Here is a 144,179-nt window from a genome sequence, read left to right on the forward strand (position 1 = left end):
ACTTATACGATGCAGGTGGCTATCCTTGTGCTCGTGTACAGGTTGTGACATGGCCCTGCGTTTGGCCCTGATGAAGAGGGGGGGTTCTTGCACTGGCCACCCATGTCTACATGCACGCGGTCCACCTGCTTACGAGCAGACATTCCCACACACCAAAGGACTATTTTGCTCTCCCTGTGTCTCCCTCCTTCTCTGTCCCCCTCTCCCTCCCTCTCTGTCCCCCTCTCCCTCCCTCTGTGTGACAGCCTCCTCCCTCTGTCCGTCTCCCTCCCTCTCTGTCCCCCTCTCCCTCCTTCTCTGTCCCCCTTTCCCTCCCTCTGTGTGTCCCCCTCTGTCACCTCGGCCCAGCTTCCTGGGCACAGACTGTTAGCAGATCTTTGAGTGGCCCTTGGCTTGTTGATGTGAGTTTGTTTCTGCTCTCCAGGCACCCATTTGGTGTGATGTGTGTCTGTGCGCTGCTGCTGTGGTGGTGTGTGCTGCCACTCTTTCACAATGTTGGCTGTTCATTAGCTGCCGTCATGTGCAAACCAGTGCCTTCACCCCCATGTGTTGATGCAAGGCGTCCGCCATTTGCTGGCAAGTCATTCCTGTGTTGGGACACACTGTTTGTCTGGCTGTGACCTGGGCCATATGGGCAGAGGGCATTGTTGTCTGCTTTGGAGTCGCACTATGTGATTGTTGGTGCCCAGCCTCCCGCCATCCGGGTTACCGTGTCATGTGTTGTTGTCTTCTGTGGCCTGTGACTTGACATTGTCCAGCTGGGGGCATGGGGCATGGTGGCAGCAGTGGCATGTGCCTGCTCATGGAGTGTGGTTGAGTCATGCGATGGCTTGTGGTAGTTGCGTGCCTGTTAGTAGTTTTGGTTGTGGTTGCAGTTCCCCCCATGTGAGGTGCGTTGTTTGTGTACTCACCCGGGTCTCGGAGTCCTTCTAATCCTTCAACTGCCTCCACCGGCAGTATGGCCATCACCCTCTCCTCCCAGGGATGGTACTGTACGGGTCTGCGGGAGGGCCCTCCTCCGGTGGCGTTGGCATGGTCGAGTTCCTCCTGCCTCTTGGCTCTGACCCTCCTCCGCAGATCGTACCACCTGTTCTGGCAATCCTGCTTGGTCCTCCTGGTGTCCGCAACGGCATTCACAGCATCGACGATGGTCTGCCACATGGCTGTTTTGGCAGCCTGGCTGGTGTTTCTGACCAATGTTCCAAAGATCTGTGGCTCGACTCTGAGGATTTGATCCACAAGGACCTCCAACTCTCGGTGACTGAACTTTGGATTCTTGGTAGTGGGCATGGTGAGGGGTGTGGGTGGGGATGGTGTGGGTGCGGGTGGTGTGTGGATGTTGGGGGGGGGGTGTGGATGGTTGTGTGTGTGTGTGAATGTGATGAGAGGGTGTTTGTGAGGGTGGTTGTGTAAAGGTGTGCAAGTGTAAGGTGTGGTGTAGCTTGTAGTCTGGTTCTGTGGTGTCTGGCAGCAGTGAGTCTGTTGCAAAGGCTCATGGTTTGTGTGTGTGGGCCCTTTTTATTGGTCCATGGGTGGGTGTGGCAGTGTTTGAAGTTTGGGTGGGTGTGTTATAAGGAGTGGTGGTGTATTGGGCCTCTGTTTGTTTTTGGCAGTTGCAGGTCAGTGATTGTGTTATTTTAGTGGTTGTTGGCCATGTTTCGTGGCTTTGTGCCTTTCGAATGGTGTGTTCTTGTGTAGTTTTGTTTTGTCCTGGTTGTGTACGTGCGTTTTGAGCATGTGTACGGTGTGTACATGGGCCATTTGGTTGTACGGTGCTGTCCTTGTATGTGACTTGGTACGAGTCGTACATGCGGTGGTGATGTTGGGGCCTGGGGTGCGCTCCGTACTTAGGAGGTTGTGTTGGGGGTGGGACCGGAACCTACTGGGGTGTACATAGACGGTGGTACGACACGTACTGGGGTGGGGGGGTGTACATTGACGGTGGTACGACACGTACTGGGGTGGGGGTACGACTCGAACGTACTGGGGTGTCGGTAGACGAGGGATATGACACGTACTGGGGTGGGGGTACGACTGGAACGTACTGGGGTGTAGGTTGACGGTGGTACGACACGTACTGGGGTGGGGGTACGACTCGAACGTACTGGGGTGTCGGTAGACGAGGGATATGACACGTACTGGGGTGGGGGTACGACTGGAACGTACTGGGGTGTAGGTTGACGGTGGTACGACACGTACTGGGGTGGGGGTACGACTGGAACGTACTGGGGTGGGGGTACACGGGGGGTACGACATGTACTGGGGTGGGGGTGCGACTGGAACGTACTGGGGTGTAGGTTGACGGTGGTACGACACGTACTGGGGTGGGGGTACGACTCGAACGTACTGGGGTGTCGGTAGACGAGGGATATGACACGTACTGGGGTGGGGGTACGACTGGAACGTACTGGGGTGTAGGTAGACGGGGGTATGACACGTACTGGGGTGGGGGTACGACTGGAACGTACTGGGGTGTAGGTTGACGGTGGTACGACACGTACTGGGGTGGGGGTACGACTGGAACGTACTGGGGTGGGGGTACACGGGGGGTACGACACGTACTGGGGTGGGGGTGCGACTGGAACGTACTGGGGTGTAGGTTGACGGTGGTACGACACGTACTGGGGTGGGGGTACGACTCGAACGTACTGGGGTGTCGGTAGACGAGGGATATGACACGTACTGGGGTGGGGGTACGACTGGAACGTACTGGGGTGGGGGTACACGGGGGGTACGACACGTACTGGGGTGGGGGTACGACTGGAACGTACTGGGGTGTAGGTTGACGGTGGTACGACACGTACTGGGGTGGGGGTACGACTCGAACGTACTGGGGTGTCGGTAGACGAGGGATATGACACGTACTGGGGTGGGGGTACGACTGGAACGTACTGGGGTGTAGGTAGACGGGGGTACGACACGTACTGGGGTGGGGGTACGACTGGAACGTACTGGGGTGTAGGTTGACGGTGGTACGACACGTACTGGGGTGGGGGTACGACTCGAACGTACTGGGGTGTCGGTAGACGAGGGATATGACACGTACTGGGGTGGGGGTACGACTGGAACGTACTGGGGTGTAGGTAGACGGGGGTATGACACGTACTGGGGTGGGGGTACGACTGGAACGTACTGGGGTGGGGGTACACGGGGGGTACGACACGTACTGGGGTGGGGGTACGACTGGAACGTACTGGGGAGGTTGGTTGACGGTGGTACGACACGTACTGGGGTGGGGGTACGACTCGAACGTACTGGGGTGTCGGTAGACGGGGGTATGACACGTACTGGGGTGGGGGTACGACTGGAACGTACTGGGGTGGGGGTACACGGGGGGTACGACACGTACTGGGGTGGGGGTACGACTGGAACGTACTGGGGTGTAGGTAGACGGGGGGTATGACGCGTACTGGGGTGGGGGTAGGACCGGAACCTACTGGGGTGTACATAGACGGTGGTACGACACGTACTGGGGTGGGGGGGTGTACATTGACGGTGGTACGACACGTACTGGGGTGGGGGTACGACTCGAACGTACTGGGGTGTCGGTAGACGAGGGATATGACACGTACTGGGGTGGGGGTACGACTGGAACGTACTGGGGTGTACCTAGTCGGGTGGGGGTATACATACACGGGGGGTACGTGTCGGACGTACGGGGGCTGGGGGGAGTGTTGGGCGCGTATGCGGGCACATGTCTCCATGGTTGCCATAGGAGTTCGGTGCGGACGGTGTTTTTTTCCATACGGTTGTACGCTCGGACGCACGGGATGGATCGTGATTCCTCGGTCGGACTTGGCTTTTCACGTTTGTAAGGTAAATCGTCCGAGGACGTGTCGGACACATTTTCCGACCCGAGGACGTGTGGGAAATGATTCCCAGTGCGGTTCGTATGGACTTTTTACCATGCGAATCGTGATTGCCAGTTCGTACGGCACTTGTACGATTCGTACGGTAAAAAGACCCGATACGAGTCGCACGGGGACATTTTTTGCCGGATCGTGATCGGCACCAAAGTCTTCTTAAACGATTATATTCTCTTACACAATTTACATCAGCACTAACCTTATTTCATCTGGATCAATTAAATATAAACCAGACAATGTTCTAACCTGAGATATTGCAACATATGCCATTCCCTCTTTGATGACCCTGCCTCAGGTAGGTCGCCCCCCCAGCCGCCACACGGACCTCCTTTGACTCCTGCCCCCGCTGTCACCTGCTCCTGGCACCTGCCTGCTGATATGTGAGCCCCCCTTGGTCCTCAAGCACTGTCTGTCTTGTCACTTGGTTTTCCATCGCCTTCTTCCAGCCGTTCTTCCTCTGTGCACCTTGCCCCGTTTTACCTCCTGTGCCCCTCACACCTGTTGCCTGTTCCTCCGCATTTCCGCTGTTTCTTCCTTCTGTGCCCCCCTATTGCCTCTGCTCCCCTTCATTGTTGCCTGTTTTCGTTTTTGTTTTGCTCTGTGCCCCTTGCCCCGTTTTTGCCTCCTGTACCCCTTCACTGTTGCCTGCTTTCGTTTTGCTCTGTGCCCCTTGCCCCATTTATTTCCTTCTGTACCCCTTCATTGTTGCCTGACTTGCGCTTGTACTACAGCTGTTTTCCGTCTGTGCCTTTCCCCCGCCTTCCTCCTGTGCCATTTCCCGCCATTGCGTCCCTGAGGCCCCACCCCCCGCTGTCCCATTCGCCACCCCGCTCCCGCCTCCCAGCTGCTCCTCCCTCTCACAGCCCCTCATATGGAGGCCGCACCGTGGTGAAGGGAGCGACCTTTGACCCTGCCTCAGGTAGGTCGCCCCCCCAGCCGCCACACGGGCCTCCTGTGACGCCTACCCCCGCTGTCGCCTGCTCCTGCCGCCTGCCTGCTGACACGTGAGCCCCCCTTGGTCCTCACGCACTGTCTGTCTTGTCACTCGGTTTTCCACCAACTTCTTCCCACCGTTCTTCCTCTGTGCACCTTGCCCCATTTTACCTCATGTGCCCCTCACACCTGTTGCCTGTTCCTCCGCATTTCCGCCGTTTCTTCCTTCTGTGCCCCCCTATTGCCTCTGCTCCCCTTCACTGTTGCCTGTTTTTGTTTTCGTTTTGCTCTGTACCCCTTGCCCCGTTTTTGCCTTCTGTACCCCTTCATTGTTGCCTGACTTGCGCTTGTACCACAGCTGTTTTCCGTCTGTGCCCTTCCCCCACCTTCCTCTTGTGCCATTTCCCACCGCTGCGTCCCTGCCGCCCCGCTCCACTGTCCCATTCGCCACCCCGCTCCTGCCTCCCAGCTGCTCCTCCCTCCCACAGCCCCTCATATGGAGGCCGCGTCTGCGTCCGTCTGTGCCTGGACCGCGCCCAGCGCCAGAACCCCTGGCCCCCGCCAGAGCCAGGGTACCCGGCTGCGCTACGACTCCGCCGCCCTCAATGCACTCAACACTGGACGAACACCCGCCTGCTACCGAGCCACCCCGAAGCGAACCCACAGACCCTTCACCTATCAAGCATGCAGATTCACCTGCCTCCGAAACTGTAGACAGCCCACCAAACCCAACATCAACAACAACCACCTCAAGTGCATCCTCATCAACACACGCTCCATCCACAAGCAAGCCATCGAACTCTGGGACTTCCTCGATACTACAGCATCAGACGTTGCCTCCCTCATGGAAACCTGGATGAACGCCTCCTCGGCCCCCGACATCACCAAAGCCATCCCGGATGGCTACAAGATCACCCGGAAAGACCGCGTCAACCGAACCGGAGGAGGGATCGCCATCGTCCACAGGAACACCATCAACATCACGACCAACACCGAAGACACACTCTCTGACGCCGAACACCTGCACTTCCAGATTCACACCGACCCCAAGACCACCCTTAGAGGAACGCTCATCTACAGACCTCCGGGCCCGCACACACAATTCAGCAAAACCATCACCGACTTCATCAGCCCGCACGCCCTAGCCTCACCAGAATACATCCTCCTAGGGGATCTGAACTTCCACCTGGAGAAAAACAGAGACAACAACACGACCACCCTGCTCGACAACCTCGCCAACCTCAGACTCAAGCAACTGGTGAACACCCCCACCCATCTGGTGGGCCACACGCTAGACCCCATCTTCTCCGCCAGCAACCACGTTTCCTTCAGCCACTCCACCGGACTACACTGGACAGACCACATATGCATCCACTTCACCTTCAAAAAGAATACATCCCACCACCGCACGCTACAGATCCCCTGCAGATGCTGGAGCAAAATCACCACAGACCAGCTCCTCTCATCGCTGAGCCAGAACCCGCCAGCTGACACCGCTGACACCAACAATGCAGCCCACAACCTCACACAGTGGATCACCCACTGTGCCGATGACCTCGCCCCCCTGAAGAAACCCCCAGGCAAGACCGGCAACAGGAAAATCTCATGGTTCACAGACGCCCTCAAAGGATCAAAGAAATCCTGCCGCACCCTTGAAAAAACCTGGTGCCACGAACGGACAACAGAAAACATGGCAGCCCTCAAGAACGCCACCCGCGAACACCACCAGCTGATCCGCTCCACCAAAAGGTCATCATTCATAGAGCGGCTAGACAACAACACCCACAACAGCAAGGAACTCTTCAGCATCGTCAAAGAGCTCTCCAACCCCAGCGCCAGCAACAACGACATCACACCATTACAAGACCTCTGCAACTCCCTCGCCACGTACTTCCACCGCAAAATCGCAGACATACATGACAGCTTCGGGACCCAGACTACGCCTCAAGTCACCGAACCAACGAACCTGACCACCACCCTCAGCGCCTGGACCCCCATCAGCATTGAAGACACCACCAACGCCATGAACTCCATCCACTCCGGCTCCCCCTCTGACCTTTGCCCCCATCACATCTTCAACCAAGCCGACACCATCATCGCACCCCATCTCCGGAACATCATAAACAACTCCTTCATGTCCGCCACCTTCCCTGAGATTTGGAAGCACGCAGAAATCAATGCCCTTCTGAAGAAACCCACAGCAGACCCCAAAGACTTCAAGAACTTCCGCCCCATCTCTCTTCTTCCCTTCCCGGCTAAAGTCATCGAGAAGACCGTCAACAAACAGCTAACCGCTTTCCTCGAGGCAAACAACTCGCTCGACCTATCCCAGTCCAGATTTCGAGCCAACCACAGCACCGAGACCGCCCTCATCCAGCCACCGACGACATCAGGACTCTTATGGACAACGGGGAAACTACCGCTCTCATCCTCCTAAACCTCTCGGCAGCCTTCGATACCGTATGCCATCGCACCCTAACAACCCGCCTCTTCAAGACTGGGATCCAAGGAAAGGCCCTGGACTGGATCTCCTCGTTCCTCTCCGACAGAACCCAGAGAGTCCGCCTCCCTCCCTTCCGCTCAGCGGCCACCGAGATCATCTGCGGCATACCCCAAGGCTCCTCGCTCAGTCCAACCCTCTTCAATATCTACATGAGCCCCCTCGCCGCCATCGCACGCAAACACAACATCAACATCATCTCCTATGCCGACGACACCCAACTGATACTCTCCCTCACCAAAGACCCAGCCACCGCCAAAACCAACCGCCAGGAAGGAATGAAGGACGTTGTAGAATGGATGAAACTCAGCCGCCTGAAGTGAATTCAGACAAGACGGAGGTCCTCATCCTCGGACAATCCCCATCCGCCTGGGACGACTCCTGGTGGCCCACAGCGCTGGGCTCTGCGCCAACACCATCGGACCACGCATGCACGCAACCTGGGATTCATCCTGGACTCCTCGCTCACGATGACCAAGCAAGTCAACGCCGTCTCGTCCTCTTGCTTCAACACCCTGCGCATGCTCCGAAAAATCTTCAGGTGGATCCCCACCGAAACCAGGAAGACCGTCACCCAGGCCCTCGTCACCAGCCGACTGGACTACGGAAACGCCCTTTCCGCAGGAACCACTGCCAAACTTCAAAAACGACTCCAACGCATACAGAACGCATCCTCACGAATCATCCTCGACATCCCCGAATACCTCAACAGCTGCCTCTCGTTCTACACCCCCACACGCCAGCTCCGCTCCACCAGCCTCGCTCTCGCCACCGTCCCTCGGATCCGCAGAACCACCACCGGAGGAAGATCGTTCTCCTACCTGGCAGCCAAAACTTGGAACTCCCACCTACGACTGAACCAGGACCATCTCACCTTCAGGAAACACCTCAAGACCTGGCTATTCGAGCAGTAGCGGCTCCCCCCCTCCCTTCAGAGCCTTGAGACCCTCACGGGTGAGCAGCGCGCTCTATAAATGCCCTGATTGATTGATTGATTGATAAACACAGTTCTTCCAACATTTACTAAAGCAGTATCTACACTTAAACCTATGAATGGTTATTGCATATGCTAAACAGAAAGGAAACTGTTTTCTACAAACATACAAGTCTTTTACCAGCAATAAACACACAGCAAAATGCCCTATCTGTTTTACCTCTGTAATCTGATCAAATTAAATTTGCAAGAATTCACCCGCATTTCTTTTTGATATTTTACAAATTCAACAACTTTCCCCATTGCTCCATTCACTAAACCTTCTTCTATATTCAAATTACGCCTCACAATTACCCGACAGTTTAAACACACATCTACATTTTTTTCTAAGCCATCAGTTTTTGATATAGACTTTTCCAAAGAATCCAATTTAATCTGTAGTTTATTTGAAAGAAGAATTGTTATTCCTTGATGCTCGATTTTATCAATAGCTGCAATGTGAACTATTTCTTGATTTTCCAATTTCAGAGGCTCTTGATTAAATGTATAACTCTCTTCCACTGTAGGCATTAAGCAAACTATAGATTTTTTTTCTGCAATGTTCTTGTACAATACTGCTGCTGGTGTGTTTTCAGTTCTAAACAAGTTCTTTAGTAGACAACTTTGTAAAGCTTGTTCACCATGTTTGCTTAGAACACCAATTCTTACATCTTTCAGAATATTTCCATAATCTTCATCACTTGTTTGTCGCATATTCTGAGTCAGTTCTTTATATTCAAAATTTAACCAGAGATTCACCTTTCCAATACTTTCCAAAGACTTCCTCATGTCTTCATGTAGAAGAGTTTTAAAGACTGGTTCTCCTTTAACAGGAGTTAGTTGTAGCAGATCTCCAAATACAATTAAATGATTTCCTCCAAAGGGTGAGTAGACAAAATATCGGAAATGTAATATCGATATACAGAAATATCGAAGTTAAAATATCGATGGAACAATATATCTCTGTTATTAATATCGATGTAAAAAATGTCGAGATTGTTATGTGTAGTAAAATATCGAGGTATAGTATATCGAAAGACTAAGGTGCCGATTACGATCCGGTAAAAACCGGGTACGAACCGTCGGTCGGAGCGTATTCTCCGTCCGACTCGTACCCGGTTGTAAAACATTACAAACATGGAATTACGATTCGCACGGAAACACCATTTCCGTACGAATCGTAAAAAACACCGACCGACGAAAATATGCATACGAATGTGATCCGGGAATGCTGCGACGTGACGTCGGGACTCTTCTAGGCAGCGTTTCACGACCCAGGAATTACGATTCGAACCGACAGCAGTCCGGACGGCAGTATTTTCACGGCACCCAAAAAGTGCCGCAAATGCGAAGTACGGCGCGAAACGACCAGAGTAGGTGGCCCGGTAAGCGCCGTACCCCCCCCAGCCCCCGCATGTACGCGCCGTACCCCCCCCAGCCCCTGCATGTACGCGCCGTACCCCCCCTGCCCCCGCATGTACGCGCCGTACCCCCCCAGCCCCCGCATGTACGCGCCGTACCCCCCCCAGCCCCCGCATGTACGCGCCGTACACCCCCTGCCCCCGCATGTACGTGCCATACCCCCCCAGCCCCCGCATGTACGTGTCAAATCCCCCCGTGTATGTACACCCGAGTACGTGTCGAACCCCCCCGTGTATGTACACCCGAGTACGTTCGAGTCGTACCCCCACCCGTGTATGTACACCCGAGTACGTGTCGAACCCCCCCGTGTATGTACACCCGAGTACTCGGGTGTACATACACGGGGGGTTCGACACGTACTCGGGTGTACATACACGGGGGGTTCGACACGTACTCGGGTGTACATACACGGGGGGTTCGACACGTACTCGGGTGTACATACACGGGGGGGTTCGACACGTACTCGGGTGTGCATACACGGGGGGTTCGACACGTACTCGGGTGTACATACACGGGGGGTTCGACACGTACTCGGGTGTACATACACGGGGGTTCGACACGTACATGCGGGGGCTGGGGGGGTACGGTGCGTACATGCGGGGGCTGGCGGGGGTACGGCGCGTACATGCGGGGGGGTACGGCGCGTACATGCGGGGGCTGGGGGGGGTACGGCACGTACCGGGCACCTGTTTGGACGTCTCCATGGTTGTTATAGGAGTTCGGTGCGGACGGTCTTTTAACCATACGGTTGTACATTCGGACGCCCGGGACGGATCGTGATTCCCCGGTCGGACTTCGCTTTTCACGTTTGTACGGTAAATCGTACGAGGACGTGTCGGACACTTTTTCCGACCCGAGGACGTGTGGGGAATTATTCCCAATGCGATTCGTATGGTCTTTTTCCCATGCGAATCGTGATTGCCAGTTCGTACGGCACTTGTACGATTCGTACGGTAAAAAGACCGGATACGAGTCGCACGGGGAATTTTTTTACCGGATCGTGATCGGCACCATAATATCGTGTTGTAAAAATATCGAAAAAGGATAGTATTTTGTCATTTTGTGATTTGTTAAAAATTATTGTTTAGAAGTGTTAGAAAATGTTTATTTAAGTGTATTAAAAATAATAATTTTGTTTCTATTAATATAATATTTTTAATTTTGATATATAATTTTAGGAGCGGGATGTTGGGTTTATAGGGGATAAGGGTGGGGAGTGTTTTAAAAATATATATTTGAAATAAATTATTTTAAAACATTTTTGTACAATTTGAATTTAAATTTTGAACAAAATTGCAATATTTACATTTTAATTAGGAAAATATTTTTATTAGTGGGATGTTGTGTATATAGGGGTTAAGGGTGGGGAGTGTTTTCGAAATAAATATTAAATTTAAAATTTTAGGATATAATTTTACAAATAAATTTTGGAATAAAATTGAAATTTTAAAATTGTAATAATAAATTAAATGTAATAAGTGGGAATTTGGGTTTATAGGGGATAAGGGTGGGTATTGTTTTAGAAATATATTTAATATAATATATTTTAAAAAAAAATGAAATTTCAAATTTGTTCTTAAAATTTAAATGTTAAAATTTTAATAATAAAATAAATGTAATAAGTGGGATTTTGGGGTTATAGGGGATAAGGGTGGGGATTGTTTTATAAATATATTTAATATTTTATAAAAAATATTGCAATTTACATTTTGGTATTAAAATTAAAATTTAAACATTTTAATAATAAAATAAATGTAATAAGTGTTATTTTGGGGTTATAGGGGATAAGGGTGGGGAGTGTTTTAGAAATATATTTAATATTTAATATTTTATAAAAAAAAATGGAAATTTCAATTTTGGTATTAAAATTTAAATTTAAAAATTTTAATAATAAAATAAGTTTAATAAGTGGGATTTTGGGGTTAAAGGGGATAAGGGTGGGGAGTGTTTTAGAAATATATTTAATATTTTATAAAAAATATTGAAATTTCAATTTTGGTATTAAAATTTAAAATTAAAATTTTTAATAATAAAATAAATGTAATAAGTGGGATTTTGGGGTTATAGGGGATAAGGGTGGGGAGTGTTTTAGAAATATATGTAATATTTTATATTTAAAAAAAAATGGAAATTTCAATTTTGGTATTAAAAGTTAAATTTAATAATTTTAATAATAAAATAAATGTAATAAGTGGGATTTTGGGGTTATAGGGGATAAGGGTGGGGAGTGTTTTAGAAATATATATACAATTTAATATTTATTAAAAAAAATACATTTAGAAATGTTCTTTGAATAAAAATGTAACAATTTTAAGAAGATTATTAATTTAATAAGAGGGATGTAGGATTTATAGGGGATAATGGTGGGTAGTGTTTAGAAATTAGTAATTAGTTTAAAAAATCTAAAAAATATAGTAACCCTAATTCAATATGGATTGGAGTGGGAATAGTAAATTATTTATGGTCAGTGTCCAGCACCTACTCTAATTTATTATAGACTGGAGTGGGAATAGTAAATTATTTATGGTCACTGTCCAGCACCTACTCTAGTTTATTATAGACTGGAGTGGGAATAGTAAATTATTTATGGTCAGTGTCCAGCACCTACTCTAATTTATTATAGATTGGAGTGGGAATAGTAAATTATTTATGGTCAGTGTCCAGCACCTACTCTAATTTATTGTAGAATGGAGTGGGAATAGTAAATTATTTATGGTCAGTGTCAAGCATCTACTCTAATTTATTATAGACTGGAGTGGGAATAGTAAATTATTTAGGGTCAGTGTCCAGCACCTACTCTAATTTATTATAGACTGGAGTGGGAATAGTAAATTATTTATGGTCAGTGTCCAGCATCTACTCTAATTTATTGTAGAATGGAGTGGGAATAGTAAATTATTTATGGTCAGTGTCAAGCACCTACTCTAATTTATTATAGACTGGAGTGGGAATAGTAAATTATTTATGGTCAGTGTCCAGCATCTACTTTAATTTATTATAGACTGGAGTGGGAATATTAAATTATTTATGGTCAGTGTCCAGCACCTACTCTAATTTATTATAGACTGGAGTGGGAATAGTAAATAAGTTATGGTCACTGTCCAGCACCTACTTTAATTTATTATAGACTGGAGTGGGAATAGTAAATTATTTATGGTCAGTGTACAGCACCTACTCTAATTTATTATAGACTGGAGTGGGAATAGTAAATTATTTATGGTCAGTGTCCAGCATCTACTCTAATTTATTGTAGAATGGAGTGGGAATAGTAAATTATTTATGGTCAGTGTCGAGCACCTACTCTAATTTATTATAGACTGGAGTGGGAATAGTAAATTATTTATGGTCAGTGTCAAGCATCTACTCTAATTTATTATAGACTGGAGTGGGAATAGTAAATTATTTAGGGTCAGTGTCCAGCACCTACTCTAATTTATTATAGACTGGAGTGGGAATAGTAAATTATTTATGGTCAGTGTCCAGCATCTACTCTAATTTATTGTAGAATGGAGTGGGAATAGTAAATTATTTATGGTCAGTGTCAAGCACCTACTCTAATTTATTATAGACTGGAGTGGGAACAGTAAATTATTTATGGTCAGTGTCCAGCATCTACTTTAATTTATTATAGACTGGAGTGGGAATATTAAATTATTTATGGTCAGTGTCCAGCATCTACTCTAATTTATTATAGACTGGAGTGGGAATAGTAAATAAGTAATGGTCACTGTCCAGCACCTACTTTAATTTATTATAGACTGGAGTGGGAATAGTAAATTATTTATGGTCAGTGTACAGCACCTACTCTAATTTATTATAGACTGGAGTGGGAATAGTAAATTATTTATGGTCAGTGTCCAGCATCTACTCTAATTTATTGTAGAATGGAGTGGGAATAGTAAATTATTTATGGTCAGTGTCGAGCACCTACTCTAATTTATTATAGACTGGAGTGGGAATAGTAAATTATTTATGGTCACTGTCCAGCACCTACTCTAATTTATTATAGACTGGAGTGGGAATAGTAAATTATTTATGGTCAGTGTCCAGCACCTACTCTAATTTATTGTAGAATGGAGTGGGAATAGTAAATTATTTATGGTCAGTGTCAAGCACCTACTCTCATTTATTATAGACTGGAGTGGGAATAGTAAATTATTTATGGTCACTGTACAGCACCCACTCTAATTTATTATAGACTGGAGTGGGAATAGTAAATTAGTTATGGTCACTGTCCAGCACCTACTCTAATTTATAATAGACTGGAGTGGAAATAGTAAATGATTTATGGTCACTGTCCAGCACCTACTCTAGTTTATTATAGACTAGAGTGGGAATAGTAAATTATTTATGGTCAGTGTCCAGCACCTACTCTGATTTATTGTAGATTGGAGTGGGAATAGTAAATTATTTATGGTCACTGTCCAGCACCTACTTTAATTTATTATAGACTGGAGTGGGAATAGTAAATTATTTATGGTCAGTGTCCAGCACCTACTCTAATTTATTATAGATTGGAGTGGGAATAGTAAATTATTTATGGTCACTGTCCAGCACCTACTCTAATTTATTGTAGAATGGAGTGGGAATACTAAATTATTTATGGTCAGTGTCAAGCACCTACTCTAATTTATTATAGACGGGAGTGGGAATAGTAAATTATTTATGGTCAGTGTCCAGCACCTACTCTAATTTATTATAGACTGGAGTGGGAATAGTAAATTATTTATGGTCAGTGTCCAGCACCTATTCTAATTTATTATAGATTGGAGTGGGAATAGTAAATTATTTTTGGTCACTGTCCAGCACCTACTTTAATTTATTATAGATGGGAGTGGGAATAGTAAATTGTTTATGTTTACTGAGCAGCAGCTACTGTATCCTATTGTACAGTGGAGTGGTAATAGGAAATTATTCATGTTTACTGGCCAGCATCTATCTACTACAATTTATTGTAGATTAGAGTGGAAATAGGTAATAGTTTATGTTTAGTGTTTTAAGTATTTATCATGTTTTGTTATAGTTTGTAGTTATAATAGTATATAAATTGTGTATATTTGTTTAATATTGATTTAATTAATTTAAATAGCATTGGAAGTGTAAAATTAGTTATTTTTACTTTGGAACATGTACTGTGATTATTGTTAAGTGCAGTGGTTATAGTATATTTTGAGGTTTACTGTCTGGTATTCCATGAAATTTAATTACATTGATATAGCAATAGTAAAAATATATTTTAGTGTATATTAATTGTATTTTATTATTATATATTGGATTTGTACTAATTAATTCAATATTTATAGTTTAGGATAATAAATACATTTAAAGTTTTAATGTGATATGTTCATTGATATATTTAATATTATTAGTAGGAAAAAAATATGAATATTTTGTTTTGGAATAATGGGTAATGGCATTCTGTAATTTTATAATATTTATTGATTTTTATTTTTGTAAAAACAATTTTTTCTATGTGTTAAATATTCATAATAGAAGGTAAATATTAATAATCAGAGAACCACAATTAATAAGACAAGAACATGGTTTTTATTGTACATTTTCTAATTTTTTATTGTTTATTCATTTGAGCAAGATCATTCAGAAATATAATTATTTACATTGTAATTAAATTCAAACATATTGAATATAGGTCAGAACAAATGTTATGTACATTTACTATATTTTCTACCATTTTTTAGTAAATTAAAATTATTATTAATAATGTTGTAGAATTTAGTGTTTTAAATTAAATTTAACATAGCAATAGGTTTTGTAAATCTTTATACACAACTTTTGGCAAATATTTTCATATATAAACATTTTAATATTTGTAGTACAAACATGTTATACGTTTTTTATTAATATTAATATGTAAAATATTAATATTAATTTTTTTACAATGTTTTCAAAACAAACATATTTTTAACATAAATAAAATGTTAGCATTCATGCAAAATATTTGTAACAATTTTTCATACATTGTTTTGTTATATTTTCTTTTTAGAAATTATAATAATAAATATTTTATATTTTGTAATATTTATTTTCATAATTTTACACATTAGGAACATTTGTTGACAATTTGTAGGTACATGAAAAAAATAGGTCTATTTTTGCTAAATAATATAAAATATTTGTGTTTGAATTTACTTTTTACCTGATTTAATGAGGGTTTTTTGGTATAGTTAAATGTTTTATTATGTTTTGGGCACTCTATTTTGTAACCCGGTAATGTTGTTTTGGGTCATTTGGTTTGAAGGGAAGCTCGCGGTTGGGAGTTACTTCGCGTCGTGAAAGGTAAGGTTTGTTTTATATGTTTTAGATGGTTTAAAACTTTATTTTGAGCCTAGTTAGATAATGTTTAGTGTAGCTGTATATATATTAGTTATATTTGGAAATGTTATGTGTTAGAGTTGCGTGTTGTGTTTTTACGTGTTTTTAACGTTGTGTAGGCATGTTTCGAGAGTTAGGTTTAAGGTGTTTAATGTATATTTAGAACTGTTTTAAATCTAGTATTATTGTTAGTAAGTGTTTATGTGTTGTTTTATGTGGGTGGGAATGTATGTTGCTTTGTTTTTATACTTTCTTTTCTAGGTTCTTCGTTTCGGATGGAGTCGTTTTTTTTTGTGTGTGTTTGTTTTATTGAACAATATGTTTTTTACACTTCTTTAAATGTTTCGGTTTTCATGGATCGTTTTTTAATATTTTTAACTATTTTCGGGTTTTTCATGGTTTTTCGAAGGATATTTGGGTGCCAATTACGATCCGGTAAAAAATGTCCCCGTACGACTCGTATCCGGTCTTTTTACCGTACGAATCGTACAAGTGCCGTACGAACTGGCAATCACGATTCGCATGGTAAAAAGTCCATACGAACCGCACTGGGAATCATTCCCCACACGTCCTCGGGTCGGAAAATGTGTCCGACACGTCCTCGGACGATTTACCTTACAAACGTGAAAAGTCAAGCCCGACCGAGGAATCACGATCCATCCCGTGCGTCCGAGCTTACAACCGTATGGAAAAAACACCGTCCGCACGGAACTCCTATAGCAACCATGGAGACATGTGCCCGCATACGCGCCCAACACTCCCCCCAGCCCCCGTACGTCCGACACGTACCCCCCGTGTATGTATACCCCCACCCGTCTAGGTACACCCCAGTACGTTCGAGTCCTACCCCCACCCCTGTACGTGTCGCACCACCGTGTACCCAGTACGTTCCAGTCGTACCCCCACCCCAGTACGTGTCGTACCACCGTCTATGTACACCCCAGTACGTTCGAGTCCTACCCCCACCCCTGTACGTGTCGCACCACCGTGTACCCAGTATGTTCCAGTCGTACCCCCACCCCAGTACGTGTCGTACCACCGTCTATGTACACCCCAGTACGTTCGAGTCCTACCCCCACCCCTGTACGTGTCGCACCACCGTGTACCCAGTACGTTCCAGTCGTACCCCCACCCCAGTACGTGTCGTACCACCGTCTATGTACACCCCAGTACGTTCGAGTCCTACCCCCACCCCTGTACGTGTCGCACCACCGTGTACCTACACCCCAGTACGTTCCAGTCGTACCCCCACCCCAGTACGTGTCGTACCACCGTCTATGTACACCCCAGTACATTCCAGTCGTACCCCCACCCCTGTACGTGTCATACGCCCGTGTACCTACACCCCAGTACGTTCCAGTCGTACCCCCACCCCAGTACGTGTCGTACCACCGTCTATGTACACCCCAGTACGTTCGAGTCCTACCCCCACCCCAGTACGTGTCGTACCACCGTCTATGTACACCCCAGTACGTTCGAGTCCTACCCCCACCCCTGTATGTGTCGCACCACCGTGTACCCAGTACGTTCCAGTCGTACCCCCACCCCTGTACGTGTCATACCACCGTGTACCTACACCCCAGTACGTTCCAGTCGTACCCCCACCCCTGTACGTGTCATACCACCGTGTACCTACACCCCAGTACGTTCCAGTCGTACCCCCACCCCAGTAAGTGTCGTACCACCGTCTATGTACACCCCAGTACGTTCGAGTTCTACCCCCACCCCTGTACGTGTCGCACCACCGTGCACCCAGTACGTTCCAGTCGTACCCCCACCCCTGTACGTGTCATACCCCCGTGTACCTACACCCCAGTACGTTCCAGTCGTACCCCCACCCCAGTACGTGTCGTACCACCGTCTATGTACACCCCAGTACGTTCGAGTCCTACCCCCACCCCTGTACGTGTCGCACCACCGTGCACCCAGTACGTTCCAGTCGTACCCCCACCCCTGAACGTGTCATACCCCCGTGTACCTACACCCCAGTACGTTCCAGTCGTACCCCCACCCCAGTACGTGTCGTACCACCGTCTATGTACACCCCAGTACGTTCGAGTCCTACCCCCACCCCTGTACGTGTCGCACCACCGTGCACCCAGTACGTTCCAGTCGTACCCCCACCCATGTACATGTCAAACCCCCGTGTACCTACACCCCAGTACGTTCCAGTCGTACCCCCACCTCAGTACGTGTCGTACCACCGTCTATGTACACCCCAGTACGTTCGAATCCTACCCCCACCCCTGTACGTGTCGCACCACCGTGCACCCAGTACGTTCCAGTCGTACCCCCACCCCTGTACGTGTCATACCCCCGTGTACCTACACCCCAGTACGTTCCAGTCGTACCCCCACCCCAGTACGTGTCGTACCACCGTCTATGTACACCCCAGTATGTTCGAGTCCTACCCCCACCCCTGTACGTGTCACACCACCGTGCACCCAGTACGTTCCAGTCGTACCCCCACCCCTGTACGTGTCATACCCCCGTGTACCTACACCCCAGTACGTTCCAGTCGTACCCCCACCCCAGTACGTGTCGTACCACCGTCTATGTACACCCCAGTACGTTCCGGTCCTACCCCCAACACAACCTCCTAAGTACGGAGCGCACCCCAGGCCCCAACATCACAACCGCATGTACGAGTCGTACCAACCCACACACAAGGACAGCAACGTACAACCAAATGGCCCATGTACACACCGTACACACGCTCAAAACGCACGTACACAACCAGGACAAAACAAAACAACACAAGAAGACACTATTCGAATGGCACAAAGCCACTAAACATGGCCAACAAACACTACAAATACACCTTCACTGACCTGCAACTGCCAAAGACAAACAGAGGGCCAAAACACCACCACTACTTATAACACACCCACCCAAAATTCAAACACTGCCACACCCACCCATGGACCAATAAAAAGGGCCCACACACACAAACCATGAGCCTTTGCAACAGACTCACTGCTGCCAGACACCACAGAACCATACAACAAGCTACACCACACCTTACACTTGCACACCTTCACACAACCACCCTCACAAACACCCCCTCATCACATTCACACACACACACACACACACAACCATCCACACACCCCCCCCAATATCCACACACCCCCCCCCCACCATCCCCACCCACACCCCTCACCATGCCCACTACCAAGAATCCAAAGTTCAGTAACCGAGAGTTGGAGGTCCTTGTTGATCAAATCCTCAGAGTCGAGCCACAGATCTTTGGAACATTGGTCAGAAACACCAGCCTGGCAGCAAAAACAGCCATGTGGCAGACCATCGTCGATGCTGTGAATGCTGTTGCAGACACCAGAAGGACCAGGCAGGAATGCCAGAACAGGTGGTACGATCTGCGGAGGAGGGTCAGAGCCAAGAGGCAGGAGGAACACGACCAGGCCAACGCCACCGGAGGAGGGCCCTCCCGCAGACCCGTACAGTACCATCCCTGGGAGGAGAGGGTGATGGCCATACTGCCGGTGGAGGCAGTCGAAGGATTAGAAGGACTCCGAGACCCGGGTGAGTACACAAACAACGCACCTCACATGGGGGGAACGGCATCCACAACCAAAATCACTAACAGGCACGCAACCACCACAAGCCATCGCATTACTCAACCACACTCCATGAGCACGCACATGCCACTGCTGCCACCATGCCCCATGCACCCAGCTGGACAATGTCAAGTCACAGGCCACAGAAGACAACAACACATGACACGGTAACCCGGATGGCGGGAGGCTGGGCCCCAAAAATCACATAGTGCGACTCCGAAGCAGACAACAATGCACTCTGCCCATATGGCCTAGGTCACAGCCAGACAAACAGTGTGTCCCAACACAGGAATGACTTGCCAGCAAATGGCGGACGCCTTGCATCAACACATGGGGGTGAAGGCACTGTTTTGCACATGACAGCAGCTAATGAACAGCCAACATTGTGAAAGAGTGGCAGCACACACCACCACAGCAGCAGCGCAGAGACACACATCACACCCAATGGGTGCCTGGAGATCAGAAACAAACTCACATCAACAAGCCAAGGGCCACTCAAAGATCTGCTAACAGTGTGTGCCCAGGAAGCTGGGCTGAGGTGACAGAGGGTGACACACAGCGGGAGGGAGAGGGGGACAGAGAGGGAGGGAGAGGGGGACAGAGAGGGAGGGAGAGGGGGACAGAGAGGGAGGGAGACACAGGGAGACGGACAGAGGGAGGAGGCTGACACACAGAGGGAGGGAGAGGGTGACAGAGAGGGAGGGAGAGGGGGACAGAGAGGGAGGGAGAGGGGGACAGAGAGGGAGGGAGACACAGGAAGAGCAAATCAGCCGTGTGGTGTGTGGTAATGTCTGCTCGTCAGCAGGTAGACTGCGTGCATGTAGCCAAGGGTGGCCCGTGCCAGAACCCCCCCTCTTCTCCATGGCAAAACACAGGGCCATGTCACAACCTGTGCACGAGCACAATGACAGCTACCTGCATCACATAAGTGTGTGGAACAACTCCATGTGCACATGTACAGTGCTACACGGAATGCGCCAATGCATGGCTCGCAACATCTGCCCACTCCACTGCTGACTGCAGTCACACTTGACGCAGCAAGTAAGACTGTGCCACACATAGTTAAAGGGGCCAAAGTGGTGCCCAAGGGACACACCCATGCACAAGTGCACTGTGAGTGGAATGCAAGACAGATCCTAATTCCAAGAGGAAATGTGCCAACTTTGGAAATGATGAAACATGGATGTTGCATGGACCAAAATTAACATTGTCTCTCTCACACACAGGTCAACGTCGTGGTGCACTCCCCAACACTGGGGGGGAACACTCACAGGACCCGGATCTGCAGGAGCCCGATCCCACCGGCAGCGACCACTCTCACCACTCTGTGGACGACCCCGACCGACCTGGCCCCTCTGGTGTCCAACCGCCTGCAGCACCTGCGTCAGGTACAACTGTGCCAACCACCACCCCCACTCCTGCCACATCCCAGGAGACACCCAGGATCCCTGCCCCAACACCACAATGCAGCCAGGCTGGCCAGGAGGGACACGGTGTCCCGGGCACCCAGGAGGAGGCAGGCGACAACGCCAATGCCACCCCTCAGGGGTCCCGGAGACCCGATGTGCCCACAAGGGCAGGCCAGGCGCAAGTGGGCAGGGGTGGTGGGAGTGGAGGACGGCGGAGGCACGAGCCTGACCAGTTGGCTGGGGATCCGGTATTTTCCCATGTCCGTAACATCCTGGACTCATACCGGCAGGACACCACGGGCATGGCCCAGGTTGTGTCCGTCCTCGAGGGGTCAAGGCCCAGCAGGCCCAGCAACATGCGGAGCTACATGCCTGTCTACTGGTACACCAACGGAGGATGGAAGACAGACAGACTGAGCAAGTGACGGCATTCCAGGGGATTCACGCTACACTCCGTCGGATGGCCGACAACATGGCCGACCCTCCCTGTGCCAGAAGGCGGAGAACATCACCACCCACAGGGAGGGATCAGGAGGAGGAGGAGGAGGAAACATCCGATGGAGCATCCCAGATGTCGTCACGGCCTGCTGCTGAGGTTCCCCGCAGGAGGCCGGGTCGTCCACGGAAAGGACCGTGAGGGTCGGCGCTACATCACCATCTCCCAGGACACCTGACCTGGCACCTGGCCCACTGGAGCAACAGCATCACAGCATCAAGAGACATTCTCTGCCACATGGCCCTGCTGGTCACTGGCTGACCAATGTTGACAAAGACTGTGGCATGGACTCTGAGGATATCCAATGGCAAGGACACCAACTCCCCTACTGAACTTTGGATTCCAAATTCCCGGAAATACACTCACTTTGTTGCCCCCCCCCCCAATAATAAATCACACTATGAAGAGTAGATGCCTGCTGGTAGCATTATTACCTAACATGTGTCTTGTAAAGTCAAAACATGCCTGAGTCATCTTTTGTCTTCAACCACCCACACCCTGGGGCCTGAGTCTGGCACAGGACACATGGGTCACAGTGTATTAGGCAAGACAGACATGGAGCACCATACACACCCGTGATGGGCCCAACCAGCTGAGGGGGTTACCGAACAACCGTGCTGACACACACATTGAGTACAGCAACAGTCATGCGCAGAGGTCAGGGATCCAGTCCAGTCTCCTGGGGGGCACCCAGGTCTGTGTAGACAGGTGGCAGAAACATGTCCTGCAAGCTTGAGTCCGGTGGATGCAGAGAATGGGGGCCTGTCCAACGTTGGATGCATGGGGATGGCACATGTCACAATACCCACACAGTCATGGACATCATGCCCAATACACAGTCTCAGCCCACACACACAGCTTGCATCTTGCCACTCGACACATTGACACATAGCCACAATCAGGGAATACCATGCCAGACAAGCAGGATGCACCGTGGCAACACACCAGCATTGACTGAGAAGAGGCACCTTGGAGGCATAGGGACACCTTTATTAGTCATGTATTCGGGATTGCAGAGGCAACTCGAAGTACACATGAACACATCATGTGGAGTAACATGTGGGTCCAACACTGGCACCCCCCTTTAGCAGCACACATGCGTGTTCGCCATGGAACTGGCACACAAGCGTCGGCTAACAGCTAAATACCCACAGCTGCACACGGAGAGCCTGCCATACACCATAGATCCGCGGATGTCGAAGTCCCACACCATGTCAAGCCAATGCTAACCGAATGTGTCCGAGGGCAGTGTCACACACATTGATGCCATCATCACAATCCCCTATCCCATCACTGATGACTGTCAACCAGGCAGACCATCTATTCCGGTGTACACAGCTGCATGTCGTGTCCCATGGGGATGCGACATGGCTGCAGAGGAACCAAACACCGACAGGGGCAGTGTGCACACATCGTGAACAACTGCCACACCCAATACACCCCAGATGCATCCCTTACCCCATGGAGACTTCCAAACGTGTCCGTGCCTGTAACGCTGAGTCAGCCCACGATGTCATGTCCATGAGGAATAGCAGTGCCACAACAATGCAACCAGCAGACGGCATGCGCAGGTACCTGGGGAAGAGAGACACACAAGAAGTCAGCCACAAAAAGCACAGCCACTTGCATGTGCATGAACTCGACACATGTATGGATGACAACATGCTATGTCACAATTATGACTGGGGAAGTACAACCATCACTGGCACCATCACTCCAGTGACACACCCACACACACCTCTGACTCACGTGCCAAACATGCAGGTGGAGACACACATCACAACGCATGCCACACGGGGACCAATGCGTGCACACTCAGACACTGGTACTCACCACTATGCAAAGAAGTCGCGTATGAGCCGAGTCCGGATGTCCTCTTGTGGCTCCACATCCTCCACATCACTAGCCCCATTGCCAAGCCCTTCGTCCTCCACGGGTGGATGGTCCTCGTCATGTTGATTCAGGATGAGTGGCACTGCTCTTTCAACTGCCATGTTGTGCAGCATGCAGCAGACCATGAAGATCTTGCAGACCTTCGCCGGGGCATATGGGAGTGCGCCGCCGGTCTTGTGGAGGCACCTGAATCGGCTCTTCAGCATGCCAAACGTCCTCTCTATCACTCGCCTTGTCCGGCCATGGGCGGTGTTGTAGCGGAGCTGGGCCGGCGTGATGGGGTTGCGGAGAGGTGTGAGCAGCCAAGGCATGTTGGGATAGCCAGCGTCCCCTACATGGAAAGCACATGGTCATCGTTAGAACTGGTGAAGCGGTCGTGCTGGTAGCCTATACTGAATACAGGACAGACAGACTGTACCCACCAACAACACATGCCCGTTCGTTGCGCAGCTGCATCATCATATCAGGCATCCCGCTACGCCTCATGATGTAGCCATCGTGTGCTGATCCTGGAAAACGAGCACAGACATGTGAAATCACCATGTTGGACAGACACACCACAAGGGCATTGATGGAGTGGTAGTGCTTCCGATTGCGGTACGACACCTCCCGTGCGTGTGGTGGTACCAAAGCTACATGTGTCCCATCTATGGACCCAATGACATGGGGCATCCCTCCCAGGGCATAGAATCCACGCTTGACCTCAGTCATCTGTTCAGGGGTTGGGAACTTGATGAAGTCATCCAGGTGAATCAACATGGCCTCTAAGAAATCATGCAGCACACCACTGAACGTGCTCTGGGACATGCCACCAACATGAGCTATGGTATTTTGAAAGGTACCCGTGGCAAGAAAATGTAGGGCAGCCATTACCTTCAGCTGGGGTGTCAGTGCCGTGGGATACCTGTGCTGCGGTTGCAGGTGTGGTGCCAGTCTCGCCGTCAACTCCAGAATCAACGGTTGGGTGAAGCGGTAGAGCCGGATGCTGTCATTCTCCTGCATCAGCCAAGTCTGGAATTCTTCGGGCAAGAGGCGGCGCTCTGCAGTAATTTGGAAGTGACAAGGAAGAGTGAGTGCACTACGACAACAACTCATGTGTACTGAGCACATGTTAATCTGTCAATACACACATGCTACATAGGGAGTCAGGTATGTGCTACACGGCCAGGACACGTATGGATGCAAGGTGACACTCCTTCAAAGACCCAGCTACACACGGAGATTGAGAACGTCCCCATGCCACGCCATGGGAATAGCTGTGTCCCAGTGCAAGTGAACAGCCAGACGCAACACAGGAGTGACATACGCCCACACATCAGCAGCAGTAGGATGCCGATTGCAGAGATTGGTAGCGGAACACTGGAGCCACAGGTCACATGACATAACACTGGGCCAGCCCACACACCTTGCCATGAAGGTGCACATGTCATGACTCACCACACATACCTTGTGAGGATGCTGACATGTCCTTGTCACGCTACTCCGTGTCCCATGCATACATGTGCACCTCACATCCGATACCACATGTGGCATGGTGTGCGGAACAGTGTGCAATGACAATCTACACACAGACACATGTTGGTTGCTGCAACGGCTGCAGCTTTTGAGGGTGCTCCAACATCAACCTGATGGGAAGCCCCCACACATACATGACATAGTCACATTGTGCACCGTGGGTAGTGACAAGTCAGGTGTCATAACCCCTGTACCGGGCATCAGGGGACACTTCCGTGTGTTGGTGTCCGTGCCATGCCAGTGACGCTCACCCCAAGTGCGCAGTACGACATGCACACATGTCAAAGGAGTCAAGGGCATGCCTGGCACACATCGCACCATCACACAGTACATCTGTAGACATCTCATCATACATCTGGTGCCTTCTCGAGTCAGGAGTAATGTTCCACATCACAGGCCTTTCACACCTGTGCCCCACACATGTAGTGATGCACAGACGATGCCTCGATGTCAATTAATGGACAAGTATGTCCATCCATGGACAAGTATGTCCGCCCTATCCCTACCTGTGTGCCGCCTGTCACCACTGTGATGTGTGAATACCGCTGTACTGCTGCAAAGAGGGCCTGTGTACGTTCCCATATCACTATGGGAGTGCTGCCGTATGTGTACCCATCGTGATGGCGAGCGTACAGGCATGTGTACGGCCCGTACCACTACGAGTACGCATACACGAGGCCACCCATACTGATAGGGAGCGTACAGGCGTGTGTACGGCCTGTACCACTACGAGTACGCATACGTGAGGCCACCCATACTGATAGGGAGCGTACAGGCGTGTGTACGCTCCCTATCAGTATGGGTGGGCTCGCGTATGCGTACTCGTAGTGATAGGGAGCGTACAGGCGTGTGTACGGCCCGTACCACTACGAGTACGCATACGCGAGGCCACCCATACTGATAGGGAGCGTACAGGCGTGTGTACGCTCCCTATCAGTATGGGTGGGCTCACGTATGCGTACTCGTAGTGATAGGGAGCGTACAGGCGTGTGTACGGCCCGTACCACTACGAGTACGCATACGCGAGGCCACCCATACTGATAGGGAGCGTACAGGCGTGTGTACGCTCCCTATCAGTATGGGTGGGCTCGCGTATGCGTACTCGTAGTGATAGGGAGCGTACAGGCGTGTGTACGGCCCGTACCACTACGAGTACGCATACGCGAGGCCACCCATACTGATAGGGAGCGTACAGGCGTGTGTACGCTCCCTATCAGTATGGGTGGGCTCGCGTATGCGTACTCGTAGTGATAGGGAGCGTACAGGCGTGTGTACGGCCCGTACCACTATGAGTATGCATACGCGAGGCCACCCATACTGATAGGGAGCGTACAGGCATGTGTACGCTCCCTATCAGTATGGGTGGGCTCGCGTATGAGTACTCGTAGTGATAGGGAGCGTACAGGCGTGTGTACGGCCCGTACCACTACGAGTACGCATACGCGAGGCCACCCATACTGATAGTGAACGTAGTCACGCGTGTACGGGCCGTTGCAATGCATTTGGGGTGCCCTAGGGCCCCGGAACGCACCGTACCTGTGTGTGGAGCTCAAAATTACATAGGGGACACATGAGGGACAAGTATTAAGGCCTACATGCATGCTGGTTGTCATGGAGACCAAGTTCAAAATTCGAATTTCTTCTGGAAGGTGAACAGCAGAAGTCAGTTGGAATTAAAATACTTTGTTGCAATGTGTTTGTGGAGCTGACATCATGCAGGAGAATGAAACCGATAGAGTACACACAGACTGCTAGGTTTGAAGGGATTGGTGGAAACATAGGATGCAAATGTGAGTGACCAATCACTCTGTACTCCTGTGCATGAGACAGGGCAGAAAGGCACATATAAGGCAGCCAGGTCCCATGAGGGAGTACTTGCCTGCACATCTTTGAATTCGTCGACCCAGCTGCTGCTACTGATTCCCTGGAACCATGTCAAGGGCTGTGGAGAGGTCACAGCCATTCACCCTGGAGGAGAACATGGCATTGCTGGATGTGATCCTCCCACAGTACCCCATGCTGTATGGGCGACCAGGGTATCAGGTGAGTGCATAGGCCACTGGCACAGACTGTCCCTATGTTGTGACTGTGACTTCTGGCATTGTGTCCTGGTGTGACACACATGCCATGTACTGTTGGGGGGGTCCCGGGGGGGGGATGCCTGATGTCTCCCAGCAGTGCCCTGAGACAGGAGGGGTGTGTGCCTATCACTAACAGCAGTGCCCTGAGACAGGAGGGGTGGGTACAGAGTGCTCCCAGCAGTGCCCTGAGACAGGAGGGGTGTGTGCCTATCACTAACAGCAGTGCCCTGAGACAGGAGGGGTGGGTACAGAGTGCTCCCAGCAGTGCCCTGAGACAGGAGGGGTGGGTACAGTGTGCTCCCAGCAGTGCCCTGAGACAGGAGGGGTGGGTGTGATGCACAGTGTGAGCCTTGATCATTGATTGTGACATTGCCATCATTCCACCTGTGTACCCACTATGGCACGTACTGCTTTTTCCCTCACCAGAGGATCATGTCCCTATGACAAAGGTGCAATGCGTTGGCTGCATGACATGCCTTGTTGTTACCAGCTAATTTGTTATCAAATGTCTCTCTGTGACATGTGGCTGGTGTATTGATGTGGTGTCACTTGTTCTTCCTCACAGGTAGGCGCCACTGCCAAGGAGCAGATCTGGCTGACCGCCGTCAGTGCCGTGAGGGGTGTGGATGGTCGGAGGCGGAGCCTGTCCCAGGTGAGGAAACGCTGGCAGGATATCCGGTGCTGGACGTGGAGGATTGCACGGGTCCTGCTGGGGGACTCACCTGAGAGCCACAAGAACCGCGGCCGCCGCCGTCTGAGCCACCTCCACAGGCGTGTGCTGCCGGTGGTCTTTCCAGACTTGGATAGGCGCTTACAGGCGAAGCAGCAGCCGGAAGGGGGTAGGTACATGTGTGTTTGTTGTGTGTCACCGGCATTTGTAAGGGCACAGTAGCATGAATTCACTGCCAGGGTTTAAAGGTGCTGTGCAGATCCATTTTGCCCCAGTATAGCGCTGCGCCCCTGCCACCCTTCCCCTCCTTGCAATGTGTTCCCTGGTCTGTGTGTAGTCACTCCTTCACAAGGTAATGTAGGCTGGCGCTTTGTCCACGAGAACTATGCCTGTAGCATCATGTGTGGGGGTGGTGTGTAACAGGTTTTGGGACCTTGGCTGTGCCCTGTCAAGTTCACTGCATGTGGGTTCCATGTCAGTTGGCACTGATGCTGACTCCAGACATGGGAGTTGGTCTCTCATGTGTCATGCCTTACAGCGCGCATGTCCTATGTAGTGGCCTGTGACATGATGTGCATGAGTGTGCGATACGCATAGTGCAGGGATGGTGGCGTGTGTTGCAGTCATTACCATTCAGGAGCATGGAGTTGCGTGGCCACTACTGTCCCCTGGGGCACCTTTTCATCGGTGTTGTATGTGTCATCATAAACATGGACACTCTCAGTGTCTACAGCGTAGGTTGTGCTCTGTGCCATTATCCCCTGGCACCATGTATATAGACGTGCTATTTTGTACAGGTGTCCACTGTGCAGCCTGACCTGAATGTCCTTCTTCATACTCACAGTTGCTAGTGCCTGTGTGTCTTGTTATACTCATCTGAGGATGGGCACTGGTACCTCATTATTTGTACAGGCGCACCTTGGCTGTTTGGCATCCAATCTTGCATTTTGCCTGCCCCTGTGTTTATTACCCAGACTATGAGATGTTGGTGCCACCTGTGTCTCAACTATTTGCCTCGTGTAGGGGGTGGTTGGGGCGGGCAAAGCCTATATGTCAAATCCAGATTTCTACTTGCTGGGTCTGGCCAGTGTGTGATGTTTGTCTGGACACACACGCAAGGTGCAGTGACCGAGTCATGTTGTGCATGTTTTCAGCATTACCTATGCAGCATGTGTCTCAAGTTCATGGATATGGTCCCTGGTCATCGGTATTTTCGCCAACGCTGTGTGGTGCAGATGCAGTGCTGGATTGTCCCCAGGGCCTGGGTGCTATGTCAGACTCCGTTTCCTGTCTTTAGCTATTGTCTTATGCTCTCCATGGTATTTCAGTGGCATGGTGGCTCAACCAACTGTGTGTTTCATGCCCTACATCGGTACCTTGTTTAGTAGATGTTAGGGATCTTCCTTTTCAGGCTATGCAATGTTACCTATGTAGATTGGACTCATGTGACAGATGTGTACAGGTGTCTGATTAATTTCTGTCTCTCCACCCTGCCCACAGCATCGTCGGGGGACACAGAGGGAGACATGGACACAGACCAGGCGGAGGGACCGAGCACCAGTGACAGCCGTGACATCGGGGCTGGCACATCGAGTGGGACAGGGGCGGAGGATAGTGTGGCCGAGGACCTGTCGACTGGCACATCAGACTACGAAGCTGACAGGTCCGAGGAGGATGTCTCCGAGTGGGCGGAGGCTGCACCAGCAGCTGACAGCGGAACAACACCTCGCACCGCCCCCTCAGTTCCCATCAGCCGCCTCCCACTTGCTCGTGTCCCTTCCCAGCGTGCCCGGTCACCGCATGTCTCCTTCATGCCAGGCACCGCACCCCCTGCCCCTGTCTCCACTGCTGCCGCCAATGCTGAGTCTGTGGACATCCAGCGGCAACTGCAGGTTGGTCAGGCTGCGATCCTTAATGTCCTCCATGCCCACGGGCAAACCCTCAACAACATCGAGGCATACTTGGAGGGCATTCATTCATCGCAGGCTGACCAACGCAACTTGCTGATGTCCATAGACTCCACACTGACTGCAGCAGTGGGTCTCCTGCAGCGCGACCTCCCCCCACCTACCCCTGCCCCATCCACACTTCCCACTCCCATGCCTGTCCCATGTACACCCAGACGTCGGCATGCACCCACATCAACAGACACAGGCACCACACCAGCAGGGAAGGTCCACCGCACTCCTCCTGACACGCACACATAGGGTGAGGTAGGCACACCCACTGGGTCGGGGGGCAAATGTGTGACACGCAGCCATAGTGGGAGTCCGCATTCCACCCAGTCCACTCCCTCCAAATCCCCTCCCCTCAGCTCTCCTGGCCACATCTCCCCCAAGGACTCCTTCATGGCCGCTCTGTCCCTGAGCCCCACAGTGACACCACCCCGCAAGCGGTCAAGGAAGTCCTCGGTCAGGGTGGTTGATTCTCCCCCCCTGTCTACACCCTCCCCCAGTGGCGCTGCGACCCATCCCTCTGACCCCCCCCCCCCTCCTTGGGGCCTGTGGATCCTTCGGGTGCAGGGGAATCCCTGGAGGACCTTGCAAAGGTGTGTAGTGCTATCCTGGCCTCCGCCTTTGGCCCTGCCCCACCCCCTGTGGTGGAGTCCTCCATCCCTGCACCCACAACGCCTCCCCTTTGCCCTGATGTCCCTGCGGTGCCTGTTGCTTCCCCCCCCCATGATGCCCTCACCCCTGTGGAAGACGATGGCATGTAACTGTGCAGGCAAGGTAGGGGACACGCATCCCACTGTGTCCCCCATCCAGCTGAGACTCATAGACTGCCCTATGGGCTTTGTGAATATTGAACTGCCTGCGATCCACGGACATTGTGCTCATGCTGAATAAAGCTTAATTTTTTTTTCATTATAACACTACTGCTATGCTGGTATTGGTGTTGGTGGGGCTGCTACATGGTTTTGGGTGGTGTTTATGTGTTGGGTGTGTGGGATATGTAGTAGTGTGCTGCTCATTGGGGGGACCCTGGGATCTGTGTGCCATCACAAGGTGTTAGCTAACTTTCTTTGTTCATGTAACCAGTTACTGCATGGTGCAATTGTCCCAGGGTGTATTCCTTCCTCTGTGTACCCTGATATCTTCACTGCAGGGTGTTCCCAATGTTTAGCGCAGAGCTGTGTCTACATGAGCTGTGTGTGTGACGGAGCCCTTCTACTTTGGCCATGCATGCAGGGCCATGTCTCCACCTGCAACATTCGTGGCATCCTTGGTGATCACTGTACTTGTGTGTGGAGTCTGTTGACATGAGTCCATGGGGACATGTTCCCTTGTAGGCAGTATGCATGTGGGTACTTCCAGCCTCACACACATGTGTTGCACACCTCCTGTCTCTGGGCACTGCTGGGAGTGATAGGCACCCACCCCTCCTGTCTCTGGGCACTGCTGGGAGGACTCTGCACACACCCCTCCTGCGTCTGGGCACTGCTGGGAGGACTCTGCACACACACCTCCTGTCTCAGGGCACTGCTGGGAGTGATAGGCACACACCCCTTCTGTCTCAGGGCACTGCTGGGAGGACTCCACACCCACCCCTCCTGTCTCAGGGCACTGCTGGGAGGACTCCACACCCACCCCTCCTGTCTCAGGGCACTGCTGGGAGGACTCTGCACACACACCTCCTATTTCTGGATATGTACGCTTGGAACATACACGGTGGGGGTACGCTCCATGCATTCGAGGTGAGGGTACGGGTCGTACTTACACTGTTGGGGTGGGGGTACGCTCCATGCATACGAGGGTGAGGGTATGGGTCGTACTTACACTGTTGGGGTGGGGGTATGCTCCATGCATACGCGGGTGAGGGTACGGGTCGTACTTACACTGTTGGGGTGGGGGTACGCTCCATGCATTCGAGGTGAGGGTACGGGTCGTACTTACACTGTTGGGGTGGGGGTACGGTACGTACATACGCGGTTGGGGTGGGGGTACGCTCCATGCATACGCGGGTGTGGGTACGGGTCGTACTTACACTGTTGGGGTGGGGGTACGCTCCATGCATACGCGGGTGAGGGTACGGGTCGTACTTACACTGTTGGGGTGGGGGTACGCTCCATGCATTCGAGGTGAGGGTACGGGTCGTACTTACACTGTTGGGGTGGGGGTACGGTACGTACATACGCGGTTGGGGTGGGGGTACGCTCCATGCATACGCGGGTGAGGGTACGGGTCGTACTTACACTGTTGGGGTGGTGGTACGCTCCATGCATACGAGGGTGAGGGTACGGGTCGTACTTACACTGTTGGGGTGGGGGTACTGTACGTACATACGCGGTTGGGGTGGGGGTACGCTCCATGCATACGCGGGTGAGGGTACAGGTCGTACTTATACTGTTGGGGTGGGGGTACGCTCCATGCATACGAGGGTGAGGGTACGGGTCGTACTTACACTGTTGGGGTGGGGGTACGCTCCATGCATACGAGGGTGAGGGTACGGGTCGTACTTACACTGTTGGGGTGGGGGTATGCTCCATGCATACGAGGGTGAGGGTACGGGTCATACTTACACTGTTGGGGTGGGGGTACGGTACGTACATACGCGGTTGGGGTGGGGGTACGCTCCATGCATACGCGGGTGAGGGTACGGGTCGTACTTACACTGTTGGGGTGGGGGTACGCTCCATGCATACGAGGGTGAGGGTACGAGTCGTACTTACACTGGTGGGGTGGGTGTACGTTCCATGCATAGGGGGGGTGGGGGTAGGGTCCGTACATCTCCGTTCCCACGCTATGTGATGCTTGTGCGGGCCGTACCCAGGCCTTTGCCACGTGGGTACGATCCGTCCCGCCATTGTTGGGGTGACGTGGGTGTGGGCGTGGTACGTCTCGTACCCACGCTCTTGAGGCGTGGGTACGGGACGTACCGGTCTGGTTGTGTTGCCGGTTCGCGTGGTGACAGACTTCCGTTGTGGCGGTCGCTGGCTTAGCTGGACACGCCCCCACCCCCTCGTAGTGACCAGGGCATGGGTGTCAGGTATGTCCTGGGCGTGTGTGGTGTGTGACTTTGGTGGGGGTTTTGTGGCCTGCCCTGGTCCTGCCACCCCCACCCCCCCACTTTCCCCCCTCCCTTAGTTGTTCTGACCTTCTGCGGCGTCTGCGTCGGAACCTGTAGAGGAGGTGGACTGCTATGAGGGCCGGGATGACACGTAGGTTCGGGTCCATGTCTGTCCGTCGCGTACGGGTCCTCCTTGTTTGCGTCGTCCTGTGTGTCTGTCGCGTACTGGTCCTCCTTGATCGCGGAGTCCTGTCTGTCCGTCGCGTACTGGTGGTCCTTGTTCGCGTCGTCCTGATTTCCCGGCAGTTTTTGGCAGCCGGAAAATATTCACCGTGCGGGATGACGTCGGTGCGAATCGTGATTCCTGGTTCGTGAATGGCAGGCTGCGAGCGTCCCGACGTCAGGTTGAACCCTTTCCCGGATCGCATTGGTAGGTTTATTTTGTTCGGTCGGGCTTTTTTACGAATCGTACGGAAATGGTGTTCCGTGCGAATCGTAATTCCTTGTTTGTAAATTTTGACGACCGGGTACGCGTCGGACGGAGAATTTGCTCCGTCCGACGGTTCGTACCCGGTTTTTACAGGATCGTGATCGGCACCTTGGTGAATGGATTATGGATTTAATGGACAGTTGTATTTTTGCATGTTTTTTGGGAACCTTTTTTGTTTATGTTTGGATTGTGTAAGCAGGAAATGGATTTTTCAGAGTTTGGAATAAACTTGGTAAGTTAATTTATTATTATTTCTTGTGGGTGGGTATTGTTTAATATTATTATTTATTTTTATTTTATTACAAATATTATTAATGTGTGTTAATATATTTTTGACAATAAGTATAAATATGTTACACACAGTAATTATTTTTGTAATAAGATAAATATATTTTATGTGTTTAATATTATTGAAAATGAGTAATTAGTCATTTATTTGTATTGGTCTTTTAAAGAAGTGTTTTAGCTATGATGTTTAGGTATTCTAGGCCTTTGGTAGTAGGGTACAATTTTACTTGTTGCTCTAGATATTTATACATTTGTTTAGTTTGTTTTGAGTTTTTTGGAGTTAGCTGAGTTATGGATTGTTCCATTCGGAACTCTTGATAACTCTGTTCTTTTTGTAGGCATGATATAAATCTTTCTAGTGTTGGTTTTGTTGTGCCTGTTGATTGTAGGAAGGCGTTATGCCATCCTTCAACTGCGTTATTAGTTTTGGATTCTTCATTTAATGTGCTTCTGTATACGTTCCACCAGGGAATTAAGAATTTAGGGTTTCTTCTGTGGCCAGATCTATGTAGTCTGCCGACCCATGTATCTTCGAAATAGTCCAATAGTGAACTTAGTTTTTCTTCATTTTGTTTGTAGAAGGCGCTGTCTATTAAAATGTTGTAATGTTCTGTTACGTCTGTGTCAGGTACATAAGCTAGTGCTATGAGTTTTTTTATTTGATATGCAAAAGCTGAATTAGTTGCATATTCAATGCTTAGGGATGATTTTTGCATGTGTCTCCATAGGCATTGATTAAAATGATAGTAACAGCCTTGTATGGAGGTATGGGGGTGTGTTTTTAATATAGTATTAATCATTGCATGTTCAAAATCTAGGATTATTTTTTGTGGGGAAAAGTTATTTGTTTTTTGTTTTATTGTATTTAATAGTTCAGTGTATGTGGAGTTATGTTTGTTTGGTAATAATGTGTAAATTAATGGTATATTGCAATTGTGATATAGGACATGTATTGTATATAGTTGGAAAAAGGGTTTGGGACATATGGTAAAAGTCCCATCCATCATCCAGTTCTGTGATTCTTGTAGTTTACAGAGATTATTAGCTGTTCCAAATATTATTATTCTTTTGTCATTGTTTTTATTATCAAAAATGACAAATGGTTCTTTGCTTAAAGTTATACTTTGTTCTGGACTTAGAATAACTTCACTATATGTGTGAGGAATTGGGGTTGAAGTAGTAGTGTTTTTTTTAGTACGTGCTATAGTTCTTTTGAGTGAAGTTACAGATGGCATTTGTGTAGTAGCAGTTTTAGGAATTTTGGGAAGCTGCTCTTTTAAAATTACACTTGTAGGTTTTTGAGAACTTGTGCTAGCCTTCTTCATAGTTTCTAAAGCAGACCTGACTTCTATTTCAGTAATGTTTGGTGGGTGGTTATGTTCTCTAGTGTACAGTACTGTTGTTTGTCGTGTTGTAGCACGCCCATAGCACTTATTAGAGTAGTATTTAGTGCATTTCCAGTTAACTTTTAAACCATACACTTTTTCCTGTGTGTAAGTGTATCCCATATAGCATAGTAACATTTTTCCCTTCTGCTTGTTATGAATTCAGCTCCTTCAGTCATTTTGATGTAGCTTTATCTATGAAAAATATATATTATAGTTATTATATATGCTGTTGTATTAATTTTCTGTAGAAAAAAAACAATATTTAGTTACTATATACTTACAAAGTTGGTTTTGATGTGTTTGAGTAGAATGCTTTTTATTCTTTATTTGTGGAATTTTCTTCTAGTATTTTCTTTCTCTGGAAAAGAAAAGTAAATTTGTTTTAATAATTGTTTCTATATTTTTATAGGGAATGGTTAGGGGATTTGTAATTGGGATTTAATTAGGGTGGTATTTTAATCTATTAGTTGATTTTTGGTTGTGAAATACTTACTTTTTAGTTGTATATTTTTTGGTGCTGTTCTGTATTTTCTTAATTTCTTTTGGAGTTTCCTGTAGTGAAAACATGAAATAGAAAGAAGACATTTATTTATTTATAGTGTATGTATATTGTAATTACAATTTATTAGATTTTAGTCTTAATGAGTATAATATAGTTAACTTACTTTTGATAGTTTTAAATATTTGCTCTATGTTGATTTCCTTATATCTGCAGTTGCAATCCAGTAGATTTACTTCTTCATTCAATTTCGTTTTTTTGGTTCTGGACTGTGAATGAAGTTGAACTTCTTTTTATAGTGCTTTGGATGTTGTAATCTGTGTTTTATTGGTTAGTTTGAATTAGGAGTGTTTTTATTGGTTAGTTCGAATTTGTTTTTTTTTTATTCTGGTAGTTAGTTTCCTAATAAGGAAAACGCTAATTAGTCGTTTTGTGGTGTATTATTCTATATGTATTTTTCTAAACATTATATTATGTATTGTATGCATGAATTGATAAAGTATAATTTAATAATATAGTTGTTTAATGTAGGAAGGTTGTTAATAATGTTTTAGTAAATAGTTAATTTTTTTAATCGATTTTTAAATGTAGTAAATATATAATTGTTTAATATTAATTTTGTGTAGAGTTAAAAGACATTATTTGGTGTTTATGTTGTTTGATTTTAGGTTTTAATTGAATGTTATATAGTCGATATTAGTAAAATGGAGATATTTTAGTGGTCGATATTTTAGTTTACGATATTTTGTAATGAAGTATATGTATGTTACTGAGCGTCGATATTTCAGGATTTCGATAACTGTGTTTGCGATATTTTTTGTACCTATATTTATGTAGTTCGATATTTTTGTAATGTTTTAAATAAGTATGTGATGTCGATAATAATGTGATCGATAATTTTGTATCGATATATTTGTAGGTCGATTTTTTGTCTTTCGATATTGTGTCAGTGATTCCCTCCAAAGAGAACGTCATAATCTGTGTTTAATACCAATACCTGTTGCATTCTTAAATGCACGAAAGCAAGCATTAAGTTTGAGACTTTGCTCACCTCATCAATAATTAAAAGTTTCATCTTCTTCAGCACCCTTGACACTTCATAAGAAGCTTCTGATATTCTAATTTATTATCATGCAACAACTGGTAACATCAGTAATCTATGCAAAGTAATTCCTTTAACATTGTGCGCAGCTAATCCAGTTGGAGTTGTTACCACACAAGATAAATGTGAACCAGTAGTTTTTTTAAGATAACTTGTCAAACTTTTTATTAAAAACCTTTTACCCGTTCCAGCTTGACCACTGGTGTACATCAGAATAGGCTTAAACGAAGAACATACACATTCTTTTTTATCATGTAACAAACCATGTTCTATCTGTTCTCTCACTTGTACATATATTTCTTTCTGTTCAATATTTACTTGTTCTTCTAACTTTTCTAATGCAATATTCTCCTCTTGTACTTGTTGCATTGCAATTTTGACTTCATGCATAGCAATCGCTGCTTCATTTTCCACTATTGGTTGTTCAAGTGGATCTTGACTACATGGACCAGAACTTTGACTATCTTGGGAACTTGCATTAGTAACTTCAGCTGTAATAGACTTTTCCTGTTCAACTTCATAATTCAACATTTTTAAATATGTAGGGAAAATTGAACATGCAATGCTATCTTTACATGCATTAAAAGAATCTTTGTAGCAGTCGAAATCTCCAAGTAAATCACTTTCGCTACACCATGATTTGAACAGTTGGAGAAGTGCTGAATAGTAAAATTCTCGCTTGTCTACAGTTTCACAACTGAGTTTCTTGTGGTTGAGAAGGTTACCTTTTGTGTGTTTTACTAAACATCCATGACATCCAACTACTGCATATTTTCCTTCTTTTAAATTCTGTTTAACCTTTCTTTTGAAGCTGTAATGATGAAGTACTTCATACAGACACAGCTGTTCCAGATGTCGACTCCTTTTCGGATAGTATGTATCCAGCATATTATTTGTAAGAATTTCTGTACTGTCTGGTTAATTTGCTGCTAAGTATTCAATTTCTTCTAACGATTTCAACACTCTATTTCATGAGCAGGCAAGACTGAAACTTACGCAAATGATCCCTCGTGATTTTGAATATAAGCTTGAAGAGGACAAGTGTTCTAAACATTCATAGGATCCAATTTCTCAGTGGGAAAGCATTTTCAAAGTAAAGCTGTACAATTTGTTGCTAAGGCTCTTCTCTTGTGCAATTTCTTTTCACAATTGTTTCATCTCATTTTTGTCTGATTTCATTATATATGATGTTACGTAGCGTGCAACAGCAATTGAGTTGTCTGCAACATACTGGATGTACATTTTTGCATTGCACATTTTTAAAATAACCGGATTGTAGTCATTAATATACTTTGACAGTTTTGTTCTTTTCAAGTTATAGGTATTCTTTGGAGATTTGCGAGTTATTGTGTGCCTTACACAAGAAAAAAATTAATTTACTCTTCCTTTAGAAATTACTGGACGTGGAAATCCAAACAGACACTTGGTATAACATTTTCCTTTAGACTTGTATTTTCGTCGGCAGCACTTTCCACAATGGTGACTTTGGAAACGTAAACCTTGCTGTCTCAAGCTTCTATCTCCTCCTTCTCTTGGAATCTCACATGTCACATACTGTTCAATGAAAGACAATACTATTTTATCTGAATCAGTTCCAAATGTAGGTGCATCCTTGATCCACAATAGCATATGTATATGAAGAGCACCTCTCGCTTGGTACTCCTTTCTCAAAAAGAAATCGGTAATTTCTCCAAGAGGTGGATTCTTTTTATTGCAGATGAAAGACATCATAGCTTGAAACCTATGATAAAAATATCTGCACACATTTACAGGATCCAAAGAACATAGTTCTCCAGGGGTCTTTATTTCAATATTCTTTACATTGGAATTTGCTACTCATAGAAATTCAAGCAAATCTTCCCATGCATACTCTGCACAGCTAAGTGTCACAAACCATGTTGGCGTACCTAAGTTCCATAACATACACTTCAGTTCTCCATGACAACGATACCAATACTCATTTGTTCCTCGTTGACATGCCATCAAATTAATTAACTGTGCTTCTAAATTTTCATCTGTTTGTTGAACTTTCTCCACAAATTCTTTCGCTGAAAGAAGTGATTGATGAACTACAGTTTTAAGTATGTGGTTCACTGCATAGGATAGAGAAGACAGATCACTTTCAAACAAAAGGTGAAATATATATGGAATACACTGTTGAAATCTAGGATCTTCAGATTATAATCTTATTGAGCGATATTCAGAAGCTGGAATCCGTACAGGTCAGTCATCATATTGCCCACCTACTCCAGTAGGAAACAACTGTGGAAAACAATGAGCTTCCAAGCTTTACTCCCATACACCCATTGGAGTTCGCTTTGCTTTTTCATTTGAAATAACTCACTGCTGTTTCCTATTACTTCTTTTGAATGTAGAAGACATATTGTGTAATGTTCATAAATCTCTTCACTTCTTGACTTGTCCACTTTCTCTATTTGACCACTTGAAATTCCAGATTCATCTTCCAAACCTACTACCTGTTCTTCCATATTTACACTTTTATAATAAATAGTGTTTTCCACAAGATATAACTTACCCTTTTGAAGTGTATTAACATCCACAAATTCTTGCCATATTTTCCAACTCTTTTTTGGTACTCCATTTACTAGAATGACTACTGCTTCATTTTCCTCTTTGTCTCCACCAACAATTTCAATATTTTTCTTAAAATCCAAAGGTAAGTACACCATTCTTCCTTTCAGCCCTCTTTGTAATTCTGTTTGAGGCAGTTTACCTGTTCAGGTTCCATGCGAATTATAGTTTGAAATGGATGAACAGATTGTATTAGAACTGCCTCATATGTATTCAAATCTGCCAGTTCCTCTGGAATCGGTACTAATTCTAATTTATTATGTACTGCTCTAGCGGGCATTTTGTTCTCTTCTAATTTGTTATAACAATATTACAAATTCACTGCCTAACTCAAATTGACCTTCCACTAACAAGTACGTTGCAAATTCCTTTCATTTATCATTATTCTTCTTTTCAGATTTCAAATACAAATCAACATTTCTAATTTGAATTTTATAATTAGTATGTCGACAACAAACACAAACATAGTTTGGAATTTCAGAGCACACTATGTTAAACATTCCAATTTCTTCTTCAAACTGATCAATCCTAATCACTTTCCCATCTTCTTGAACATCTGTAATTGTTAAACTTTCACTTTCTATGCACTGCTCTTCTGAACCAAAATATCAAAACTCAATGTCATCACACTTTTTTTGTACATCTGATAAAGGACCGTGTAAAAGAGCTGTATTCAGTTCATTTAAACATAATGCAGGGCTTATGAGATACGAGATACGAGATACCCCCTTCACCCTCCCTCACCCCGCATCAACAGCCCGCAGCTATCCCTATGCAAGACAACGTCTAGCAGCTCTCTCTCTGCAAACAGTGGGGCCCGCAGCTTTACCTCTGCAACACAACACAACACCAGCCCACAGCTATCAATCTGCAAACTAATACTGAGAATATACCACAGCTGTCTCTCTCCGGAATACCTCCGTCACCCTCTCTTTCCCCACATCACCGGGGATTGTACACTAAATCTAAAACTATCATCAGATTTTTCAAACCATGCGTACATATCCAAAGAAAGGTACATATTTACTTTGTGTATTTGCTCTCCATGTAATGTCTGCACATTGTAAACGTGCTTGCAGTACAATACCTCCCTTGACTTGTTCAAATATACCTCTCTGTGTGAAAAATGAGCCCACAAGCTGTACACATAATACATCTATTTTTTGTTTTATCGGCCTTAAATTAATAACAGATAAATATTCCACCCCCCCTCCCTTCACCACTATTTGCAGACCAAGCATAATTTCCAAACGTGCAACATTTTCTTTATCTAGGCCAAATTTATTTCTCAACACAAATCAATGCTGTACCTGATTTAGAAAACTACATACTCTTTTAAACATAACAAACTATACTTTTTATTTGTTACCTCTATACCTTACTCCTAAAACCATGTAATCTTTCAAACATATGTCACGTCACTTTTGTACCATTGAAACTGATTACAACCTTCTCTTTACACTACAGATCCCACATACATGTCAATAAAGGTATAAGTGCTATTTTCATATTAGATAAAGCTCTATCACTTAATTTTTATAAACACTACTATTGGCTGCACAAAATGGGGGTGGGACATGAGAAGAGTAAACAGAGGTCTAATTCCTAAACTTTTATTGTACTGTTTCTTTAATATACGTACATTGAGGGCTTTAAGTGGGATGAAAAAATGGCGGTGTCTGAAAGGGGTACCACTGTTCAGCACCGGTAAGACCAGGCCAACTTAAAGGCCTGCGTATATTCGGCAGAGACACATCCTAACAATTTTCATCACTTATAATCACAGTTAGTTTAGTAGTGTGAAAAAATTGTACAGAAAATTTACTAAGAACACTTTCATTTATTTTTTATCTCCTACATATTTATAAAAAATGTCTTCTAAAGAAACGCTCCCCAACAACTTAGATTTCCTAAGAACACCCAAATCCAAAGCCTCCCAGTACCACACCAGCCTTGACTGATATTGAAACCTACCTCTCAGTGTACAGAATGAGACCACAAACTGTGCACTTAACATTTCTGGTTTTTGTTCCACCTCTGTTAAGTTAGCAACTCATGAATTTTCTACTCTCCCCCACTTCCCCACTATTTCCAGACTAAGCATAATTTGTTGACGTGCAACATTCTGTTTATCTTGGCGGAATAGATATACGAATTCAAATTAACAATACATCTAATTTTCAAAACCATACAGTCCTTTACAGATGACAACTTACACCATTTCTTTGTGAAAAACTCCTAAACATATATAAAGTACTTGTTTACTAACTAGTCACACTTTATGCATATTTTAGAACCAATGTGAAACACCAGACTTTACTAACACTATAATATTTAGAAATAAAAAATACAGAACACATAACACACCTTCTTAATTTCTAACTTACCTTCGTGGTTCGTCTGCAGATTTCAAATGTCAGAAATGCATACAATTCTTTCTGTGTCACACAGTACATGCAATGCACCGCTTTCATCAACAATGGAACCAGTAATGGCACAATTTCCCTGTTGCTCCATGTTAGATCTGGGTGTCTCTAGTTGGCAGAGGTAGGTACCACTGTCCAAATAGGGACCCTTGCTTCTAGTCAGGGTAAGGTGGATACACTCTTTAGATAACCCCTGCTCACCCCCTTGGTAGCTTGGCACGAGCAGACAGGCTTATCAAAGGCAATGTGTAAAGTATTTATATCCAACACTCACGGTAACACAGTGAAAACACCACAAATGGACTCCACACCAGTGTAGATAAATAAAGTACTTTTATATAAACTACACAAGACCAAAATGACAAAAATCCAACATACACAGTTCAAGAATATGGTTTCAAAAAGAGTTCTTAGGTTAGCGACAAAATCATTCACATTAGCGTCAATTTTAGCCAACAGTACCTGGTGATGCGATAAAAGTTCTTAGCGGCGCTCAGGCGTCGAAAAACAAAGCAACAGCGTCAGTTCTGAGACCCTGGGGAGGCGATGCGACAACCCCGATGCACGCAGCGGGTGTGGGCGACGAATCCGGTCTGTATGGGGAGTGAGGCGATACTTGTATGGATTCCAAGGCGTAGCTTTTCCGGTAGAAATTTACTCGTTAAGGCACGATGCGACAAAATTCGGCCCGCTAACATGCGGGGCGACAATTTCACCAGCGATGATCTGGGTTGGCTCTGTGACGATATTCGCAGTGATAAAATTCTGCCCACTAACGAGCGGTGCAATGATTTTGGCTGGCTCTGCGACGATCTCACCCAGCGGCGGAAGGCTCTGAGACGATCTCGCAGCAATAAAATTCTGCCCGCTAACGAGCGGAGCGGCGATCTTAGCTGGCTCTGCGACGATGTTCGCAGCGATAAAATTCGGCCTGCTAACCAGCGGTGCTACGGAGATTTTCTCGCTGTGCGTGAAAAAGTGTAGATCCTTTGCTTCTTTCTTCTTGGTCAGCTTCCCAACAGCAGGCACAACTTCCAGAGGCCCCACAATTGGATCAAGCACTCTAGGAAGGGCAGAACTCACTCAGCAGAGTTCAGGGGGAAGCTGGGGCTGAAGTCATTTTGTTCCTGGGACTTCTTAACAGGAGGCCAGATCTTCTCAGGCCCTTGGAGATCTCTTCAAGCAAGGGGACCCAGCAACAACAAAGTCCTTCCCCTCTCCTTGGCAGCAAAGCAACTGCAGGTCAGCCCACAAACACACAGCAGGACAGTCCTTCCTCTTCAGTCTTCCAGATTTCTCCTTGGCAGAGATTCCTTCTTGATTCCAGGATGATCAAATTTTCTGTAGTCTGGGTCCCAATACTTATACCCCAAGATCCTTTGTCCTCGGTAGGCAGAGCCTGTTCTGGCCAGTCCTGGAGCACTCTGTTTACTTGGTTTCTTCTTTTCTTTGAGAGAGAGGGGCAGGGTCATCAGCCGCCCAGCAGGGGTTGGAGCCAGCATTGTGGAAGGCAGGCACAGCCCTATTCAGGCCCAGGTGCTACTCCTCCCACCCATCTACAGGGGAATTTCCCTATTCAGCCCTGGGCTGACTCATCCAGCCTCTGGGAGCCACCCCTGTCCCTGTCACTCACAAACCAGACAGTCAATTCACTAACAGGCCAAGGCACACAGAAAGGGCAGAAAAGGAAAACAGCCACCTCCTAAAAGTGCTGTTTTCACACACAGGATTTAAAAACCATCCTTCCTAAAAGATGTGTTATTAAATTCTGAATTCAGGGATGCCAGCCTTTAGCTTTCTATCTTGCTCCTATGGGAAGATATGCAGGTAAACATTATACTCAGCATTCCCCATTATAGCCTATGGGCAAGATAGCCTTTTAATAGTGAAAAACAAAAAATGGCTGTAATTCACTACCAGAGCATGTCACCTACACCAATACATGCTCTACCTTTCACCTACACTGCACCCTGCCCAGGGGGGTACCTAGGGCCTTCCATAGGGGTGTCCAATGTGTACAGAAAGGGAAGGGTTAGGCCTGGCCAGTGTGGACACTGGTCAGGTCAGCATGGCAGCTAGCAACTGCACCCAGGCACTGCGGTGGCAGGCCTGTGACACCATTTTAGGGCTACTCCTGTGGGTGGCACAATCAGTGCTGCAGGCCCACTAGTAGCATTTGAATCACCAGCCCTGGCACACTCAGTGCACTTTACTAGGGGCTGACAGGTGAAAATAATATGCCAATCAGGGATAACCAATCAATATAACAATTTACCTAGGGAGCACTTGCACTTTGACACTGATCAGCAGTGGCAAAGTGCCCAAAGCATCTAAACCAGCAAAAACGAAATCCAGCACAGCGTCAAAAACACAGGAGGTAGAGGCAAAAAGTCAGGGGAAACCACACCAAAGATGCCAGGCCTTACACTCCACACATAAATACATGTAAAGAACAAATCCGAATAGTTCCTTGATTTTTTTAGATTGCAAAACCTCTCTCTAATGGTTATTTTTTAACTTTCCATTTAACCAATTTTTTTTTAACATTGAAGGACACATACATGAGAACAGTTCAACGGATTCTATCAACACACTTTCTAGAACATTTTACGACACGTGAAGGTTAAATGTTCATCATTTTTTTAAACCTAAAAATATTTTTTTTGCAACATTTTCTCGAACAGTTAACAGCACGTGCAGGTTAAAAGTTCACCATTCTTTTAAGTTTGGACTGTACCTTCCAAATGCAATTAGCAGGTGCAGTTGAGCGGACAAAATGTATCCTGTAATATGTACTCCACGTTTAAACTGCTTTTTATTAACTAATGACACACATGCTTTTCCTCAAAAATAATATGCACCCCACTTTTTATGAAACAATGCTTTTCATCTCACAATCAGTTAACGTTTTCAATGGAAAAAACAGTAGTTTCCCATCTTTAAACATATCTCTTATTCTACGAATGGACTGCATGAGCTACAGACATCTATCCATATCTTCCAGCCGTACCTTCAAAATGCTAATGTGGATCGTAGGACATGGCTATGTTTTCTGGTGCAAGAGGTATACAGAACAGAGACACATTGACTTAGACCTAGGTTTACAAAATGTGAACATTAAATGGTTTGCAGAGAGAGCATTGAAGTGGCACCAATTTTTGCCCTTGGTTAAATCCTGTTTGCATCTCCAACACCCTGACCTCATGATTGTGCACTGTGGTGGTAATGACCTAGGCACATTGACTGGGGTAGGTTTGGAAATGCTTATGAAGGACACCTTTGGAGAATTGATCTTGCTTGTACCTCAAACTGTCTTTGTATATTCCAATATATGCCAAAGACAGACATGGAAATGGTCAAACCAATTTTGTCATACGATAGAAAAATCTAGGAAGAATGTCAACAATGCTGTGTCTACATACCTCAGAGACCATAGAATGGGTTCGATCTACAACAACAACATACGTTTTGATATGGCTCATATATACAGAAGTGATGGAGTAGACTTGACAGATGAGTGAAGCCGCGTGACCTGAATCTGAATAACCTGAAGCTGTGCATCCACACTTACATGTAGCTCCAACTAATAAACACAAGGGCTCTTTTTAGAGCCGCCTTATATTCCCAATATTGGCTTGCAGAGTGACAGCTGCGGGCCATCGGGCAGACTTGCGGAGGGAGAGCTGCGGCCCGTGGGCTCGGCTCACAGAGGGAGAACAGCAAGACGGCTCGCAAAGGCACAGCAGCATATTAGCTCGCAGAGGGAGAGTGTTGTAATCAAAAGCAGGTCCACTCCAAGTAGTATCTTTAGATAACTTTATTTCAGGTTAAGATCTGTGGGGTTGTCGTGGGTACGTCACCCTGTGGGTGGTGTGTTTGAGTTGATCCTTGGTGTTGGGTCACTCTTTGTTACCACCTGAGTATGTGTTGTCGAATACACTTTTACACATCAAGTCCCTTGTGGTCATCCCCTGTTGTTGTTCTCTCTGTTGGGGGTGTGTGTATGAGTTGGCTCTTAGGTTTAGAGCCTCTGTAGCCTACCACTATTTTCGTGGTTGTGAGTGACATTGGTGTGTCACCTTTGTGTGTAATGTTTCGTAATTGACGCCTTGTGGTTGTCCTGGGAGTGTGTTTACCTCTCACAGTTGGGGGTGTGTATGTGAGTGGACTCTATGTTTTGGGAGCCTCTCTGGCCTACCACTATTTTTTGTGGTTGTGGGTGGACTTAGGTTTGTCTCCCTTGTGGGTGTTGGTTAGAGTTGACTATGTTTTTGAGTCACTCGTATCTACCACTTTTGTGTGCTTGGTAGATGAATGTCGCTTCACCTTCAGCTTTTCTGTTTCTAATTAGCATTTTATTGTGTTTTTCTCCAAACTTTCCTGCTTCTCTTACGGCATGGATCTTTGTCCCACGTGAAGTACTGGGTTTTTCAGAACCCAGCGGTGCCAGGGAACACACCCTAAGACTTAGAGTTCTTCCTGTTTCACACTACAGAAACACAGAGTCTTCTTGGTGAAGTCAAAGATCGTATTTATTGGCTGCAACCAGTAACAGGTATCCTAGAAGTACAGCACGGTGTATATTCTCAGGAGACTGCTCAAACTTACAAAGCCAGCCTTCTCCTTTTATACAAAATATTGTGCTTTAGGCAAACATTCCTTATTTTAAAGTTGACCATTCACATATTTTCACTACAAAGAAAAAGCAGAGTCATGATGACAAGCCCATATTTCAGTTTGTCCAGCCCTCAATCAAGTATACGGCAAGATGGTTTGTGTGTGATGAAAGGTTTTACGATATGTTGTGCCTTGATACTAATCTCATTCGGCCACTGGGAAAGGAACTGGCCGAACAGGTTTGGCTTCAGGCAGTGAAGTCAGCTTGCCCAGGTCACAGAGGAGTCAGCAAAGGTGTATGTGTCCTTCAGACTCGATTTTTGGCCTAGTCATTGGCCTATGTGAGGGCAACCACAAAATGGCTGCCGTTCAATGGAAACCGAGGGTTCAGAACGGAAACTATGATTTCAGGGTGATTTCTTCACCCGAATATGGCGAAAATGCTTATGCATAGTATCCTAATCATTTACGGTCTGCTGATACCAAAATCGTCATGATATAACGATGTTTATAACACGGGTCCAGAATTTTCAGTACCACAGACCCTCCTTTTGCCCTTACATAGGCAATAACCTATACTCACGTTAATCTGAGTCCAGGTCTGAGTCCAGGTCTATGTTCATAAAGTAGTTGAGATGTTGCTGGAGCATCATCCTATTACTTAGCTCGTCCCCTGATACAGGTTTCCTTACACACGATGTAGCACAGAGGCCACATATTGCAGGAGCACACTGTACACACAGACAGAACAGGAAAAGAATGGCTAAGATCATCCCAATGACTATCAGAGTCTTCCATCCCCAGGCAGATATCAGTTCCCAGAACCACCCCATCAATGACCAATCTCCTTTATCCACGTGAATAGATTCAGAGATCTTATGCAGTTTGGAAATGGCCTGGTAAACTGTTGGAGCGTTATCTGGAATGAAAACACAACAACTTGATTGGATAACTTTACACACCCCACCTCGGTCTGCAAGTATGACGTCTAATGCGACCCTGTTCTGAAGAGTCATAAGGCGATCCGACTGGAGCTCAGCTGTCAAACTACTAAGGGCACCGGCGGTTTCATCTACCGTGGATTCAACCACCCTTGTCAATTGCCTTATGTTCCTACTGTTAATCATAGGCCCCCAAAACGGCAGAAAACCCTTTACGAAATCTCCAAGTTCTTGTCCTGCAGTGTCTTCTTTACTGATGACACCTCTAACTATCCTTATCTTGTGGTAATCTGCCGCGGCCGTGTAGGTGGGAGGCAACAGGAACGAAACAAAACATGTGCCTGAAAAGTCAGGGGGCAACCATGTATAGGCTCTATTATGGCAGATGAAATAGGTACCCTTAGCTGCTAAGAACGAAGGGGAAGTCTGAGACGCAAAAACATATGTTTCAGTGCAGATACTTTTCCCTAACTGAGCTCTGGGATTCTTGCCATTACCTTACAGACATGGGTACCCCTGATGGGGTACAATCCAAATCGGGGAGGATCTCTTTGCTCGCTGGTTCTCACTCAGAGTGACTCCATATCCTGTTATGTTCCATCCAATATATGCTAGTGTCTCATCTCTCGGGATAGTCTCATAGGAAATATCTTCACTAATCATATCTACTATACCCTTAACTAGAGCACTATTCTTAGCATTATCTTTCACAGAACGTAGGGGGTTGGCTTCATGGGCGTATATGAATATCGTTCTATATGCCCACACAGAACCATTATGGCTGAAAGGCAGGACCAGATAAGGGATACCTTTATCAGTAGTATGAGGCATAAGACCACACACCCAACAGTTAGTTGTGTTAACTACTAATTGGTGTTGGTGTAGAAGCTGAATGAATGAATTATTGACAAATTCTAATCTTCTAGCAGACTCATGTTCAGGCAGAGGGTGAAAAGAATGCGAGGAAACAGTAGAAGGAGGTATGGGCTGTGTAGTGGGTGCAAATGTCACTTGAAAAGAGAATAAAACATATCCTATTAAAAACGTCATTACACTAAGCAAAATGAAAATACATAATATCAAAAATCGTTTCTTTGTCATCATTATACACATTCTGGCTTTAAAGTTCATCTGTTTGGCAGGTCTCTCATTCTCGAAAAACTCCATCCTCTCTAATTGCTGCTCGTGGTGGTAGGGTGTTCTATGCTAAGGAATGCTTCTGTCAGTCCAGGGCAACTCCCTTAGACCGACCAGAACTGTCGACCTAACGTCTTCAGCTGCACTCCAAAGACTTGGGCAACCACGACCCTACAGCTGAACCCGGATGGCGGTTCGAAAAACAAAAATAAGAAAGTTTCTCAGATGAGAGAGCTGCACTTTCAAAAATAGCAAAGAAAAATAATTTTTTATTTGTCCACAGTTCTCGGCCTCAGATTGTAGCGGCTTTTTCCAGGTACTGTCTGGTTCTGGAACAAGAGTTCAGGCTCTGTAGTGTTCAATCGAATTGATGGTGGCACAGCTTCTTGGAAAATATTGTCCTTTCCTGTTCAGAAAGTGTTCCTTTTACACGTGCATCGCTAAAAGGCAGAAAACGAGGCACAGTCTCAGTCTCAGAGTCAGCGATCCCCTCCTGGACCCACCGGTCGTACGGTAGAGGCAAAGGGACTCTCTTGCAGTGTACGCCGTGGATCCAGTTCTTTTTCCCTTCCACTCGAACAGCTGATCTTGTTGAGAGAAGGACGAGGTGGGGGCCAGTCCAACGGTGCTGGTCATTCTTCGTTCGTTGGAAGTTTTTGACCAGCACCCATGATCCAGGATCGATAAGATGTCCTGGAGCTTCAGAGACCTGAGGCAGAGTATCGTGAACCTGTTGGTGAAAACACGCAATTTAGCCATCAATTCATACAGATAATCAAGAAGTACTGGGTGTTCGATCTCACTGAATTTTGTCGGCCTTGGCACTCCCCATATGTTGGCCGGGCGGCCGAACACAATTTCATAGGGACTAAGTCCCACTCGCGAATGTACAGTCATTCTTGTCGATAGGAGTGCTAAGGGCAGAGCATCAGGCCATTTAAGACCAGTGCTCGCTTGTATTTTTGCCAACTTCAATTTTAATGTGCCATTATAGCACTCTACTAGTCCAGCTGATTGGGGGTGGTTTGCAGCGTGAAATTTCTGCTGGATACCTAGCCCCTCACATACTTTCTTCATCACTCGACCCACAAATTCACTCCCATTATCACTCCAGACCATTCTCGGCATTCCAAACCTAGGGAAGAATTCTTTGGCAAGGGCTTTAGCTGTGGATAAGGCAGTGTTGTCTTTTAAGGGATATGCTTCTACTCATCTTGAAAAGGCACAAACAACAACGAGTACGTATTTCAAATTGTTGCACCTTTCCATGTGGATGAAATCTAGCTGCAAAACCTCAAACGGATACGTTGGAGGCGCAAAATGACCAGCTGGAGTTGGGGTTCCCCTACCAGGATTGTATTTCAGACACACCATGTAATTCTTGACCACATTCTCTGCACATTTAGGAATTCCAGCATTTTGCCATACTGGAGGCAACAACTTACAAATCCCTTTCACGCTGATATGGGCCATCCCATGAGCCATTGTCACCACTGCAAGCACATACGCATCGGGTAACAACCATCGCTGATATTCTGACAAGTCAACCCAACAACCATTTTCATCCAATTTACCCGTACTTTCTCTCCACACACTCAACTCTTTCTCTGAAGCTTCAGCTTGAAGAGACTTCACACTCTCTATCGTATCTTCACACATTCCAACATCACCAACCCATCTTGCAGGGCCTACCACATACATTCGATTCATCGCATCTTTTGCTGTTTCTTTTGCGATTTCGTCAGCAAATGCATTACCACGACCAACATCATCAGTAACCTTCTTGTGTGCACTGCATTTCACAATCGCAACTTGTAATGGCAAGGTCAGTGACTCAAGAAGTTCATTCACCAACTGACCATGCTGAATCTTAGCTCCATGCGAAGTCAGGAACCCACGTTCTTTCCACAATCGTCCAAAACTATGAGCTACAGCAAACGCATACTGGCTGTCCGTATATATGGTCACTTTCATTCCTTTTGATAACACACACGCTCTCGTAAGTGCAATCAACTCTGCTGCTTGAGCTGAATTATATGGTATACGTGCAGCTTCAACAATCGTATGCAAAGTCGTGACAGCATATGCTGCAGTCGTATCACCATTTGGAAGCTTGAAGCATGAACCATCCACCCATAAGGTACCATCACACTTTACAAGAGGAGTATCTTTAAGATCTACTCTCCCTTTCGTTTCTTCTTCTGTCCTAAGAAAACAATCATGCTGTTCAACATCATCTGTCTCTACTGAAATTGGCAATAACGTGCCGGATTCAACGTATTGCACCTTTTTATGTGCACATGACTCGCTAACAGTGTTAACTCGTAACCTGACAATCGAGCACTAGTTAAATGCTGTGTCTTGGTCCTGTTTAACAACGTGTCCACTGCATGTGGAACCATCACAATCAACATATTATTCATCACTAACCCAGCAGACTGTCTAATAGAAACAGCTGCTGCCGCTGTGGCTCTCAAGCAACTCGGCAATGCTTTAGCTACCGGATCCAAAGTCGACAAAAAATACGCGCATGGACGTTGCTTGTCTCCAAAAGACTGTGTCAGCACTGACAATGCACAACCCTCTTTCTCATGGACATACAGTGTAAAGGGCCTACTGTAGTCGGGGGTACCCAACACAGGAGCCGAACACAGTGCATTACGCAATTCGGAAAAACTTTTCGGACAATCTTCAGACCATGGAACGAGATTCGGTGTATCTTTACAGGTCAAAGCTACCAAAGGTTTGGCAAGCAAAGAAAAATTCGGTATCCACAGTCTGCAGTATGATGTAATGCCCAAGAAAGCACGTACTTCTCTCTGTGTCCTTGGCACACTCAATTTTGCAATTGTCTGAATTCTTTCTGGGGTCAGTTTCCTTCCCTCCTTCGATAAGAGATGACCTAAGTAGGTCACTTCTTGTCGACAATATTGCAGTTTTGAAAGAGACACTTTGTGATGTAAATAAAACAAATGACGCAACAACGACAAGGTGGCTTCTTTACAAATTTCCTCAGTATCTGCAGCGATTAGCAAATCATCGATGTATTGGATAAGGGTAGCGCCATCAGGTAAAACAATTGCATCAAGCTGTGTTTTTAAAGCCTGACTATATATTGATGGACTTTCACAGTAGCCTTGAGGACCGCGTTTGAAGGGGAAACTTCGGCCTCCTAAACTGAAGCCAAAAATATTCCTGCTCTCCTCGGCAATCGGGATGCTGAAGAAAGCATTCTTCAAGCCAATCACCGAGAACCAAGTGGCGGAAGCTGGAATCATAGTCAATAGGGCAGTGATATCAGAAACAACTGGAAACTGTGGCACAACTATTTTATTGACCTCTCTAAGATCAATCACGAACCTGTAAACAGGTGGCTGAGAAGGGTCAGTACGTTTCAAGACAGGCAGAACAGGACTATTACAAACGTTGCCTCTTGTCTCTTCAATTACATCTTTTTCAATCAAATCATAAATGATCGCTAGCAACGCCTTTTCACCTTCACTAGAGATCTTGTATTGGGGAATGCGTTGCAATTTAACATTGGCTTTCAATGTCACAACACATGGCGGTATTTCCAAAAGACCCACATCATTAGGACCAGTAGCCCAAAGAATATCAGGAAGAAACGACAATTCGGTCGGAAGTTTATCCTTCGACAAATACATTGGAGAGATCACTTTCCTACCCAGTGTAAGTTGTACTCCCGAAAGAGAACAATATAATGTTGCATACAATCTTTTCAACAAATCCAATCCTAACAAGTTTTCACCACAACCTGTCGTCAGAATAAGGGGTGCTTCCAATTCACAAGGTCCAACAGAAAGGGACATAGGACTAGAAATCAGATTCCTAACCGGGGCGCCAGAAAAACCTACTGAAACATTCATCTTGCCAGACAAAGGTGCGCCAGGGAGTTTTGAGTGCATAATAGAACTCTTTGTAGCACCAGTATCCAACAGAAAAGGCTCTGACACACCTGATGTAATCACCTTAACATATGGCCCACTCTGATCTACTGGAACTGAAACAACTCCCTCTCTTTGTCTATGGCTGTCCTAGCAATCATTACCTTCGATATTCTCATCTTCTGCATAATAGTCGTCAGCATAGTACTGAGCCGTCCTACCAGTTGCATTATTTTGCTGGTCGAAACTATTCATTGAATTCTGAGGCGGAAGGGAACGCGCGTTCTGGGGGACACTTCCACATCCTCTACCTCTAGGAGCTTGTTAAACACCTCGACCTCTTGCGCCAGGAGCACCATTCGTACGCTGTAACAAAATAGGACAACTATACTTGAAATTACCCTCTTCCTTACAATATGAACACTGATTGGGACCTACAGGAACACGTGGTTGAGAATACTCGAACCTTTGCGAGTTTCTCTGAAACTGTTGAGGTTGCTGATAGTTACTCTGACCACCACGTGGTGGATACGCTTGTTGTAAAAGAACCTTCGTCTTTAACTCTTTAGTTTTCTTTTCTGCCCTATCCTTCTCATCTTTATCCCTATTTCCGTAGTACTGTGCAGTAGCCAATATTTGTGCTGAAGAGGAAACGGCCCAAGAACTCTCTGAATCTTTCAATTTCTTACACAGCTCGGGAAGCAAATTGTGCACAAACTTGTCAACGAACAACCGTTGACCACCTTCTGTACTCATATGTTGACCGCTGTGGTCGATAAACGTTTCTTCAAACCTGGTGAATAAATCAGACACTGTTTCATCTTTCTTCTGCTTACACGCAGACAATTTTCCCAATTCACACGCATCGCAGGCATTAAAGTCTTCATGTAAATAATGATCCTAGCAGGAAGTTCTGCTACCAAAGGCTCAGGCTTGGCACCACCAACTCTTCTATCATTTTCAGTACAAATATTAGCCCATGAGTCACCTAACTCCTGCGCATGATCTGTATGGCGAATCAATCTCCACAAAGGCTGTGGAACAACATTCCCAAATAACATGTCTATATCGGCTAAATTCATAATGCATGAGTCTGCAGACTGATAATTCCTTATAATACCCCGCAGGGTTTTTACGGGGGTCAGGCAAAGTCTGCTTCAGGGCTAAAACTTCAGCTCGCTTCCAAGGAACATGTACCCAAACACGCTGAAAATGAGCTGGAGCAGCAACAATGTTATTACCGGCATCAGCCGCAACGGCGTCCTTCCATACCGGAGGGACTTCTCTCATTGGGTACTGTCGCACTTTTTTCCTAACTGAGGAGTCAGGCTCAAACAGTGATTGGGAAGGATCCTTATTCCTAAAGGACAACAACGTCGTGACTGCTTTCTCAACATCAGAACCCACAATCGCGCCCTTTGAAAACTCAAACCGTACACGGCACAATTCAGGCGGGTTTGTTTCCAAATCATTATCCTCCAATTCCTCACAAAGGAAAGCATACATTTTCTCAAAAACGTATCTTTGTTTTGGCGCTTCCCATTGACGGAAGACATCCATAACAGACTCTACATCATATTTAAAAGGGAAAGTAATCCATTTGCGCGCCATATGGTCAAACGCTTCTCTCTCTCTCTCTCGAATCAGGCAGTTGACTACGCGACTGCTTACGCTCCGAACCAGGGGTCAAACCAGCTGACCCGAAGAGAGGAAATATAAGGCTAGAAACAGTATCAGTCATTCTCTGTCGGATAGAAGGAGAAGTTGACGAAAGAACAGGAGGAAAAACAGAGGGAGGCAAGGCAGACGCAGATGCAGACACAAAGGCAGTATCAGGAAAAACACCAGAAGAGGCAGTCGATGTAGTAGACAAAGTTGTAGGAAGTACAGATGAAGCAGGTAGCAAAGTCGGCGGCCCTTGAGGGGGCTGCGCCATAGGAGTAGGAGCCAACTGAAGAGGAGCTGGTGGCTGTGGAAGAACCTGAGGCACGATAACCGGAGGTTGCACAACTAAAGGTTGCGGAGGTGCTGTAGCACTCTGCGCATAAGGGGGTGGCGAACTCAACAAGTGTGACATTAAAGGATCTTTCTCAATTTCTTTTGCTGCATCTTGCTGAAGAAGCGGTAAAACTGGATAACATCTATCGATCACCATTTTACGTTGCCTGTGCAACTGCTCACTCATCTGTTCTTCTTCATTATCTTTAAACTGCATAGCAGCTTGCATTATCGAGATACCCTTTTCTCTCTTATTTCTCTTTGCTAATTTAATTTCCTTCTGTTTGGCTTCCTTACGCCATAGGCGGAAAGAGTCAAACATCGTCGGCCGGGCTTTCTTCTTAAAAAGTTTAACCTCCAGATTATCCAAAATCTCTGTGTCAAAACTACCATATTGGGGCCATTTTAAAACACCATCTTTCCCGGTGTATCGGATCCATACTTCATTATATGTGATGGGGCCTACGCCATGTTTCACATATAGTTCATAGGTTGGAGTTCCAATCGGAGGAACCGGACACGAGTCCTCCAATCGGGAATCCCTATTACAACTAAGACAAAACAAATTTCCAAGTCTGCTAAGACCAGGCATCTTCGCTCTCTAGTCTAGCTTCAAACTTCAAAGGATTATCGAATACGATAGTTTCGTGAATACATGAGTCCCTCGGCTTTGGTACTTGCAAGTTCCAAATCAAAGATCCCAAGGGGATACCAAACTAAGAACCAAACTAAGGACTGGGAGACGCTCCACTTATACTTAACTGAGATATCGATGACGTCACCAGAAGACTCATCTATCGTTTCGCTCTACCAAACATCAAGGGTCCAAAACCGGGTGATAGTCAGGGCAGCAGTCCTTCGTAGCTGTCGGGAAGCGGGGAACCTCGCAGCAAAGACTTTCGGACCACGTCGACATGCAGGGGTCGATGAAGTGGCGGCCTTCCTCCAGAATTTTCACACGAAGCTCCTCACGAACCTCTGGCTTGGACCGGTACCGCTGAAATCGCCCTACGTTGGGCGCCAACTGAAGTACTGGGTTTTTCAGAACCGAGCGGTGCCAGGGAACACACCCTAAGACTTCAAGTTCCTCCTGTTTCAGACTACAGAAACACAGAGTCTTCTTGGTGAAGTCAAAGATCGTATTTATTGGCTGCAACCAGTAACAGGTATCCTAGAAGTACAACACGGTGTATATTCTCAGGAGACTGCTCAAACTTACAAAGCCAGCCTTCTCCTTTTATACAAAATATTGTGCTTTAGGCAAACATTCCTTATTTTACAGTTGACCATTCACATATTTACACTACAAAGAAAAAGCAGAGTCATGATGACAAGCCCATATTTCAGTTTGTCCAGCCCTCAATCAAGTATCCAGCAAGGCTCAGTACTTTCATCAGATATCGACGGACCCCCAATAAAAACGGGCACCTCCTCCTCGTAAATCAAGTCATAAAGTAAGAAACAGGGACAGGTGTGTGTGAGATTAGGCATGGTTTGTGTGTGATGAAAGGTTTTACGATATGTTGTGCCTTGATACTAATCTCATTTGGCCACTGGGAAAGGAACTGGCCGAACAGGTTTGGCTTCAGGCAGTGGAGTCAGCTTGCCCAGGTCACAGAGGAGTCAGCAAAGGTGTATGTGTCCTTCAGACTCGATTTTTGGCCTAGTCATTGGCCTATGGGAGGGCAACCACAAAATGGCTGCCGTTCAATGGAAACCGAGGGTTCAGAACGGAAACTATGATTTCAGGGTGATTTCTTCACCCGAATATGGCGAAAATGCTTATGCATAGTATCCTAATCATTTGCGGTCTGCTGATACCAAAATCGTCATGATACGACGATGTTTATAACACGGGTCCAGAATTTTCAGTACCACACACGTTGACTATGGGTTTTGTTGTGGTGTGTTCTCATTTGCACCTCTTTTTGTGTGTGGAAAGGGAGTGGATGTGTATGGGTGTTTTCTATGCCCTTTCTTTTGGGGGCTTATGTGTGAGAAAGTTGTTGGGGGCTATGCTTCAGAGAGCTGTGGTCTGACTCACACAGGGAGAGCAACGGGTCGACGGGCTTGCTAGCCGACACACAGCTATGAGCTAATGGGCTGGCTCGAAGAGGTAGAGCTGCGGGCCCGAGAAGGATGTTTGGGGGCTATGCTTCAGAGAGCTGTGGTCTGACTCCCAGAAGGAGAGCAATGGGCCAATGGGCCTGCTAGCAGACACACAGCTATGAGCTAATGGGCTGGGTCGCAGACGAAGAGCTGAGAGCCGACCGGTGGTTCGCAGATAGAGACTTGCGAGCCGGCAGGCTGGCTCATAGAGGAAGAGCTGCAAGCCAACTGGCTGGCTCGTAGAGGGAGAGCTGCGGCCCATCAGCTCGCAGAGGGAGAGCTGCAGGCCGCTCGCAGAGGAACAGCTGTGGGCTGACTGGTATAGGAAAAGGTGTGGGCTGTCGACTTGCAAAGGGATAGATGCAGGACAGTGATGTGGGGAGAGGAAGCATGAAGGGGGTATCTCGCAGAGAGAGAGCTGCGGTATATTTCCAGTCTTGGCTTCAAAGATACAACTGCGGGCCAGAGAACTCGCATGTGAAGAGCTGCGAGCCAACTGGTGGTTCACAAAGGGAGAGTTGTGGGCCCGAGAAGGTTGTTGGGGGCTATGCTTCAGAGAGCTGTGGTCTAACTCGCACAGAGAGAGCAACGGGCCGACGGGCCTTCAGGCAGACACACAGCTATGAGCTAATGAGATGGCTCACAGAGGTAGAGCTGCGAGCCAACGGACTAGCTTCTAAAGGCATAGTTACTAGCTGGTGATGTAGGGACAGGGAGCGTGAAAGGGGTATCTCGCACAGACAGAGCTCTGGTATGTTTTCAGAGCTGCCTCGCTTAGGTAGAACTACAGACTCGATGTCCTGTAGACAGAGATATGCGAGCTGACGTGGACTGAATCACAAAACGGCTGCCAACAGTTCCTAGTTTCAACAGTTCACACCCAGGCTCGCAGAGAGAGAGCTGCGGCCCGTGGGCTCGACTCGCAGAGGGAGAGCTACGGGCCGTCCGCTCGCAAAGGCACAGCAGCGTACTGGCTTGCAGATGTAGAGATCTGTGAGCCGACGCAGCAGCGTACTGGCTCGTAGAGGTAGAGAGCTGCGAGCCGACGGACTGGCTTCTAAAGGCATAGCTGCGAGCTGGTGATGTGGGGAGAGGGAGCGTAAAAGGGGTATCTTGCACAGTCAGAGCTCTGGTATATTAAATTGCCCATGGGACCTTTGTTTTATTTTCACTCGATGCGAGGCACAGGAGGGCTGCTAACACTTCCTGGTTTGAAGTGTTAGAAGCCAATCAGAGGCAAGCTTGTGCTTGGAAATTAGGTTCTGCCCAGATATATATATATATATATATATATATATATATATATATATATATATATATATATATATATATATATATATATATATATATATTTTCCTTTAAGATCTCAAAAACTACTGAACAGATTTACACCATTTCAACAAAAGCATGCTTTCTGGACCAAGACCTTTCTCCCTGCCAAATTTAGCGTAATTCCATTCAGCAGTTTGACCTGGAGCCTTGACTAAAGTTTCCTATGAAAATTGCATGGAGAAAACACGTTTTGGAACCCCCTTTATTCTCAGCCCCCCCTTGAAGAATAACCCCCAAATTAACAAGATAGGAGCTGATCAGAAAAGAGGAACTTTTGGGAAAAGTTCGTAAAGATTCGTCAAATGACGCCAAAGTTCTAAGCACATCAAAAATGCTTTTCCTATGGAAACTAGGTTCTATCTATAACTATCTACTAGTGACCGCCAGTAGATTATATATATATAGAGGAAGAGGAAAAATTCAAGCAAAAGGAGGAGAAAGTGGCGTAAGGAAGAACCACAATACTGGCGTGGGAACCAAGGGCCAGAATCAAAGAGGGAAATAATTATCGATGAGCAAGAACTTACGGTAAAGAACCTCTCTACCAGATCTTTGACTCCATTAGAAGAACAGGTTTTAAAACTAGGATCAAGTTTCTGTCCTGACTTTCCCCTTGATTATTCGCAAACACGTATTGATATGTACTGTTTTGTACTAAAATTGAAATTGTTTAAGATTCATCAACTTAAAGATAGCAGTACTAATTTACCAGCCATGACTACACCTACTCCCTCCCCCGCTATTGAAGATACTGAGATTTTGAGAACATTGATCAGTCTTAGTGAGGAACAAATGAAACTCAATTCACAAACTTCTAGTCTATTTGATGAAAGTACAGTTGACTCTGACACGAGGTGTGGAAGAATGTCCACTTGTCCTAATGTCGGAGACACAATGTCCAGTTTTCAGGCATCCATAGCCCTTGATCTTGATACTGAGGTTATTGAGTCTACCGCAGGTACAGGGATAGAAAAAGTGATTATTACACCATTCAGGGGTAAATCTAAATATAGACCCCAGACCCCCAAAGACAATATTGATATCTTTCACGAAATGGTAAACCATGATATCGTACATATCCTAAATAAATCTACCCCTAATTCCAATCTTAGTAAAGCACAAAGAGATGCATTAAGGGACTTACAAAACGATAACAGTATTGTGATTAAGCCATCCGATAAAGGAGGTAATGTCCTTTGGGACAAAAATAACTACGTGCAGGAAGCCATGAGACAGTTGAATAATGTAACATGCTACACTAAGGTTGATAAATCATATATCAACAAACTACAGGAGAGGCTCTTTAATCTCCTTGATAAATGGGCAGATGAGAATCTTTTGAATTGGGACGAATTGAAATTTTTAAAAAATGAGACACCCACCATACCGACTTTTTATCTCCTTCCTAAAGTTCATAAAAACCCCACGCAACCACCAGGCAGACCAATAGTTTCCTCCAAAAATAGTCTGTTTGAGAATGTCTCTATGTATGTAGATTTTTTTCTATCTGAGTATGTAAAAGACTTAACATCGTATATCAGAGACACAAAAGATTTCCTCCAGAAAATTGAGAACATACATTGGGACAGAGACTTTTGGCTTGTATGTTTAGACGTGGAGAGTTTGTATACAAGTATCAGGCACACTGATGGACTTAAAGCATGTGAACACTTTCTTGGCTCTAGGAGTATACATTTGACTAAACATACTATGATGTTATTGCAGATGATTGAGCTGTGTCTTGTAGAAAATGTATTCACTTTCAATGGTACATTGTACAAACAAATACAAGGAACTTCCATGGGCACCTGCTTCACTCCAAGCTATGCCAATCTCTTGGTCGGCTGGTGGGAGAAGCAGGTGCTCTGGGGTGAATTGATGGAACACTGGACTAGTAAGATCAGTATCTGGCTGAGATTTATATACGACATATTCTTTGTGTGGGAGGGTGGAGAACAAGAATTGTTGATGTTCCTGTCAGAACTAAACGAAAATACTCTGAACTTAAAATTCACGATGCAACACAGCCAAGAAACTGTTGACTTCTTAGACATTCGAGTGACAGTGAAAGACAATAAACTGGAGACAGATTTATTCAGGAAGAGTACTGCGGGAAACTCGGTACTACACGCCACAAGTTGTCATCCTCAGAATTTTAGATGGAGCATACCCTTCGGTGAGTTCCTCCGTGCCAAAAGAAATTGCAGCACTGAGGAATCATACGTTAGAAACAAAAAGGACATGTCAGAGAGATTTCCAGCTAGAGGGTACCCTTATACGATGCTTAATAAAGGTGAGAAAAGAGCGAATTTAATCACGAGAGGTGAGGCATTGTACAAAGCACCTAAGATCAAACAATCTGAGACAGATTCACCTATTAGGCTCATTACTACCTTTAATTCCCAATCTAATCTATTTCATCAGATCATCAAAAAGAGATGGGACATCCTAACTCAAGACAGGGTACTTAAAGAAAAGCTAGGTCCATACCCATCAATCACTTACAGGAAAGGCACCTCGATTAAAGACATGATTGTCAAAAGTCACTTCAGCAACATCAAACCAACGTGGTTGGACAAAATAGGAGGGTTCCATCGATGTGGGAAGTGTAAAGCATGTAGCCACAGTGTTAATGTTAAAGAAGTAGTCCTTGAGAGAACTAAGAGAAAGTGGTATATTCGAAAGAATATACAGTGTAGTACAGACTTTGTCATCTATGTGATCACTTGCCCATGTGGCAAGTGGTACATAGGCTCCACTACTTTTCCAGTGAAAAAGAGAATATTGGAACATTGGCGTGCCATAACCAATAAGGACTTCAGTTACAGTACAGCAAGACACTTTCATACTGAACACGATGGAGATTGGACAAAGGCTAAATTCTTTGCCCTTGATACCATCACAAAAGACCCGAGAGGAGGGAACAGAATTCAGGCCCTGCGCAGAGCAGAATCTAGGTTTATTCCACAAGCTGGGAGTGTAGCTCCATTCGGAATGAATAATGATGAAGAGATGCATGTCCATCTTTAGATTTACTGTTGTTGATCCGTGTAGCCTCAGCCTCGTACCTTGTAGGAACTCCGGCTCCTTGTTATAGGAGTTCAGTCTATGTTTATTTATTTTTATTTTTTCAATTGCTGTGAATCTTTATATCATATGGCCTGTTCAGTAGAACATGTTAAAGCATGTATTTATATTTGTATAAAATATCGCTTTCATGCACATGAATGTTGTTGTAATCTGAGCAGCTGGATTCTAGATTCATCTTAAAATGTTCTTTTTTGGAATGCATATTCTGCTTTTTCTGATGTTGTTCTTTCACGACCTGATATTGACCAAATTGCTTAAGCGAGTCTCCCTTTCCTTGGTTTTTGAAATTGAAACATGAATTTCTGTTATTTGTTCTTAAATTTTGCCACATGCATTAATCTGTATCCCCCATTTTTGTCTTTTCACTCTAGATTGGACCTGGAAGCTTACAAACACTATTGTTACCGTTAACTGATACGAGCACGGAGTCTGTGGTGGCTTCCCTTTAACCACCGTCTCCTTTTGTTGTTGCATTATCAGGTTACAAGGGTCATCCTTATTGATTATAATTTTCCATGATTAATGATATGTGCACATTTAACTTTATAGACTTTGTGTGAATACATAGTGGGGATAATCGGGTAGGCACATATATATAGTATATTAATTCTTTTTCTTCCTTTTACTTTAAATAAACTCAGTATGACAGGGTACTATACCCCGAATGTTTTGGGACTTTGGAGCAATGAAATTGATGATATCTTCTAATTTGAATGAATATTTCTTCAGGATAAAGCCTTTGTATTTTTAAACTTACTATAAGTTTAAAAAAAAAACAAAAAAAAAACGGCATAATGAGAAATGTTAACTTCATATGCATTCCTTTTGAATATGAATACTGTAACAGTGAACTGTACAGATAATCTCTACTTTGACAAATTCAGATCATGCTGATCCGACTTTACGCTATTGTGCAGCAATTGAAGTGAATATTGTTCTTTATTTATTTTTGTCTTCAGATTTCTCCTCATTGAATTGGGAGACTCAATATAATTACAAGTCTGTTGTTTATGTTGTTTATTTACTTTAAATGGACTGAACCCGGAACTTATGGTCATGTGACCAAGAGCTAGTGTGCTCGAAACGCGTCTTTGTTTTGCCCGTGAAATAAATGAAAGATTACATTAACTGGATTCGTGTGGCTCGTGCTTGCAGGAGAAAAGGAGTTTGCGAGCTGTTGAAGGATATATATATATATATATACAAATTCACTTAAAAAACCATAGGTTTCACACATGTTATAGTTAGCTGGACATTTCACTCGTGAAAAACCATTGAAATTCCCCCGTTATAGTTAGTGCAGGCAACTATAACTCACGCGACCGCAATCCTCTGCTGATGATGTCAGATATTACATCACTGTATTTAGACACTTATTTACCCATGTCTTCGTCCATTAATTTTTAGCTATACATATATTACAAATATTTTTTTTTCAGAAAGACACATATGTCATCAGTGATGTAATATCTGACATCATCAGCAGAGGATTGCGGTCGCGTGAGTTATAGTTGCCTGCACTAACTATAACGGGGGAATTTCAATGGTTTTTCACAAGTGAAATGTCCAGCTAACTATAACATGTGTGAAACCTATGGTTTTTTAAGTGAATTTGCAAGGTTTTTTAAATGCTAATTCCTAACTATAACGTGTGTGAAACCTATGGTTTTTTCAGTGAATTTGTACGGTTTTTTAAATGCTAAGTTATGTATTTTTTTTTTTTAAGTTTTTTCACCGTGCGCGTACCGTATGCGCACGGTGCGTTTCCCGTGGGCCAACGATGCGTTGTTCGTGCCGTGCGCGTACGGTGCGCGCACCCCGCGATTTTTCGCAAAAAAAATATTTATTTTTTTACCCTTAGGGGTCCTTCAGTGACCCCCTGACAAAGGCTAGGGGGTCAGGACCTGTCCATCCTGCCCCCTTCTCACGTTTCCCCCCTTTGTTTTTCATTGCCTCAGACTGCGAGAGACAAAATGGCGGCCGACACTTCCTGATTTCGACCGATATGAATGTTTACTGACATCTAACAACCAATCAGAATTGCGCTCGCGCACGTCATCGTGCGCGTACTGTATGCTTACCGTACGTGCACGGTGCGCGCCTATAGATATATATATGCGTTTAACTGCAATTTTCTCAGGAACTAATGAACAGATTTACACCAGACCTGCAAAAGGCACATCCCTGAACTGAGGACTACCTCTCTGCCAAATTTCAAGTAATTCTGTTCAGCCGTTCGGGCTGTAGCTTGGACTGAAGGTCCTATGGAAAAATGCATGGGGAAAATGCGTTTTGGGACCCCCCCTTTTTCTCAGCCCCCGCTTGACGAATCCCCCCGAGACTTTCAGGGTAGGAGCGGAGCGCCCCACCTATTTTGAAAATTTCACGAGGATTTGTCAATCGGCGCCAAAGTTATTCCAAATAGAATGTTGCGGATTTCCTATGGAAACACGGTCCTAACTCTAACTATCTACTGGCGACCGCCAATAGATAATATATATATATATATATGTATATATATATATATATATATATTCACTGAAAAAACCATAGGTTTCAGGGGTGTTATAGTTAGCTGGACTTTTCACTTGTACAAAACCATTGAAATTCCCCCGTTATAGTTAGTTCAGCTAACTATAACTCGCGCGCCCGCAATGCACTGCTGATGACGTCACATATTACATCACTCATGACATGGTCAGTGACATCACTCATGACATCACTGATGACATCTCAAATGACATCACTGATGACATCACTGATGACATCATCCAGTGAATGTGTGTTATTCTGAAAATTAAATATGTTTTATATATGTATATCTCAAGGTCGATGGAAGAATAAATGGGTATATAAGTGTCTAAATGGATGATTTGTTTTTGAAAAATTGATTGTGTAACTGACTGATTAAGTGTATCATAGTGAATACATGGCTTAGTGAGTAATGTTTAAATATGTAAATATCTGTATCAGTCTCTCACTTTGTGTATAAGTGGCTGCATGGGTTGGTGAGTAGCTACATGGGTGTCTATATAGGTTATTAGTTGGTTTTTTGAGTATCAGTCTGAGTGTCTGCATGGTTCGGTGGGGGGTATTACGTAGTGCATAGGTGCATGAATGAGTGACTCACTGTTTGTATGTGTTGAACACAGTATGTGTGCAGGACTGTATGGGTGGATGAGTGTGTGTATGGGTGTGTTAGTGAGTGAATGACTGTCTCAATAGTGTCTTTATGAGTAACTACATATGTTTTAAACTAGTATATGTGACTATTGGTGTATATATGTGAGTATATGTGAGAGTGAGAGATTGAAAGAGTTCCTGTATGAATAAGTATGTGTTTCTATAAGTGATTGTTTAAAAGACTAAGTATGTGTAAGTTTCCGTAGAAGTAAGTGTGGTGGTGTGTGTATAACTGTATATGCAAGTAAATGTATGTTTGATTCTTTATTAGCATGAGTGACTATGTGTGTGAGTAACTCTATGGATGAGTGGCATTGTGTAACAGGATGTATAGGTGTATGAGTACATATGATGAGTGAGTACATGTATGAGTGACTGTATTGGACTGTTGGTGAATGAGTGGATGTGTATGTGGATCTTAGAATTACTGAAGAGGTTGTTGTAACTGGTATTGGTATGTCCATTGTTTTGAAAATGTTAGTCTCTATTTTTGAATGTGTGTATCAAAGGTTATATTAGGGTGAGAGGAGGTCTGCCACTCTATCACAAGGATGATGTCATCAGTGATGTCATCAGTGATGTCATTTGAGATGTCATCAGTGATGTCATGAGTGATGTCACTGACCATGTCATGAGTGATGTAATATGTGACGTCATCAGCAGTGCATTGCGGGCGCGTGAGTTATAGTTAGCTGAACTAACTATAACGGGGGAATTTCAATGGTTTTGTACAAGTGAAAAGTCCAGCTAACTATAACACCCCTGAAACCTATGGTTTTTTCAGTGAATTTCTGAGGTTTTTTAAATGCTAATTCCTAACTATAACGTGCCTGAAACCTATGGTTTTTTCTGTTAATTTCAAAGGTTTTTTAAATGCTAATTTCTAACTATGCCTACAGAGATAGGACATGTGAAGAAAGAAGAAAAAATGCACAGAAAGAAACAAAAGAAGTGCAGAAAGAAGCAACAGAAGTCCTCAAATACGAAGATAAGTGCAGGAAGAAGGATAACGTGCAGAAAGAACAAAAAGAAGAGCAGAAAGAAGCCTTGTTGCAAAATCATCCTGTACCCTCAACTTTTTCCGACGGATACTGGTGGTAACTGAGTCTGACTAACCAGTCCTAGAGCCAGTGCTATGTTAAAAGACACTTAGAATACAGTGAAAACACCTACATACACTAGGGAACATTATGCGTTGGGGTCCCCCTGTGATTAGCCTTACCTCCTCTATAAGCCCCTAGTATACAATAGGGCATGGGGATTAAAACTACCTCTTAAAACAGGCCACAGGGCGTTTTTGCACACGTTAACTCAGGCCCCGTCCCCTCCTTTCACCATTGTGTAAACACGCCCTGTGTCCGTTTTTAGTTGGGAGATTAAGTTCATTTGAGTCCTGAGGGTCCCTAGGGTCCAACTAGCCCACTAGGTACCTCCAGTAAGTGCCACAGAGCTGCGTTGCAGAGAGGTGTAAAAAGTGGCACGGCCTGGACCACCTCTCTGCAATGCAGCTCAGTGGCGCTTACTGGAAGCACTTGGTGGGCTAGTTAGCCCCCAGGGGCCCTCAGTATTGAAGGGAAATTATATCCCCAATTTAAAACGTGCCATGGTGCGTGTTTGCACACGTCACCTCAGGCCCCGTCCCCTCCCTTCACCACTGTGTAAACGCGCCCTGTCGCTGTTCTAAGTTGAGAGATTAAGTCCCCTTGAATCCTAAGGGTCCCTAGGGTCACACTAGACCACTAGGTACCTCCAGTAAGCGCCACAGAGCTGCGTTGCAGAGAGGTGTAAAAAGGGGCTTGGCCTCAGAACACCTGTCTGCAGCGCAGCTCCCTGGCGCATACTGGAGATGCCTGTTGGGGGCGCGTTTGCAGAGTGCTGCATGGAGGGGGCATGGCCTCCGGCACGATGCCAGTCTTTTATTTTTTTTATTTTTTTAAGAAGGGGGGCTGTGTGGTTCCCCTTCTTATTCTAATTTATTGGCCCTGATGACCCCATCCCCCAGGGCCTGTCTCCTAATCATATTTTTTTGACCCCAATCCCCAGGGCCGGCCACTGTTTTTTATTATTTTTAAAAAATATATATTTATAGACACACCTAGGACATGCTGGACAAACCGTACGTACCTATCACCATGACGATTTGCGTGATATTCATTAAAAGGCGACTATGCATGCAATTAATCCACGTGGAATGTATTTACACCACTAGTGAAGCTCTGACATGTCTGATGCTCTACCGTGCCTAATCCCGGTAGACACCCTTGTCGTTTATTTATACAAACATGGGTAGCTATTGACGGGCACATTTAATACACATGCACACCAAGCCATTCAAAGGGGATTCGACAAAAATTCGACCAAAACTATGCAAGAAACCCCCCTCACAGTTAATAAAACACACATCCACTGCCGGATGTGTAATACTTTTTATTTTACTCTCTGGAAAGGGGACGAACATCACTTGCGAGTCACAGCGCGCTCCTGACAGAGCCCAATGCTGTGTTACACCCACCATTGCCTGCCGAGTGCCACACACCTCTGTATTGTATTCCACTAGCTAGTGCATATGCTATGACACTCTCTAGCCCATGTGCACTGTAACACCACCCCGTGAAAATGTCATGCCACACTTGTCTTCGCACGGGTTATATTGCCCCATCTAACGTTCCTTCCTCGATGCCTATGTTATAACGCACAGTGCTATGCCATACATATTACAATTTGGGATACATATCTTTGTCACAGTGCATATGCAACGTTACACTCCCCAGCACATATTTTATATTACAACTTTAGAGACTAGTTAGGTTACACAACACTGCCCTGTGCATATTACACTCCAAGGCGCATATCGCATAGCACGCGCTAGTGCCTGTGCTATCTCGCGCTCTCCAATGAATCTGTCATTGCGCACAATGTATTGCATATTATATTTCACGCCTGGTTCATCTTATATCACACTTTTTGGTGCATAGTTTATACCATACACTATATCTAGTTTTCATTTTCAATCGTGCTCTCAGGACTATGTTCTATATAACACTGTGTTCACCTACCCTTTTCACGGGCATTACATTTTGCGATAGGGGGTGGAGGGTCAGGGGGTGTTTTTGCCAAGTGAGCCCGGAGTCACAGTCACTAACGTCTTCTTCTTCCTGAATAAAAGTGAGATTATGCTGCATACTTGTTCATATTTTAAGTAGTTTGCACAGACAAAATGTTTTAAAAACAATAAAGTTTCTAATACCCGCCTTCTCTGAACAGTTAGCTTGCTGCCCCATCCCCCTCCTTCCTATCCTCTGTTGTGTGAATCCATGGACTAGCCTCCTCCCTCCTGCCATGCATGGTCTGATGTGCTGCCACTGCCCTCAATTTAGTATGATGTACCAGTCCACTCCTCCTGCCCTCCATTGCCCAATTCTATGCCCCATCATTGACCTCCTGCTTAAACTCTGTGCTTAGCTTGCTGCCCCTATTCTCCTTCCCCCTGCCCTCCGATGTCTTTGTGCATGCCCCTGCTCCATCCTTTTTGCCCACCATGTCCCATGGACCTGCCACTCCTATCTACTCTGAGTGTTCTGTTGAGCTGCCACTCCCCTCCCACCTGCCTAGCATTGTCATATGACTGTAACCTGTCCCTGCCACCTCCACCCTGCCTGTCCACATGCCATGCCTCTATCCTCTTCCTCCTGTCCTACATGGTCCATTGTACTGCCACACCCTTCTGTCCTCCCTGGTCTGTTGTGCTGCAACTGCTCCTCCTGCCTGCCCCGTGTGGTCTGTTGTGAGGCCCCTTCCCCTGAACTTTCTTGTCTGTGCACAGGTCCTGACCATCCCTTCTATCCTCCATCGTCCTTTGTGCATGCCCCTGCACCCTCCTTCTTGCCCATCATAGCCATTGTGCTGCCACTAACCCTCCCACTTGCCATGCATGGTCTTCTGTGCTGCCATGGCCCCTCCCACCTTCCCTGTGTGGTCAGTTAGCTGCCCCTGACCCCCTCCCACCTTCCCTCCATGGTCTGTGTGTATGCCATCACAGTCTCACTGTTGCTCTTCATGTTGTGTCTTGCTTCTAGTGCCCATCCTGCCTGACCTCCATGGCTATCTTGCTGCTCCTGCCCTGCCCCCTTGCCCCCAGCCCTCTGTTTACATGTGCAGACCCCTACTCCCTCCCTCCTGGCTTGTCTGTTCCATTGTAATGCCCCTGATCCGTCCCTCCTGCCCTTTATGGTCTGTTATGCTGCAGCCTTCTCTCCTGTCTGTCCATTATGGTCAGCTAGCTACCATTGCCTCTTGCCCCTCTGTTCTCTGTTGTCCATGTGCATGGTCCTGTCCCCTCCCTCTTGCTTTCTATGGATTGTTGTGCTGCACTCCCGTCCTGCATGCCCTGCGTGGTGTATTGTGCTGCTGCAAACCCTGATGCCTGCCCTGCAGGGTCAGTTTGGTGCACCTCTCCATGTCTCTCCTGTCCTCTGTTATCCAAGTCCATGTCCCTATCCCATTTCCTTCCATGATCCAATGTACCATACTTGCGAACATTTTGAACTTGGTAAGAGGGAGATTTTGAAAAAAAACTGGGGTATTGATTTTCCCCTTTGAGTTACATTGAAAAAGAGGATATTGTAGACAGGAGACAGATCAAATAAAGCCCATTTGAGCTTAAAAACATTGGACGTTTCCTGGCTGAATCGGGTCTGTTGGCATGTATGGTTGTACTACCATTGCCTCTTCCTTCTGCCCACAATGGTCTATTACATTGCCACAGCCTTGAAGGAGGGTAGATTTTGTATCACAGGGGGCCCCTGGCCCGTTCTGTCCACACCTGAAGTATGACACCCTTGTCCTTGCCCTGCCAGCCGCATTTGTAGGCCGTATTAAATTGACCAGCGGCTCCTGTGTTGCTATATAATTATCCTGAGACATCCTTACCACTCAGCCAGCATAAAACCCCTGTGTAGGCCCTTCTGTTCAATATGTAGGCCTCTTTGTTAAATTGACCATAGCTCTGCAATTTTAGTGTATAGCAGTCTGAAGGCAGGTCTGCGAGGCCTTCTGCTCCAAACTAGTAGCCCCCACCCTACCCGAGTGCTCCGTGCTCGGTATCAAAGTTCAACATCCCCCTGAAGCTGTCGACATACAGTAGGCTGCATCCTGGACTGGTACTTGCTTCCTGGGCAGGTTTCCCGCTTTTAAGGAAGTGGCAACCGCAGAGCGTCAAGTTAGGAGAACTGAGGAGATTTTATACATGAATATATTGAATTCCTGTACAATACCCATTATTTTCTGCTTGCTCTATGGAACTTACGATAAGCGATTGGCCTGAGAGACTGACCTTTTCACCCAGTCCATTGTCAGCATTAAGTGGGTAAATGACGAAATGTCTGGTAAAATCTGCAGACGAAGCTTTTGGGTAGCATACGTAGGTAGATGTAGCGTGCAAAGGAGCCCACACAATGATATAAAAAGGGAGCACCCACAGATATCGACGGACAACCTCGCCGTCTGTATGTAGGTTAACAGGCTGTGCAGGTTTTCCCCAAGAACTGGGAGCTCTTGTCTTCCTTTGCTTAAAATGTCTTGCTCTGCTTTGCTTGAAGTATCTTATTCTATTTTACCTATATGAAATGTCATGTTATGTTTAACCATTGTTCTCTTTACTTTTGCATTTAAAAGATGTTGTATTGTAATTGCAGGAATGCTTGCTCTAAGAGTAAATGTGAGTGTCCCTAGGTAACATTTTCCTTGGTGTAACTTGTTTCTCATGATGCATTTATAGATGTGTTTTCTCTCTCTCTCTGTCAGTCCATTAATTGAAATACAGAGAATATCATGACAGCTGTATGATTATCTGGATTCTGTATTTTGTACTTTATGTCTCTATTCTGCGGTTTCTTTGAAGTTGCATCTTCTCATTAAACTGCCATTGTATTCTGCCTCCAATTCCATGTCTCATATGTCTGTTTTCTTCATTTTTGGAGCAAGCGTTCCTAGGCACCCCGGATCAAATTAAGGTGCCCCTTTTGTCCCTGACTCACTCTCCTGCTCAGTTCTGTGGTGGCTCCCGGGGCTCTGGGGACCGCCCCTAGCTTCCTTGACCCGTAATAGATCTTCCCTCCAACAGCTTCTCTTGCAAGTCCTGTATTGTTGGTTTGTTGCCCCTGCCCCCCTTTCCACTGCTCTCCATAGTCTGTTGTGCTTCCACGGCCCTTCCTGCCTGCTCAGTGTGGTTAAATTGTTGCCTTTGCACCCTCCTACCTGCCTTCAATTTTCAGAGTCCGTGCCCCTGGCCTCTGCCTCTCAACAGTATCCTAATGAACAACTAGATTGCTAACATTCTATATTTATTACAAAAGTGTGGAACGCCTGACATCATCTTGATGTAATCAAAACTGTAATACCTAGAGCATTCCTTTAGAAATTACATATATGAGAGGGTCTTATTGGCATCAAAATTATGGTTAGTGCTCTAAAAGACTAAAATAAGGACATATTTTCTGAGTTTTCAAATAGCGACAAAGCACTTTTAAATTATTTGTTATCTTTATGTTTTTTTATCTAGTTGACAACTTGATTAAATGTTGCACTTAGGGGAGAGGATGTGGTGTTACTTCCAGAACTGCAGACTTTGCAACTGGGGAACCAGGTTGAAGTTTCTGCTTCAGCTCGACATTCTGTGATTCTGGTCAAATCACTTAGTCTCCCCATGTCTACAACCAAAATGAATTTGTTCTTGTGTGATGTAACCAATGCTCATGTAAAGCACTCCAATACCTGACAAGTCTGCACTATATAACACTGCAAAAACACAAAATAATAAGTGTTTTGCACACTTCTGTCATTGGGCTATATTTGGGCTATATCTGGGTGATTTTGGGCTACATTTGGGCTCTTTTGTCTCCGGTGGCCATCTTGGGAGATTCATTTGTTATGAAGTTTCCTAATTTCCTCATGTACTGCAGTCTCCTCAGTCGGAAATGCTTTCAGTTTTTTACTTTGATTCCATCATGAAGGTATTCAGATATGTCACACATTTGCCATAAATTCTGAATGTTAGCACTCTAGTTGCTCATTAGATCACTGTAGTAAAACTACTGTTCACCATGGAAGTCTGCTCCTGGTATTAAAAGTGCATGTTTCAGTCTGCATGTCAGAATGTTTTAATGAAATAGAAGAGGATTTGAGAAGTCACTCAAAATGTGCCCTCATTTTCTTTCTTCAGCATTAATCATAATTTCTATGGCAAAATGAACCCCCTCATTGTGTTCCTTTTTAAATTAAATGTTTTAAGTGTTACCAGTTTATTCCAATCAAGATGGCTTCAGGTGTGCCATACTTTTGTCATAATGAAGACAGTAAGTGATCTAGTTGTTTTTAAGAACATTCTTGGACATTCTGTCATTGGGCTATACTTGGGCTACATCTGGGTGATATTTGGGCTACATTTGGGCTCCTTTGTCTCTGGTGGCCATCTTGGGAGACTTATTTGTTATGAAAGTTCCTAATTTCATCATTTACTGCAGTCTCCTCAGTAGGAAATACTTTCAGTTTTTTACTTTGATTCCATCAAGAAGGCATTCAAATGTGTCACACATTTGCCATAAAATCAGAATGTTAGCACTCTTTTTGCTCATTAGATCACTGTAGTAAAGCTACTGCTCACCAGGGAAAACTGCTGCTGGTATTGAAAGTGCATGTTTCAGTCTGCATGTCAGAATTTTTTCATGAAATAGAAGAGGATTTGAGAAGTCACTCAAAATGTGCCCTCATTTTTCTTTCGGCAGCACTAATCATACTTTTTATGGAAAAATGAACCCCCTCATTTTGTTCCTTTTTAAATTAAATGTTTTAAGAGTTACCACTTTAATCCAAGCAAGATGGCTTCAGGTGTGCCATACATTTATCATAAGTAGGACGGTTAGCGCTCTAGTAGTTCTTTGGAACACTCTAGAAAGCTGCAGTAGAACACAAAGGAATCAACTGACAGTCTCTGCCCTTGTTGGATGTACATGTTTTACTGAGAATGTCAGACTTCATTCTCACATGACTGAGAAAGATAATGTGAATTTACAGAAAATAAGCTCTCAGTTTAGCTTATAGATCACCTTCCAAACCTCTGTGGTAAAAGCATGAGAAAATATTTTTCTCTCAATCATGATATCCCAGCAGAAGGCTTTTTCACATGGTGAAATCACCTTAGAACATACCACAATTCCTAAAATGAGTATGGTACCATCAACAAATGATTTATAATGTAACTAAAGTCTTAAAACCTTCTATTAACTGCAATGCTTTTTAATGAGGTGCTATCATGTATATTGGTCCCAAGATGGCTGCCAACACTTCTTGGATGAAGTGCTGACAGCCAATCAGATCTCAGGATGAGATGTGTGGTTAGGCTCCGCCCACATATATATATTGATTTAAATGCTATTTTCTCAGGAACTACTGAACAGATTTACACCAGACCTACAAAAGGCACTTCCTTGACCTGAGGACTACCTCTCTGCCAAATTTCAAGTAACTCTGTTCAGCCGTTCGGGCTGTAGCTGTGTCTAAAGGTCCTATGGAAAAATGCATGGGAAAAACGCGTTTTGGGACCCCCCTTTTTTCTCAGCCCCCGCTTGACGAATCCCCCCGAGACTTTCAGGGTAGGAGCGGAGCGTAGCGCCCCACCTATTTTGAAAATTTCGCGAGGATTCATCGACCGGCGCTAAAGTTATTCCAAATAGAATGTTGCGGATTTCCTATGGAAACAGGGTCCTAACTATAACTATCTACTGGCGACTGCCTGTAGATAATATATATATATATATATATATATATATATATATATATATATATATATAAAACCCAAGATCCTCCTTTCGTATCCTCAATCAATTGCAGGGTGGCGCGAGACCGGCGGAGCAAAACCGGCAATTCAATATTTGTACAAACGGAGTCCCACTCGCGCTCTCGGATGGCAATTGGCAAATAAACAACGAACTTCAATCCAAACAAAGGGGGTTTATTCAATTCATAAACCCGCCGTGATGCGTTTTGCCACTGTCGTGGCTTGTTCACACAGCGATACACCGTGAAAGGCACCATTACATACTTTCGCCTATCATAAACAAAGAAAGAGGACTGTTACCTCTGAACATGGCTGAGAAACTCATGAACAAAACGGTCGCCATTATAGCAAGTGCAAATTACATTGTTACAAACATAATATAAATGTTAAATGGCACCATTATTTACATAGCAAGGGGCGTTTTGACATAGAAACAATTATCAATAAAGTTATATACACATTTCGATGTGATACATAAAATTGTCAGTACATAAGAAATAATTTGTGTCAAAATATTCGTTCACGTACGTCGTGATGGATCGTATTTTTACGAACAAGCTTAAAATAACTTTAATAAGATTATGATATTCAGTTTTTCGATCGACATTGGAGCATTCCTGTCTGGTTTGTATATATATCTTTTGCCCTTGGTGACGAAAGCCCCTTGCACCACATGATATTGCAGAAATCATGCTCACATAGTTTCTCAGTCAAATTGTAATCAGACCCTTGTTAGTGGGTGGTTGCAAAAATTTATGGTTTTCTGATGTATGTAAGGCTATCAAAGCATGGTGTCTTAATCCCTTATATCACCCGTATATTAAAATTAAGAACCATATGGTCTTATCCCACACAGAGGGAACCGTCGGATGATCTGAGGAGAAGGGGCAGAGATCTCAATCTGGGTCAGCCATACCACCCTTTCTTTCTTCCTGTTAAGAAGATAATACATACAAATGTGAATAAGTCATAGGAAAAATTATAACATCAATTCAAACAATATACATATTCATTCATTTTGAAGATGTATTGCCATTTCTTCGTCAAGGTTATGGCCATTCGGAAACAGGGTACACATACCTATTATATGTTTCGATTCCCGTTGTCTGAGTCTTAGAACCCTGTTACCCCCTCTGACTTTGGGTGTGATCTGTTCAATAGCATAGTATGTGAGTTTTGAGGGATCTGAGAAATGATGGCTTGCAAAATGACGGGCAATGGGATATTGTCTATCCTGGTTGGTAATCGCACGCATATGTTCAAGCACTCGTTTTTTTGCCATATGCATGGTGCTACCCACATATCGAAGCTTACAAGGGCACTCCAACACATTGATGACAAAAGTGCTGGTGCATGTCAGAAATTGTGAGATATTCATCATAGTCCCCGTGCTGGTGTTAAGATATGTTTTGACCATTTTGCTATTCCCACAGGCCTTGCAATGGCCACACGGGTAAAAACCTGGTAAATCAATGCCTCTATTCTCTAGATTAGAATTGAGATCGCTGTGAACTAGAGCGTCCCTGAAGCTGCGTCCCCTCCTGTACGTAATCATAGGATGTGTTGATAAGGTTTTGCCTATGACGGATTCACTTTTTAAGATTTCCCAATGTCGTTGTACAATCTTGCGGACTTGGGTAGAGTGTCCATTGTATGTCATGATCAGCCTAGCTTTTCCCTCTTCTTCCCTTTGTGTTGTAATCATTTCTGGAGGTGCTAGAGTACTGGATCTCTCAACTGATTTGACTCTTTCTGTTGCTTTTTTAAGAACCCATGATGAATACCCTCTTGCTTTGAATCTTTCCATCATTATTCTTTCTTCCTTCTGGTAGTCTGATGTTAAGCTACAATTCCTCTTAGCTCTGAGTAATTCCCCGTAAGGGATGCTCCACTTCCAACTGTCAGGATGGCTACTCAAAGGATGGAGCAAAGTGTTCCCAGCTGTACATTTACGATATAAAATCGTATGTACAATGTTATTCTTCACTTGGACACATGTGTCGAGATATTCCACTTTTTCTCTGCTAATCGTGCTGGTAAGGATGATGTTCTTGTTATTGTGGTTTAGTTTATCGACGAAAAGTATAGCTTGTTTCTCTTCTCCTTGCCATACCAAAAATATATCGTCGATATATCTAAGCCACAATATGACCCTAGTGAAGTCATGTTGTAGATCTGCTCTGGCCTGGGTCTCTTTTTCCCATGCCCCCATGAATAGATTTGCGTAACTAGGCGCAAAACACGTACCCATCGCGGTCCCGTGTTCTTGTTTATAGATCCTGCCGTTGAACATAAAAAAATTGTTCATGAGACAGAATCTAATCATGTCCAAAATCATGCCTGTGTGTTCCAGTAAGTCCAGACTCCTACGTTTCAGAAATTCAGCACAGGATTGAATCCCTTGTTCATGATCTATTATCGTGTATAGTGAGTTTACATCCAAAGTTATAAGAATGTAATCTTCTTGCCATACAAGATCTGAGATTCTATTAAGAAAATCTTTTGTATCTTTTACGTAGGAGGGGAGGGTGAAGACAAATTCTCGTAAAAAATGGTCTACATATCGTGAGATATTTTCGAGGGCACTTCCTCTAGATGAGATGATCGGCCTGCCTGGGGGATTGTTCCTATTTTTGTGAACCTTTGTGTACCTACTCCCCTCCTACGTAAAAGATACAAAAGATTTTCTTAATAGAATCGCAGATCTTGTATGGCAAGAAGATTACATCCTTATAACTTTGGATGTAAACTCACTATACACGATAATAGATCATGAACAAGGGATTCAATCCTGTGCTGAATTTCTGAAACGTAGGAGTCTGGACTTACTGGAACACACAGGCATGATTTTGGACATGATTAGATTCTGTCTCATGAACAATTTTTTTATGTTCAACGGCAGGATCTATAAACAAGAACACGGGACCGCGATGGGTACGTGTTTTGCGCCTAGTTACGCGAATCTATTCATGGGGGCATGGGAGAAAGAGACCCAGGCCAGAGCAGATCTACAACATGACTTCACTAGGGTCATATTGTGGCTTAGATATATCGACGATATATTTTTGGTATGGCAAGGAGAAGAGAAAAAAGCTATACTTTTCGTCGATAAACTAAACCACAATAACAAGAACATCAGCCTTACCAGCACGATTAGCAGAGAAAAAGTGGAATATCTCGACACATGTGTCCAAGTGAAGAATAACATTGTACATACGATTTTATATCGTAAATGTACAGCTGGGAACACTTTGCTCCATGCTTTGAGTAGCCATCCTGACAGTTTGAAGTGGAGCATCCCTTACGGGGAATTACTCAGAGCTAAGAGGAATTGTAGCTTAACATCAGACTACCAGAAGGAAGAAAGAATAATGATGGAAAGATTCAAAGCAAGAGGGTATCCATCATGGGTTCTTAAAAAAGCAACAGAAAGAGTCAAATCAATTGAGAGATCCAGTACTCTAGCACCTCCAGAAATGATTACAACACAAAGGGAAGAAGAGGGAATAGCTAGGCTGATCATGACATACAATGGACACTCTACCCAAGTCCGCAAGATTGTACAACGACATTGGGAAATCTTAAAAAGTGATTCCGTCATAGGCAAAACCTTATCAACACATCCTATGATTACGTACAGGAGGGGACGCAGCTTCAGGGACGCTCTAGTTCACAGCGATCTCAATTCTAATCTAGAGAATAGAGGCATTGATTTACCAGGTTTTTACCCGTGTGGCCATTGCAAGGCCTGTGGGAATAGCAAAATGGTCAAAACATATCTTAACACCAGCACGGGGACTATGATGAATATCTCACAATTTCTGACATGCACCAGCACTTTTGTCATCTATGTGTTGGAGTGCCCTTGTAAGCTTCGATATGTGGGTAGCACCACGCATATGGCAAAAAAACGAGTGCTTGAACATATGCGTGCGATTACCAACCAGGATAGACAATATCCCATTGCCCGTCATTTTGCAAGCCATCATTTCTCAGATCCCTCAAAACTCACATACTATGCTATTGAACAGATCACACCCAAAGTCAGAGGGGGTAACAGGGTTCTAAGACTTAGACAACGGGAATCGAAACATATAATAGGTATGTGTACCCTGTTTCCGAATGGCCATAACCTTGACGAAGAAATGGCAATACATCTTCAAAATGAATGAATATGTATATTGTTTGAATTGATGTTATAATTTTTCCTATGACTTATTCACATTTGTATGTATTATCTTCTTAACAGGAAGAAAGAAAGGGTGGTATGGCTGACCCAGATTGAGATCTCTGCCCCTTCTCCTCAGATCATCCGACGGTTCCCTCTGTGTGAGATAAGACCATATGGTTCTTAATTTTAATATACGGGTGATATAAGGGATTAAGACACCATGCTTTGATAGCCTTACATACATCAGAAAACCATACATTTTTGCAACCACCCACTAACAAGGGTCTGATTACAATTTGACTGAGAAACTATGTGAGCATGATTTCTGCAATATCATGTGGTGCAATTGCTTTCGTCACCAAGGGCAAAAGATATATATCCAAACCAGACAGGAATGCTCCAATGTCGATCGAAATACTGAATATCATAATCTTATTAAAGTTATGTTAAGCTTGTTCGTAAAAATACGATCCATCACGACGTACGTGAACGAATATTTTGACACGAATTATTTCTTATGTACTGACAATTTTATGTATCACATCGAAATGTGTATATAACTTTATTGATAATTGTTTCTATGTCAAAACGCCCCTTGCTATGTAAATAATGGTGCCATTTAACATTTATATTATGTTTGTAACAATGTAATTTGCACTTGCTATAATGGCGACCGTTTTGTTCATGAGTTTCTCAGCCATGTTCAGAGGTAACAGTCTGCTTTCTTTGTTTATGATAGGCGAAAGTATGTAATGGTGCCTTTCACGGTGTATCGCTGTGTGAACAAGCCACGACAGTGGCGAAACGCGTCACGGCGGGTTTATGAATTGAATAAACCCCCTTTGTTTGGATTGAAGTTCGTTGTTTATTTGCCAATTGCCATCCGAGAGCGCGAGTGGGACTCCGTTTGTACAAATATATATATATATATATATATATATATATATATATATATATATATATATATATCACAGACTTAAATACAAAAGTGTTATTTGACATCGACAGAGGACACCTAAACTTGCTTCAGGAAAGGTGTCAGCCATCTTTGAACGGGTAACATAATACACATTATATCTTGACATGCATTGTTGATTCGCCCTGAATGGGCTCAAATAAAGTATATATCATGTGGAAACTCTAGCAGTTTTAGAGGACCTGGCAGATGAGGTTAACCCTTCATCTATGATTTCACAATTCACAAGGAAAGAGAAATGGATAGGAGAAATGCAAATCACTCCAGGAAGTCCATTCAAACCCAAATCCAGATTCTGCCCGCTCATGCCGGCTGACTCCATAGATGTATTTACAGATGTGATCACGAGGGACCTACTCAAACTCCGCCATTCAAATAGAAGAAAGAAAGGCGGGGAAATATTACAGAACTACAGAGGAAAGCGATTGCGGACTTGAAAAAAGATGAAACTATTGTCTGCAATCCATCCGATAAAGGAGGGAATGTAGTTCTAATGACTAAGGACTACTACATCAAAGAAGCTATGACACAATTGAATGATGGGACAAGTTATATTCGAGTGACAAGAAAAATATTTGAGGAAAGTGTCAATACATATAGGTCACTTCTGAATAAATGGTACTATAGAGGAATGTTGAACAAGGAGGAATTTGCCTATTTGGAATGTAAACATCCTCGAGTACCGACTTTCTACCATCTTCCCAAATTACATAAAAATGCGACGTGTCCACCTGGCCGTCCAATTGTCTCGTCAATAGGGAGCCTGGCGGAACATATGTCAAGGTTCGCGGATTATTTTCTTTTTGATTTTGTCAAAGGATTGGCTCCATACACAAGAGACACTAAGGATTTTTTAAAGAGGATTGAAAGTTTGATTTGGGATGATGACATGGTTATGATAACACTGGACATCTCAAATCTCTACACGAGTAGTGACCATCTCCAAGGACTAGAGTCAGTGCAATGGTTTCTAGGAAGAAAGCCTATGAATTTAGCTGAACACAATAGGATGATCACAGAATTTGTGGAATTTTGTCTATGCAATAACATATTTCTCTTCCAAGACAAATTTTTTAAACAGATACGCGGTACTGCGATGGGCACCTGCTTCGCCCCCAGTTACGCTAATCTTTTTGTGGGCTGGTGGGAGGAGCAGGTGGCCTGGGCAGGAGTGGGGAACACACAGTGGACCCATAGAGTTCTAAGTTGGAACAGATATATAGATGATTTATTTATCATCTATAGAGGCACAGAACGATCAGCTAAAGAATATATTGACTTTCTTAATATGAACGAACTAAATCTTAAGTTCACAGGTGAAGTGAGCAGAGAGGGTGTAAATTTTCTGGATCTTAAGGTGTTCCCTGCGGGCGGGAGACTGTGCACTAAGTTGCATAGAAAACCAACTGCAGGAAAATCCGTACTGCATGCAGGCAACTGCCATCCGGGAAAAACAATAACTAGTATCCCATATGGAGAACTACTAAGCGGGTCGAGCGCTGTCACTAATAAGGCGCTGATGGATCGACGTCTTGGTTGGCAGAGGATAAAACAGCACAGCGGCAACTTTGGGAGTAGTGCAGTGACCTAGTAAGGTATTACGAATTTTATGAAGGAGACTTTTGTTGCGACACCCACCAAGGGAATAAAGAAAAAGGAGACTTACTTTACCATAATGCACTTTGCAGACACGCCCACAGTGGAAACATTTAAACATCGTGAGTGCGAACTTTTGATTGTTGCTACTTCGCCATGTCAGCCATTCCTGTGAGCAAGGGTGGGATGATGCTTGAAATGCGTAGGGATTCAATGGCAGTATTACGAACTGTGTGCTCACAAGGTTAGTTTGTTGGTGCTGCCTTGCCAATAAATATTACTTCACACGCCAGAGTGTGGCATCTTCAATTTTGGGAGCTCTTTTTTGTGGATTAAACAGCGGCCTTCCCAGGTCGCGAGGATGCCCCCCTGCGGATGTGCGGGTCGAGCTCTGTCACTAATACGGCGCTGATGGATCGACGTGTTGGTTGGCAGAGGATAAAACAGCACAGCGGCAACTTTGTGAGTAGTGCAGTGACCTATTAAGGTATTACGAATTTTATGAAGGAGACTTTTGTTGCGACACCTACCAAGGGAATAAAGAAAAAGGAGACTTACTTTACCATAATGCACTTTGCAGACATGCCCACAGTGGAAACATTTAAACATCGTGAGTGCGAACTTTTGTTTGTTGCTACTACTCCATGTCAGCCATTCCTGTGAGCAAGATCGGGATGATGCCCGAAACGCGTAGGGATTCAATGGCAGTATTACGAACTGTGTGCTCACAAGGTTAGTTTGTTGGTGCTGCCTTGCCAATAAATATTACTTCACACGCCAGAGTGTGGCATCTTCTTGCCATACAAGATCTGAGATTCTATTAAGAAAATCTTTTGTATCTTTTACGTAGGAGGGGAGGGTGAAGACAAATTCTCGTAAAAAATGGTCTACATATCGTGAGATATTTTCGAGGGCACTTCCTCTAGATGAGATGATCGGCCTGCCTGGGGGATTGTTCCTATTTTTGTGAACCTTTGTGTACCTACTCCCCTCCTACGTAAAAGATACAAAAGATTTTCTTAATAGAATCGCAGATCTTGTATGGCAAGAAGATTACATCCTTATAACTTTGGATGTAAACTCACTATACACGATAATAGATCATGAACAAGGGATTCAATCCTGTGCTGAATTTCTGAAACGTAGGAGTCTGGACTTACTGGAACACACAGGCATGATTTTGGACATGATTAGATTCTGTCTCATGAACAATTTTTTTATGTTCAACGGCAGGATCTATAAACAAGAACACGGGACCGCGATGGGTACGTGTTTTGCGCCTAGTTACGCGAATCTATTCATGGGGGCATGGGAGAAAGAGACCCAGGCCAGAGCAGATCTACAACATGACTTCACTAGGGTCATATTGTGGCTTAGATATATCGACGATATATTTTTGGTATGGCAAGGAGAAGAGAAAAAAGCTATACTTTTCGTCGATAAACTAAACCACAATAACAAGAACATCATCCTTACCAGCACGATTAGCAGAGAAAAAGTGGAATATCTCGACACATGTGTCCAAGTGAAGAATAACATTGTACATACGATTTTATATCGTAAATGTACAGCTGGGAACACTTTGCTCCATGCTTTGAGTAGCCATCCTGACAGTTTGAAGTGGAGCATCCCTTACGGGGAATTACTCAGAGCTAAGAGGAATTGTAGCTTAACATCAGACTACCAGAAGGAAGAAAGAATAATGATGGAAAGATTCAAAGCAAGAGGGTATCCATCATGGGTTCTTAAAAAAGCAACAGAAAGAGTCAAATCAATTGAGAGATCCAGTACTCTAGCACCTCCAGAAATGATTACAACACAAAGGGAAGAAGAGGGAATAGCTAGGCTGATCATGACATACAATGGACACTCTACCCAAGTCCGCAAGATTGTACAACGACATTGGGAAATCTTAAAAAGTGATTCCGTCATAGGCAAAACCTTATCAACACATCCTATGATTACGTACAGGAGGGGACGCAGCTTCAGGGACGCTCTAGTTCACAGCGATCTCAATTCTAATCTAGAGAATAGAGGCATTGATTTACCAGGTTTTTACCCGTGTGGCCATTGCAAGGCCTGTGGGAATAGCAAAATGGTCAAAACATATCTTAACACCAGCACGGGGACTATGATGAATATCTCACAATTTCTGACATGCACCAGCACTTTTGTCATCTATGTGTTGGAGTGCCCTTGTAAGCTTCGATATGTGGGTAGCACCACGCATATGGCAAAAAAACGAGTGCTTGAACATATGCGTGCGATTACCAACCAGGATAGACAATATCCCATTGCCCGTCATTTTGCAAGCCATCATTTCTCAGATCCCTCAAAACTCACATACTATGCTATTGAACAGATCACACCCAAAGTCAGAGGGGGTAACAGGGTTCTAAGACTTAGACAACGGGAATCGAAACATATAATAGGTATGTGTACCCTGTTTCCGAATGGCCATAACCTTGACGAAGAAATGGCAATACATCTTCAAAATGAATGAATATGTATATTGTTTGAATTGATGTTATAATTTTTCCTATGACTTATTCACATTTGTATGTATTATCTTCTTAACAGGAAGAAAGAAAGGGTGGTATGGCTGACCCAGATTGAGATCTCTGCCCCTTCTCCTCAGATCATCCGACGGTTCCCTCTGTGTGAGATAAGACCATATGGTTCTTAATTTTAATATACGGGTGATATAAGGGATTAAGACACCATGCTTTGATAGCCTTACATACATCAGAAAACCATACATTTTTGCAACCACCCACTAACAAGGGTCTGATTACAATTTGACTGAGAAACTATGTGAGCATGATTTCTGCAATATCATGTGGTGCAATTGCTTTCGTCACCAAGGGCAAAAGATATATATCCAAACCAGACAGGAATGCTCCAATGTCGATCGAAATACTGAATATCATAATCTTATTAAAGTTATGTTAAGCTTGTTCGTAAAAATACGATCCATCACGACGTACGTGAACGAATATTTTGACACAAATTATTTCTTATGTACTGACAATTTTATGTATCACATCGAAATGTGTATATAACTTTATTGATAATTGTTTCTATGTCAAAACGCCCCTTGCTATGTAAATAATGGTGCCATTTAACATTTATATTATGTTTGTAACAATGTAATTTGCACTTGCTATAATGGCGACCGTTTTGTTCATGAGTTTCTCAGCCATGTTCAGAGGTAACAGTCTGCTTTCTTTGTTTATGATAGGCGAAAGTATGTAATGGTGCCTTTCACGGTGTATCGCTGTGTGAACAAGCCACGACAGTGGCGAAACGCGTCACGGCGGGTTTATGAATTGAATAAACCCCCTTTGTTTGGATTGAAGTTCGTTGTTTATTTGCCAATTGCCATCCGAGAGCGCGAGTGGGACTCCGTTTGTACAAATATATATATATATATATATATATATATATATATTACCTACTGGCGGTCGCCAGTAGGTAGTTATAGTTAGGACCACGTTTCCATAGGAAAACCTCAACATTCTATTTTGAATAACTTTGGCGCCGGTCGACGAATCCTCGCGAATTTCTCAAAATAGGTGGGGCGCTACGCTCCGCTCCTACCCTGAAAGTCTCGGGGGGATCCGTCAAGCGGGGGCTGAGATAAAAGGGGGGTCCCAAAACACGTTTTTCCCATGCATTTTTCCATAGGACCTTTAGAACGAGCTACAGCCCGAACGGCTGAACAGGATTACTCAAAATTTGGCAGAGAGGTAGTCCCTAGGTCAAGGAAGTGCCTTTTGTAGGTTTGGTGTAAATATGTTCAGTAGATTCTGAGAAAATAGCCTTTAAATCAATATATATATCTGAGCCAGCTTACGGTACGCTTACCGTACGCTTACGGTAAGCGTACGGTGGCGTGCGCGAGCGCGATTCTGATTGGCTCTTAGATCTTAGTAAACATTCGAATCGGCCGAAACCAGGAAGCGGCGGCCGCCATTTTGTGTATTTCACTCTGAAAAAAAAGAGTGAAAACAAAGAAAGGGGGCAATGAGGAGAGTTACAGACCCCCTAACAATTGTAAGGGGGACAAAGAAGGACAGAAAAGTACAAAAAAAACATTTATTGATTTTAAAAAAAATCACGGGGTACGCGTACGGTAAGCTCACGGTAAGCGTACGGTAAAAAAAATAAAAATAAATAAATGAAAATCAGATTTAAGAGTTTAGAAATTAGGGAGCTCTAAAAAGAGCTGTTGTGTTTATGGAGTCATTTTTTTAGTGGTACTTACAAGTAAGTACCGATGCAGAGTCTAAGGTTCAAGAGGAAGACTCTGTTCCCTTCATCATTGAAGTGCACACCATCTCCTCTATAAACGTCTTGCATGTCGTAACGCAAGTTGTTGTGGTAAATGGCACCCATACCATAGTCACGGAGGAAAGCAGAAACAGATTTGTTGACGTGCTTTCTTGCTTTGTCAATCTGTGGACAGAAATGATTGGACCAGTTCCATTTTTGCCTTTGGCATATGTTGGAAAACACAAAGGCAGTTTTAGGGAAAAGTGTAAACAGTTGTGCAAAGGTGTCCTTCATAAGCATTTCCAGACCTACCCCAGTCAAAGTGCCTAGGTCATTGCCACCACAGTGCACTATTATGAGGTCAGGGTGTTGGATTTGCATGAAGGATTTCACCAATGGCATCAATTGGTGCCACTTTAACCCTCTCTGACCAATCCATTTAATGTCTACATTTGGCAAAGCAAGGTCTCTCACCATATCTGTTTTCTCTGCAAACTTTTCACTCCAGAAGACATAGCTGTGCCCTACAATCCACACTGTGAACATCTTCAAAGGAGAACTGGATGCACTCAGGAGGTGTCTTTCAGTAGAATGGCAATATGAAAATAAAGACAGTTTGGAAATGGAGGCATACATATTTTTCACAAAACAAAAAGAACTGATTGGCTGTTTCATACCATTCTAGAATAAAAACTAGGCTGTATGTGAAAATTAATAGAAGCATGTTTTGTATTGGTACAAAAAAATGTGTAACCAAAGAACAGTACTATGGATTTGCAGTTAGGATTGAAAAGTCAAGCACTCTTGCTCTGTGGAATTGAAACATTGTGTGTCGAACTTCTGACCTAACTGCACACAGCAGTGTTCCATGAGCTGTTGCTATGGTAGCAGGCAGAAGTCAAGTTGGGGGAAGGGTACTAGGCAGAAGTCAAGTTGGGGGCAGGGTACTTTTGGAAAAGGGTTGGTTTTCAACCAATAGAAATGTGTCATTACATTTGAAAAAAAGGGGGAAGCACTGAGATTTGAAACTTACATGTATATGTGTGGAAAAATAGAGGGAAAGTTTGCCATTATCTGGTTCTGCTGAGAGGAGAGAGGTGTACAGAACAGAGATCCTGGCTCTGATAATCTGCTGTTTGAGTGACACATTTCTTTCACAACTAACTAAATTTAAAGGTGAGTTTACAGTTTGAGAGGGGATGTATGTGGTAACTTAAGAAATGAATAATAGAAATGGGAATTGTTTTTGTTGTAGTTACACATGGTGGATTCATAATGTGTCAGTCTGTAAAAGAGATTTTCACTTGGCCCGAAAAAAAAAGAGCAGTAAGTGTGCTTTCAAATTGGCAAAGAAATTTCGTTTTGGCACTTATGTGAAAACATGACTCTGTGTGCATAGAAGAATTATAGGCAGAAATGTATTGCGTCTTGCTCTGGTGATTTCACAGTTGCAGTAGATGGAAAAGAGGAGCGAATTTTTGGGGGAAGAAGCAGAGGCTTAGCACACACCCATGTGCTTGCCATGTATAGTCATGCACAGTAATTAGAAGCGAGTGGGGTTTTCAGGTTTAAGTCTGTAATGCAAATACATTCAGCATCACTAAGGCTGGTTGCCCCTGCTGGAGTGTAGGCAGTCACAGAGAATACACACGGTGGTGGTCTGAAAAAAAAACAGCTTGGACATGTGCATTTAAATAAATTTAAAAAAAAGGTTTCAGAATGTGTCAGTCTGTAAAAGTGATTTCAAAGTGTAAAAAGAGATTTTCACTTGGCCCGAAAAAAAAAGAGCAGTAAGTGTGCTTTCAAATTGGCAAAGAAATTTCGTTTTGGCACTTATGTGAAAACATGACTCTGTGTGCATAGAAGAATTATAGGCAGAAATTTATTGCGTCTTGCTCTGGTGATTTCACAGTTGCAGTAGATGGAAAAGAGGAGCGAATTTTTGGGGGAAGAAGCAGAGGCTTAGCACACACCCATGTGCTTGCCATGTATAGTGATGCACAGTATTTAGAAGCGAGTGGGGTTTTCAGGTTTAAGTCTGTAATGGAAATACATTCAGCATCACTAAGGCTGGTTGCCCCTTCTGGAGTGTAGGCAGTCACAGAGAATACACACGGTGGTGGTCTGATAAAAAAACAGCTTGGACATGTGCATTTAAATAAATTTAAAAAAAAAGGTTTCAGAATGTGTCAGTCTGTAAAAGTGATTTCAAAGTGTAAAAAGAGATTTTCACTTGGCCCGAAAAAAAAAGAGCAGTAAGTGTGCTTTCAAATTGGCAAAGAAATTTCGTTTTGGCACTTATGTGAAAACATGACTCTGTGTGCATAGAAGAATTATAGGCAGAAATTTATTGCGTCTTGCTCTGGTGATTTCACAGTTGCAGTAGATGGAAAAGAGGAGCGAATTTTTGGGGGAAGAAGCAGAGGCTTAGCACACACCCATGTGCTTGCCATGTATAGTCATGCACAGTAATTAGAAGCGAGTGGGGTTTTCAGGTTTAAGTCTGTAATGCAAATACATTCAGCATCACTAAGGCTGGTTGCCCCTGCTGGAGTGTAGGCAGTCACAGAGAATACACACGGTGGTGGTCTGAAAAAAAAACAGCTTGGACATGTGCATTTAAATAAATTAAAAAAAAAGGTTTCAGAATGTGTCAGTCTGTAAAAGTGATTTCAAAGTGTAAAAAGAGATTTTCACTTGGCCCGAAAAAAAAAGAGCAGTAAGTGTGCTTTCAAATTGGCAAAGAAATTTCGTTTTGGCACTTATGTGAAAACTAGACTCTGTGTGCATAGAAGAATTATAGGCAGAAATTTATTGCGTCTTGCTCTGGTGATTTCACAGTTGCAGTAGATGGAAAAGAGGAGCGAATTTTTGGGGGAAGAAGCAGAGGCTTAGCACACACCCATGTGCTTGCCATGTATAGTGATGCACAGTAATTAGAAGCGAGTGGGGTTTTCAGGTTTAAGTCTGTAATGCAAATACATTCAGCATCACTAAGGCTGGTTGCCCCTGCTGGAGTGTAGCAGTCACAGAGAATACACACGGTGGTGGTCTGATAAAAAAACAGCTTGGACATGTGCATTTAAATAAATTTAAAAAAAAGGTTTCAGAATGTGTCAGTCTGTAAAAGTGATTTCAAAGTGTAAAAAGAGATTTTTACTTGGCCCAAAAAAAAAAGAGCAGTAAGTGTGCTTTCAAATTGGCAAAGAAATTTCGTTTTGGCACTTATGTGAAAACATGACTCTGTGTGCATAGAAGAATTATAGGCAGAAATGTATTGCGTCTTGCTCTGGTGATTTCACAGTTGCAGTAGATGGAAAAGAGGAGCGAATTTTTGGGGGAAGAAGCAGAGGCTTAGCACACACCCATGTGCTTGCCATGTATAGTCATGCACAGTAATTAGAAGCGAGTGGGGTTTTCAGGTTTAAGTCTGTAATGCAAATACATTCAGCATCACTAAGGCTGGTTGCCCCTGCTGGAGTGTAGGCAGTCACAGAGAATACACACGGTGGTGGTCTGAAAAAAAAACAGCTTGGACATGTGCATTTAAATAAATTTAAAAGAAAGGTTTCAGAATGTGTCAGTCTGTAAAAGTGATTTCAAAGTGTAAAAAGAGATTTTCACTTGGCCCGAAAAAAAAAGAGCAGTAAGTGTGCTTTCAAATTGGCAAAGAAATTTTGTTTTGGCACTTATGTGAAAACATGACTCTGTGTGCATAGAAGAATTATAGGCAGAAATTTATTGCGTCTTGCTCTGGTGATTTCACAGTTGCAGTAGATGGAAAAGAGGAGCGAATTTTTGGGGGAAGAAGCAGAGGCTTAGCACACACCCATGTGCTTGCCATGTATAGTCATGCACAGTAATTAGAAGCGAGTGGGGTTTTCAGGTTTAAGTCTGTAATGGAAATACATTCAGCATCACTAAGGCTGGTTGCCCCTGCTGGAGTGTAGGCAGTCACAGAGAATACACACGGTGGTGGTCTGAAAAAAAAACAGCTTGGACATGTGCATTTAAATAAATTTAAAAAAAAGGTTTCAGAATGTGTCAGTCTGTAAAAGTGATTTCAAAGTGTAAAAAGAGATTTTCACTTGGCCCGAAAAAAAAAGAGCAGTAAGTGTGCTTTCAAATTGGCAAAGAAATTTCGTTTTGGCACTAATGTGAAAACATGACTCTGTGTGCATAGAAGAATTATAGGCAGAAATTTATTGCGTCTTGCTCTGGTGATTTCACAGTTGCAGTAGATGGAAAAGAGGAGCGAATTTTTGGGGGAAGAAGCAGAGGCTTAGCACACACCCATGTGCTTGCCATGTATAGTCATGCACAGTAATTAGAAGCGAGTGGGGTTTTCAGGTTTAAGTCTGTAATGCAAATACATTCAGCATCACTAAGGCTGGTTGCCCCTGCTGGAGTGTAGGCAGTCACAGAGAATACACACGGTGGTGGTCTGAAAAAAAAACAGCTTGGACATGTGCATTTAAATAAATTTAAAAAAAAGGTTTCAGAATGTGTCAGTCTGTAAAAGTGATTTCAAAGTGTAAAAAGAGATTTTCACTTGGCCCGAAAAAAAAAGAGCAGTAAGTGTGCTTTCAAATTGGCAAAGAAATTTCGTTTTGGCACTAATGTGAAAACATGACTCTGTGTGCATAGAAGAATTATAGGCAGAAATTTATTGCGTCTTGCTCTGGTGATTTCACAGTTGCAGTAGATGGAAAAGAGGAGCGAATTTTTGGGGGAAGAAGCAGAGGCTTAGCACACACCCATGTGCTTGCCATGTATAGTCATGCACAGTAATTAGAAGCGAGTGGGGTTTTCAGGTTTAAGTCTGTAATGCAAATACATTCAGCATCACTAAGGCTGGTTGCCCCTGCTGGAGTGTAGGCAGTCACAGAGAATACACACGGTGGTGGTCTGAAAAAAAAACAGCTTGGACATGTGCATTTAAATAAATTAAAAAAAAAGGTTTCAGAATGTGTCAGTCTGTAAAAGTGATTTCAAAGTGTAAAAAGAGATTTTCACTTGGCCCAAAAAAAAAAGAGCAATAAGTGTGCTTTCAAATTGGCAAAGAAATTTCGTTTTGGCACTAATGTGAAAACATGACTCTGTGTGCATAGAAGAATTATAGGCAGAAATTTATTGCGTCTTGCTCTGGTGATTTCACAGTTGCAGTAGATGGAAAAGAGGAGCGAATTTTTGGGGGAAGAAGCAGAGGCTTAGCACACACCCATGTGCTTGCCATGTATAGTCATGCACAGTAATTAGAAGCGAGTGGGGTTTTCAGGTTTAAGTCTGTAATGCAAATACATTCAGCATCACTAAGGCTGGTTGCCCCTGCTGGAGTGTAGGCAGTCACAGAGAATACACACGGTGGTGGTCTGAAAAAAAAACAGCTTGGACATGTGCATTTAAATAAATTTAAAAAAAAGGTTTCAGAATGTGTCAGTCTGTAAAAGTGATTTCAAAGTGTAAAAAGAGATTTTCACTTGGCCCGAAAAAAAAAGAGCAGTAAGTGTGCTTTCAAATTGGCAAAGAAATTTCGTTTTGGCACTAATGTGAAAACATGAGTCTGTGTGCATAGAAGAATTATAGGCAGAAATTTATTGCGTCTTGCTCTGGTGATTTCACAGTTGCAGTAGATGGAAAAGAGGAGCGAATTTTTGGGGGAAGAAGCAGAGGCTTAGCACACACCCATGTGCTTGCCATGTATAGTCATGCACAGTAATTAGAAGCGAGTGGGGTTTTCAGGTTTAAGTCTGTAATGCAAATATATTCAGCATCACTAAGGCTGGTGGCCCCTGCTGGAGTGTAGGCAGTCACAGAGAATACACACGGTGGTGATCTGAAAAAAAAAAAAAGCTTGGACATGTGCATTTAAATAAATTTTAAAAAAAGAGCAGTTTGTGTGCATTGAAAATGGCAAAGAAATTTCGTTTTGTGACTATTGTGAAAAGAAATGTAGTAATATATTTAAATACAATAAAGGATTTTTTTTTTAGTTTTTTTCAGGTATTGCTGAAGAACAGTGAACAAAATTTAAGATGCCTACAAAATCTCGAGTTCAAAAAACGCTAAAAAAAAAACTATATTTGAGGACAACTGGAGGACCAAAGTTAGTAGAAGATGCTGATGTTGGGAAAAAGAAAAAATCTTCTGGTAAGCAAAAAAGACAATTCCTAAACAAAATATTGAAAACAAACAAAAATGTACAAAATGTCTGTTCTCGGAAAAATGTAACAAAACCTACAGAACAGCAAAAAATTGAGGATTTAGTTAATGCAAATATACCTTCTGCAATTGAAAAGTTTAACATAAACAGAAAAACAGCATTTAAAGAGATACGTAGAAAAATGTTTCAGAGAAGAGTTATGTCCAATTTGATAAAGGATATAAAGAAATATAAGCAAAAGGCTAAGTTTTATAAGAGAAAAAAAGAAATTGAAGCCATTGCAGCAAAGGCATTAGAATTAAAAAGGAAACTATTCATATTAATTTTGAATAGGATGCGTACATTAGATAAAATGGTTAATGTACTGAAATCACAAAGCAAAAGCAAAAGAGTAGTGAACAGAACAAACTTTTGTAAAGTGTTTTTAGGAAAGTGGATGCATAGTTCAAGTAGTGAACCTTTTTTTAATGAAGAAAGCTATTTTCAAAGTAATAGTTTGCTGCATGCAGTTGACACCAGAGGTCGTTCATACGAAGTAAAAAATGGTTGCATAATGGAGAAGGAGATAATGGTTCCAAGAGATGAGGTACAAGTGATGGCAGATGAGGCAATGGGGAGACGTCCTAAAGCCCCAGTGTACACTTGGAATTGTAGTAGTATTTGCACTGTGCGTCAGGAATCTATTGACAGATTTCGAGAGTTTCTAAGAGAATATAGTAAAAAAAGTGTAAAACAGAAGATTAAGGTGCTTCAAAGTCTGGATCCATGCAGAGTGAGAGAGAATACTGGTTTGCAGGGTCATTCTCTTGCTTGTCTATCTAGAAAAGTGTGCAATAGTGTTTTCCATCATTTTAGGATGCTGGCTGTTCATCATACTGAAATGAGAAAGTTTGTGAGACGGTTGTATTTTGCCAAAAGTCCAGCAATAAAGTTAAATGAATTGAATAGGGCTCTGTTCCGAGGAACGGTATCAGATGTAGAGAAGGTTGTTGATGAAATTCAGTTTTGTTACTTTGGTCCTGAACAAAACAGTGCAGAGAAGGACACAATAAATGAGGCAGAAGTGGAAGAGAATGTAGAACCCTCTGTAAGTAACACATTTAATGATCACATAACAAAATTTGCAATAGTCTCTAATGAAAGACCAAATGTTACTTGTATTTGTTGCCGCAGAACTCATTATAGAAAACAAACTAGGAATGTTGATCTCTACAGAAAGAGTGAAAATGAAGATAATTATAAGTGGATGGATTTTGCCACATATATATTTCTTGAAAATTGTTTTGAATTGGGTGAAGATCAGCGTATTTGCAAATACTGCTACAACAAGTTAGAGGAAAATAGAATGCCGACCAGAGCTGTACATAATAATTTAGAATTGGATGCTATTCCTGCTGAACTTTCTGAATTAAATACATATGAGTCTATACTCATTCAATGTGTTCATCCGTTCCAGACCATAGTACGTATGGAGCCCAAAACTGGTAAATTACCTCCTTCAGATTTACTGAGAGGTTTAAAAGGTAGAGTGGTGTATTTGCCCTTGGATTTGAAAAAAAATATGGAAACTATTGATGCAGATACTTTGGAAACTGAACCATTAATTATTCTGGTTAATGGTGTCCCTACAAAGAATAAGAAGATTTGGCAGGAGCTGGTAGATGTGCGGAAAGTACAAAGAGCAAATTTGTATTTGAAAAAAAATAACAAATGGTATGAATCAATTTATATAGAAGAAGAAGAAGAAGAAGAAGATTTACAAGGAGACACAGAAACACCAACTGGACAAATTGAAAAAGTGGACAAGTCAAAGGAAGAAGAAATTTATGAACATTTTAGCATACATCCTCTCCATTCGAAAGAAGTTATGGGAGACAATATTGATCTCTTTCAGATGAAGAAAGCAAAAGGAAATCCTGTGAGTGTATGGGAGGAGAGCTTGGAAGCTCGATGTTTTCCCCAGCTGTTTCCTAAAGGAAAAGGAGGACGATACGATGAACGTCCGGAACAGATTCCAGCTTCAGAGTATCGGACTACAAGACTATATGCTGAAGATCCCAGATTTCGACAAAGTATTCCTTATTTGTTCCATCTTTTATTTGAAAGCGACTTGTCTGCACTGTCTTATGCAGTAAATCACATTTTAAAAAGTGGAGTACATTTACAAAATGTGTCTGCTAAGGATTTTATGGAGAAAGTGCAGCACCGAGATGATCATTTGGAAACACAACTGATCAATCTGATGGCTTGTCAGCGTGGGACAAATGAATATTGGTACCGACGCCATGGTGAATTAAAATGCATGTTACGGAATTTAGGAACTCCAACATGGTTCCTTACCCTAAGCTGTGCCGAGTACGCTTGGGATGATTTACTGGATTTTCTACGAGAGGCCAATTCAAACATTGAAAACATCGAATACAAGACAGCAGGAGAACTGTGCTCATTGGATCCGGTTAATGTTTGCAGATATTTCAATCATAGATTTGAGGCTATGATGTCCTTCATCTGCAATAAAAAAAATCCACCCCTTGGAGAAGTAGAGGATTTCTTTTGGAGAAAAGAGTACCAGGCAAGAGGTGCTCCTCATATTCATATGCTGCTGTGGATCAAGGATGCCCCAAAGTTTGGAACAGATACTGATGAAGCAGTGTTATCTTACATTGAAGAATATGCAACATGTGCTATACCTAAAAACACAGAAGAGAACAAGTTAAAGGAGCAAGTTCTACGTTTCCAAAGTCATCGGTGTGGAAAATACTGTCGACGGAAATACAAGAGCAAAGAAAAATACTACACTAAATGTCGATTTGGATTTCCTAGACCTGTTCTTACAAATGGAAGAGTCAACAGTTTTATGTCAGCTGTGAGACATACTATCACAAGAAAATCACCTAAGAATACCTACAACCTTAAAAGAAAAGAAGAATCAAAAAATATAAATGACTACAACCCAGTCATTTTATCCATGTGGAACGCTAACATGGATATACAGTATGTTGCTGACAATTCCATTGCTGTTGCTCGATATGTAACGTCTTACATTACGAAATCAGAAAAAACAGAATTGAAGGAAATGTGGGAAGAGATTTCTCACGAGAAGACTGTCAGTAAGAAGCTGTACAGTTTTAGTTTGAAGATGTTATCGCATCGAGAAATTGGATCCTACGAATGTTCAGATAGGTTATCTTCTGCAAGTCTCTACTCGAAGTCAAGAAGAATAATTTGGGCAAGTTTAGGCCTTGCAGCAATGAGAAATCGGGTACTGAAATCTGTTGGAGAAATTGAATATTTGGCCGAGAATGACCCAGAAAGTACAGACATATTGAAAACAAACATGTTGGACACATATTATCCCAAGAGAAGTCATCATCTGGAGAACATGTGTCTCTATGAAGTGCTGCAGAACTACATTTATTCACGGAAAGCTGCAGAAGACATCAACAGTGGAAAATATAAAGTTGTTGGTGAAGAAGGATGTTTGGTGAAGCAAACCAAAGGAAGTTTGATAAATCACCGGAAGCTGAGTTGCGACACTACCGACAAGAAAGAATTTTACTACTTGGCTCTTTTACAGTTGTTTAAACCATGGCGTACAGAGGATGAACTACTGGGAGAATTCCAGAGCTATGAAGATTCTTTTAATGCTTGCAAAGACAGCATACAATGCAGTACATTCTCAACTTATCTGCAAATGTTAAATGAAGAAATTGAACAGGAAACTACAATTGCAGCAGAAATAGCTAGAGACAGTTCTCAGGACAGCCAAAGTTCAGGAACATACAGTCAAGATCCCCTAGGACAACCAATCGTTGAAAATGAAGCATCAATAGCCATGAATGAAGTGGAAACGGCTATGAATCAAGCTCAAGAAGAATTTATAGACTTAGAAAATTTGGAAAGACAACTGAATCAAGAGCAGCAACAAATTTATGAAGAGATCAAAAACAAAATTGATCACGGATTTCTACATATCAAAAAAGAGTGCTCATGCACATCATTTCATCCAATCAGGATGTATGTAAGCGGACAAGCTGGCACTGGAAAAAGTTTCCTAATTAAAGTCATCAGAAGCTACCTAAAGCAAAAAACGGATTCTACTTTGTCTTGTGTGGTTACTGCTCCAACTGGGTTAGCAGCATATAACATAAAAGGAATCACCTTACATCGTTTGCTAATGTTACCAGTGGAGCATGAGAACAAAATACAATTCAACAAGCTAACTGGAGAAGCATCCTTAGAAGTGTCAAGAGTATTGAAGAAGATGCAAGTTCTCATTATTGATGAGGTGAGCATGGTATCAAACTTAATGCTTGCCTTTGTGCATTTAAGAATGCAGCAAATTTTGAAGACAGACTATGACGTGTTATTTGGTGGAAAACACGTCATAGTTTTTGGGGATCTTTTGCAACTTACTCCAGTTAAAGGACAACCAGTGTTTAATACTGTGACACATGAAGACACGAAGAAGTCATTGGGAAGCATTGGAAATACAAATATTTGGTCCTTCTTTGAGTACAAGGAACTTACAACTAATATGAGGCAAGCAAACGATGAAGAATATGGAAGTATTCTGAAAGATATCAGAATTGGACTACTCACAGAAGTTGGCAAAAAAGCATTACAGAGTCGGCTGCTACATAACTTATTTCCAAAGGAAGAAATAGTTGCAGAGAAAATATACAAGAATATTGCAGAAAACAAAAGTGTCATCTGCTTAATGCCAACTCTACGTGAATGCTCAATATTTAATGAGGAGCTTTTGAAATTGGAAAATGAAGACATCATGAAATTGGAAGCAGTGGACAAAATTGAGGATGGAAGAATTACTGTCACAGTAACAGGCAAACTGAAAAATAAATTGGACTCACTAGAGAAGAATATCTCCAAAACAGCAGGATTAGAAAAAAATCTATATGTTTGCATGAACTGTAGAGTGTTTTTAAGGAGAAATTTGGATGTTGAAAAAGGCTTAGTGAATGGAGCGATGGGAAGAGTTGTGGGTTTTATTAATTATCAGAAAAAAGATGGAATTGAATGTTTAAAAATAAAATTTGATCAGATAGAGGAAGTTAAAGACATTTGTCGTTGTTCAGTTCGTTTCATGCTTGTGAAAGACTTATATGTACGTAGGAAGCAGTTTCCGTTTTCACTAGCATATGCTGTAACTATCCACAAGTCTCAAGGATTGACTGTAGATTGTGCATTTGTGAACATTGGTTCAACTGTGTTCAAAGAAGGTATGGCATATGTAGCTTTGTCACGAGTCAAAACATTATCAGGTTTATTCATGATTGACTTTGATGATTCAAAAGTTAGTGCTGATACAAACTGTGTAAAGGAGTATAATAGATTAAGAAGAACCTATGCTCCTCATTTAGGTCAGTATCCTGTGTTGGAGAAACGTGTAGTTTCTCGTAAAAGGAGAAATGAGAATATCTGTAATGAAGATGTAGAGAAGAGGAAAAAAAAGAGGAGTGATGTAATTGCAAGCAAAAAGAATAAGGAAAATGAAGAACAGGTTGTAGGATGTCATTTTGAAAATAGCTCTGGTGTCAACTGCTACGCTAATGTAGTGCTGAATGTTGTATTTTATCTGGAAAGTTTGCAAGAGCAGATAATAGTAAATGAGGGAAAAAGATTCTGTTCAGAGCTCAGTCTCCTTTTTCAAAAGCTGAGTAAAGATAAAACTCAAATAGAAAGTGCTACTGACATTAGAAAACTTTTAGATGTATGTTCAGGACGAACACAGTTTTCTCAAAATGTACAGCAAGACGCACAGGAATTCTTGTTGTTTTTTCTTCAGGTAGTGGAAGAAGAAGGAGTTCCCATTGACATTTTTTTTGGTCTCTCTTATAAATGGGAACATAGTTGTGAAAATTGTTATAATATATGTGGCTCTATTGTTGATAATGAAAGGTTTATTTATTTGACATTGCCAGAGAGTAAAACAGTCACTTTTGCAAAATTAGTTAAAGATGCTAATCATAGCATGAAATGTGGTGAGTGTAATTCTGACATGTTTTCAACATTAATTTTAAGGGAATACGGACAGTATGTAATTTTAATGATGCAACGATGTAGAGCTGATGGTTCAAAATTGGATACTTTAATAAAGAAGTTTACAGGACAGCAATTATCAATTTCAGGAAAAACTTTTGTAACTGTTGCAATAATTTTCCATGATGGACCTACTGTTACTTCTGGACATTACACAGTTTATCTTAAATGTGAAAAAGGCTGGACACTGTGTAATGATTCCCAATTGATTTTCAAACAACGTTTGCCTTTTGATTTAGCAAATTCCTATCTAATCTTTCTGAAACCTAAATTTTAGAGAGACTTGGCAAGATGTGGACAAAATAATTTTACCATTTTACTGGATTACCATTGCAATTTTGTAGAAAAAATATTTTTTAAAATTATCATTTGGCCTAAAGGAAAGATAACCAATTGTAATGTGGACTTTTTAAATTTTTCATGCAATTTTGAAAAACCAATAATTTAGAGATAAACGGTAACTTCTGCACATTTTAAATTTTGGAATGCTATTGGACTGCCATTGGAAATTTTTACAAAAATGATTTAAAAAATTACTATTTGGCCATGTGGAAAAGTAAGCAATTCTATTGTGGACTAAATAAATAATTCAAAAAATTTTTGTGAACCAAAATGTTACAGAGAATCGGTGAGATCTGGACAGATTAAACTTTAGAATTTTAATGGTTTTCCCTTGGAAATTTATTCCAGGGAAAAAAAAAAATACAATTTGGCCTAAAGGAAATAAAATCAGATGTATTTTGGAGTTATTTGAGATATAATATTGTGATTATACTCCTGAAACAAAAATATCAGACGGTATTTTAAAGAAAAAAGTATTGTTTTTAGATGATATTTTTTAAGAATAATATGCATTTCTGTAATGATAAGTTTAAGTGAGAAGAGATTCTGGGCTTTTTTAATACAATCTTTGAGATTGTTATTTTTTTTTGCCCGCTGTAAAATGATGAATGCAATTGCTTTCACAATTTATAGTGAAATGCAATATATTCTGAAAACAGCAAAAATAAGGCAAAAATATTTTTTGGAAAAAAATGTAAATATGTGTACTGTATTATAAAATGTTTTAAAAATATTAATACTTTTTTCTTTTTTTTCAGATCGATATAGAAAATTTTCGTAAACTACAACCATTTTAAAAACTATTTTTTAAAAAAACAAATGAATAAATATTTTTTTCAGTGAGTATGGTAAGTCAATAGTAATAATTGTAGTCTTTCAAGGACCTTGTAATGTGAAAAATGATTTTTAGTGTTTTTTTTAAAAAATAAAAAAAAAGGTACGCTTACCGTACGCGTACGGTAAAAAAAAAAAAAAAAGTTTTTTAAAAAAAATGTAAAAAAAAGATGAAAGATAAGGTTGGCTCTTAAAAGAACCGTTGTGTTCATGCAGGGACAGAGGAAAGGAACCATGGGAAAATCATTCAAAGCTACAAATGTGCTGATCTATTTTGTTATTCACTAGGGAAACACTGGTCTCCCTATAACAAATTAGAGCTTTACAAAATGTGCAATGAATATCAACCTTCCGAAATCGAGGGTTCATTTCCAGAGGGCCAGCAAAAGGAGATTCTCCCCCCACAGATGAAGGGCTCACCTGAGCTGCAGAAGAAGGAGTAAGCTCTGCAGGTGATGGTCCAGGCTGAGCTGCTGTGGATGTACTGGCTCGTCTTTCTGAAGAGTTACCTCCAAAAAGTTGAGCATGTGTCCTTTTGTGTACATCCTTGAGGTGCCTCATCATGGTGTGATTCCCAAAGGAATACTTCCTGTCAGGATTACCTCTAGAAAGTACACGCTTACACAGCTTGCAAGTAACTAAGGGTGCATTCACCTTTTGCTGGCCTTCTGGAAAAGTAAAATAATCCCAAACATAAGAAGGTTTTACTTTCCTCGCTCTCTGCCTCAAGACAGTGCTGCTGGTGCTAGCCTCACTCTCAGAAGAGCTCTGCTGTTCTGCCATCGTATCCCAAAGACAAACCAGCTCCTTCTCCCAAGGGATCACAAGCAGAAATGAGGGGAATGGGTGTGGTGTAGGAGAGTTCTAGAACTGAAAGTAGTTTCAACCAATCAAAAGTTGTGTTTCAAGATCACATGACCTACCGTACGCTTACGGTACGCTTACGGTACGCTTACGGCAAAAAGTACGCGTGCGCGTAAAAAAGACACGCGCTTGCGCGCATGCGCATAACAGTCATTTCCCGGCACTTCCGCGTAACGTGCGCGTGTTGCGTAAGCGCGTACGCGTCCCACGCGCAGTACGCGCGCTACGCAAAGTACGTAACTATACGCAAGCAGCGTAGATAGATTACGAACGGTGCGTAAACCGTACGCTTACCGTGAGCTTACGGTACGCGTACTATAAAAAAAAAAAAAAAAAAAAAAAAAAAAATCTGGAAATAAATGTCACTTGTTTATTTAAAAAAATTTATATAAAATAAATATTTAATGATTTTAAAAAAATAAACATAGTCTTTATAAAAGGTAAAAAATTAAATTAAAAATATGTTTGAAAAAAATGAAGAAAAAAAACAAAAAATAGCATTTAAAAAACCTTGCAAATTCACTGAAAAAAACATGGGTTTCACACACGTTATAGTTAGGAATTAGCATTTAAAAAACCTTAGAAATTCAGTGAAAAAACCATAGGTTTCACACACGTTATAGTTAGGAATTAGCATTTAAAAAACCTTAGAAATTCAGTGAAAAAACCATAGGTTTCACACACGTTATAGTTAGGAATTAGCATTTAAAAAACCTTAGAAATTCAGTGAAAAAACCATAGGTTTCACACATGTTATAGTTAGCTGGACATTTTACTCGTAAAAAACCAATGAAATTGCCCCGTTATAGTTAGTTCAGCTAACTATAACTCGCGCGCCCGCAATGCACTGCTGATGACGTCACATATTACATCACTCATGACATGGTCAGTGACATCACTCATGACATCACTGATGACATCTCAAATGACATCACTGATGACATCACTGATGACATCATCCTTGTGATAGAGTGGCAGACCTCCTCTCACCTTAATATAAGCTTTGATACACACATTCAAAAAAAGAGACTAAAAATTTCAAAACAATGGACATACCAATACCAGTTACAACAACCTCTTCAGTAATTCAAAGATCCACATACACATCCACTCATTCACCAACAGTCCTACACAGTCACTCATACATGTACTCACTCATCATATGTACTCATACATCTATACATCCTTTTACACAATGCCACTCATCCATAGAGTTACTCACACACATAGTCACTCATGCTAAAAAAGAATAAAACATACATTTACTTGCATATACAGTAATACACACACCACCATACTTACTTCTACGGAAACTTACACATACTTAGTCTTTTAAACAATCACTTATAGAAACACATACTTATTCATACAGGAACTCTTTCAATCTCTCCCTCTCATATATACTCACATATATACACCAATACTCACATATACTAGTTTAAAACATATGTAGTTACTCCTGAAGACACTATTGAGACAGTCATTCACTCACTAACACACCCATACACACACTCATCCACCCATACAGTCCTGCACACATGCTGTCTTCAACACATACAAACAGTGAGTCACTCATTCATGCATCTATGCACTACGTAATACCCCCCACCGTACCATGCAGACACTCAGACTGATACTCAAAAAACCAACTAATAACCTATATAGACACCCATGTATCTACTCACCAACCCATGCAGCCACTTATACACAAAGTGAGAGACTGATACAGATATTTACATATTTAAACATTACTCACTAAGCCATGTATTCACTAAGATACACTTAATCAGTCAGTTATACAATCAATTTTTCAAAAAAAAAGCATCCATTTAGACACTTATATACCCATTTATTCTTCCATTGACCTTGAGATATACATAAATATAAAACATATGTAATTTTCAGAAAAACACACATTCTCTGGATGATGTCATCAGTGATGTCATCAGTGATGTCATTTGAGATGTCATCAGTGATGTCATGAGTGATGTCACTGACCATGTCATGAGTGATGTAATATGTGACGTCATCAGCAGTGCATTGCGGGCGCGCGAGTTATAGTTAGCTGAACTAACTATAACGGGGCAATTTCATTGGTTTTTTACGAGTAAAATGTCCAGCTAACTATAACATGTGTGAAACCTATGGTTTTTTCACTGAATTTCTAAGGTTTTTTAAATGCTAATTCCTAACTATAACGTGTGTGAAACCTATGGTTTTTTCACTGAATATATATATATATATATATATCACAGACTTAAATACAAAAGTGTTATTTGACATCGACAGAGGACACCTAAACTTGCTTCAGGAAAGGTGTCAGCCATCTTTGAACGGGTAACATAATACACATTATATCTTGACATGCATTGTTGATTCGCCCTGAATGGGCTCAAATAAAGTATATATCATGTGGAAACTCTAGCAGTTTTAGAGGACCTGGCAGATGAGGTTAACCCTTCATCTATGATTTCACAATTCACAAGGAAAGAGAAATGGATAGGAGAAATGCAAATCACTCCAGGAAGTCCATTCAAACCCAAATCCAGATTCTGCCCGCTCATGCCGGCTGACTCCATAGATGTATTTACAGATGTGATCACGAGGGACCTACTCAAACTCCGCCATTCAAATAGAAGAAAGAAAGGCGGGGAAATATTACAGAACTACAGAGGAAAGCGATTGCGGACTTGAAAAAAGATGAAACTATTGTCTGCAATCCATCCGATAAAGGAGGGAATGTAGTTCTAATGACTAAGGACTACTACATCAAAGAAGCTATGACACAATTGAATGATGGGACAAGTTATATTCGAGTGACAAGAAAAATATTTGAGGAAAGTGTCAATACATATAGGTCACTTCTGAATAAATGGTACTATAGAGGAATGTTGAACAAGGAGGAATTTGCCTATTTGGAATGTAAACATCCTCGAGTACCGACCTTCTACCATCTTCCCAAATTACATAAAAATGCGACGTGTCCACCTGGCCGTCCAATTGTCTCGTCAATAGGGAGCCTGGCGGAACATATGTCAAGGTTCGCGGATTATTTTCTTTTTGATTTTGTCAAAGGATTGGCTCCATACACAAGAGACACTAAGGATTTTTTAAAGAGGATTGAAAGTTTGATTTGGGATGATGACATGGTTATGATAACACTGGACATCTCAAATCTCTACACGAGTAGTGACCATCTCCAAGGACTAGAGGCAGTGCAATGGTTTCTAGGAAGAAAGCCTATGAATTTAGCTGAACACAATAGGATGATCACAGAATTTGTGGAATTTTGTCTATGCAATAACATATTTCTCTTCCAAGACAAATTTTTTAAACAGATACGCGGTACTGCGATGGGCACCTGCTTCGCCCCCAGTTACGCTAATCTTTTTGTGGGCTGGTGGGAGGAGCAGGTGGCCTGGGCAGGAGTGGGGAACACACAGTGGACCCATAGAGTTCTAAGTTGGAACAGATATATAGATGATTTATTTATCATCTATAGAGGCACAGAACGATCAGCTAAAGAATATATTGACTTTCTTAATATGAACGAACTAAATCTTAAGTTCACAGGTGAAGTGAGCAGAGAGGGTGTAAATTTTCTGGATCTTAAGGTGTTCCCTGCGGGTGGGAGACTGTGCACTAAGTTGCATAGAAAACCAACTGCAGGAAAATCCGTACTGCATGCAGGCAACTGCCATCCGGGAAAAACAATAACTAGTATCCCATATGGAGAACTACTAAGCGGGTCGAGCGCTGTCACTAATAAGGCGCTGATGGATCGACGTCTTGGTTGGCAGAGGATAAAACAGCACAGCGGCAACTTTGGGAGTAGTGCAGTGACCTAGTAAGGTATTACGAATTTTATGAAGGAGACTTTTGTTGCGACACCCACCAAGGGAATAAAGAAAAAGGAGACTTACTTTACCATAATGCACTTTGCAGACACGCCCACAGTGGAAACATTTAAACATCGTGAGTGCGAACTTTTGATTGTTGCTACTTCGCCATGTCAGCCATTCCTGTGAGCAAGGGTGGGATGATGCTTGAAATGCGTAGGGATTCAATGGCAGTATTACGAACTGTGTGCTCACAAGGTTAGTTTGTTGGTGCTGCCTTGCCAATAAACATTACTTCACATGTCAGAGTGTGGCATCTTCAATTTTGGGAGCTCTTTTTTGTGGATTAAACAGCGGCCTTCCCAGGTCGCGAGGATGCCCCCCTGCGGATGTGCGGGTCCAGCGCTGTCACTAATATGGCACTGATGGATCGACGTGTTGGTTGGCAGAGGATAAAACAGCACAGCGGCAACTTTGTGAGTAGTGCAGTGACCTACTAAGGTATTACGAATTTTATGAAGGAGACTTTTGTTGCGACACCCACCAAGGGAATAAAGAAAAAGGAGACTTACTTTACCATAATGCACTTTGCAGACACGCCCACAGTGGAAACATTTGAACATCGTGAGTGCGAACTTTTGCTTGTTGCTACTACTCCATGTCATCCATTCGTGTGAGCAAGGGCGGGATGATGCCCGAAACGCATAGGGATTCAATGGCAGTATTACGAACTGTGTGCTCACAAGGTTAGTTTGTTGGTGCTGCCTTGCCAATAAATATTACTTCACACGCCAGAGTGTGGCATCTTCAATTTTGGGAGCTCTTTTTTGTGGATTAAACAGCGGCCTTCCCAGGTCGCGAGGATGCCCCCCTGCGGATGTGCGGGTCGAGCTCTGTCACTAATACGGCGCTGATGGATCGACGTGTTGGTTGGCAGAGGATAAAACAGCACAGCGGCAACTTTGTGAGTAGTGCAGTGACCTATTAAGGTATTACGAATTTTATGAAGGAGACTTTTGTTGCGACACCTACCAAGGGAATAAAGAAAAAGGAGACTTACTTTACCATAATGCACTTTGCAGACATGCCCACAGTGGAAACATTTAAACATCGTGAGTGCGAACTTTTGTTTGTTGCTACTACTCCATGTCAGCCATTCCTGTGAGCAAGATCGGGATGATGCCCGAAACGCGTAGGGATTCAATGGCAGTATTACGAACTGTGTGCTCACAAGGTTAGTTTGTTGGTGCTGCCTTGCCAATAAATATTACTTCACACGCCAGAGTGTGGCATCTTCAATTTTGGGAGCTCTTTTTTGTGGATTAAACAGCGGCCTTCCCAGGTCGCGAAGATGCCCCCCTACGGATGTGCGGGTCGAGCGCTGTCACTAATACGGCGTTGATGGATCGACGTGTTGGTTGGCAGAGGATAAAACAGCACAGCGGCAACTTTGTGAGTAGTGCAGTGACCTATTAAGGTATTACGAATTTTATGAAGGAGACTTTTGTTGCAACACCCACCAAGGGAATAAGAAAAAGGAGACTTACTTTACCATAATGCACTTTGCAGACACGCCCACAGTGGAAACATTTAAACATCGTAAGTGCGAACTTTTGTTTGTTGCTACTACTTCATGTGAGCCATTCCTGTGAGCAAGGGCGGGATGATGCCCCGAAACGCGTAGGGATTCAATGGCAGTATTACGAACTGTGTGCTCACAAGCTTAGTTTGTTGGTGCTGCCTTGCCAATAAATATTACTTCACAGGCCAGATGGTGGCATCTTCAATTTTGGGAGCTCTTTTTTGTGGATATATATATATATATATATCCACCAAAAGAGTTCTCTTCATACCAGAAACCGGAGGGACACAGCGGGGATTCCTGGAAGAATGCGTTTATTTAAACACTGTCAGCATGACGCATTTCGGCGAACTGCCTTATTCATATGCCATACATCAGTGGTTTGCATCAGTCCGTTGTTTAAATAATGATCGCGCTCCCATTGGTGGAAGCCCGGCTGAGTTACATTGCTTGCAACGCCATTGCAGTCCTGCTCGGCGGACTGCGGTTCCCAGACTGCACCATCCCGGCTGAAGGGGAAAACTTTTCAGGTAACTACTTAAATCTCCTAGTGAGTGCTGGGTACATTAAACAACGTGAATATGTGCAAATAAAATGTCCCGATGTCACTGTTAAAATGAACTCTTCTCCAGGGTCCCCAACGCCTTACTGCATCATATCAAGTCCTGCGGTACCGAAGACTTCACTGTAGTCAGTTGGTCTCCCCGTGCAATCACAGACTGTTATCTCCACCCAGCAGTACCATGCTGTACTTGGGATGCGGGGGCCAAAGTGATCCAATCCCTTGGAAACGTGAGAGTTAGAGCAGAAGCCCTTGCCGATGAAGCTCCGGCCACTTGACAGGCGGGTCCCCCAAGCGCGTCAGGGGCTAACGCGCATAATATCCACCAAAAGATTTCTCTTCATACCAGAAACCGGAGGGACACAGCGGGGATTCCTGGAAGAATGCGTTTATTTAAACACTGTCAGCATGACGCGTTTCGGCGAACTGCCTTATTCATATGCCATACATCAGTGGTTTGCATCAGTCCGTTGTTTAAATAATGATCGCGCTCCCATTGGTGGAAGCCCAGCTGAGTTACATTGCTTGCAATGCCATTGCAGTCCTGCTCGGCGGACTGCGGTTCCCAGACTGCACCATCCCGGCTGAAGGGGAAAACGTTTTCAGGTAACTACTTAAATCTCCTAGTGAGTGCTGGGTACATTAAACAACGTGAATATGTGCAAATAAAATGTCCCGATGTCACTGTTAAAATGAACTCTTCTCCAGGGTCCCCAACGCCTTACTGCATCATATCAAGTCCTGCGGTACCGAAGACTTCACTGTAGTCAGTTGGTCTCCCCGTGCAATCACAGACTGTTATCTCCACCCAGCAGTACCATGCTGTACTTGGGATGCGGGGGCCAAAGTGATCCAATCCCTTGGAAACGTGAGAGTTAGAGCAGAAGCCCTTGCCCATGAAGCTCTGGCCACTTGACAGGCGGGTCCAGGCACCCCGCGGTTTTCTGAAAAAAAAAAAATGTTTTTTTCACCCTTCGGGGTCCTTCAGGGTCCCCCTGACAAAGGCTAGGGGGTCAGGAACTCTCTACCCTGCCCCCTTTTCACGTTCTCCACCTTTCTTTTTCGCTGTCACACACAAAACACACAAAATGGCGGCCGACACTTCCTGATTTCAAGCGATTCGAATGTTGACTGACATGTAACCACCAATCAGAATTACGCTCACGCACGTTATGGTGCCTATAGATATTTATGTACTTTTAACTGCAATTTTCTCAGGAAATACTGAACAGATTGACACCATATATGCAAAAGGCACATGCCTGACCTGAGGACTACCTCTTTGCCAAATTTCAAGTAATTCTGTTCAGCCGTTCGGGCTGTACCTTCGACTAAAGGTCCTATGGGAAAATGCATGGGGAAAACGTGTTTTGGGACCCCCCTTTTTTCTCAGCCCCCGCTTCCCGAATCACCCCGAGACTTTCAGGGTAGGAGCTGAGCGGAGCGCCTCATTAGTTTTGAAAATTTCGCAAAGATTGGTCAATCGGCGCCAAAGTTATTCAAAATAGAATTTTCAGATTTCCTATGGAAACACGGTCCTAACTATAACTATCTACTGGCGACCGCCAGTAGATAATATATATACATATATATATATATATATATATATATATATATATATATATATATATATATATATATATCCATCCAAGCACTTCGTCCAATATTTCTCAGATAAAAAACTAACGTAGACCTCTTTAGCGTTTGGTGAGTAATTTATTCGTCCTCGCCTGCCATTATGCGTTTCGGCCGTCCAAGCGGCCTTGATCACATGACAATGCTCAGATTTTTTCACAATTATTTAAGGTGCCAGTGCATGAAAAAAACAATTGATGTGTTCATGGACATAGAAAACAGATTCATCTTTACATTGGATATAGGCAACAATGCTAATTTGATTTGAAACATTTGTTGAAGCGTAAAATTAATAACGGTAAAATACCTGACTTCTAATATTACTGTGGCGTCTTTAATTTTAAGATGTCACCACAAAAATTTCAAAACAAAAAAAATATAAATACAAGCGTAATGCTTGAGTTATTGAGCAACTGTCTAATATCAGGCCCATGAGAACATCGATAAATATATAAACCAGTGCTTTAACATAAATAATGCCCACTACCTTAAAAGAAACATAATAAATACAAAGATGTATATTATTGCATCCTAATGTTTTATGTGCATTGCGTCACTGGGATGGGGATGAATTTGGATTTCCCTTTATATCTAATTTGGTGTTTTTTATCCTTATTTTTCACCCTCCTTATACTTTTGTTTATTCTTTAATGTCAGGAGGAATGCATACCACAAGGATTATAAATAATCCTAATCTAGTACTGGTATATTGCCTTAAACGCATGGGTGAGATAATCCCATTTTCCCAGCGTAAAAAAACAATCAACTCTTCTCTCCTGATACTATTGCCTATAGTGACCATATGCTACAATGTATGCTATTAACGTGCTTGAATGCATAAAAGTGCAAATGTGCCTAAAGGTCAATTGGGGACCATTTTAGTGCAAACAATGAAAGGGCCTGTGCAAAATTGCTGACAAGTGCTAAGAGAGCTGATGCTAAAAGAGGAATCTAAGACACAAGAAGAGAGTATATAATTCATTGAGTTGACAATCTATATACAAAAACTATTCATACAGCCGCTATATATAAATATCCTAAAACTCCATTCCATCAGAACAATGAGAAAGACACACAATTAAAAAACCATATATCTAAAATCAGTCCTTAAAAACAGAGCAAGAATAAATATTTATAAGATCCATGAAGATTCTAAAAGGCAGCTAGCTGTTTAAAAAGGCATAGTAAGTCATGATGTTAAAGTTCATTAATCATCAGAGTATTAAAAGTCACTGATGATTATAAGGTCCTGGAGGAGACAGTATAATCATAGTTATAAAAATGTATGAAGATCTTTAGTTGTGTTAAGACCACCAGGGTATTTGGAGTCAAACTCCAATATATAGTTAGTTTCAAGACGTCTTAACTTTACTTCCCTGTCTCCTCCTTTTTTTGTAACCGGGATCGACTCAATAACATAATATTTAAGGTACCTGGGATTGCTGTCATGGGTTGCTTGAAAATGTGGAGCAACTGGGCAATTTTGATCTTTATTGGTTATAGCCCGTATGTGTTGTAATATTCTCTTGTGGGCAGCAAATGTAGTGCTCCCAATATACTTTAGGTGACAGCTACATTCAAGAGCATACACTGAAAACTCTGTTTTACATGTAAGATGATGAATTTCTCTAACCTTGGTCGAGAAAGCTGATGTGTATGTTTTGACATTGATGCCGAATTGGCAGGCCTTGCAAGTAGAGCATTTGAAAAAACCTTTTCTTGCTGTAAGCCACATATCCATACGGCATTCCTCTAGTCTATTATTGTCTAGCTTGTTTCCCATGCTCCTAGTTCTTCTGAACGTAATGGAGGGATTGGTAAGCATCTGATTCCCTATTACTGGATCATCCTGAATGAAATGCCAGTTTCATCTTACTATACTCCTTATTTGCTTTTCATGCCTGGAATACGATAAAATAAGTCTCACAGGTTGTGCAGTTTCAGTTGCATCTCATTGTAATGTATTAGCCTTGTATGTTAAAAGATCTTCTCTTGCCTTGGTACGTGATCTTCTAATGGCCACATCTACAATCTCTGTTTTGTACCCTCTAGCTAAAAATCTTGCATGGCTTTCTGCCTGTTTTACTTCCGCATCCTCATTATTGCTGCAAATTCTTCGGATGCGGAGCATCTCCCCATATGGTATGCTTTTAATTAAATGGGGAGGATGGGTGCTGGATGCATGTAAAACAGTATTTCCTGCAGTAGACTTTCTAAAAAGAGTTGCAGTTAAAATGTCATTGTCTACTGAAACCTGCACATCAAGAAAAGTCACTGTGTGTTTACTGATGGTGGAGGTAAACTTTAAATTGATATCATTCTGATTAATCTCTTCAATTAATTTTATGGCACTATCTTCACTTCCTTTCCACACAATGAACAGATCATCAATAAAACGTAACCAACAGATCGCATTGCTGTTATAAGATTCTTCATATTGGTGCATGAGGACCAGTTCCTCCCACCAGCCCATAAAAATACAGTCATAGCTGGGAGAAAAACTGGACCCCATGGCTACTCCCTGAATTTGTTGGTACATTTGGCCATTAAATAGGAAAAGATTATTTTCCAGACAGAATAATAACATGTCTAGTAACATTCTGGTATGTTGAGCATATATAATGGGTCTAGTGCATAAAAAATATTCGACCGCTCTTAATCCATCTTTGTTGCGAATACAAGTATACAATGAGCAAACATCCAATGTTATCAAAAGACAGTCCGAACTCCAATTCAAATTTTTTATTTTGTTCAAAAAGTCACATGTGTCTTGGACATATGATTTGAGATTCTTCATGTAATGCTGTAAAAAATAATCAATATACCTAGAAAGGTTTTCCAGTGGCCCATCACAGGCCGTAATGATGATTAGGCCTGGGCGGTAAATTCCGTTCCGCTCGCGGAATTTGCGGAATTTGAGTAATTTCGCGTTCCGCGGAGAACGCGAAATTGGCCAAAATTCTGCTTTCCGCGACTTCGCGAAATTTTTTTCTTGTTCGCGTTCTCAAAATGCGTGTTCGCGAGATATTTCTCCCCGAGCATGCAAACAGCGATTGTGAACAGGAAAAAAGCATCGCGAGCAAGCACTTCCGCGTGTTCGCGGAATTTCTGCGTGTTCGCGGAGATTTTTTACTGTTTCGCGGAGATTTGCGTAACGCGATTACGCAAATTCCGCCCACCCCTAGTAATGATAGGTCTGCCTGGGGGCCTGTTGATATTTTTATGTACCTTAGGTATGAAGTAAATAACAGGAACCGAAGGATTTTCTTTTTTGATACATTTGTATTCATCCCCGCTGAGGAGCCCTCGGCTCTTCCATGCCAAAAGATGTTTAAATAGCAGTTCCTGTATATTTTTGTATTTGAGCGGAGTGCTTTTTTTGTAGCATTGTAGGTAATTGAGTTGGGTGTGTGCTTCTTTCATGTATTTTTCCATTGGCCAAAGGCAGATATTACCGCCCTTGTCAGAGTTCCTTTTAACCCCATTCTCTTTTTGCAATTTAGAAATCAATTGGTTATACTTTCTTTCTTTATTAGTATATGTTTTGCTTGATCTGTTGATAGCATAGTTTAATTTTTTGATTTGGCCCACAACATGCTCACTGAAAGTGTCCAAACCATCCCTAGCCATAATAGGTACAAATTTGGATTTCTTTCTGAATGGTGTGGTTGGTCTGGCACATGGTCCGAGAGGGGACAAGTTGTGGCTGTAAGCTTGTTCTCCCTCCTCCAACTCACACAGGTCCTGATATATACCTAAATCAGAGACAGTGAGGCCAGAGTAGTTGTCGCCCACTGTGGTTTGCATGTTCATTTTGGTCTGATCCGTTGTAGATCTCATCTGATGAAATTTAAGGAGCTTGAGTTTTCGAATATACTGATAGATATCTACTTGAGTTTTTTTGGTGTATTGAAAATTCGATTCCGAGCAGTGAGACAAGCCTAAAGATAGGATCTGGGCTTCAGCTGCTGATAGGTTGACATTAGCCAAGTTGATGATGGTATTGGCATCATGCTTGTTGGTTGGGCTATCAGAGCTGTTATTGCCATTATTCAGGTCCCCTACTGTCACCTGCCCGTGCCGCAGCCACGTTTCTTGAACTCTCCGTTTGCAGCTGGCCTGGCGTCACTCCCTTCGCCTTTGTGATTTTGTTTTGCGGCTGGCCCATTGTTGCATGGTCGCAATGTGTCTCGCCTGCTCTGTTTTAAAATGTCCAACTCTTCCCCCAAAGTGAACTTAATTCCAGTGTGCTGGACATATCTCCTTACACTTTCATTGTCCGATTCACTTTCCAGGACTGACCTTAAATCAGACATTGAAGATACTTCAGTACGTTGTTGCCGTTTCTTTGTTGGATCATCATTTTGTTTGCGCTTGTTAGCTGTTGCTGCCCTGAGTGAATCGTAGCGCTGCGCGAACATAAAGATTTGGCCATTGGCATAATCATCACGATCTCTTTTAAACTTGTATGTTTTGCGCGTTTTAATTTTTCTTCCTCTTTTGCCAGTCTGGTATTCATTTCTTCCCTCATTTTATGTCCTGAACGGGAATCACCTTCTTGCTGTTTAATATCATCCTCAAGGGTTTCAATTCTTTTTTGTAGATCCCCTCTATCAATCTTGGCGTATTTTACCAAAATTACTACAAGGCGCTGTGATGATTCGAGGTTGCATTCCCCCCATTCAGCTATCATTAATGGGTTTGGCGCCTCATAACTAGGAGCAATCATGATGCGGAGTCCTATATATATATTATTTACTGGCGGTCACCAGTATGTAGTTATAGTTAGGACCATGTTTCCATACTAAGAGAATTTTTTGTTTTGCTTATAACTTTGGCATCTTGTGATGAATCTTCATGAAATTTTCCAAACTAATTCTTTATTAGTATCAGCTCCTATGTTCAAAGTTTGGGGGTGATTCATCAAGGGGGGGCCGAGAAAAAAGGGGGTTCCCTAAACATGTTTTCTCCATGCAATTTCAATAGGAAACTTTAGACAAGGCTTCAGGTTGAACAGGTAAATGGAATTACCCCAAATTTGGCAGGGAGAAGGGTCTTGGTCTAGAAAGCATGCTTTTGTTTATTTGGTGTAAATCCTTTCAATAGTTTTGGAGAAATATTGAAATTTACAGATATCCATATTTGGGAATTCTGCCATCTGATTGGCTGAGGCATTACGAGCATGAGCTTGCTGCTTATTGGCTGCGAGCGGTGCGAGCAGTTGCAACTAGGAAGTGTTGGCAGCCATTTTGTGATTCTGTTGAAGCAAGTAAGGGGAAAAAAGGGCAAAAAAAGGAGGAAAGACGAGGGTAGGAGTCTGTAACCTCTGTGGGGTGTTTAGGGTGTGCTATACAGGGTTGCGAAGCAAACTACTCATCCCTACTGGGATGAAAGTGATGAACTACGGAAATTAAGTGAGGTATTGCCTAGAGTCTGATGCTGCTAATGTGAGCTGCTGCAGGACTCGGGGATTAAAGCTTGAGCCCAAACTGTGTGTCTTATGTTGTGAAGTCAGGTGCCCTCTCCTTTGCACCACACCTGTGGAAGTAGTGTCAGCATGTGTTTATACCTACTAGGATGAACTACTGATCCCTACTGGTCTGAAAGTGCTGGGGTACGGAAAATATGTGAGGTATTGTCTAGAGTCTCATGCTGCTAAGCTGAGCTGCTGCCGGACTTGGGGATAAAAGCGTGAGTCCAAACTGTGTGTCATATGCTGTGAAGTCATGTGTGCTAGCCACTGTGCCACATCTGTGCAAGTAGTGTCAGCATGTAGTTATACCTACTCGGAGGAACTTTTCTTTTGAACATTGTAACTTGTGTAGGGTGCTTAGGGGGTGTTATACAGGGAGTGCGAAGGTAAATTTGTGCATATCAAAACAATTCGGTATTTGTAAAGTGCAAACTACTCATTCGTATGGGTCTGATGGCGCTGGGGGCGTAAGCTGAGCTGCTGCCGGAGTCAGGCATTAAGCCGCTGAACTACTGACCCCTACCGGTCAGAAAGTGTGGGGTACGAAAATTAAGTGAGGTATTGCCTAGAGTGTCATGCTGCTAGTGGACTCGGGGATGAAACCGTGAGCCCAAACTGTGTGTCCTTTGCTGTGAAGTCATGTGCTCTGGGCGCTGTGCCACACCTGTCCACGTAGTGTCAGCAATATTTTATACGTAGTAGGAGGAAGTTTTGTTTGGAACATGGTAACTTGTATATGGTGCTGGTAAGTGATCTGCAGCACTTGCAAAGGCAGTGCACCCAGGACATTCAGCAGACGTGCAAGGTATAGGTGGGCGTGAATGGAGTCGACCATGTGTTCAGGATGCCCTGCTATGTGTCAGTGGCTCTGCTTATAGCTGCACTGGCTTGCCGTGTGCCAGTCTTGTGCATGAAATGGCACAGCTTGGTGCAATGAGCCGGGTCTGTGTGCAATGGGTGCAGGGCCGGGTTGTGACGGGAGTACGTGTAAAGGCCATTTCATGCATGCCAACTACGACAAAGGACTTTTGAGTGTGGGATGTACACTCGTTCTCAAATCGGACAGTGGGTAATGTGGGAGACGGATGCAAATATTATCGTATCTGTCAGGGGGGCTGGCTACTTGCAAGTTCCTTCTTGGAGCAGCAGATGTGTTAGCACAAGATAGCTCAGTCACAGAACCTTTCATCCTTAAAGTAACTTCTCCAGGTGCATTCATGCAGGATGTGTACAAAGGCTGGTCGTGGGTGTTGTGGGATGTCTGTGACCCTGGTCATCATGGATGAGATGACCAGCACATGGCACATGGGCGGGTTCACTGTGTGTTACGTTGCCAAACAGCTGCTCCTCCCTCCAACGAGACCCCACACTTTTGTGCGCTGCACTGTTGTATCCCGTGCACTCCTGCGGCACACCTTTGTAATGCCTATTGGCGCATGTCCTGTGGCATTCCAATCACACTGTGACACTGCCGTTTGGAGGTGGTGCATGCCACTTTACAACATCGACTGCTTGTGACGGCCACAGCAGAACACAGAGACACACTTACTGCACTTATTGCACACGGACATGTGTGAGACACCCCGTTCCCTTTGCCACTTGTGCATGCAGGAGGATGTGTGCGTAGCTACATCTCCAGGATCACTGCCAACGCTGAGGTGAAATGGTAACGTCTGCTGAAGACTGCACCCTATGATGTTGGAGGGCCGGTGCCTATCATGCAAACACAATGACCACATGCATATTCTTGCTCAGATGCAGGTTCGGGGTTGTTGGCGGTCCTGGGGTTGTTGCGAGGAGTGTTATGGCCCTCATGGGTATACGTGTATCATGCTCATTGCGTCTATGCAACCTGTGGGTGTTGAGGTGTGGCTCTTTGCTGTGTTCCTTTTCATGCTGCAGGTATTCGTCCTGCTTCACACCAGCAGAAACCAGGTGTAAAATCTCTGGTGCTAACACGTCTTATCGCCAGAATTTGTTTTGCTTCGTACTTTTTGGCTTTTGTTGTGAAAGTTGTGATGTGGTTTTTTCTACGGGTAGGCGTAATGTGCATAAGGGACCTATGCGGATAGGCACGGAGATAAAACCAATCTCCACACTCTCTGCATAGTTCCGGTACGCACATCCCGCCTCCTGCCCACCTCCCGCCCGCAGTCTTAAATACATTAAAAAAGCAATTGTTAAATAACCTTACCTTATGATGAACCGCAGTGGGAACTATGTCTCTTGCCTACTGCGTCATCTGCAATCGTGACTGTATCTGAATTGTAAGTCCTGCTGACCGCAGTGTAGGCCAGAGGTAGCGGTGAGCAAGGGTCCACAGCCACATGCATAGGTTGGTGGTCGCTGCCACGGACTTGGGATCACTGCCATTCAGGATTCAGGACACAGTTACACATGTGGGATCGGCTTGTGTTGAACAGGGTTAGTGGCACCACGTGTCGCCGGCCTTGCATATGGAAATATGCCTAACTGAGCAAAGAGAGTATGCTGCTGTGGTCGCCGCCACGGACTTGGGGTCACTGCCTGTGTGAGCGGGACCTGCCAAGGAATGCGCATGCGTGGGCTCCCGCGCATGCGCAGTTCCCAGAAGAAGACACGCTCGAGAAGGATCAAGCCCGGGGATGCCGCCGATAAGTTAAGGTTATTTAACAATTGCTTTTTTAATGTATTTAAGATTGCGGCCGGGAGGCGGGCGAGAGACGGGAGGCAGGCGGCCAACTTCCGTTATGCCCGAGTGTGTGGAGATTTGCCTTGTTTCTCCGCCTATTATCGCGGAAGGCAGAAGGTCAAATCTCTGCACATTCCGTGGGCAGAACAGAGTTGTCCGCCCACCCTTAGTTTTTTTGTGTACAGAAAAATAAACAAACTGGGCAGTGTATCCCGTCAAGATCCAGCACCTGACCCACTATTCCCAATCAATATAAATACAATGAGATTTCTTTATTGACTTTGTGTGTACACTGTAAATGCACCCACTACCACAGTGGAATTCAATACAGGATTTTAGTAATTAGGATAGATCGCAAAGGTGCACCACATGTGTTTTTGCACGGGAACGCCTACTCTGCATCTCATTATCAGTACTTTAATGCAACTAAAGTTGTGATAAATCTAACACACTATTCAGAAGCTGGTGCAAACTGCAGACATCACCAGTATTTCCGCGATAAATGCCCCAAAATTTAACACCATGGTGGACACCACCAAATAACAGTAATAAGAATGAGAAAGAGTGATGCAGCACTTAAGTAACAACCAAAAACGTTATTGAAATTTAACAAACTCAACACAAAACAACAAGGTGAAAGATTCCTGTCGGGTCCATCAATGTCGACGACACAGCCTGGAAAATAAAGCACAAAATAAGGACGTGTGTAATGTGCATATCAGAGGAGTGAGACACAGAGAAAGAGAGAAGGAAAAAAAAGCCAGAGAGAAAAAGAGAGGGAAGGAAAGAAAGGGAGTGAGTGAGAAAGGGAGAAGGGAGAGAGAGAGAGAGATAGAAGGAAAGGAAGGGAGTGAGAGAGAGAGTAAAGAGAGGGAAGTGAGATAGAGAGAGTGACACTGCCACCCCTGCGCAGACATGAACAAATAATTACCTGCTGCCACCGGAGTGTCTACCAGTGGGCACTTCACGTGCCCGTCAACGCTCCGCAGCCCGGCAGATCTCACAGATGTCGCTGAGTCCTGAGTCATGAATGGCGGAGACCACATCAGTTTCTCTGCGGCCCAGCATATCTCACACATGTCGCTGAGTCCTGAGTCATCAATGACGGAGACCACATCAGCTTTTGGGGCCACTAACCCTGTACAACGCAAGTCAGTGCCACGTGGTGGTAGGCCGCTGACGGCCATACAACTTAGAGTGCAACTAACCCTGTGCAACTCAAGTCGGCGCCACGTGGTGGTAGGCCCCTGACAGCCACAACAGCTTCGGGTGGCACTAACCCTGTGCATGTCAAGTCTGCGCGACGTGGTAGTAGGCCCCTGATGGCCATGCAGCTGAGAGTGCGACTAACCCTCTGCGTATCTCTTCATGGACTCTTTATGATTTAGACCCGTGGAGCGTCCGCCATCCGGTCACCACCGGCAATAAAGGATGTGACGTTGTCGATGCATTATATATGCGTGGTCACATGGCCTGTGGCGCATGTGCTGGATGGGTGTTGTGTGTGTGCAAACCTGCCCTCAGGGAGTGGCCGTGACATGTTGACAACTAAAGCACTGACCTGCACACCAACAGTAAGTACGCCTGCATCAGGTAGTTATGTGGGGGTGTGGAAACGTGTTTTCTCAATGGATTTCCCATAGGAAACTTTAGACAAGGCTACAGGTCAAACTGCTGAAGTGAATTGCGCCAAATTTTGCAGGGAGCAAGGTCTTGGTCCAGAAAGCGTGCTTTCTTGCATCGAGTGAAAATATAAAGAAACGTCTCGGGGGCAATTTAATATACCGGAGCTCTGTTTCTGCAAGATAACTCATTCACGCTGCCTCTGCCCACCATCACCACTTTTCAGCTATTCCGTTAGAAGCGAGTCCGTCGGCTCGTAGCTCTCTACCTTTGCGAGCTAGTATGCTACTGTGCCTGTACCTCTGCAAACTACTACGGTGCTGTTCCTTTGGGAGCGGATTGCTCGTAGTACTGCGTCTGTGAGTCGAGCGGACGGGCCGCAGTTGTCTCTCTGCGAGTCTGGGTGCGAACTGTTTATAACTCACACTACATAAGCATTGAAAAACCATTTTGTGATTCTGGCATCTGTCTGAGGTATTTCTGAAAACATATCGGAGTTCTTTCAGTGAGAGATACCTCTCCCCACATCAGCAGGTAACGCACCTGCTTCCCACATTACCAACATACCCCCAAAAACCTTCTTGGGCCCGGAAGTGTCCCTGTGCGGTTGGACAAATAAGAATCTTAGTCTTGTATAGGTTTACATATGAAACATTTTATTTAAAGAAAACAACAACAAATAAAACTGAAGGGAGTCTGGTGCTGTGGTCTCTGCCACGAAGTTGGGGTCACTGCCATTCAGGACTCAAGACACAGTTCCACATGTGAGATTGGCTTGTGTTAAAGGTATAACTGATATAAAAAAAGTTCTTGAAGCAAGGATACTAAAAGGATATTATGTAGGTTTTAGGCCTGTGATAGTTACTTGCCTAGCAGACTCTTTAATTAATGAATCAAGATTTAATTTTAATTATGAGCCCTACTGACCGCAGTGTAGGCGTATCATGAAAAGATGAAATATGTATAGAATACACTGTCGAAGTATATGAGCCTGTGATGCTGCTTGGTGCGGATGGACCGCAGTGGGAACTATGTCTCTTGCCTACTGCGTCATCTGCAATCGTAACTGTATCTGAATTGTGAGTCCTGCTGACCTCAGTGTAGACCAGAGGCAGCGGTGAGCAGGGGCCCACAGCCACGAGCATAGGTTGGTGGTCGCTGCCACGGACTTGGGGTCACTGCCATTCAGGATTCAGGACACAGTTCCACATGTGGGATCGGCTTGTGTTGAACAGGTTTAGTGGCATCACGTGTCGCCGGCCTTGCATATGGAAATATGCTTAACTGATCAGAGGGAGTATGCTGCTGTGGTCGCTGCCACAGACTTGGGGTCACTGCCATTCAGGACTCAGGACAAAGTTACACATGTGGGATCGGCTTGTGTTGAACATGGTTAGTGGCACCACGTGTCGCCGGCCTTGCATATGGAAATATGCCTAACTGAGCAAAGGAAGTATGCTGCTGTGGTCATTGCCACAGACTTGGGGTCACTGCCATTCAGGACTCAAGACACAGTTACACATGTGAGATCAGCTTGTGTTGAACAGGGTTAGTGGCACCACGTGTCAACGGCCTTGCATATGGAAATATGCCTAACTGATCAAAGAGAGTATGCTGCTGTGGTCGCTGCCACGGATTTGGTGGTCACTGCCATTCAGGACTCAGGACACAGTTACACATGTGGGATCAGCTTGTGTTGAACAGAGTTAGTGGCACCATGTGTTGCGGCTTGCGTTGAATTCTGCCTGAATAAGTCCACGTGGTGATGACTTGTGGTGCAGTGAGTTAGTGGCACCTGAAGCACTCAGCGTGTGTGCACCCTGTGATGATGCGTTGTCCGGGCAGGCCTCACTGGTAGCAATGTATTTACATGCTTTGAAAGAATCTTCATAGCAGTCAAAATCTCCAAGTAATTGCATTTCAGTCCTCTAAGGTTTGAAGAGTTGGAGAAGAGCTAAATAGAAAAACTCTCTCTTATCTGGAGTATCACAACTTAATTTCCTGTGATTAATCAAATTTCCTTTGGCATTGTTTAAGAAACATCCATCAGATCCAATTACAGCATATTTCCCTTTATTTATTTTTTATAAAACTATAATGTTGCAGTATTTCATATAGACATATGTTTTCCAGGTATGGACTTCTATTTGGATAGAATGCGAGGAACAGGAATTGAGTTATCTGCACCATATTGTATGTGCATATTTGCATTCCACATCTTCAAAATTACTGGATTGTCATCATTAATGTACTTTGATTCTTCTGTTCTTTTTATTTATAAGTATTTTTGGTTGATTTTCGAGTGATAGTATGCCTCACTGCTGACATAAAACTGTTCACTCTTCCTTGCGATGACTTATGATGCAGTGACTTAGTAGTGCCTTTGGCACTCACCGTGTACGTACCCTGCGATGATGCATTGTCCGGGAGGGCCGCATTCGGAGCAATGTCTTTTGTCTATTGAATTCTGCCTCAGTAATGTGACGTGTCGATGTCTTGTGTTGCACTGAGTTAGTAGTACCTTTGGCGCTCAGTGTGTACGTACCCTGTGATGATGCGTTGTCCGGGGAGTTAACATTCGGACCAATGTCCTTTGTCTATTGAATTCTGCCCCGTAACGCCACGTGGCGATAACTTGTGGTGCACTGAGTTAGTGGCATCCGAAGTACTCAGCGTGGTCGCACCCTGCGATGATGCGTGGTCCGAGAGGGCCGCACCGGAAGCAATATATCTTGCGTACTGCACTGCATCATCTGCAATCGCTACTCCCTCTGATTTGTGAGGCCTGCTGTCTGCAGTGTAGATCGAAGACAGTAGTCTGTACAGACATAAGTCTGCGGTGCTGTGCCACTGGGTTCGCAGGGGGCCTGTGTTGAGGAAACCCGCGGCCATGGCAGCAGCCTCGTGGCAGGGTGAGGCCCGCCACTCTGGCACAGTCATTGATCTTCACAGTTCACAAGTGAACCAAGCCCAGAGCCCCGGCCTATTTATTCACACTCCTACGCTGAAGTGGCATACGTCAGACCAGCCCACTCCGTTTACCCTTATGTTTACAGGGGGTGACGATACAGCTACATGACTGAGATCGTCCCTAGTGTTTGACGTAACATGGTTGGGTCCACTGTCCACAACACTACAAGCACCTGTAGTAATTGTGCACATGGAGAGGTGTGTGTTCTGCATACTGAGATGTGTCCAGCACATCACCGCTACACTTTGCATTGTGTGCATTGTTATTCATAGGTGAATTGCTTTCTTCCCATATAGTTTTTTCACACCTGTCCCAATATTCAGCTATTGTGTGGCTTTTCAGAAAGTTTGCTGTCTTGTTCTGTGCTGCCTCGGTGGTAGAGAGAGGGGGGTCCTGGGGGTGGTGGTGGGTGTTGTGGCGTTCTTGGGTGTTGGAGCTGCTTCATCAGTAGCTCTATGACATGTGTTGGTCTTCAGATGTGGCTCTGGGCTGGGCTCCCTTTCATACTGTATGTAGTTGTTTAATATTTAAAAAACAAGCAGACATTAAATAATAAATAAAAAAAATACAAAAACAATTTTTAGGATATTTAACTTACAAAATGTCACATTTTTTCAAAGTTACCGAGAAAAACATAGGTTTTATGAACATTATAATTAGAAATTGGCATTTAAAAAACCTTTGAAATTCACTGAATAAAATCATAGGTTTTAGGCACATTATAGTTAGAAATTAGCATTTAAGAAAACCTTAGAAATTCACTGAAAAAACCATAGGTTTCAGGCATGTTATAGTTAGAAATTAGCATTCAAAAAACCTTGGAAATTCACTGAAAAAACCATAGGTTTCAGGGACGTTATAGTGACTTGGACATTGGACTCATATAAAACCAGAGAAATTTTCCTGTTATAGTTAGTTGAGCTAACTATAACTTGCGCGCCCGCAATGCACTGGTGATGACGACACATATTACACCACTCATGACATGGTCAGTGACATCACTCATGATATCACTGATGACATCTCAAATGACATCACTGATGACATCACAAAAAGGAAAGATTGATGGCCCAATCCTTTTCAGATAACGCGGTGAGAATCTGGAACTCACTTCCGCCTCAGCTCCAGACCACCACCTCTTCCCGGTCCTTCAAAACTGACCTCAAAGTTCTCCTCCTTCAAAGACACTTCCAAATATAATTCACGCCCTCCTGTCCCTGAAGGAAGTTCTTCCACTATAGGAAAGTCTGTACTCCATGCCTATAGAAGTGCCTTCCCAGTGTGTTCTAGTGTTTTGAGTGTCTGCCATTTATTGCAGTTTTATACCTCTACTTGTATCTTGTTCGCTTATGTAACTTGCAGAAATGTCACTTTTTCCTCTTGTAACGTATAGTTTGCTACCTCTTCTTGTATTTTGTTTACTTTTGATACATGCACATTTGTCACTTTTGCCTCATGTAATGTAACGTTTGCTTTTGTAACATGCCCACTTGTAATTTTCTCCTCATGTAACGCTGCTGTTCCTATTGTGAAGCGCTCTGACACCTTCGGGTAAAGTCCGTGCTATATAAAAACGCATAAAATAAATAAATACATAAATAAATTTTAAAATTCACTAATGACATCATCCACGTGATAGTCTGACACACCTCCTCACACTCTAATATAACCTTTAAAACACGTACTCTAAAATACCGACTACCATTTTCTAAACCATAGACACACCAATAGCAGATACTAGATACCCATCCACTGATTCCTATCTATATATTGTGAGCTAGACATACACTCATACAGTCACTCATACATGCTTTCACTCATCATTACATCAGTATATTATCCACTCATACACCTATACATACATTCACACAGTGCTACTGATCCATAGAATTACTCACACATCTACTTAGTCATGCCAAAAAACAATCACACACCCATGTACTCACTTATGCAGATATATACAGACCACCTGACTTATTTATACACACACCACCTCCCTTATTTTTATAGTTGCTAACACATACTTATTCTCTTATACAATCACTAATACAAGTACACATTCATGTATGTAGACACTCTTGCAATCTCTCTCTCTCACGTATAGTCAATTATACACCCCAACTCTCACATATACTGTCTAAAAACATATATAGTTACTCACATATATACAACTGAGACATCCATTTACTAATCAACACACCTGTACACACAGTCAGCTACTCATACAGCCCTTCCGAGATGCACTTTTGAATCTATACAACCAGTGAATCAGCCATTCAGATATGTATGCACACAGTCAGACACCCCTCACCCACCCACATAGACACTCAGACACCCATTCAGATACTCATACAATCAATCAATAACCCATATAGACACTGATGTAGCTACTCACCAACCCATGCACCTGCTTACACACTAACTGAGATACTAATATAGACATTCACACAGTTTAGTCACTAACCCATGCATTCAGTAACATGCGTTCAATCAGTGACTTATACAGTCAGTCATGCATCTACTAAATAATCCATTCAGGCACTTCTTCATCCACTCATTGTTTAATGGACCTTGGCATAGATATATATGAAAAATATTTAAACTTTACAGAAACACATTCACTGGAGGATGTCATCAGTGATGTCATTTGAGATGTCATGAGTGATGTTATCAGTGATGTCACTGACCATGTCATGAGTGATGTAATATGTGACATCATCACCAGTGCATTGCGGGCGCGTGAGTTATAGTTAGCTCAACTAACTATAACGGGCGAATTTCCCTGGTTTTATATGAGCCAATGCCCAAGTAACTATAACGTGCCTGAAACCTATGTTTTTTTCAGTGAATGTCTAAGTTTTTTAAAATGCTAATTTCTAACTATAACGTACCTGAAACCTATGTTTTTTTCAGTGAATATATATATATATGTGTGTGTGTGTGTGTGTATTGATTGTGCATTGATATCATACAGAGTTGATGGTCACAGTGGCAATCACCAGAGTAAAGAGTAAGCAACTCTCTGTCTACAGTACACCAGTTTATTGTGCCAAAGACTAATAACATGTTTAGCTTCATAGAAGCCTTTGTCAATTTAAAAGTATGACCACTCACTCACAAACTATATCTCAGACCATCCTAGACATGAAAGAAATATTCAGTCATTTACATATTATCAATGACTATTATCACAATTCCCCAACAACTAATATTACATTTTATTCCTAAACTCTATACCAAAAGTAAATATTTAAATCAAAATATTAGCCTCATAATGCGCAATTCATAAATGTAGAGGGAATCCTGTTCTTAGGAAACCACAAAGTAAATATGCCATACATTAAATGGCATGTTATCCTTGGATGGTACATTTGCAATAACGTTTTGACATTCGTGTGATGTGATGACACCAAGTTAGCGAAGTAAAACAGTAATACTGCAAAATGATTATCACATCAGACAGTGTCTGTGATGGATTACCCAGTGAGTAATCATGTGACCACTGTGTAGAAAAGGGGATGTGAAAATGCGACTTGTGTCATCTGTGAGCGCCTCGGAAGGGCCCCTTATTTAAGAGCTATTGGCAAGTGCCCAGCCATATATATCATCATGTGGGGTAAAATACTATGCATGGCTGGGCACTGTCATATCCATTGGATGATGTATTCAGTGATGTCATTTAACATGTCATGACCGATGTTAAATGTGATGTCATATGCAGTTCAAGGTGGGAGATCAATGTATAGATAGCTCAGTAAACTATCAGTGATAAATTTCAGTGTTTTTTGTATTTTAAACATCAGGTTTTGTACTATTTAAACACGTAAGTCTAACCTATATTATCACTTTAATCTTTGATGTTTTTCAAATGAATACATATAGTCTAACTTTCTACAAATCCATCAAGTGGTGGGGTAAAAAATGGTCGGTAAAATGTAATTTTCCAATTTAACTGCCATGGGAAGCTCTTTCTGGAGCTACAGAAGAAACAATGATTGCAGAGAATTATTCTAAACTTGACATTAAAATAGTACTTTAGTCAAGGAAGTGCAATTTGCTTTGTTTGGTATAAATTCATTCAGTGTTCTTATAGCAAAGTGTTTTTTTGTAAACCTCAAATTGTGCAGACCGATCTATCAAGATAGAGATATATTTTACATCGCTGATGGTCATCACAACAGCAACCCATACATCGCCCCATCTCCAAGAAGAATATTACTTGCACTCTAAATATTGTTATTCTGGCCTTAAAATATTTAGACCTATAAATGACAACACCTATGAACATAACATAACATTCTCATTCAAGGCACAAAAAACAAATAATTTGATATTTGTAATGGTCATAAGATATACAACCTGTTGGAGTATCCACAGCATTTGTAGCTGCACTGGTCACATAGAAGGTAAGGTCATGAGCATTGGGCTGCGGTGCCCTTTAGGAGGCCACCATCCCTACATTTTGGTAGAAGCATGCATCTGCATCGTGCTGGTGGCGTAATACTACAGCACACATCAGCGTCTTGGTCTCAGTGTCCTTAAAATTAAGTTAGCTTCACTAAATGGCTAAACTAAAATAATGAAATACACAAAAGCGCTTAAAAAGATGTAATTCATAATGTGCACATAAACAATGCATAGCTCTCTCTCCTTTTCTCCTTTATCAGTAAAATGTATAAATAATGTATGCAGGTCCTGGAAAATGAAGATTGTGATATGTTTAAGTAGCAAGTAAGCCATTTTCCAGCTTTTGATAGTGATGCCACCTGAAGGTTATGTGCACCCCTAAAAGATGAGGGCGCGTAGTTATAGTTGAAAAGCCGCTGGAATTGCTATTTTAGAACATGGCTGTTTTATTATGAGGAAACTTACATTATTGTCTCAATTAAACAACGTTAATAGTTATGAAGTGTGTAGAGGCTTCTTTGAGTCGTTCCCTGTTTTACAAAAGTGTATCGTTCTCCGACTGCCTTGCCGTCATCCCGACCTTCCCTTCTGCTGTCACGTAGCAGCTGTGGTTCCGAGGCGAGCCGTGCACTCGGCTCCACCGCTGATGAGGCGGAGAGCGCGAAAGCAATCTGCACTTCATCCGAGGGGCATCTACCATCTGCGCTGCACCTGTTGCAACAATTACCTGCAGTGAGCACAAAGGGCGCTCCGCTGACCTCCTAATGGATTTAGTTGTCTGGGAAACATGTTCCAACTACTTCGTAGATTAAGGTTGTCTTCTGTGTTCTAGCTGGAGCAACATCAGATATGGCTTCCTGAAATGCACTCATGTCCAGGTGATATGCAACAATACCAGACTGCCAACAAAGGCACTCGGATGTCTCTTCTGCTTATTATAACAAACACATAAATGAGACGTTCCTTTCTCAATGAGGTTGCTGTACAATTTCCAATATTGTAACAGAAACTGAATGCATTACGTCACTGAGATTTGTTGATGTTATACTTTATGCGGTGAAATAAGTAATGGATCTTGAAATGGCCGAATTCTTTTTAAACAATATCACTGTTCCAGAGATAAGCAGCGTATCACGCACATATAACATAACGTGCATTTGTAGAGCGCACGTTCATCGGGCGGCATCTGTATGAAAGGCTGAGTGGACGCGCCGGGATTTGAATCTGTGACCATGAGGTCGAACGCACGCTCCTGCAGGAGGTGCTTTAGTCCACTGAGCTACCAGACCGACATTGTTGGGCTCTCATATCAATACTAATGCCCAACACGTTGTGAACAATCTTACAATTTAGCTTTCATAGATTCCCTGAAATTTCCGAAAATGGAAACATATGTCTTCAATATTTTCTGAAGTTTCCTCCCATCTCCTGTTCTGTGGTTGCCAACGTGCCCACATGATTTCATTTAATTTTTGACCTATCATTCAGACAGTTGTGCATTGAAACCAAATATGTAAACATTAGTGTACTGTAGTCTAAAGAGAGATGTTTGGAGTTGACATCGCTGTTCCATTGCATTTCTCGCACACTTCATAGTTAACATCAAATTCTGATGTCATGTATAGCGTTCAATGTATATATGTATGGAATATGCTGGGCATACTGGTTGATGTACAAGTCTATGGTTGAAAAATACTTAATAGAGAACAGGAAATTGACATTGCCTATATTACATACAATGCTATTGATTTAAAAAAAAAATTAAAAACATAAACATTGAAGTTCTTGCACCCTGAACTGGATAACTGATTGTCACCAAAAATCCTTTAACAAAAATGGTCAGTAAGTACCAGCAAGGTCTCTAGGTCTGTAAAAAAATAGAAATGCAAGGAAATAACAATATGAACGGCCCCGTATGAGAGGCCTTTCTTCCGGCCTGGTAGTCAAAGGCTTCCTTCAAGTCAACAGTGTGCATGAATCAGTCCCAAAATTAGAGCCTGTGGACACTCTGATCACAGAACCAAGCATTACGTGTACCTATGATCATGCATCAAATGTAAAAAAGCACACTGTAATTCCAAATGTTGGTTATGACCACAACCCATAACTCACACAACAGTGAGGCATAATTTGCACACCAAGGAGAATGTTTATGAGCCCCCTGTGCCGCGGTTGCATCACTTTTTGTGACGCTCCTGCAGCACAAACTACAGAATCATATTTATGAGATCACGCAAAGCCACTTTGAATGGCCTCATAGATATGGAGTAAGATAAGGTAGCATAAATCCCTTTGTTACCTTACTCTGCGCTAGGGAGGCGTTCCATCGGCATTGAGGTGATTTTTCCCACGAAACACCCATGGATTTTGACGCATACACAGATATACAAAACTGTGCAAATCTGGGGATGCACCAAAACCTTACCCCCAGGATGAAATGCAATGGGGCGAAATATCTTTAATTATCCTCGTTTGTTCCTCTTTCCATGTGTGCTGCAGCACATATAGAAAGAGGAAAATGCCTCCAAGGATTGTTTTTGTACTGGATGGTACCCCTTTCTGCACAAAAACAATCCTGCCGACAACATAGGCGCCTTTGCACCATGGTGCAAGGGTGCCTGCGTTGGCGTTAGACTGCTGAAACAGAACCATGCAGGGGGAAAAGACAGGGATGCACCGTATTGGAAAAATACAGTGCATTCTTGCCCTTTCACTTGACATATGGCCGCAGAGCAGGGTGACTTGCAGCACTGCCCTACGTCAAATTCCCATAAATGAGGCCACTAATGCATTGCCCATAATCTAACCACTAATTAATCAGATGTAGTTACAAATGTTTTATATCATGTTGTAAATCTTCAGACGAGAAGAGATGAGATGAGATTATGTACCACATACATACAGACCACATTACCCTTACCACTTTGACAGAGACAACTGCAAATGTATTCTCATTTATTAAGTTAATTATGTCTTGTTGTTCAATTGCATTTTGCTCTTTGGCGTTATTCACGTATCTCTCTACTGTCCCTCTATTTTTTCTATGGTTTCCACACTTAAGTTCCTAGCTGCTTCTCATATTTAGTGAAAGCCAACGGAGTTGGTATTATTTTTTTGTTTCCTTTTAAGGCTCCATTGTCAACAAGTCTTAATTCCCTAAAGAAGTAAAAACAGACCTGCATTGAGACTTCAATATCTGCACGATTATCTCGTTTGAATTCGCTAATTCGGAGTCCTTGGCAAATGAAACCCATGACTATTGTCATTGCCAATTTTTTGTGCTTATTTTGATGTATCTATATGCTTGTAATTGGGAAGCACTACAAATATTTATTTGGCAAAAAGGGAAACAGCATTGTGTCCTTTTAATTGAAGGTACAATAAAACGACCATTTCATTTCATAATTCAAAACATCTTTTAAATAATCATGTTACTCAGCTCTTTGGCAAACATTTAATGCATGATTTTGTGTTCCAAGAGAAAGACATGCCAGTGCAGCTCTCTTCTGCTTTTGGAGATATTCTTTCTAAAATCAGAATTTCCCTTTAATATATCTCAACTTGTTAGAAAAGTAGTAGCCGTCTACATCTACAGGTATGACACATATTATTGTCCATTAGTTTTGAATCAATCCTTGTAAATGTGCTGCCATTAGAGCTTAATTGTTTCTAAGGGGGAGATTTGCACTTTTAGGGTAATATACTCATGATTGCGAGTTAATGAGGCTCACCTATGTGCCATTACAGGGTAACTACTTTTTGACGTTTCAAGGGATCATTATCTTTGTACATTGAAACTAATGGCCGTCGGTGTTTGCCACTCGAACTTCATTGTTACTGTATTGCGTCATCCCAGAAATGTTAATACCCAGCAGTGGAAGAAGACCACCGCAATCAATCACACACACAATACTGCCATCTCTTCTATGCAGCGGTGAAGGAAACGGGTTTGGAAATAATTGTATCTCGAGATAATCACAACAAGCTTTGAAATAGGAAAGCATGCAGTTTAATATTAATTTAACGAAATCGACATTTTTGTGGTGAATTGTTCTTCACAATAAAGTTTTCTCTATCACAGCTTTGAAGTAATGCTTGCTTTTATTATTTATATGTTGTTGTGTCATGCGCAGGCTAAAGGGCACTGTTATTGTCACTGCTGTTGTTTAAATTGCATTTCAGTGGCGACTAACATTAATTCGCATTTTATTTTAAAGCATCAGTTTTCCACGTACTTGGGCCATTTTCTGAAAAAGTTGTGCAGCGCAGCAAGCCACCTTGCTGCGATGTGTCACTGGGAAACGACAGCCATGAGCAGTATTTTTAAGGCAATACAGTGCATTCCTGTCCTTTTCCTTGCAATGACGCACAATGACCTGCCTAGCGCCAACGCAGCCACCTTGCACCATGGTGCAAGGATGCTTGCGTGGCATGCAGGAATGTTTTTGTGCAGGAAGGGGAACCTTCCTGTGCAAAATCAATCCAGAGAGGCTGATTGCAGCACACATAGTATGTCTCAGTATGCCTCAGTACGCATCTCCTGGGGGGGGGGGGGGTATCCTTTTGGCGCATTTCCAGATGTACTTGATCTTGTAAATCAGGAGATGCATCAAAATCCATTTATGTTGTGTGGGAACAACCATACAACCCTGCAGAAGCGGCTCCTGGAGGGAGTGCTGAGGGGCGGTGGGGCGGGGCGGGGGAGGGGGACGGTGGGGGGTAGTAAACTCTGGATTATGGCCAAACGGAGTTCATTAGCTAAATAAATAAATAAAACGAATTACATTGCGCGCTGCATCGCCGGTTTGGCGTTGCAGCACGCACAATGTTATTCATTTTATTTATTTAGTTTCTGAACTCCGTTCGGCTTTAATCCGGAGTTTACTACCCCCCACCCTGCCCCTTCCCCGCCCCACCGCCCCCAGCACTCCCTCCAGGAGCCTCTACTACAACCCCATAAAAATGCCTCCCTGGTGCAACATGATGCAACACAGCAATTTACACTGCATTCCATTACTCGAGATTTATGAAGCCAAGCAGGGTGCGCAAGGTGGCCTTGTGTGGCTTCATAAATTTCATGTTTTATTTGCGTCGCTCTTGCGCAACATTGCATGGAGCAAAAGCGGCGCAAAGGGGCTCATAAATATGCTCCTCTGTTCCTATTTAACAGTTCATATGAGGGGTGTGCATTTTATTTTACATGACGATAGTCTTAAGGATTGCCTAATTACTGACCTATCAGTAGCATAGAGTGTTTACTTTGTTTCCTATGCTTATGTATTGATGCAGTTTTCTATCTATAGTGTTCCCACTATTTGGTTCTGCATTTAACACCCTCAAAACTGGAGCCCATACGTCAATGTTAACCCGAAATAGGTCCCAGGAGACCCTGTCGGGTCCTGGAACCTTATTCCGGGATAATCCCTCAATGACCAGCCACACTCTATCCCCCCAAAAAATAACAGAATTATTGGTCTAGCAAGGCACTGTCTTATGTATGGGTTCCCCACTTTGTCCAAAGTTATAAACTCCTTTAAATTGGGCGTTCCGTTCTTCCGGGGTAATATGATGACAGAGAGCGGGTCTTAATGGCTCTAAGAAACAGGGTCTATATATGACTTGCCAAAAAAGAGTACTATCCAGCTGCATGCTAGCTTGAACTAACTCGTCCCATGCCTGCCTTTGTAGCGTTCGTTTCTGTTCCTTAGAGGGCCCCTTTAAGGTTCCTACTACATTTGGACACCCATACTCTATCTCGGGAAGTTTGTTTCAAAGCCCTCTTAAGAAGGCGGAGGGCCCGAGAGCACTTAAGATCAAACTATTTCCGGTGATCAGAGGTGGATTGAACTACAGGGACTGTTAGAAAACTAGCAGTTGGCTGGGCGATGGAAATAAATGAATTAATAATCTCCTCTCCAGATACTGAAGGATCTAGAAAGGTTTGGATCTCCTGTTGTTGACTTTTTTTAAAGAGATTAGTTAAAGCCTTAGGATCTAGCTGTAACCAGCGTAGATGTCTCCCCTGATTAGTTAAGGATAATAGGCCCGCAGGTGTACTGCATCAGCAGATTGCCTACCCCTTCAAGCACTAGTGCCAGGGGATTGTGATCACCATATGGGCTATGTCGGCTCTTGAAAGAGAGTGGGTACCATTCCAACAAAGCAGAAGCAAAAATATAATCGATGACAGTTGCACAACCCCTACCTTTATAGGTTGGGGGTATGTCTGATTTAGATGAATCTGGCATCTTATCCAGGGTAAATAGTAGATTATATGAGTGTTAGAGACTTTTCAGTTGAAGCCCTTCTGAGGTATGCTCCATATGCATTCCCTCCATGATCGTGCAAATTTGTAAACTATGCTAGTGTTGTAGTAAGTCAGGGCAAGGATGGCAATAAAACCCCCCAGCTAAGATTAAATTATCTTGAGAGATGCCCTCTCCTTGTTGCGACTCTAGGCCACCCCTGAAGGCTGGGAAACTTGAAGTCCCTTGCTTTCCCTCTTTAGCATTATAAAAATTAACTAGAGTGAAGCGGAGCCATCTTCCTACACCAATTTGAGCCCCACAATCACTCTGAAGTCCCACTTCAATGCCTTGATGGACCCACAATAGTTAAGAGCTACAAAGATAATTAGACCTCCACTCACTCTGCTTGCTCTAGAGCCCACCACTGGGAGGAAAAAAGTCTTAAAACCCTCGAGAAACAATGTGTTCTAGACCCCAGCAACACCCTTTGCACACCCCTCTAAAGCAGAAAACTGTGTTAAATGGAACGATATTTACAAGGTAGCCTTAAGCCATGCAAAGTGGCTTAGTGTTACTCGGTAAATGTGGCGAAGGCCCCTGTGCCTCGGAACTTCACAAAAAGAGACGCTCTGGTGGCGTAGCCTCATTGTAAATGAGGCCCTTACCCTGCGCTCCCTTTCCGCGTAAGTCTTAGGCACCACGACTGCATACCATACTCTATAAACTCAATTCAAACAGATCTGTGGAAAACATTTCCATTTTTGATAAAATACCTTTCCAAAATTAAGAGAAAAACGTTTACATTTCAGGACATATGCACATGATGCCCTCTTTAGGAGCAGCTGGTAGCAGGACTGCAGGTTTTGATTTTAATGTATATTTTGTGAAAATACGTGCTCAGTGTATCTGTATCCTTTATACTAGCAACTTATTTTCACATAGTATGCCATACGCCTTTTACCATGCCACAGCACTGTCACAGCTGCTACTTATACCTACGTTAATGAGACCCATTTTAGCAACCCTGGAAGAATGTGCAGCTGAGACGCTTGTGCTGAGATTCAGTCTTTTGACCTGAAGTTCATATGTCACTAAGGATACTTGCACTCAGTGAGTTAGATGTGGGTCAGCCTTAAATCCAAGGAAATTGGTTTCTGGCAGTGTTTAGAATAAAGCGTGGTATGAAATGTCCTGTCACACATGATATCATTTGTGATGGCATGTGCTTGGATCGTAACCACAGGCTCCATGCAAATATTGCTTGCAGTGGGTGGAATTTGCTTTACAATACGTTTTTCGTGATCTGTTAAACCACCCATTACCTTCCATTTAAGAAGATGATGCAGTTCTATTTTTTTTATCCTACCCAAATTTTGCCTCAATAGAACAGTAAATTATCTTTTCAAATTGGGTACTACCGGCATATCTACAAGTTGAGGTAAGGCAGCCACATTAAGAAAACCCCCATTAAGTTGCAGCAGAAAGTACCACATTGCAGCACAAATGGAAATTGTGCATGGATGGGCTGCACCAGATTAAATGAATGTTTCTGTTACATTGATTGTCATTGCAGCATTCCTGCAGACTGCAAAAAAAAACATGTTCTACATTGGGTCCCTACAGATGTTTAAATGTTGGTGGTCCGAGGAATAACAAATGAGCACTCGCGGAGCCCAACACTTGATACTTATTTTCCACAAAGATCAGGAGCCAGTGGAAATTACAAAAGGGATCTCTGATGCAAATATTACTTCCAAGCAGGTAAGTGAGGATCTCCTGAGATAATCACTGGATTAAAATGAAGACCAGGTAGCAATGAGTGACGTTAAAGTAAGCCCCTTTGGGGGCAACCTATAGCTAGTTCACTAAACTATAACTTGTGTATTTCAGTACTTTTTGGGTTTTTGAACGTCAGGTTATGCTCATTCCAACAATATCACAGATGATAAAGTGAGTCATATGATGTAAGGATAGCATCATCTGTCTCATTCCAAAAGAAGTTTTAATTCTACATGTCACTTAATATGGCACAACTCAAGTTCTCATACCTTAGACAAGTCATCTGCAATGTTTATAGTGAACACACCGATGCAATTAGGAGATAGCTATATTGCAGTGGGTAGTTACTTATGATAACAGAGAACCATGATATTTTTACAGAACTTAAATAACGCTTAAAAATATGAAAAGCATTCTTTTAAGCATATCGTAATGACTTAAAACAAATGGATACATTTACAAACATACAGTGGTGATTTTATCTAAATAATCATGGGTTCTGTCAAAATAATTTCAAAAACAGTCTGTCGGCCTACTTGGGTGTCGGTAGGCCCACCTCCACCGTTATGAATACTCAATGTTTGAGTTCCCAGCCATTTTGCTTTGGCAATTTCAATAAATGTGCTTCCGCCAGCAGGGCGGGAGCACTTTTGGTGAAAATGTATTCTGGGCTGGCAGCCTTTGTCATTGTGGCCCAATCAGCAGTTTTTTTGTGTATTTCAGATACAAATTCCAATGAGTAGTGTGTGAAGTCAACGGTGGTGGCGCCCGAGTGAGATGCTGAGTTGCCTGCAACTCCCCTTACCTCGTTTTGTGCTGTCAGTGCACCTTTGATCACTTGGATTAAACGCCAATTTGTCGGTGCCGGAGGCTGTATTCTGCCAGGAGGACTTGGAGGACTTGTATCCGTAAATTGGAGACACAGCAACCAAAGCTTGTTTTACCACTTCGGGATCACCGCGGCCACCAAAGCTATCTACCAGCTGGCAAGGTTTTTTCTTCTGCATTTGCGGCCTCTCCTGAGTACAGAATGCCTGGACGAGGAGTTAAAAGAACAATTCCTACAAATGTGATTGCTGCCCCCACCCTCTCAACCGCCAGTCTTGAATCCGGTAAGGATTCGAGTGAGGGGGAAGGAGAGGAGAGCACGGTTAAGGTTAAGAAAGGAACGGATAAGTCTGAAGCTGGAGTGAAAGTTACAAAACAGCTGGCAAAGAGTGGATTACATGAGGACGCTGCGCTATCTCAACCTTTGATTGCAAGTTTGTTCCCCCAAATATGCAACAAGGTGTCAGTAACTGAGATCGGAGGGGCAAGTATTATCAGCATTGAAACTGGCATAGGAGTGCAGTGAAGATCGTTATCTATATATGTACAATGCTAAGTTAGCACAACCGCGTTAGATGTTAGAAAGCCATCTTGCCGCTTTTGCTGCTTTTGCACACGACACTGTAGTCACATGTTATTAAATTGAGAAATGCTTGCTCGACTTTGCTTCACATGAGAACTGTCTGTTGTTCACATTCCAAACAGTGAGCAGCGACCTTGGTCTGTACATAGTGTAAAGAAACAGTCTGGGTCGCTAGATGGTGCATGTTGTTGAGTTCAGGTTGATCGGCCAACTATTTAGTCATAACACGCACGCAGCTGCAAATACCTGAAAGTCGGGTGCTTTTAATATTGCAGTGTTACATGTTTTCATTACATTCGTAAGAAGAGCTTTCCCAGGAGCAGAGCCTAGCTGATCCTGTGATGTGATCTCACTGAGCTGATCTTTACGGTATGGGGGTTCCCCATTCAAGCCTAGAGACCTTTTACTAGTCTAATAATAAGAATATTAGTTTGCTAGCGAAAGGAAGGTGGCTTAGATCCACTGTCATTTTAGTATGATTACTCCTTTCATCTTCTATGGTATTGTAACTATGCTGATGGTTTTGATTTTAATCATTTGTCTGCTTATGTTAGCCAAAGTACTGCATCTTAGGACACAAAGTTTATAAAATAAACTCTTTAAACTTTACCGTGTCTCTGTTTATTCTGTTGTGGACTGATTTGAGAATAATTACGAACAGGTATTTCTGATTCCCACCATTCCTGAGAAATACACTAAGTCGCTTGTTCTGGGCTGTCTATACATTGGGACCGCCGAGCTAAACCTCGGATAACGAATGGGACACTGATGCTGGTCGGATAAGGGGTTCTGGGTTCTGAGGTGAGTTTTTGGTACACCATAATTCACTGAGGCCCTGGTTTCCTGTGCATAGTTCTGTGCATAAGCAGAATCCCTGCAACATGGCGCACCTAACGTTTGGTCTATTGATTTGAAATGCCTTAGTAGTGCTTATATTAGTCCACAACACCCTCAGTCTAGTTTCCGGTTGACGGGAGTGACGGTTTAACCTACCTGTGTTTCGACTAATAGGTTCCTTCAAGCTTGATCATTAAAAAGGTTATTTTTACTGAACCCCAGTGCTACTGTTGATATCGTTGAAACTCTTTAGTGTGTCTAATGGCCGTTGACATAGCCGCGCATAGTCGTGCACCTCTACGCCGACATTTGATGACGTATGGGGTGCCAGATGATGGGATGGCTGTTATTTTTGTGGTAAGTGCTGATGCGTCATACCCGTATGAGTTGTTTTACTCATGGGTGACTTTTCCGGCGGTGGATGACGATGATACGTTTCATACCTATACTGCCACACAGCTGCCTGCGGTCTATACCCCGTATAGGACACAAGAAATTCCAATCTCTGCCTGGCAGCATACTATTTGGTTTAATGGCGCCCTTCCCCATGCGGTTGCACCAGCGAGAATGGGCCCGTTGTCTATTGCAGGGGCCACATGGCCGGTGCTGGCCAGCTTTACGCCTCATCCCCGCTATCTCATGGTGGCGGTGGCTGAGTTGCGGGTACTACACACAGCCCTGATTACAGTACATAGGGCTTTAGTGCAGTACTTGTCTAGCAACGTACAGGTGGGGGCACCTGCTGTCGCGGGACAACCAACGGACCACCACGCGGTGGTTATTAGTCCTGTTATGGTTAATTCGGTGGTCGGCAAGCGCCCCCAAAATAAGGATGAATTTACTTATTGGCTTGCTGAGAAATTTGACCAACTGGAGGCGGTTTTTCCGCATACCACTCCTGTGGAGAAACACAGGATCCTCACCATTACTTTGCCTAAAGACCTGGTCCCGGATATGGCCGATTGTGACAACTGGGGTAAGGTCTTTGCCGCGACCTATTCGAAGTGCTATGGCACTCCGTCTATGTCTGTGCTACCATCCGTCATCAAAAAGGTTCAAGAGAATCATGGTGCGGAGGCTGCTATTGAATTGGGAATGAGGCTTGTCGACAGCTTCGATGTGGTATGCTCCATTGTAATGGGCAACCTCAAAGGGGATGCCATGCTGTTCCAAGTTGCAAATATGATGGACCGCGTGGATGACGCAAAGAGTTTGCTAAAATAATTGCGAAGGCATACAGGACCGTGGGTCGTAGTGCCTTAGGTGTAAAACCGACTGTGATCATTCCTGATATAGTACAGCAAACTAAGGTGAGCTCGTCTACAAAAGACGAACGTCCCAATTTTCCTAAACAAAGTTGGAGAGCTAAGAAACAGGGGAAGCAGCAACAGAAACAGGGGTCACGTCCTGCCTCACCCGTACAGTCGTCTACCGAACGCACATATGATCTGCGCGATCGATCTCGTATTAAGTCACCTGATAGATTTCAGGTTTCTGAACAACACTCTTCTCGCTCTTCACAGGAAACATCGGCTTCACAATCCGCTGACGGAGACTGTGGGAAAGGAAGGGGTGCCCAAGGTCGTGAGCAACCCGCCAGTCTGACGGCAAAGGCAAGCAGGACGAGTCTGCGCGTCAACGATCCCCGTTTCAGAAGAAGAAAGTTGCTGCACTGACAGCGAGGTATGCCTCAGATGGTACGGACGCAGCTTCAGAACCTGACATGGGCACTAACGCTGCTCGACAGCGCGGCGGAAGTTACAGTAGTGCGACGAGCACTGCGTCCATATCTGGTGGCGACAGCAACTGATACATTCATAAATATTGAAACTGCTGATACTCGAGTGTCTCCCCCTGATAGACTGTATAATATAGTCCTTCTAATTGAAGGTGACATACAACGTACAATTCAAGTTTTTTTTTGGATAATCTGACCACTTCCTATGATATTCTGTTGGCGGAGGCAGATTGGCCCCCGGCTTTCGTTTAAGATGCTCCTAGAGGGGAGGAGATGATCCTCCCGTCCTTTGCGCACACAGTGCCGAAGGTCCAAGCTAAAAAGTACGCCGAGGAATGGGCTCAGGTGCTCGCACCTGCGTTATATCGAAATCAGGTTGGCTGGGATAAATTGTCTCCCAGCCATGAGATTCCGTTGCGGACTACACCCCAACCACAACCCCAATACCCCATGCGTCGCGAAGCTAGACCTTACGTCGCGTCAATCCTTGAACAATTGGAATATCAAGGAGTAATCGAAACATGTGTGTCACCAATGAATAATCCTTTGTTCACTGTGACGAAGCCTGACGGGTCGTACCGCCTAGTTTTGGATTACCGGCATCTAAACTCTTATTGACGGACATGTGCAGTACAGAATACCCACAGTTCGGCTCTCGTCGATAGTAGGGGTGGGCGAGAATTTCCGTTCCACTTGCGGAAATTGCGACATTTCGACATTTTCGCGTTTCGTGCGGAACGCGAAAATGTCGAAACTTCCGCGATCTGCAACCGGAACGGACATATGCAGGTGCAGGACAGGATTCATTCTGGCACGATGCTCCTGTCACAAAAATTAAACCTCAACAGGAAGCACTTACAGATATAAATAAAGCAGGTGCCCGAGTTGGAGCTCAATTTCAGTAACGCATTAATCAGCACAAAACATTCAGGAGTAGCTAGGTCGAGGTTGGGCAGGTGTGCTTTTCTCCCCACATCTACCGTCAAAAATTATCTGTGATCCTCGATGGAGCAGCTCTGTGCATCCACGACTTTCTCGAGCTCAACCCCCGTGTAGCTCCTGATGCCAGGAGGTTCTGTCTCCTCGTCTGCTGCTCCGATCGGTCTCTGGCCCTTTAAACAAGCGGCATGTGAACTGCATGAAAGCCCCGCCACACACACCAGCGGTGGGCATCGTCTTCCCACCCTTTCCCCCACTATGATGGACAGCTGACTCACGGAACCCCGGGGCCCGTCGGCACCGTGGCAACATTAAAGACACACATGGTCACTGTAGACAACTCTTCTGGCCCTTTACACAGCTGTAGTGTAGGAAAAGCACTATACATTTACCCAACGAGGTAGCACTTACTGATTAGCCTGTAGAAAGTACTCCGAGTCCAGTTATCTTATCTCTCCCGTCACAAATTAGCTGTGATCCTCGATGGAGCTCTGTGCATCCACGACTTTCTCGAGCGCAATCCCCGTGTAGTTCCTGACACCAGGAGGTTCTGTCTCCTCGTCTGCTGCTCTGATCGGTCTCTGGCCCTTTAAACAAGCGGCATGTGAACTGCATGGAAGCCCCGCCACACACACCAGCGGTGGGCATCGTCTTCCCGCCCTTTCCCCCACTATGACGGAGAGCTGACTCGAGGGCACCCAACCGGAAGCACTAATCTCCGCGATCTCGCGAAATATCGCGAGATCGCGGAGATTTTGTGCCGTTTCGCGATATTTGGTGAAAGGCACTTCCGGTAATTCCGCCCACCCCTAGTCGATAGTCTTGTGAGAAAACGGTTTAAAACCACACTTGACATTTCCAATGGCTTTTACAGCCATAACCTGTCCTCTCTTAGTAGTGAGTGGACGGCATTCAACTCGGGTGGCAAACAAAAACAATTCAAAAGATTACCGATGGGCTATAAGAACAGCCCTGGTGTCTTTGCCGCTCGCGTGGTCTCTCTGTTAGAGAGCATAGACCCTGATGCGTACTCTTATGTGGATGATATTTATCTCACAGATGACGAGTTGGAACCGCATCTCGGTCGCGTTGATCCCATTATTGTTTTGTTTGCAGACTTCGGTTACAAATTCAACTTTGCGAAGTCTCACATTGCGGAATATACAGTGTTGTTCTTGGAGTACGAACTCAACAATGAAGGTCGAGGATTGGCTCCGCACTTCCTAGAGAAATACGCATGCCTACGTGCTCCCACGACACTGAAGAAATTACAATCTCTGCTGGGTTTTCTGAATTTCGGTCGAACTTAAATTCCAGATTATGCCCAGCGTATCAAGGCGCTTTATGCCTTGGTACAACCTACTTTTTCCAAATCTTGTTGGCTGCCAGAGCATTCAGCTATATTGCAGTCATTGCCAGCTGATCGTCTTGCTTCAAAATACTTACTGACGCGTGATAACCATACTAACCTGGTCATAAGAATTGTGCCAGGCGCAGTTGGTTTCACATACTTAACATTCAATGAGGGCGACACCGTCCCCATTGCCTACAAATCTCACTTGTACACTTCGGCTGAACTGCGATTTTCCGCTGTCGAGAAAGTTCTGATGGCAGTGCAGATGGCGATTCTGAAAGAACGAGCGCTATCGCAAGTTAAACGCATGTTGGTGGTAACACCATATCCTGCCCTTGAGGCGGTGACGAAGGCTAGTGTACCAAATTCAAAGGCTTTGCATCCAAGGTGAATACAATGGGCCACATCCTTGACATCACATATATCTTTGATGCGGTACTTCAGACTCAGGAGTTTTTGCAGTATGAATTCGTTCATCCAGCTCCTCTGTCTTTGCGCCCGCTCGAGGATTACCATTGTGTCATTTACACTGACGGGTCTGCGCAACCGGCAACTGGATCAAAGCACGCCTATTCAGCGGCCTGCGCAATTGTAGTCGGTGCTTTCGTAAATGGTGATTTCCAATCCGATGTCGTGCATACGCAGTCATTGGGTGATTGTACCGCGCAGTTGACGGAGCTTCGTGCTCTGGTGCTAGCGCTAGAGTTTGCTGATCCCCGAGTCACTACTCTAATAGTGAGTGACTCCTTTTATTGTGTCCAATCATACAACGACAATCTACATTTTTGGTCTCAGAATGACTACCATGATTCCAAAGGTAGCACGATTAAGCATAAAACGGTTTGGGTTCAAGTGGCAGAACTTAAAGAACGTCTGCCTCTCGTGAATGTTATTCACACTCTTGGTCACCAACGAGTTGGTGTCCATGCTGTCGGCAACAGCCTGGCTGACGAGGCAGCAAAAACAGCAGTGGCAACATACTTAGTAGCAGCAGTTACAAGATCCAAAGGTAAGATCGATGATGACATCTTGGCAGCTATTGCTGCTACACAGCAGGGAACTAAATTTCCAAGAGGTTTCCCTTCTCGTCACCATTATCGCTTAAGTCCTGATAACGTCCCATTAGTGAGGATTAATGACGTTGGTGACAGATTGATTCCCAACGCGGACTGCAGACCATCTTTGATATTAGCGGCTCACGAGGGCATGGCGTCCGCGCATGCCGGCGTTGCAGCTACTGTATCTCTGTTACAACAACGTTACCGGTGGTGCGGTTTGTATAAACAAGCCCGAGGTTATGTTCTTAATTGTGACATTTGCCAGCAGATTAAACCTTCAACTGTGGCGCGCCCACCACAAACTCAGTTGTACATATCTAATAAACCAATTGGTTATGTTTATTTAGATCATTGCGGTCCATTTACCTCTGATACTGCGTACAAATACATCTTGGTTGCAGTAGATTCGTGCACACGTTTTCTGTGGGTGTGGCCACAAAGGAGTGCTGATTCCCGTACTGTCATAAAGGATTTGCGTGTCTTTGTTGGAAGTTTTGCATGTGGTACCTTTCATTCTGATCAGGGCCCTGCGTTCGCCTCTAAGGCGTTCAAAGAAGCCATGAGAAATTTGGGGGTCCAAGTCAAATTTTCGTCTCCATACCGACCTGAGGGTAATAGTGTAGTGGAGCAAATGAACCGTGACTTAAAGCAATCTTTGACAGGGTTTTGGGTACTGGCCGGAACTGGCTATCCCACTTATATGACGTACAACGTGCACTTAATAATCTCCCTAGAAGGTCTCTGGGTGGGCGGACCCCATACATGATGCTCTTTGGCATACGAATGTTTGTCCCGGACCTTGATGGTCTAGACATGGCGGCGTCAGCCGCACCCTTTGACGTAGATGATCACTGTGCTGTATTGCAGAATCTTCAAGAAGCCAGAGACAGTCTAGCGAAGGAACACGCACCCTCCTCATCTGATGCTGCGCTTCAGGTTCCGGTAGTCAGCTGGCTACCTCGAGTTGGTGATCTGGTCCGTGAGAAGGTGGAGAACAAGAAGGAGTTTGGCCCCTCTTATCATGCACCAGTTCCAGTGCTTGGAGTACAGGGTACACGAACAGTCATTTTACCTCCACTTCCTGGTCGCAAGGATAACAGGTACATCTCTATTGACAATGTCAAGCTACAGCGAGTGGCCGATTCTTCTTAGTATGACTCCGGCAGTTTCTTGCCCTTCGATGCTGAGAAATTCTGTTGTGGCCCGAGCTTCTAACACCGTGCCTGATGTTGCCGTCAAGATGCATACAGTTACTGGTCCCTTATTGCCACCGACACCTGGTGGTCTGCCTGAGGATTTTGAGTTTGCTTATCCTGCGGATGTTACATTGCCTGTTTTACAATCCACCACAGTTGCCCACTCACAAGACTCTCTTGACTCTAATTCAATGACTTCCATTGCCCCGTCCAAGGTTTCGATTTTTGTGGCCTGGTTCAAAAGACATTGTTTAATTCCCCCTTGTACTTACATTTGGCTGGTGCTCATATGCATTTTTTTGTTTATGTCCATTGGCTTTGTGGTAGTGTTTTTTAGACTTATCAATGGACACTACCTGAAAGAAAGATCTACAATTCGACTAATTGATGGAACTTTGGCCCCCCACTCTTCATCACATATTATGAAAAGGGACCAGACTTTTGTGAACATTACTGCCTGGCCTGTACGTGATGGGATCGCTTGGGATGCTGTAAAATTTCAAATTCATGGCCCCACTGAAGTAATTAATGTACCAAATGTATTTCGTATTTCTATGGGTGATGTCGTTAAGCAGAACATCCACTCAGATGACTGGGATGTTCAAGCCATAGAAGCACTGTTTTCTGATTATGCTGCATTTGATGCTGAGGATTTGTACTTAGATACTGCTAATTATGATGAGCAGTTCTGCTATCAACATTATGGCACGCATTTCCTACACAAAGCAAATACGTTCAGAAATGTTGTAAATTATACACAATGGGAACACTGTCCCGCCCCTAGGCTGGGCAGCTCTGCCACGTTAGTGGACAAATTCACATATTTTTCTGATTTTAGTGTGTCAAATCCGGCCTCCTTTTATTTTAAGGTTGCGCCTGAGTCTGCTTCTAAGGTTAGACTGACACATACCAAATTGTTGTATTCCAAGTCCTTTATAGACGAGTTGGCAATTGGAGGATATGATCTGTGGAAAGCTACTGTCGATCTTAAATCGGTTTGAGGTTCTAAACCGTGGCAGGTACAGGGAACAGAAGCTTTGCATCGTGCCTGTCTTATCCCGAATCACTGTTATTTTTAAATTCGACTATTTTTCAGACCACCTGTTTTGGATTGGCTACTTCTGAAAAATTAAATTCACCCTCCATTCCGGGTCTGGGTGCTTATCCCAATTGGGGTAATCATACAGATATGTCCCTTGCTATGTTGCAGACGTACATTTCCAACACATCCTTCAATATTTCTGAATTGAATACAGAAGGGTGGTAGGTGTGGCAGACGAGTTCAGATTCCTGTCAACATCGGTTTCTGGATTTAGCACCAGGGTATACACAAGTGCGTGTAGACCCCCGTTTTGAATCTTCTCACACTGTAACTACCTACTCAGTAGGGAAGTTATGCCAATCGTGGCTGCAATATTCCACCTTAGCATCAGTTAAGCTTCATTTAGCACGATTAAATGACAAAATAGATTTGAATGATTTTGTGAAGGGTTCTGCAATTGGCAGTTCCAAGAGATGGGTGTATGCTATTTACAACGAAGTTTGGAAGTTATCACAAATTGAGGAAGCGTCCAGATTACGTGCGATTGATCAATCCAATATGGAAAAGGTATTGGCTGTAATAGATAATAGCATTAACACCCTGTCTTCCAGAATTTATACTTTAGACAATATTGTTTCATCTGTGGTAGACATTGTGCAGGATGATTTGTCTGTATTGTATCATGGTCAAAATCAATTGCGTTCTATTATGCAGTTTGCATGGACGTTGCAAAGGTTAAAGGCTGGGAAAGTCCCTTGGGATTACATGAATACTTCATCTTTATTCCTTCCTTTTAATTTAACTGCTAAACAACATTTCATGTCCATGAAAGATGCTACATACTCATTGCTGCATATTGAAAAGTTAGAACCTTTGCCTTTCTCTGTTGCTGAATTGAATTCCGCTGTGTGGCTTATACATGGGTTGATCACATTACCGTTCCCTCTGTTTAAGTTCAGTTTGTGCATGAAACATCATGCCCTTGGCAGATATGAACAACTTGGTACTGCCTTCCTGCACGAAGTTTGGTCACTCCCATTCACGTATAGATGTGTGAGAGACGGAAAAGAGGTATACTTGAAAGGTGAAGAGTGCACTTCCACTCCAGATCACACTGTTGTGTGTAGGCACATTCAATTGCATGGCGCATGTAATACGCACGCCCCTAATTTAGCTTGTGTCCTGAAAGGGTGACTGTATCACAGAGAGTAGTTTGCTGTAATAACGTCCTTTTCCCACCCCCACATGGACGGCTCGATGTATCCATCTGGCCTTCCATTCCAACCTTGAAAGCAGAGTTCAATAAGATGAGCAGAATAAGGGCTCTATTGTCTCAAAAAGAAGTCGCGTTGACTTCATCCCAGGAAACATTTGTCCTTCACGTAGCAAACACCCGCACTGAGGTGCAAGCGCTTTTGAATACTGATCTCCCACTTCATTTTGGGACCCTGATTCAGACTATCTTTAATGCCTCGTCTACAAGTGGCGTGGCTCATTTTTTTAAAATTGTGGGCTCCGGCCTCGTGACCTCCTTTCAAACTATTTTTGGTGTGATCCCGGCATTTTTTCATTCTCATTTTTTCCAGCGTCTTCGGAGGTCTCCCTTTACTTCTCGCCCTCATAGCTGGAATACTTTTGTTGATCTGCGCACTGCGCTATGGATGCACAACTTGCGTCACACGACAGCATGTCCCGGCTGCTCCATCTTCGTAACCGGATGCTTGAATACTATGGCACTTTACCACTGGCAACTCTAAGCATAGCCTATGGATTGTCCTTCCGGTTTCCCTAATTTACTTGTGTGCAGCCCGTCTTTCATTGCCTAGATTGTCCGTTCCAATGGGTTCTGGATTTGTGTCTGTCGAACTCGGTGTCTCCTGCCCCGGATTATGATCGGCTGATGAGCCCCTTAGTGGCTCATGAGTTGGACTGTTCTGGCGTCGAGATTATGGCCTATGGAGCAGAACATGGAGTCCTTGGGAATTGGGACATCGGAACGGCTGCGATTGACTTCTTAGCGAGAAGTTATCTTGAAGAACACGCCAGTTGTCCTCGTCTGGTGCTGGAGGCTCCGGTGGTTGAGGAGCATGTATGTTCCTTCCCCGTGCTGAACTGGATGGCAGATAATTTTGCGGACGTTCCAATGATTTCCTCTTGGAAGCTGTTGCAACTTATTGTGCTTATACATTGATGGATTGACTATTTTGCACCTTCATTTCGTCATACGTCCTTCAATTATGTTTTTTTATCCTTTAAATGGTTTTTTTCAATCCTTTTTAGTTATTTTCTTTGTTTTTTCTTTTCAAACTTTTTCACTTACCTTATATGGACTTACAGTTCATGCCCTTGGTTCCGTTCTATCAAACTTGAACTCTGTGTTCTTGCAAGTGCGCCCCTACTGGTTAGTGGTCCGATCAAGGGGGGGTGTAGTGAAGATCGTTATCTATATATATACAATGCTAAGTTAGCACAACCGCGTTAGATGTTAGAAAGCCATCTTGCCGCTTTTGCTGCTTTTGCACACGACACTGTAGTCACATGTTATTAAATTGAGAAATGCTTGCTCGACTTTGCTTCACATGAGAACTGTCTGTTGTTCACATCCCAAACAGTGAGCAGCGACCTTGGTCTGTACATAGTGTAAAGAAACAGTCTGGGTCGCTAGACGGTGCATGTTGTTGAGTTCAGGTTGATCGGCCCACTATTTAGTCATAAAACGCACGCAGCTGCAAATACCTGAAAGTCGGGTGCTTTTAATATTGCAGTGTTACATGTTTTCATTACATTCGGAAGAAGAGCTTTCCCAGGAGCAGAGCCTAGCTGATCCTGTGATGTGATCTCACTGAGCTGATCTTTACGGTATGGGGTTCCCCATTCAAGCCTAGAGACCCTTTACTAGTCTAATAATAAGAATATTAGTTTGCTAGCGAAAGGAAGGTGGCTTAGATCCACTGTCATTTTAGTATGATTACTCCTTTCATTTTCTATGGTATTGTAACTATGCTGATGGTTTTGATTTTAATAATTTGTCTGCTTATGTTAGCCAAAGTACTGCATCTTAGGACACGAGGTTTATAAAATAAACTCTTTAAACTTTACCGTGTCTCTGTTTATTCTGTTGTGGACTGATATGAGAATAATTACGAACAGGTATTTCTGATTCCCACCATTCCTGAGAAATACACTAAGTCGCTTGTTCTGGGTTGTCTATACATTGGGACCGCCGAGCTAAACGTCGGATAACGAATGGGACACTGATGCTGGTTGGATAAGGGGTTCTGGGTTCTGAGGTGAGTTTTTGGTACACCACAATTCACTGAGGTCCTGGTTTCCTGTGCATAGTTCTGTGCATAAGCAGAATCCCTGCAACAGGAGAAGGAATACTGGACAGGAATCCTCTGAGTGGGGTGGTGTTGGACTCGGCCCTTGTTGCAGGGTTTCCCCCAAACTTTTTGCTTCTTCCTCCCATTTTTTCCTGACATGTTTTTGTTGGTTTTAGAACTCTGGACTCTTTAGCACTGCTGATCAGTACCAATCAAATACTAAAAGAGGGTCTGCATCAATGATTATGCCACCCACATGAGTAGTTCTGAAACAGTAACTCAGACCTGCCACTGCAGTGTCTGTGCACAGTTGTTAACTGTCATGTTGACTTGGCAAGTGCACCCACTTGCCAGGCCCTAACCTTCCCTTTTCGTACATGTCAGTCACCCCTAAGGTAGGCCCAAGGTACCCCTGTGGACAGGTTGCAGTGTATGTGAAAGGTAGGACATGCCCTGATGTGTGTGGCATGTCTTGATAGTGAATTACTGCCAATTTCATTTTTCACTGTTGCAAGGCTACCTGCTCCCATAGGACAGAATGGGGAGTTTGTTTATAACATCTTGTAAATATAACTGCCTCTGCGAACAAGGTAGGAAAATAAAG

This window comes from Triturus cristatus, chromosome 8 (assembly GCF_964204655.1).
Source record: "Triturus cristatus chromosome 8, aTriCri1.1, whole genome shotgun sequence".
Classification (NCBI taxonomy): domain Eukaryota; kingdom Metazoa; phylum Chordata; class Amphibia; order Caudata; family Salamandridae; genus Triturus; species Triturus cristatus.